The sequence below is a fragment of the Chenopodium album genome, chromosome 13 (assembly GCF_948465745.1).
Source record: "Chenopodium album chromosome 13, dcCheAlbu1.1, whole genome shotgun sequence".
In the NCBI taxonomy this organism is placed as follows: Eukaryota; Viridiplantae; Streptophyta; class Magnoliopsida; order Caryophyllales; family Amaranthaceae; genus Chenopodium; species Chenopodium album.
The window spans coordinates 53,207,744-53,314,906 of record NC_137846.1 but is presented as its reverse complement, the minus strand read 5'-3'; the positions used below and the strand labels follow the sequence as shown (position 1 = coordinate 53,314,906).

Below are 107,163 nucleotides of genomic sequence, written 5' to 3'. Positions count from 1 at the left end.
TCTTTCTTTTTGTCTTCGTTTAAAATATACCAAAAAGAACTTTTTGCTTCCGCAAACAGGCTTAGCCATTTTTATCATGGTCTGAAAAGTGAAAGTGTGCTTTTTTTTTTTTTTTTCTTTTTCTTTTTTTTTTTTTACGTCTGGTGGGCGCATGTATGGAGCTTATCTCCCTTCCATCTCACAAGTGATAACCCAATAGACTGTCTAAACTCTAAAGCCTTGTTATCCATTATGTAACTCTATGATGATAAGAGGAAAAAAAGAAGAAAGGTGCAGGGATGAAATGGTATGCTTTATACAGTCCATGGCTGATATGGAGGTCAATATTTTTGCATGAATAAAATTTTGTAGCAATCAGTATTCCATCCTTGCTAATTTGTTTGCAGGGAACCTGTGACGGTGATCTAATTTATACAAGGAAAAGCCACTTGAATCTTGGTCTGCACCTGGAGAACAAAAATACCCAATCAGGTCTGCAAAAAAAGGATTATGGGCTATTAATTGAAAGATTTCGCCTGTAGATAGTACAGAAATAATGGCTTCGACATTGTGGATCTTGTAGATTGATGCCATTCACTGGCTGTGGTTAACCAGATAGTAGTATTTTGTTAAAAGGCTTTGTAAGTATGACATCCTATGCTCTTGTCAAGGATATGGTAAATCCTGGTGCAACTCTACACTGCTTTAGATGTAATGTAATAACAAATTCCTTGTAGTACGAATGTGTCGAGAAGTTAATTCTCAGTGTTCATATATTGGGCAGAATTACATCCTTCGGCCCTTTACTCTCATCCTCTATTGTCCTACACTTTAAGGATAAGGAAGGGTCATACTCAGGGATGAGATAGATTTAATTGCAGACAGCAAAAATGAAGACAGATAAACAGACTTTGCATTGCTGAAGTAATTGTATCAGCAACCTGAGTTTTTGTGGGGGAGAAAGATGAACCTATTCAACTTTGAAGAGCCTTCTCTTGTACTCATAGGGACTTGAAAAGTTAATTTGAGAGAATATAACATATTTCGTTAATAGGTAATGCTACTCAAATAGTCAAATATGTGGTGTATATTGGAGTTTATTTTCCTAGGAAATAGGCATATGGGGTTGAGTTTGGTTGGAGAAAAATGAGAAAAGCATAATAATTAGAAATTCTAAGGGAAATGCAAATTCCCACAAGACATGGGAAATTTCTCACCAACACCCCCCCCCCCCCCCCCCCACCCCCCACCCCGGTGATTGGAATTTCCTAGGAAAGTGCCAACCAAATAATTTCGTATGAAATAGGAATTCCCGTGGTAAACTTTTCACGTGAACTAAACTATACCCAAGTCATTTTTTTTTTAGTTTTTTTACATATGTTAAAAGCTACTTACAATTTTATATACTTTTTTCGTTACGTATTATCTGCAACAAACCTTGTTGCATGTTTCCCAAGACAAAATTTGATAATGATTGATTAACAATGTGAAGGATGTGTAATTAAGGATAGGAGAGAGAAGGGGGGATAATTAATTATTCAAGGGCCATCACTACCAACTACCATCCTCTCCCAGACACCGCCAATACCACCAGTACGCCACCAACACCGCCAACACCAGTCAACAACTAGTCACCCATACCGTAACCACTCTCTCACCACCATAACCACCCATCTCGTAACCACCCTTTCACCACCAACACCGTACCACCAGAACACCAACACCATCACCAGAAACCACCAAAACCCACCTTGTTGCCACCATAAACCTCGAAACGTAGCAACCTGCAACCACCCAAGATCTACCAGACCTACAACCACCTAAGATCTACCAGACCCACAACCACCCAAAACTGACCAGGCGCAACCACCAAACCCAAAAGCTGCAACCTCATAAACACCCTCGGCCCTCCCCTCTTTCACCCATTCAACCACCAACCACCCACCGTCTCCCCACTCACCAAATCCCACAACCACTCGCTCACCCTCCCCTGTGCCCGAAATCCACAACCACCCACCTCCCTCCCCTCTCCCCGAAATCACCACCAGCCACCCTAATTATGAAGAAAAAAAGCTTAAATTTGGAAAGTATTACCTTCTCATTGCTAATTTGGGGGTTTATTTTGGTCAAATTTAACCATGAAAACTCTAGATCTAGAGTTTTCATGGTTACATTTGACCATAAAAACCTCAACTTTAAGCTTTAATGGAGGAGGAAGTGGCGGCGACGACTTTAATGGAAGAGGAAGTGGCGGCGACCTGATCCTATGGTGGTTGTGAGAGAAGAGAGAGAAGATTGATGGTGAGGGTGGCTTGAAAGAGAGGAGAGAGAATATAAGGTGGTGGTGGAGTGGTGGTTGTTAGAGAAAATAGAAAAGAGAGTGGAGGTGAGGGTGAGGAGAGAGAAAATATGGTGGTGTGGGTGGTGGATCTGATTGTGAGGGAGGATAGAGAATGTGTGTTAGTGTTATTGTTGAGGGTTAATTAAGTTAAGTTAAGTTAATAATATGTAGTTAATGTGTTAATTAAATTAAAGTAAGGGTCTTTTAGTAAATTTACTCAAAAAAATTAACTATATAAGGAAACTTTTTTTTTGTTGCACATAACTTGTAACATCCCAAAATGGCAATTGTTACACATAATGCGTAACGGAAGAAGTACTACGTATGTAAACTTTTTTGATACTTTGTAGTGGTCTAATAAAATACTAAATTAAATATACAACCAAATATTCAAAATAACATATAAGAGCAAAATTGAATTGCATTTTTCCATGCTGGCATTGGACTTCTGTTCTGACTTGGTGCCAATGTTTCATGGGTGAGAATATGAAATGTTTTACTGTTTTAGACAATGTTTTTTCTATCTTATTTTCAATTTACTTAAGCTCTGTTCCAATTGGTTCAATCAATTTCCCCCCTATAAGTTCATTCAGCTGAGTTTAGTTCATATTCATTCAATCCAAAAGAACATGGCTTAAAGATTTTTTTATTTTTTTTTTATACCCATGTAAAGTACAACTGCAGTTACCAATTTCAGTTGACCTTAATTAGATTGCGAATTTGCTTATAATTACCCGTGATCACTTCATAAATACAAAGTAGAGCTAAAATGTTGCTTTGAAGCTCATTTATGTTGTAATTGCAACAAATTTCAAGGGAAGGAGACAAAAAATAGTACCATGGAGGCAACTATGCTAACCTAGTGTCCGAAAAGTGTTGTAATATTTAGACAATTGCAAGATTTGACAAAATTGTCAGGTATAATAAACGGGCTCGCTCGGATGAGATGTCTTGAGCTTCAAGAGCTGGCATCGTTATTTTCTACAGCAATGGTAACACCAACTTCAGCTGGTCGGATGATCCTGTCGTTAAGCGTGTAGCCCACCTGCATATGCCGAAATTAGTTTACTTCACAGATAATCAAGACCACTTTTTATATCAACAGGACCTCACTTCAAGCCATCTAATTGAGGACTTGATGACATATAACTATTTCAGTATATTCAGAAGAAAGCTCTGTAGTCTATATGTTTCTTATTTTGAAGACAAGATCAAAGTTGACCCCCTATGCCAAATCCATAAAGTAGAAGGCCACTAAAGGCACTGAAACTAAGAAAGAATAGCAAGCCATTTCAAGGTGAGAAGACATAAAAAAAGGTTAGCAGAGAAACCATACAACACCATTCATCAATGTTTTTAATAGGGATACATAGAATTCAGATAGCACAAGCCTATATGATCAAATACTCTTTTCTGTTTAGTGTGAAACTTCTGTGTTTTATTTATGCACGGCTCTTCCCTTAAGGATTGTAAAAAAACAATAATACAAAAAAATAAGATCCAAAAACATATCAACAATACATTGACCTCAAAACTAATTCAGCTTCACAATCAGATAATTTCTCATACCACAGCATGCCTTTAAGGCCCATAATCAACAAGTTTCATAAGACAACCACAGGCTAACACATGCAAAAACCCTCAAAATATCTACATCCCAGAAGAGTAAACACATAAAAGTCACATATAGAAGATAATTGCACGCAAGATAAACATACATGAGTAAAAAGACTAAATGAGCTAAGCTTATTACTTTTTAAGAACCAAGAAATTACATAACATCAACTAACGTTCTTACATTATATCTAGATCAGAGCACTGGAAATTACCTTGAGGACAACAGCAACAGTACCAGGAGGCTTAGAATTGTCAGGAACTTGAAACACAGCATTATGCCTGTTAGGATCAAATTGCTCATCGATAGATTCATATTTCTCAACACCAACTTTTCTGAATACCTGAAAGAATAATGCTCTCTTAGCAAGAATATAATATGTGCAAGTGAAGTGGACGCCTAAATTAATCAAAATCATACAATCATCTGATCTAGATCAGATTAACTAAAACTTTACGTGGCAAATGGATAAACATGATACCAGTACATTCTACTACCTCCGTTAAACATTAGTTGCAACTTTAGAATATTTTATATCTCACAAATAATACCCCAAAGTTGCAACTAATATTTAACCGAGGTAGTACAAAGTCAGCAATATAAAAATTACAAGTACACTGTTACAATTCGAACTAAGATGATGGGGAGGAGAGGGGTAGAAATCATGTAACAAAATTCAAATTACTAGGAGGTGACTACAATAAACTAAGTGTATGTTGGAAATATTACCTCTGCAAGCTGCTTTTCAGTCATTTCTACACCTTCCAGCAGGGTTTTCAAAAGTGGCATTGCTCCAACAGTATCCTGAGAGACATCAATTTTATTGACACTCTCTCTGGTTACAGAAGCTGCTCTGCCAAGGTTGTCAGCAACATCCAGTAGATTCTTTGCAAAACTCTGCAGTATGAACACACAATGTGCCACAAAGTATTTCAGAAGTGCTACTAAAGGAAATGAAATAGGGACCAGCATCCAAATCATAGACACAAACCTGCACGGCAAATTTCTTTGAGTTCTCTGCATCACGTCGTGTTCTTTCCATTATATTCTCTAATTCGGCATAACTACGAAGAAATTTGTCTTTAAATTCAGCAAACTCTTTTTGTTTGTTCTCTAAGGTTTCCTCCTTCTCCATCACAAGTTTTACCAGATCTTCTTTGGAAAGGTCATCCATGTTTTTCTTGGAATCTGAATCAGAAAAGGCAGTTCTTTTAGTGCCTCAACTCTGTCTTTTGACAGACTGAGACGTAGGTTGTGTATCTGAAGTAGAACCTGTTTCTTGACTTTGTACAGAAGTCTCACTGTCTGCATTAATTCCCTCACCTGATTGCTTTGCACCATCAGCACCACCATTATCTCCTTTTTTCTCAGCAGGTGCCCCCTGCTCTTGTTCAGGAGATGCAAAGGTTGACATTCCACGATGAGGGAAAGCAACAATACTACATAGTCCATTATGCAAAGGAGATGCCTAACAAAAACATACAAAATAGCTTTATTTCGTAATTAAAACTTATATAAAGAGCCAAAGATAGATTAGCATGCATTTCAAAGAACAAAAGTAAACATGCAAAATTCACCATCAATGTGCATTTAGAGAGGTCCATATCAGACATAAAGGCTTAAACTTCACATGTACAACTCCCTGAATCAGATAGCAGTAGCACTACGATCATAAATTGACACCTAAAATCCAATTTTTATCAAGGCAGGAACTATCATAAGAACACAATCTGCAAGTATACAACTCTACAAGCCACCACAGATTTTAATGATAATTTAGAAAAACCTCTTTCATGAGATTCCAAAAACGTAAAAGCTCTCAAGTTAAATACAGTAGTAATGGATGTATTGCAACTGAAGTAATATACAAGATTTTGAAACATGAAAGGCTGGGACACAGGTAGTAGTCACATCTCCACAAAAAATTCCCCAAAAATGCAACGCAATCTACAGTTATATTATAGATGTATGAATGGTGATGTAAGGCGTCAACAGGGTAAGATATTTCAAGAGAAATAACAACTTCCACTCTAGAAGGAAACGTCTGACGCTGAATATATAAAACTGTTTGTTGACAGATAACAAGGGAGTATAAAATACTTTGGCAAATAACTGAAGACAACTTTAAGCGCCAAATCTAAATTCACTCTCATAGAACATGTAATAACTCGTGTGTGAGTTTTTAATCCTACGAAGTCTAGGAGATATCCAGCTGTCAACCCTATGAAAAATCCAAAACAAAGGCACCTATCTTCTGGAATACACTGAATGCCGTAAAAGACATAAGGGCAAGGAAGAGAACAAAGGTCATTCTGATCCCTATATGATTATGCTTATCATAAGGTGTACAAACTTACATTGAAGAACAAAAAGTAAAGCAGATGGCAACTGAGAATGTAGAGCGTTATTAACAAATCTATAAAATTAAAACCAAATTTGGCCATAAAAGAAATACCGCAGCAACCCAACTGGATTCACTGCCTTCTGGGGAATATTTTCCCTCGATACCCAAGAAATATACTAATGGATGATCTTCAAAATAGTTATCTAGGCACCAATAAGCAAGAAAATTTTCAATTTCCCTTAAGCATTGTATCCTTATGACCTTAATGTATAACTATAATTCCCCCTTGCTAGTAAGACTCCCAAATCCATGATAATAGTATCCCAATTTTATCAAAGAATCATCACCTCAGAAACTCCACTAGATTATTCACTATAGGGCAGCAATAAAAGGCTGAACATCTACGAGAAAGAAAAATAATTTGTCAATAAAAATAAATTATCGGATCCCAAAATTCCAGGTCACTAAAGCAGTTATGGCCATTTGGTAAAAAGGGGAAAAAAATAAGTAATGGTAAAGGTTAGCGTGCTATTGCAAGAGAAGTTCCATGCCATCATTTGTGGTGATGCAACTCTGCCCCCAACAAGTTTTTCTTGATAAATTTCCACCACCACTCAATAACCCTTCTAAAGTAGTAATGGGTGGTGGTGAAATATATGTATCCAAATAAAACATGAGGGTAAAGTTTACTATGGGCAATGTCACTAAACTTCCCTCGCTAAATGCACAAAAATCCATCATATTACGGCCTACAATACAGGCCATAGATTAATATGCATCTTTATTTGACAACCTACTAGCCCCATCACTCAACAAGAGCAAGATAAAGAGCTGGAGTTCAATTCTCATCACTTACCCTTATATTTCAACTTTGCGTAGTGCATTAATAATTATTCTCTCCATCCCACTTTAATAAGCCACATTTTAATTTCGGGATGTCCCAAATTGTGAGGTCGCATATCTTATAGTTAAATTATGAATATTTTCATATAAAGTAGTTCTCTTACTTTATTAAAGACTTGATCCATGATATTCTTAAGTTGGCTTGTTCTCAACAATTGTATATATCATCAAAAACATTTATGACATATCAAAAGAATAACATGACCTCTAATCAAATACAGCCTATTAAAGAGGGATGGATGGAGTATTAGTTCACGATTAGCTATTAAGATATTTTCTAATCAATTAGCATACCCTAAACAATACAAAGTACATTACAACTATCGAAATTTATAATTCTACTACGATACGAGACCGAACTTCACGAAAATTTGCTCCAAATTGACAAATAACAAGTAAAGCCTTAAGCTTCCCTAGCAACCCAACAATATATTGCAACAAAAAAGAAACTTCAAGCGAAAATGAAACCAAAAACAGGTCAGAATATCAAAAATACTCTAATTCTCAAAAAAAAACACCTGATTCTCAAATTTTAAAAATAAATCGAACGCAAAATAATATATCAATTCTAAAATTTCAAAATGGGGACTTTAAAACAATAATCTTAATCTTTTAAAACATCGTTACAGTTCATTTAGAATCAATTTGGAACACATATATCATAAATCAGCTAATTTTTTTTATTAAATTAACAAAAATAATCTGAAATTCAGATCATGTAGGCTAAATCCTTAAACCCCAGCAAAACCCTGCTAAACAAAATAAACCCGATAATAATTTAAACAATTAACAAAAAAAAAAAACAGACAAAAAATCATCAAAAATAACGGTCAATTACCTTGCTAGAAACGTCAGAAAGAGAATGAAATCGATTGCATAGGACAGAGAAAGGGGAATTGTGTTGATGAAGAGGAGGAGGAGAGAGAAAGTAGGCCCGACATTGGGAAAGCGTAGTTCTCGACGCTCTTCCCAAAACCCTAGTTAGCGACATTTTCGGCGCTTTGTGATGGAGAAATCTAGAGAGAGAAAGAAATGGAAATTGATGAATTGAGGGAGAAGGGAGAAGGGAGAAGTTGTCCCAAAAAAAAAAAAAAAAAAAAAAAAAGAGGGAGAAGGGAGAAGTTGTCCCAAAAAAAAAAAAAAAAAAAGAGGGAGAAGGGAGAAATTGTCTGAAGGTTAAACATGGTTCTTGGAGAAGAGCTAAAGAGTAAAGAGGTGTTCGAAACGACGTCGGAATGGGGTAAAGTTGCTTAATGCTCGTCGTTTTGGGAGTTGGTTGAGAATATTTTTATTCCCCCTTTAGAAGGTTTGACAAATGGATTATGAATATGAATATGAATGAACCTAAATCTAAAAATACAAGTGAAACATTTTTAAGGGGTAAATTTTGTTTAAGATATCAATGAATTCAAGCAAAAATATAAGAGGTTCAATGAAGTAATAGAAGAATTTCAATAGAGAAATCAATAGTTTAATGCATGGTAAGGTGCTTCGATGGAGAAAGACGACACTCCTATCCATTTGAGCTAAACCATGCCATTCATTTCTCAATTCTTTGTCGGTTTTTGTTCGTTGTTGAAAATATGGTGGTGAAAATGGTGGTTTACGAGTAAATTCGATGGAGGAGGAGGAAAGCACAATTACAGGATGAAGGGGAAGAAGAAGGAGACGAAGAAGATCGAGCAAGAAGAAAAAGGAAACAACAAAATAAGAGTTAGTACAACAATCCCTATCCCTACCTTTTAAAAAGTTTGAGTTAACTCTTATGAATAGTGTGTTTACATTTATACCCCTAAAAATATTTGTTCATATAATTTTTCTCATTAAAATTACCAACAAATAGAGTTATGGCATAAGGCTAAATCGAAAAAAATTCTCAAATATGGTTACCCTATTACATTTATACCCATAGTATATTGAATATTAAAATAATCCTTTTTTTTAGGGCCTAATTTTTAAGGTTAGAACAGGGCCTCTAAAATGATTAAGACGACCTACGAAATTGAAATGGTCCAAGCACAACCACATTCCCATCGTGTTAGCCCATGTTATGCCCTACTTCCCCAAACATAATTTTAGTTATTTTCTTATTCTTTGTGTATGCACTCATGCCTATTATGTTGGGTCATTTGATTGATTTTCCATCAAAAACGCACCTAGCCACACCCATGACTCAACTAATGTGGATCTCACCATCGACACACATAATAACGTGTCGTGTCGTGTCATGTTATTTTTATCGTGTAGATTATGCCATGTTTTTTCAACAAAGAAATACAAGTAGACACGACCGATATTCCACACACATTATCATATTATTTATCGTGAATCGGTTGTACCAACTTATATACTTCGTGACGCGGGGTGTTTGGTATGAGGGACAGGGATAAGAAGGATAAAAGGGTGGGATAAGTTTTGAAGATTAGTAAGTGGGATAAGGTTAAAAAAGAGGTGGTTCTTTGTTTGGAATAAATTGAGAATTATATTAGGATAAGTAAGAAAGTTAATTACCCTTACTCAAATTTGTCCTCTTCCTTCTTTATTCTTTCTTTCTTTCTTTAAGGGTAAAATTGTATTTTGTCCCCAACCTTTATACTACTTTCCCCTTGTTATTATTTTGGAGGGATAACTTGTATTTTTTATCTATATCCCTCTCTCCTATATTATCTCTATCTCCCTAAATAAATAAGTGAATATTTGAATCCCTCTCCTTTTATCCCTATCCTCCTCTCTCTATCCCTTGAAACAAACACCGTCACGTATGTCATATAATGTTGTATCGTGCATTGTCCCGGGCCTTCTTGGCGGGGTAATAGGTTATTGTCATTAGGAGGGGTCATTAGGAGGCCATACCCAATAATCAAACGCAACCTTGAAGCATTGAACATACGTAGTAATTAACTTCACTCTCCTTCAGTCCTTCTCACTAATTCCTCATTCCCGCCTAAACCAGGGATTTCACTCTAAAATCCCCAATTTCTCCTGCGAAAACCCCAAGTCGAAGAATCCTCAGCTCAAGCTCGTCAACAATGGCGGTTATCAGTGATAACGATTCAAGCAAGAAAACCTTACAAGTTGAAGAACACGTTGAAGGCGAACGTATCGAAACTAATGACTATTTCTTCTGCAAAGTCGGCGATTCTATTCCTATCATGTCCGACGGTTCGATTTTCGATGCAAACAATCCTCCTGCAAAACCCTTGGTTATCTCTGAAAGTTCTGGTCTCATATTTGCTGCTCATTCTACTGGTAAACGAGTTAATTAGTCAACAGTTATCATTTGATTTTGTTATCAATCAATTTTGTCAATTTTTTGTTGTAATTGTTTGATAATTTGAGCAGGATTTTGTGTTGCGAAGATTAAGGATGTTATTGCGGCGGCCAAGGAGATTAAGGATAAAGGAAGTGGTCCTTCTGTTCAGGAATTGTGTGTTGTTGATGTTCTTATTGGTAGGGTTTCGATACTGGCTCTTTCGACTGATTGTTCGGTCATTTCGGCAGTTGTTGAGGGGGAGATTCAGTTCTTTTACGTCGATTTGCTTCTCAATATGGTAAAACCTTCTGCCCTATGCTTGTAGTCATGCATTGAATTATAGAAGTTATTTAATTTATTTAGCTGATTAGATGATTGAAGTGGAAATCAGTGATCTTTATTCGTTGTTAATTATTTGTTACGATTGTTTGACTCGAGTTGGGTTTCTAGAGGAGTCCCATTGGTATCTATATTTTTGGAATATATCTTCTATACCAATGACAAAGGTTGTAACATAAGTTGAAATTTATAGGCAATGGATATCATGATAAGTTGTTGTATTCCGGAAGCATAGAGAGGTTAGGGCTGTTTATTTTAGTTGACAGGCTGAAGTAAATTTGGGAGGAGTTGCTGACTTGCTGTAGTTTGTTTGCAATAAAAGGAAGATTTCCCAGACATATTAACTAGTGTTTTTATCCTGGCTACAACTCCCATGAATAGGCTTGGTGGTGCTCGCCCTGGGATTATCTTAATTGTAGAATTACTAGAATACTTCTGTGGTGAGCAGATGTATATTTTTGGGTGCTGCTCTTGTTGGTAACAAGGTGTTTGATGTTTTGAGGCGGAAAGAGGGCTCACCTGGGTTTGGTAATGTGTTAGGGCAGTGATTGGTTAAGGTAAGGTTATCTTCTATTACAAAAGAGGACTTTGCGACTCTTTGAAGGTCTTTGAACAGGACTTAGGGTTTATGACTTGTAAGGGCAAATTACAGAAATTAAAATTGGGCTTACTGTGATGTAGGCTCTTGAGATAAGGTGTTTTTAAGCAGACAAGACATAATAATACCTCACCGAAGTCCGTGTTTTCGGGAGGATTATACAGTATCTGTACTTATTGTGTCTAGGAGTTAATGATGCCTTTAAAAAGGTGGGTTTACAAGGGCATTTATCTTTAGATAGAAGCGAATAGAGCAAGAGGATCTTTGTGGATTACCATTGAAGTTAGATTTTTGGTTTATGCAGTTGATCTTATCAAGTTTGATAATAAGGCCTTGGCTTTGTTGTTGTAGGTGTCTTGTTGTGTTTCCTTTTTTTTTTTTTTTTTTTTTTTTTGGTTTCTGATCAAGTATCTTGGTGGTCTTTAGGAAGTTATCTTAAGGAGCTAGAGGGTGATTTGCTTTTGGGATTGGGTAATGTAGAACTTTTAGGAGATATGACTGGCTGAATAGGCCTTCTTGAAGCTTGACAGGGTACTGTAATGTACTGATTTCCGGCAAGCGAATTAATATTAATAAACTGCAATAATTTTATGGGAAGGAAGGCTTAAAGCTTGATTGAATAACGATAGGAAGGATTACACTTGATAACTTGAGGCTATCACTCTCACTAGTAGCTTGAGGCCACCACTCTCACAATGTGTTTCACTCAATTTTCTGGATACCCTCTTAATTACCACTTACACTACTTATACTAAGGTGGTCATAGAGACCTTGAAGCTTACATGTGATACATAGCTAAAATAGAAAGACATAAAATAGCACAAAGAAACTAAGTTGCTCTCTTTCCTTCTCTTCCTCTTAATTAATTTTGTCATCTTCTCAATTGGAGCTTGTAACCTTCCCAAATGGTGTTTGCTGCTGCTGAAGCTTTCTCCCTTGATCTTGGGTGACTTGCCTTCTCCTTGTATAGACCTTGATAGAACTTGGTTGGACATCTTGATCTTGACCTTGACCATGTGCATCCGTGACAATACCCCGCCCCAAAAGACTCACCTTGTCCTCAAGGTGGAAGTCCGGGAAACGTTGATTCAATAACTCGCCGTCCTCCCATGTCGCTTCAAATTCCGGCAATCCCTTCCATTTGACCAAGACCTCCCACCCGTTCCCTGTGCGTGCTTCCTCTGGCCGAACTTCTAGGACTGATTCCGGCTCGACTACCAATTCCATCTCGTCAGTGAGTTGCTCTGGAATACCCGGATTGACAGCCGCCGCCCCCACCGCTCGTTTGAGCTACGAGATATGGAACACGGGGTGGAGCTGACATGAGGATGGCAGATCCAATCTGTATGCAACCCTGCCCACCCTCTGAATAACCTTGTACGGCCCATAATACCTCGCCGCCAATTTCTCGAAAGGTCGCTTCGCCAGAGACCGCTGTCGGTATGGGCGGAGCTTCAAATACACGGCCTCCCCTTCTTGAAACTCATCGTCTGTCCTTCGCCGATCCGCAAAGTCCTTCATTAGCTGCTGAGCTCTTACCAAATTGAGGCACAATTCTTCTAACACTAAGTCCCTCTCTCTCAAACCTTCCTCCAAACTACTGACCGGCGTCTGTCCTGCCCCCACTCGCCACAATTTAGGTGGATCACGACCATAGACAACCTTGAAGGGTGTCATCTTGGTGGATGTGTGCGGTGAGGTGTTGTAGGAATATTCCGCCCACGCTAACCACTTCGCCCACTGCTTCGGCTGCCCCTCCACAAAGCACCGGAGATATACTTCGAGCCCCTTATTAACAATTTCCGTCTGGCCGTCCGTCTGCGGATGATAGGCCGTACTGCGCTTCAATTGAGTGCCATGGAGTCTGAATAATTCTTTCCAGAAAATGCTCATAAATACTCGGTCACGATCCGAGACAATTGAAGACGGAAACCCGTGAAGTCGCACCACCTCTTTAATAAAGCAATCAACCACCCGTAGAGCATTAAAAGGGTGTTTCAATCCAATAAAATGGCTATACTTGGATAGCCGGTCAACCACCACTAGCACCGAATCGATTCCCTTGGACAAGGGTAGCCCCTCCACGAAATCCATGGAAAGGTCTTCCCAGATGGCCGTCGGAATTAGGAGAGGTTGTAAGAGGCCGAGAGGGTGGCGTTGGGCCACCTTGTTCCGTTGACAAACCGTACATTCTCGCACAAAATTACCCACGTCTTTTCTAATTCCCTGCCAATACCAATCCGTCGCGACTCGAATAAAGGTCTTGACTTCTCCGTCGTGACCACCACTAGGGGTGGCGTGATACTCCTTCAGCAACTCAGATATGAATTTTGAGTTTTTAGGAATCACGACTCTCCCTTTGTAGAGAAGCCTATTTCTTTCAAGTGTAAAACCTGATGGACCCTCCCCATTTTCAAGGCCTTTCTTAATTTGGCCCAACCACATATCCTCCTCCAATTCTTTTTCTAGATCAGCCCAATTTACCCAAGATGAAGAAACCAAAGCAGCGAATTGGGCCTCTTGCACCTTCTGGCCCATTTCACCACCAAATCTGGACAGCGCATCAGCCACTCGGTTTGAGGCCCCGGGTTTGTATTGAACCTCGAAGTCGAACCCCACAAGCTTCCTCAACCACTTTTGGTAGTCCCCCCCTACTTCTCGTTGTTGAGTGATGTACCGTAGACTTTGTTGGTCGGTACGTACCACGAAATGACGACCCATTAAATAATGCTTCCAACGGACTATGGCTAAACAAATGGCCATGAGCTCCTTCTCATAGATGGATTTCTCTTGAGCCCTAACTCCCAACATCTTGCTATAGTATGCTATGGGCCGACCCATTTGCATTAGGACAGCCCGAGCCCATAGCCCGATGCATCGGCTTCTACCACAAACTCTTTCCCAAAATCCGGCATTGCTAGAACCGGGGCGGTAACCATCGCTTCCTTGAGTCGGTTGAAAGCTTGAGTGGCTTCTTCGGTCCAACCATAACATTCTTTCTTGAGTTGGGCCGTGAGCGGGCACGCTATGAGAGCATATTGGGCCACGAATTTTTGGTAGTATCCCGTGAGTCCAAGAAAGCCTCTAAGCTCTCTCAAATTTCTTGGATAGGCCCACTTTAAGATTGCTTGCATCTTTTCCTTATCCATGGCCACACCATGATGAGAAATCACATGGCCCAAGTAAGCAATTTCTATTTGGCCAAATTCACATTTCTTTAAGTTGGCGTACAACTTGTTTCCTGCCAAAATCCCAAACACTAACTCCAAGTGCCTTGCATGCTCATCTTCACTCCTACTATACACCAAAATGTCGTCAAAAAATACTAAGACGAATTTGCGTAAGTAAGGCCGAAATATATCATTCATCAATGATTGGAAAGTCGCCGGGGCATTCGTAAGACCGAAAGGCATGACGAGGAATTCGTAATGCCCTTCATGAGTACGAAATGCGGTTTTAGGGACATCCTCGGGTTTAACCCGAATTTGATGGTAACCCGATTTTAAATCGAGTTTAGAGAAAATTTTAGCCCCATGGAGCTCATCAAGCAACTCATCGATGACCGGAATCGGGTATTTATCCGGCACCGTCTCTTTGTTCAAAGCCCGGTAATCAACGCAAAAACGCCAAGATCCATCCTTCTTCTTAACTAGCAAAACCGGGCTAGAGAAAGGACTAGTCGAAGGCCTTATAATTCCGGCCTCAATCATCTCGCGTATGAGCCTCTCGATCTCGTCTTTTTGGACTTGTGGATATCGGTAAGGACGGACACTCACGGGGTTGCTACCCTCCTTGAGTGTAATGGAGTGTTCATGGCTTCGTTGTGGTGGTAGGCCGTTGGGCATTTGGAAGACATTCTGATATTGTTTAAGTAATGCCCCAATATATTCAGGATTGGGCCTTCCAGATTGGGCCTTCCAGATTGGGCCTCTCCTTCCTTATCCATCATGTTGATTTCAACTAAGATGCCCATCTTCTCTTTACTTAGACTTCTCACCATGGCCTTCAAGGATACTTGTGACTTCTCAAGGGTGGGGTCGCCACCAAGGTCACCGGAACTCCGGCGATGGCGAACCTCATGACATGCGTCTTCCAATTCGTCACCACGGAACCCAACTTTTCTAACCATTGAACCCCGAGTATCACCTCCGCATTCCCTAAGGACAAGGGTAAGAATTCCTCGGTGATCGTGATTCCTCCATCCAACTTGACCACCACCTTCTTACACACTCCCCGCCCTTTTATCATTTCTCCATTTCCGAGGGCTACCCCGAACTCCCCATCACCGTACACCTCTAGTGATAACTCCGACACTAGTTGTTTGGAGATAAAATTATGGGTTGCTCCCGGGTCAATCATCACTATCACCCTTCGCCCCTTCACTTCTCCACCCAACTTCATGGTTTTCGGGTTAGAAAGGCCAACCACCGAACACAACGATACTCCCACCACGGGTTCACTAGCCTCCCACGCCTCTTCTTCTTCATTCGGCTCATTCTCATCCTTTTCCTCTTCTACTTCACCGGTGACCATGAGTGTGAGCTCCTTCCGTTTGCAACGATGGCCAACTCCCCACCGTTCATCACACCGGAAACAAAGCCCCTTTGCCCTACTTTCTTGCATTTCCGACTCGGTTAATCGGTGCGTGGAACCTACTGCCTTACTGCCTGAGCTTGAGAAGGATGAATTTTGATTTACGGATCCTTGCGATGTTTCAGGGGCCTTGGGCCATGCTTTTGGGCCCGAAGAACTTGGCAGCCCAAAAGTTCTTATAAGCCCAGCTCCTCCCCCACTTCTTTCCACTGGGCTAATGTTACTTGGCCCACCATAGCTCGGCCCGGCCTTCCATCCGCCACTACCCGTAGTCTTCTTCTCCAGAGCAAATCTATTTCTTTCCCCTATTCTTCCTGCCACCTCCATAGCCCTCTCCAAATTTGGAGGATTTAACAACCTCAGCTGAGCCTTAATATCTTTCCTCAGTCCGTTTATAAACTGACCCAACATGATGCTTTCCGGCACATCCTCTAATGGCGCCGCCGTCTCAATGAACCGCCGGCGATACTCCGCCACCGAACCCGTCCCCTCCTGAGTTACGACCAGCCACTGTTCGTGTAACGAACCGTGATGAGATGGACGGAATTCACTCAAAATTCTATGTTTGAGGTCCGGCCACCCATAGAACGGCCGGCGTTTTTGTTCCCATTGGAACCACTTCATCGCCGGCCCATCCATGGCGACCACCGACGCCTCCATTTTCTCCCTCTCCGATAGACGGTATACCTCAAAGTACATCTCGGCCCTCGTGGTCCAATTGTCGGGGTCGGAGCCGTAAAAAATTGGCATCTCCAATTTTCTGTGCTTCCAGCGTCCACCCCCGTAGTCGCCGCCGTCACCTCCTACTCTCCCAATACCGCCGCGCCCCCCGCCTGGCTCCGGTGGGTGCCATTCCTGTTCCCCGAACGACCGCCCCCCGACTGGTGTTGTCGCCCGTTCTAACTCCGGTGGCGGGTGGCTCTCGTCTTCCAACGGTGATAACGGAGGGTTAATTTGTTGTTGTCGCTGGTCTGGCGGCCTTGTCTTCTTCAATTCTCGCTGAAGTCTGGCGACCTTCCCTCAGTCAATCGCAGCCTGAGTGTCGATGGTAGCCCGGAGATTTTCGATGCGGATGTCCATCTTGTTGACCGCGGTCGCAACAGCCTCTTCCGTCCTTTTCCGTTCCTCTTCGAGGATTTTTCGCTCTTCTTCCATTGTTGACTTCACGGCGGTCGCGACCACCCGTGTGAGGTTGTCGTTTGGCGTCTGTAGTGTTTCAGCGATAGTCATCATCTGCGTTTTCAGCTCCTTGAGCGTTGTTTCCATGGCGTCCAGGCGTTGAGAGGTATTAGCCTCCATTTTTTTTTTTTTTTTTTTTTTTACTTGGAGGTCGGACTGGTGGTTCCGGTCACTGGCAGCCGCAAGACCGCCGGCTCTGATACCACTTTGTAATGTACTGATTTCTGGCAAGCGAATTAATATTAATAAACTGCAATAATTTTATGGGAAGGAAGGCTTAAAGCTTGATTGAATAACGATAGGAAGGATTACACTTGATAACTTGAGGCTATCACTCTCACTAGTAGCTTGAGGCCACCACTCTCACAATGTGTTTCACTCAATTTTCTGGATACCCTCTTAATTACCACTTACACTACTTATACTAAGGTGGTCATAGAGACCTTGAAGCTTACATGTGATACATAGCTAAAATAGAAAGACATAAAATAGCACAAAGAAACTAAGTTGCTCTCTTTCCTTCTCTTCCTCTTAATTAATTTTGTCATCTTCTCAATTGGAGCTTGTAACCTTCCCAAATGGTGTTTGCTGCTGCTGAAGCTTTCTCCCTTGATCTTGGGTGACTTGCCTTCTCCTTGTATAGACCTTGATAGAACTTGGTTGGACATCTTGATCTTGACCTTGACCATGTGCATCCGTGACAGGTACCTCACCCTTATTTATGTTTATCCTTGTCATTCCCTTTCAGTTTTTCTCTTTGATAATTTATTAATGTGGGCCTGAAAATTTGGAGAAGCTTAGGACAGTCTTTTTTGGACAAGGGTCTATGGTGGCACTTTGTTTGCAACCTAAAGAGAAGGGAGGTTGTGCTGATGGTAATTGGGTCTTTGTAGTGATTATTTTTATGGGGATATTGTTATAGCAATTTCCTTTGAAGAGTTATCTTCACTATATGGAATTAATGGTTAGGACATGCAGGAACTAACGCTTCTTCTTCCAGGCTAAGTTATCCTGTGTGAACTATGCGACACTTTCTTAGGCACTTTAGATGATGTTAATTGTGAGTTTGTGATTGGAATACTCTTTATTGATTTTCTTGAAGAGGACAACCAGCCTTCAATGTACCCTTTTCAGTCCTATTTAATAGAATTTCACTTTATCATTAAAGTAAAAGACATTGAGACCTCAAGGGACATGCACTAGGACAGTAATTAAGTTCCATCAAGATGCAGTTGCCAAATTTTACAAGTACTTTAAACCTTAAGCTTAGGAGTTATGCTTCAGTTGGATGTTGATCCTAACAATTCCTTTTCAGTGTCGCACTGTGTAGTTTTTAGGAGAATAGAGGACTTCTACTTTGATCATGTAGCTTTTTTAAATGCTTTAATATATGTTTTTTTTTTTTTTTTTTTTTTTTTTTTTTTTTTTTTTTTTTTAATATAGCATGATGGTTCCATAGCTTGTCTTGACTTATTGTGAAGTAGCAAATGGTTGTGGCATTTTAGATACCAATGTTATTGCGAGGGTAAGGTTGAAATTGCATGTGTGGTACATGTGATCCCATATATGTTTAAAGCAAGAGACTCTCTAGAGGCACTAGGATTATATTGAGATAGAAGTCTATGCGGCATTTGAATTATTGTTGTATAGCTACTTACACTGTGACTTGCAGGATAAAAGACCTACATTTTGCTCTTCTGTCGAATCAAACCCTGTGAAGGACATGTTTTGGATCAATGAGACTGATCCTTCCTTTATTGTCCTTACTTCTGGTGGGACAGTATTTAATGGAGCTATAAACAAGAGTCTAAAACATGTGATGGATGAAGTTGATGCTGGTGAGTGCTAGGTAATTGATTACATAAATGGATTATGTACTTAATCAAATATTGCATATCTTTGTTTTAATTTATGGATTCATCAGTGTTTTGACGCTAAATGTTGAAAAAAGGAAAAACAAAGTGGTTGTTGATTTCTTGTCTTTTGTAAAGTTAGATTAAGAAGCAGGACTTCTGAAACCAATCCTTAAATGAGCTTCTAAGATAACAATCAAAAGGAGTAAACACTCTTTTTGCTGGTCAATCTGCTTCTCTAAATAGCAAAACTCTTTCAGTCTACAAAGGAAATGAAGAGAGAGTGTGTGAAAGTGTGTAAAAGAGAGAGTGTATGTACTATGTATGTAAATTGAACGATCAATATCTAACCAATGTCATTAATGACATCTTCACAACTATGTTATGGCCAAATGTGCAAATTGATTACATATTATTAAAAAATCTATTTCTCTCTCCCTACTTTTAAATCAAGCGAGCGATAACATATGTATGGCAATCTTAGAGCAAAGAGATTTAAAAATTGTTGTCAATGTTGCTATTTGATGACTATTTGTGTGTCTTTGTCATTAAAAGCTAAGATATTCGAGTTTAAAGAGTTGCTATGTTTGGGATTTTACTCTTGAGTCAGACGTTTTACTTTAATGTTATTATACTTTGCTTTAGATGTTTGAATATAGGCTTGGCTCAATATTTGTTCTTCTGTATACTTTATTTCTTTCATATATGGTTTTGTAGTTTTGTGTCCCCACAAATATTGATACGTGCACACACATAAATGTATTTGTACAGATGTGCATAATGTTTACTAACTTTCTCTTACATACACAATCACTCACAAATATAGGTATTTTTATTTCCAAGGGTGAAATTATCTTGGTACACAACTTTGCTGATTCTTTGCTTCCAAATGAGCTCATGTTAGCTGTTATTTTTCAGTTCATGATTTGTTTGATTATTAACCAACATAATAAGTGTGCATGTCTTGAAGTACGTATATCTCTTGGCTGGCCGATGTCAGCACATTCATGCTTTCAACATTCAGTCTAGATGCTCTGCATTTGTATTGTAACTTCTATTATACTTGATTGAGCTGTTTCTTGATTCATACACAGTTGGAAGGAGTGTTGATGGAAATTTTGTTGCTGTCGGGAGAAAAAAATACCTTACTATATATTCTTCAAAATTAGAAGAGATTTCACAAGTTCTACTTCCAACAGATACATGGACTGACGAGAGTGACACCATCAAAGGTATGTAATGCCCTTCGCGGATGTAGACTTATCCATGCTCCATGCTGATATTTTAACTCTAATAAGTTGATATAAGGTTGTAAGTCCCCTGTACAATTTATAAAATTTTTGCTTTTGATGCCTACAATTTCTAACACTTGCCGGCTGCATGGATGGTGATAAAGTGTTTTGTGTTTGAGCTATGAAGTAAAGTACTTTACAGATCATTATATATGTGATTGTATGTGTAAATCAATCTATATTGTTTTTTTCTCTCTTTCCACTCTTACTGGATGGTTGATAACTCTTGTAAATCTGAACCTTGTGATTCTGTAAATTGCGGTCCTGTATGGTTAGGAGAAGTTCACGAGCTTTTAGCTGTCTGAGGCCAACTTAGCTGTTTGACCAGCCATAAAGCTGATTCTGGTGTTTGATAACTAGAGGTCTCAAATAGTGTTTTCCAAAGAGAGGTTTGAAAAATCCTTGTAAATTGACATTCTTTCCCATAAATGTTCTCAAATTAGAGTGAAATAAGGGACTGATTCGTGACCCTAAAGTATTGAAATAGGTACACAAATATTCAAGAATAAGTTGTTTCTATTATGTGGATTGGAGGAGGAGCATGAATTCGCTGGAATTCTCTTGCATATTGTAAATGCATCACTTTCTAAAAATGGAAGTTTCAATATAGATGCATCATTTTCCTTACTAGTTAATAAATTCTCTTTATCTCTCTCATATCACATGGGCCTTCTTTATTTTATTTCTCTCTCTCTCTCTCTCTACTCCAAAAATTTCCTAGGAGTCCGTGAAAGTATTTTTTTGCTTATCCATATATTAGAAAAAAACATGATTCACGTGGAATCTTGTTAGATTCGTCACTATGTGTAATTTTTAACTGTTAACTTTTTATAATTTTCTATAATGCGTAGTGGAAGATATTGATGCTAAAACATGTGCATTGTATGAATCAGAGTGGTGACAGAATTAACAAGGCAAAAATAGATAACAAAAGATATGAATTGGCCTAAGGTAGTCAATTAGCCCTTCCTACTTTCGAGAGGCAAGAGTTCTCTCCAAGAAACTCTAATATATTTCTCAATGATTTCTTACATCCATATTCTACCCTTATTTATAACGTTTAAGGCATAACAAATTCTCTAAGAACTTCTAGAATTTTTCCTCCTTTTATTCCTTCCTGATGACATGTGAATTAGTTACTAAGTTGGTGTTGAGGTGGCCTTCTCCTCGTGGGTAGGGATGAAAATGGGTAGGATCTAGTAATACTAGGACCCGAATTTTTTATCCATACTCATACCCTCAGAACCTTACGGTCTGAAATTTTAAGACCATTACCCGGACCCAATGGGTTTAGTAGGGTAGGCTCAGGGTCCAATGTGGGTTCTATACCCCTACTTTTTTTCCCCATATTTAAAAAAAAAAAAAAAGTACACGAGTGACCAATTAATTTTTTGATATTTTTTAATTTGACTTTGAAACTTTTTTCTTTGTCTAACATATTGTGCCGGTCTATGTACTTCTAGGTCCGTGAATAAAACGTTATACCTGGACCTTTACCCTACCTATGCCATCTAGACCCATATCAATCAATCAATCAATCAATCAAAGCCTTAATCCCAAAAGTGGGGTCGGCTAACATGAACCAAATTTGATTATTCCGTGTAGTCATCAACATAAATCTTTCTCCTCCATCCCTTACGATCCAAAACTTCATCCTCACGTAAATCCATGCACTTCATATCCTTCCTCACTCCTTCCAACCAAGTCATCTTTGGTCTCCCTCTTCCTCGTTTAATCCCTCCATGGTCCCACTCTTCCACTCTTCGCACCGGTGCACCCTCGGGTCTCCGTCTTACATGTCCAAACCAACGCAGACGATTTTCCCTTAATTTATCTACAATGCCCGCCACACCTACTTTCTTGCGAATAACCTCATTTCTGATTCTATCTCTTAAAGTGTTTCCACACATCCACCTTAACATGCGCATTTCCGTAACCTCCGTAACCGCCATCTAGACCCATAGAGTCTAAAAAAATAAGACCCATACCTGTATCTTGGGGTAGGGTCTGACAGGTTTAGATTTTCCTCAAAAATTTGGATAACCATTTTTAAGAATGGCATCTTATTGTGAGAAATTCCAATGATTAAATATGAGTAATATTTTATTCTTTCCCATCATTTTTGCATTCAAACAAGATATATGTTGCAAGTTATACATGGATAGATCAACATCCATATTACTTAAAACAAATATACTTAACAATAAATTGTATTAATCTCCTTGTTGGTCATTTTAAACAACCAAGTAGCTATCAACTTACATCTATATACCAACACTTTTATGCAGACAACTAGTACAAATGTACAATAAGCTAGTCTAACTGGCTTTGCTGGAATTATTATTCAAATGTTTCATTCAATGTGAGAGTTTTGAGATACTAAGCTACTTTTTTTTTTTACATTCTTGGATGTTTTCATGGCAGTGGATAGCATCAAGTGGGTTCGCTCAGACAGTATCGTGGTGGGATGTTTTCAGCAGACTGAAGATGGCAAGGAGGAAAATTACTTCGTACAAGTTATCACGAGTAAATCTGGAAAAATCATCGATGTAAGTCAAGCTCTTTACTTCATGTTTTTTGGAACATAGTATTATGATCTATTGTATGCATGTATGCACCATAAGCAAGGAAGCTGGGTTATACATAGAAATCTATAGGGGAACTTGTCACGGGTGTTTGTCACATTTTGGGTCGTAGTCAATGACCAATCTAGGGGGTGCTCTTGTGTCTATGGGGAAGGAGAGGGGGGGGGGGGGGGGTTGCTTCAAGATGGTTTATTCATTATCAGCGTGGCAGTTATTTCACTTGGTCATCTTCTTGTTAAGAGATAGGTTGTGGACAGTTTTGAGGGTTAAGGAGGGGATGAACGGTTTATTTTAGTTTCTCACTTATAAATTCATGGATGCCTTTATCCTTTTCCTATGTTTTGATTGGTGTATTGCCTTAACTTTAGGAAAGTCCATGGTTAATGAGATTAATTCTGAACTTCCTGCTCATACTTCTTTTGCATCTTTTGCTAGGTGTGTGACCAGTTTCTACTGCTCACTTATCTTAGTGTTGTATTTGATGGGAACCCTTAAAGCCAAAAAGAATCTAGTTTTGGGCCCTAACAACGGAAGTGTTTCTATGAGGCTTCCTGATAGAAGAGGAGCATTTTTTTTTTAAACACTTGTCCTTGTGGTATCCGCTTTGTAATGAATATAACATATATGAGAAAGGTAACAAAGATACAATCTAGAATAGCACCAAGAATTTATGAGGCTCACTAAAGAATATAAGCTACTCCCATGAGATGGAAGTATTTATCTGGGTCTTGAGGAGATAGGATATGCATATATTGACTAGGCCCAATGTATAAACCTAACTCAAGCAAAGAAACATTTGGCTTGATTTGCTGGTGTCGTTACTATCTATGAATAAGTTTATGTGAGGTAAATATAATCTTATGGTGTTGAATTAGGTTTGTCATCCTAAACTTGTCATCCTAAACAAGATGGTTTAGGCCTCATGTATAAGGGAAACTCTTGAATTCTTTGGCAACATATTTATAAGGATGGATGGGAAAGGTAGGCAGGTATCTTCTCCTCTTTTGCATTGCACTTTTACATTGTGAGGTAATTGCTACTCTTTATTCTTTTGTTTGGGGAGTGAGGGTTTCCATGTTTGATGACAACATTGGAGACGATGGCTCATAGAATGGAGTAATGGGCGTTTGGAATAATAAAACTATTAACTGTATCAAGGATAACCAATGTTGATCTAGTCGGAAGGGATGACTGGGTAAGTAGGGGCATGAAACAACTTAGTCTTGGTGAGGCATTGGAAAGAGGTGAGTGGAGGAGGAGTAATGTAAGCAACTCTTAGGGATATCATCTGTTTTAGAATTAAGGCTTTGATGCTGTTCTATAAGAATGGGAAAGCTCTATGGTGGTTTCCTTGTATCATTATATGGTAATTCTTTGCTGTTGCCTATTGTCGATAGAAATGAATACCAGGGAGGATCTTCTATTTGAGAGTCTGTTTCAGATAGTGTTTTTTCTTGCTTCATTGTGGTGCCCTAATTGGGATTGTTTTCCTGTCTATGATTATGTGATATGTTCAATGTGATTGACACACCTTATATGTCTTTCTGTATTTCTTGGTTGTTAGAAGAGACTTATGGTCCTCTGAATGCTGTTCTGTTCTTTCTTGTGACAAATACAGTTTTTCTTTATCCAATGATACAAGGTTTGGTTTGTCACACATACACATCAAAGCCCCTTTATGGTGCGTTTCTTTAGTTTCAGCAATTACTGATTCTGTTCTTCTAGACTCTCAATTTCTGAATATCCACCCAAAAAGGAGTTAGGAAATTAATGAGCTCAAAAGTCATTAAAAAGTGATGCCATTCTTTGAGTTTTTGGTTTAGAATCTCATAAAATTAAGAACCTTTATAAAAACATCATTCTTTGAGTTGTTGTTTTCTATTTTCCTCTTGGTGTTTTGGAGGATCCCATTAATCCTTACTGGGTGATTGTTTTTTTTTTTAAAAAAAAAAAAAAAAAATTTATTTCTGTTTCTTCTTTAATATTGTCCAGATAATAATTTTTTTGTACCGTTTGGAATTGGCTTGCATCGCTTCTGACTTCCAGAATCACTTTTATATCTTCGATCATCTTCCCAAGATGTATTGCAGAACTGCAGTTTTCAACAGTGATAATGGAAATTTTGGATATTCATTTTTTTTTTGTCGGTTGCTATTGAATTCTTTTGATACCTTTAATGAGAAAGAATGCTTGATTTTATTATTTGCTAAGTGTATTGTCCATACAGCCTTCTTGTTTTTCTGTACTTTTGACGTTTTGAGCTCCTTATTATTCTTGTAGGATTTTGCGAAGCTCGTTTCAGTGGACTTTAGCGATCTTTTTACTGGCATTCTTGATGATATTGTGCCATATGGCTGTGGGCCGCATCTTTTTTTGAATTATTTGGAAAACTGGTACTTTCACTTATGAACTCATTTCCCTTATGGCTTATTGTTTTAATAGTATTTTCTTTGTAGACCTATGTAGATTAATTTATTAAGTTTTTTGATTCAATAAGGTGATTAAGTACCTGAATTGAAAACGATGTTGAAGTAGAGCTAACCGCTCTTTTGGGCCAGTATGCAGTAAATTCTATTACTGATAAAGCTGAGAGAGATCTGTTGCTTGGCTAGCCTCAAGTGATCATCAGAGATTGCATTGAGGTGCTGAGATATAGGTTCTGTTATAGGAGGTGATTGGACCATGTGTAGTTGCGTATTTAGGGGCCTTGAAGTCTTGGGATTGAACTGTGGTTGAGTTGAGTATGGAAGAAGTAGGTAGTAGGGAAATAACTGGTACCATTAAGGTTAATTAACTGGTACCCTCATGATTAATTATGTCATTTGGCTAGTCTTCCATGTACCTAGTAATGTGAACCTACACCTCAAAGTTAGGTGTTCAAGCCTGGTTTAGTTATAGGAATCTTGCTCATTTTAGCTTTATGGAATTTTTTCTATGGCTTCTATAGTGAAATATTGCTCATAAGAAATTTAGAATGGCATGTTGGCATGTGATGATGCAAAAACAATATCCTTGTCTCCTTGGTAGCAAGACGAAAATTGCACACTTCATGTTGCTTCCTAGCCTTCCTTCATTCTTCTTTCAAGTTATGTCGTGTTTTCTGGGCTGAAGCATGCACACTTCACGAGAGTAGCATGCTGGACACACCTATTGCTGCACTCATTCATGCCTTGCCACATGGCTTTGTTGTCCGAGTTTGTCTTGGTAAAACCACTGTTGGATATATGTGTTTTGCTTTATGCATATGAGGAGAAGGTAATTTTAATGGCTATAAATATAGATCCAATTCACCCCCCTTACAATTTCTTCTTTTATTTCTGTACAAAATCAAAATCCTTTCATTGCTCTCAAGAATTTGTTTTCTTTTCATTTTTATTTATAGATTATTTTCTTCAACCTTTTTTTCACCTTATTTAATTCCTATAATTTTTAAATAACCACTATTTGTCTACGGAATCATTTTTATATCTATAGAATAATCTTAGTTCTGTAAAACAAAATCTGTGTACGAGGCACAATTTTTTTTTTCATTTTTTTTTTTTTGGGGGGTGGGGGGGATGTTTTAAAAGTTAGAGTGTGGTAACCTTTGATCCACATTGAGGAAAAAAAGGGGGGTCAAGTTAGTGGAAAATGAGGTCGAGGAAGGGAAAGCACGAGAATGCTAAAAAATTAATCCTTGCCCCTTTGGCAACAGCGCAAGTGCTCTTTAAGGAGGTTATTAGTTTAAGGCAATGTTCGGATCTCATATCCATCCAAAGAAGTAAACGTATCCAAAACAATAGGATTAATTAATCCTGTCACACTATACTTGGAGTCTTGGACAAGATGTTGTAATTGTAAACCTGAAGGAGAGTTGAGACATTAATTATTAATTGACTGATAAAGGCATGTAACTTGTATGCTCTCAACTAGTTTTGCTTACAATAATCTCAGCTCACATTTCTCCCAGTGTTTTTGTTGTTATTTTTTTGACAGCATGAACATGTGATCCTTGGTTTGTTACATCCCTGCTCTTCAATGTGTTCTCTTGTGGAGGTTTGGTATCATCAGTCTATAACAAAAGTTGCACATAAACTGGACGTACCTTCCACTAGTTTTTGTATGATTATACTCTCTGGTTGAGCAATGCAGCAAATACTGAATTTGTTTGATTTTCACCTGGAAGTTTAACATTATTTAATAGTAGTAGCATTGATTAGAATGTCATGTTCACTTGTGTTCATTAATGAGATCTTGTTTGGACTTTTGCAGTGAACTTGCTTTTGTTTCTAATAGGAAGAATACTGATCAACATATCATGTTGTTTGATTGGTCGCAAGGTGACAACCAAGTTTCTGTGGTTGACATTGAGAGAGATAGTTGGCTGCCAAGAATAGAACTTCAAGGTACATTATTTTTGTGCTACTGGTGGATCTTAGCTCCTTTTTTTTTTTTTTTTTTTTTTTTTTTTTTTTTTCCGGGACATAATTTGTAGTTGAATGGGATTGGTTTATTCTAAGATTTGAATTTTCGAGATGAAATGTTCACACTTTTCATTTTGGGACTCAATGGTTGGATGAATGGGATTGATTGTTGATTTCCTTTGAATTTCGCAAATATTTACATCTTCATGGTTTTTAGAGGTAAGGCATGGAGCCATGAACTCTAGTGAAGCATATCCTTATCTGTTTTTATTTTTAATTTTCAGAAAATGGGGATGAAAACTTGGTCCTTGGGCTTTGTGCTGACAAATCTTCAGTTTATGAAAATGTGAAAGTCAAGATCGGAGTTGAAGAGGAGAGAGAACTTCCACCGCATTGCCTTCTTGTGTGTTTGACGCTTGAAGGGAAGCTTGTTATGTACAATGTTGCAAGGTAAAAAAGCTTCATCCTCCCAATAAATGTCGTTGAGATTGATGAATTGCTGTATTCTGTTTTAATATAGCTACAACCCACAGCTACAACAACGACCTAAAATGGATTTTGTGTAGCCGAGCTCTGGTTTAATGTAGATCTTTCTTGTGATCCAAATCATTTCATATATGAGAATAGGTCTATATGTGAGAACTCATACTTATATGAGAACTGATCTAAAATTTAGAACATGTGAGTAAAAACTTAAAACATACGAGTAAATATTGAGAACATGTGATTCAAATTAAAATTTAGAACATATCTGTAATAATTTAGAACTTCTCTGTGAGTAATAATTTAGAACATCTGATTTAAGAATTAGAACAGTAAATATTAGATAATCTGATTTATAAAATTTAGAACACATGAGTAAACTTTAGAACATCTTATTTAAGATTTAGAACATGTGAATAAAATTTCAGAACACATAATTTATAATGTAGAACATGTGAGTAAAAATTTAGAGCTCCCCTATGCTTTAAAATCTGGAGCATTTGATTAAAAATCTTAGAACACACGATTTAAAATTTAAAAAGTATAAGTTAAAATTTTGGAACAGCTCATTTAAGATTTATAACATTTGATTTAACTAATTTAAGGTTTAGAACATGTGAGTAATAATTTAGAGTATCTGATTTAATTTAGAACACTAGAGTCAAAGTTTAGAACATTAGATTTAAAATTTAGAACGTATGAGTAAAAATTTAGAACATTAAAAGTGTTCTCACATAAGAAAGGGTTCTTACATAAAGGAGGGGTTCTCACGAGAGCCTTCCCCTATATATATATTTATAAATTTAATAAATAACACAATTCTCTGTACATGTTAAAGATCAGTAATCCTTTAGTAGTGCTGGAAAACTATAGTTTACATCATAGAAAGAATCCTTTGTAAAGTCCTAGTAGAATGTCCCATACATGTTGAATTGCTCTCACTAATCTTAATAATGTTGCCCACTTGTCCATTTTCTGAATCACTTTCGCCTGTTCTTGCAGTATTGCAGGGTCTCAACACTCAAGTCAGGATTCATCTGTTGCTTCATCTGATGCGCAAAGCATATCTGCTGTTGAACCTTCAAATGTTAGTAAAGCTCCTATTCAATCGGAGGAGGAAAGGTCTAAACAATCTGTTTTTGATTTGGGATTATGTGAATCTGGTAAAAAGAAAATTAGCTCTGCACTTGATGTTCCTGTTAGCAAGGTTCAAGAGCTACCTGAGCAGAAGGCATACACTCTTGGTATTACTAATTTTGATCAGAACACTAGAAAGGAACTAATTTCTGGAAGCAATCATCAGAAGGAGGTGGCAGATGTCAACAACTCTAAGCCTTTTGGACAATTGGGGCTGGCTCAAGAGGGAAATTTAAACCAGTCGCCATTTAAGAGCTTGCATGGCTTAGGTTCTGCTGCAGGAAATACTGTTGTGACTGAAAATTCGAAGACTGAGCGTGGTGAGTTGAATAGAACCCTAACTCCCACAACTTCAGGCAGTTTTCTGGGTAGCTCAGGTGTACCGAATTCAAGATCTCTATTTTCACCACAAAGTTTTGACAAAAGTACCTTATCTGGTAGCCCTTTTACATCCACAAACATAGCAAATAGTTCTGAAAGCTTGTTTAGAAACTCTAGTTCTCGTCCATCAGATTCATTTGTTTCTTCAACAAAAGGTGTGGACCACAGTCAAAAATCAATAACTAGCAGTGGCATGTCTGGTTTACCGTCTAATATTCCTGGCTCAAAAATGCTGCTACAAGATAGTGGCAAATTACAGAATTTAACTGGTCAAAGTGTGCCACCAATGTTTGGTAATGATAGGAAATCTTCTCCTCTTGGGCAGCTGAACTCTGAGCAGAATTTACCCAAGCAATTTTCCAATGTGAGATCCTTGCTTCTTTTCCTTTTGCAATATGGTTTCTTTTTGTTTTGCTGATTGTATGTGTTTGCTTCATGCTCCCCTGCCTTAAAAGCCATTTTTTCATCCGATCTCCTTCCTCTTTGGCCTACCTTGATCGTTCTTGAGTTTACTTATTAGAGAGAGGGTGGAGTGGCAAGGTATCTTATGAGTAGATCATCAGATTTAAGTGAATTCTTGATATAGCTAGTGGACATATTCCCCTTCCTTTTGTAGAATTTGCACTCTGGGTAGAAAATGGTGTAGTCAGAGATTATGGGAAGCCATGTTAAATAAAAAGGAAATTGGAAATTTTTTTCGGGATAAATCAAAAAGGAAATGGGCCAATCTTGTAGGGATGGAGATTAATATTTTTTCTCTTATTGGTGTCATTCTGCCTTCCCCAAATCCACCACTGCTGGTTAACATTGTAAAGCAGCTTTACAGAGCTCCATTCCTAATGTTTTTATGCCGGTTTCTGCACCAAACTGTCAATTACTTAACATTTGGCATTTCAAGGGTTATGGAATATCTTCATCTCTTCTTGATATTTTTATATTATCCATTATTTCTAGGTCTCCTCTTTTAGCTTATAGTCTTATATAACAGTCATAGTCATTGGCAGGGTGTTGATGTTACTTTGGGTATGCACTGATTGATTCCTTTGTATTTCCTTTAAAAAGTGGAGACTTATTTTGCTTGAATGAATTTTTATGTAAGTGCAGGTATAGGCTTTTCTAGAGTGTGTTTATTGAGTCTGAAATCTGAACCTGAGATTCTGACATAATTTCTATATTCTTGCTAGGTACAAAATATGGCAAAAGAGTTGGATAAACTTCTCAAATCTATAGAAGAAGAGGGAGGTTTCAAGGATATTTGCACAGCTGCTCATAGAAATTCTCTAAAAATCCTAGAGGAAGGCATGACTGGTCTCTCTGAAAGGAACAGAGTGTGGCAGGTAGTTTATTATGTAGACTAAGTCAGTCTTGCATTGCCTGTGGTTTCTTGCTAATTGCTACTGTTTTTTTGCAGTTTTGATTGTTTACACTTTACAATTAAGGCTGTGTGCCTGTGTACACTTTTCATTGCTAGATTCTGCAAGTGGCATGAACTACACTGGCTGTTATGTTTAACTGTGTCTATAGGATCGTAGGTTATTATATAGGCTTCATCTATAGTGCTAGCCAAGTGGCAATGGTATACTAGACTTACTCTATATTGCTAGCCAAGTGGCAATGGTCAACCTTACAAAGGTTTGCCTTCTATGCGATCTAGGATAACTAGGCATGTTGTATACCAGACTTATTCTATATTGTGACTTTTGGAGTTAAGGTGGGGAGAGTACTCAACCCTACTCCTCGCTACACCTGGAAAGATTTGAGATGTTCCTTTAAAAGAATTTGGCTTAGCTACAACAATACACTACCTATAGGTGTTTATGGGGATGTGAGTATGTCAAGATGTATATGATATTACCTTGTAATACCTTTGAGGAATTTGACCATGATTACTTACTGGCAATGAGGGTTTTGTCAAAGATATGAAAATAAACCAATATCATCAAGGATCAAGAAGCAAAGACTTCAGATAATATGGGCATTCTTTTCAAGGGTTATGGGCTCAACTGTTACCAATCTCACCCTTATAGTAAGCTAGTAACTAAAGCCCTAGTGGTGCTATGGTAGTGCATTTTGCTTGTGGTTTTCTCTTTTCCTTGGCTTGCTAGTATACCCCTAGGCCCTAGCCAGACCAGCATTGAAGTGAGCCTGAGTTACAGGACCTTGAAGAAGTTCAAATGGTATTGAGAATTATAAAATATATGACCAATGATGAGGGATGCCCCACAAAATTGGGTAGAACAAAGCAAATATAGGTTAACATGCATGGAAGCAGCATAATTTTTTTTTTTTATTATTCAATTTATAATCTCAATTGATGTCTGATTATCTCCCTTTGTGCCGTAAGCCTTCCTCTTTCTGCCTTTCTATCAATTATCAACTATTCTGATCCCATATGATTTCTGAGTTTCTCTATGGAGTGTTGGGGTGTCTATTATAACAATAATGCAAATCATTGCTCTTGCTTCGTACTGTTCTGTTCTATCTTCTTTCGCCCCATAATTCTCCACCCTACTTCCAGCTGTGTAGGCTAGCTGGAAGTTCACTAGACTTTGGATCTGTTGAATTATGTCTTGTATGATCTGGTTTGATGTTCAGAATTCATACCTGATCAAAGGAATCAGATGACAGCTAAGGGATGCTTATTGGAACCTCCATGAAATGGGGATATATGTGGAGAAGTCTTTCCTTCCAATTGATATTGATTGCAGCTAATAGTTGTATTTTTTTTGGATAATCTCTAACTAGACTTTCTTTTTGACCATGGGTATTGAGAGGCATTGGAAACTTGGCGCTTATTACTTGAACCATTTTATTACTTTATAAAGGGCATCCATGCACTTGCTTATTTTGCTGATTGATATGATACTTTATTCACTCCATGAGTGAAATATTAATTTCTGGTGAGAAAGGAGTTGTTAATTCTGCACAATCTAGTTTTCTTCCCACTTGATCCCTAGCACTTCTTACTAGCCACATGTTTTTTTATTTTATTTTATTTTATTTTATATATATATATATATATATATATATATGAGATGCTAATTAAACACACACAAAACACACTCTCTTTTTACTAATCATAATTTGCTTATATTTTCTGAAGAATCATACAGAGGAACAACATAGAGAGATCCAACTTCTTCTTGATAAGACTGTACAAGGTATTTACTGGCACCTAAGTTCAATTTCGCTGTGGTTCTGCATTTGATTTTCCCTGTTTTGGCTTTTTTGTGATTGTTCCTACTTCTTTTATGTTATTTTCTGGGCTCCTTTTATGATAGAGGCTTTCACCCTTGCTTTATCCAAAATCCGTAGGATCTGTTTTCTTGTCCTTAACAGAAGTTACCATGAATAGAAAGGCTCCATTAAATTGTCTAATATTACGTCTAACATTCAAAATACATTAATGCATTGCGAGTTTCCCAATGCAATGCATTTGTTATTTTCTTAATTACTCAGCAATGCGATACCCTGGTGTTTTTTCAAATGTTACCTTCCAATCTATCAACAGTTTTACTTGCCTCCTTAATTTCTGACCTGACTAATTGGCCTTTACTTTGGTTTTTTGTTTCAATCGTGTTACAGTTTTGGCAAGGAAAACACACATGGAAGGTGTCGTGAGGCAGACTACTGATGGACAATATTGGGATTTATGGAATCGTCAAAAGTTAAATTCAGAACTCGATCAAAAGCGAGTAAACGTGTTAAATCGGAGTCAGGTACATTTTTTTTTGTGCTACAAAAGCACAAGTGAAAGTTTTTGCAGTTATGCTTGCTCAAGTGGATTATTGATCTCTACAATACTCAGTGTTGGTGCCAAACTCGGGTTTTCATCCTTGTTATAAGAACATTGTATAACTGGGTAAATGAAGCGAGTCACTAGCCTATTTTCTTGCAGTATCTGGGTGTAGTTTTGTTGGTACTATTAATCGTATGGCAAAGTCATCAGGTTAGTTAGACTCAATTGCATAAGAAGCTTTTAACGATTTTCTGGCTAGCCTGGGGATTTAGATAACTTGCATGGCGTGTCTGGATTTGATAAATATCGTGTCCTATTGATTGTTTGTAATTTCATAGGGTGAAGCACTGGATATTTGCTTTAAAATGTCATGATAAGCTGATGACTATTATATGAAATTTCCTTGTTGGTACATCAAAATTCCTCAAAAATTAAAAATAAACTGTACATCTTATGATAGAAACTTGAGGTACATCCTTGTTTCCAATTTTCTAGCCTGTTGGAAACAGCATTTGGTCAGGACTTCTACTAAACCATGCCATGAAGAAAACCGGTAATGATCATTTGGCATAGGAATATTTGATTATATGGCATAGAAAACTGGTAATAAAGCTTTATTTGGGCTAAAATATGCAGTAGGTTGTACTCTAGTACTATATTATACCCATTGTAAAACCTATCATGCAGCTTTTGTTGTTCTTATGGGAAGGTGATAGAAATGCATTGGAGCTGGGTGTCAAAACTTGGGTTCACCTAATTTTCTTCAATTTTTTGTTGGATGGGGAGGGGTTATAGAATTACCCAATATCTTTTTGTTAAACAATAGGCTTTGAAGTCTTTTGCAATCCCCCCTTTGCTTGTCTGCATTATTTTCAACACTAATGTATGATTGGATTTTGCCTGAGGACTGATGTATCTTGATAGTGACCTTTACGTCAGATCTTCAAATACAAATTCCTACTATGAAAATCTGTTTGGAGAACATTGCTTTTGGGCACTCTAGATTGGAATATATAGTTTAATTTGAATTCGAGTATTAAAACTTCGGATCTGAAGTTTGAATACGACTATAGGTGCTTCTTTGTTGTGCTTTTGATGATAGAGGGAGACAAGGGAGTTTATGTTATAGAGTGTGACAGTGGTGATCATGAGGAATAAGGATAGGCTGGTACTGTGGTAGTGATGCGGAAGATGATAAAGAGTGGCTGTAGCTCCTGTAATTCTGTATGAAATGTGGTTTAGAGTAAACACAATGGTTTCCCACAACCATTGTGGTTATCACTTATTTAATTAATTTCTCTATTTTCCACATCATTTATAATCACTCTTATACCCATTTTATAACCAATATAGCCCAATGGTTAACCATGGTTACATATCTTATCTCTCTTACTTTTACCTAACCCCACCACACAATCTCCCTCTTTCACTCAATGACCAAGCAAATTGGCCCTACTATTTCACTCAATAACCAAGCTTTATAAACTGGTTATTTCCATAACCAGGTTATTGCTTTTTATTCCCAAAAATTTCTCTCTCTTCATTTTTTTATTATTTTTTCACATTCTCTCTCCCAATAACCATCCTAAATGGTTAACGGTTGGCTATGCTCTTAGGTTTAAAAACAAAATAAAGGATGGATGCCTCTGAATCTAATAGCTCCATTAAAATTGACTGAGGATACAAGACTACGATGTGTCATTAGTGTTATTCTAAGTATTCTAACAAGTGGATCATCTATCAATTTTTTTTTTGTACAGGATCTGACTAATCGGATGATCGAACTAGAAAGGCATTTCAATAATCTTGAGCTGAACCTGTTTGGTGAAAGCAGTGGGGCAAACTTGGTTTCTCGAGCTCTCCATTCCAGATCTGCGCCATCAAGGTATTGAATTGTTTCATCCAGCCAGCACCCTCCAGTGATGGGGTCTGCATTGCGTGATGTTGTAACATATGAGCATTTTTTTTTTTAAATATTTAAAAAGTCAGATGCTTGAACTGTGCCTTTTGCTTAAAGTTGTGATGGGTGTGACCTTTTTTTTATCCTTACATATTAAGGTTATGTTTTCTTCACCTGAAATTAATTGATCTTTAAGCAGAACATCTTTGAAACATAAGATTTTACTATATACTATCTGTTCCCAATTAATTGCTTTTGAATTCAGATATTTTATTTGATGCACCGTTTTTTTTAAAACTGTCTGGTAATATTCTATTGACACCTTAAATAAACAAATTCTGAGGCTTTGATATCTTATATGACAGATAATGTGGAACAATTTTAAAAAAAGTTAATTGTCTGTTAAAATGGAATAAACAGAGTATTTACTAGATACTAGTGTTATCATCAATTTTTTCTTTTGCTAAGTAAATTCTAGGAAAGAAACTTTATTGACATTGGGGTTATTCATTCACTAATTAAGTGACGAAAATTCTCTAGTTTTTTTTGTAAGATAATGGTTTGTTTTCCACATTTTTGTATTTGAAAAAATAACATCAAAAAAAATATATATATGTTATTTTATGTTTATATGTTTTTTGTATTGAAATATGAAGTATGTAAGAAAAAGAAAATAATCTGACAATAAAAGATTAATAGTGCTACTAGTAAATGCATATGATGACTTGGCATTATCTTATCAATTTGTTTTTTTCACTTCAAGTTACATTAATGATAAATGCCGATGATGAGCTGGTTTAATGTTACATATTTTCTTGAGTTGGTATAAACGTTTTTGAATAAAGCAAAAATGAGGTGAGCTATAGAGTTAAAATTAAGTTATGGTGACACGAATATAATAATTGGATTGAAGTACAGCTCTTTTTTAAAAGTTATTGGTACAGGATCACGAAATACTCGTATTGATTTATTGATATGTGATTTGGAGTAATAAGCAATTCAGCCTGTAGGTTCTTAAATGATATTGCCATTGTTTTATTATTAAGTGTTATAGCTTGACCGGGTACACGTGTTAAGATACAATTTTGGCCACTAATATCTTTCAATATCTATCAGTAAAAATTATTAAATTTTGATATTATGAAAGTATACATTGTAACTATTCTAATAACATATTACACAATAACATTGCTTCTAATTTTATATACTGGTTGAAAAATCAAGGTAGTATGTGGATAGTGCAAAAAGTCAAACTATAACACTTAACTAAAACCCAGAGGGAATAGGGCTTTGATGTGGATGGTTGGAATGTTCAATTTCTTGATTGCAACATGTCTCATCCAGAAATTGTGGAAAGGGTGGTGAAAAGAGATTGAGGTCTAGATATGTCCATTTTGGAAGTTTTTGAATGTGTGGTGGAGATGCAAACGCTTTTCTATGGATGTTGGTTTATATCATGGTCTCTGGTCAACTAGAATAGTTTTGGATGTTCTACATTGTTCATGTCACTTGATAATTTTGTCTATGTATTTAAAAAAAACGCACTGATATGAACTTGGAATTTGGAAAAAGTATCAAAGATTATATCAGCAGCACATATACATATTGAATGTTTTTGGAAGAACATTTAAGCCAATAAAAATAGTCAATCATCAGAGTGCAAGCTTGCACAAGAAATGGGCAAGTAGCTTGAGAGTTTTGTGCTACAATAAGACTTTTTATGAACCCAAACAGAAGTATTTTTTAATGTCTATAGTCTATACATGAACATTATATTATTTGTGTAATTTTGAGGTCTGAGATTAGGATGTGCTGTTTCATGGGTACCAGGACAGGGTTAAAACTAAAATGGATCTGTATTTCAGGGTAACATGGGAGCAATGATACATTGAAGTTAAATTGTGTAAAGTCGAGCTTAAATAATGCTTTTTAATAAAGGAAGAGTGAAGCTAAAGGAGAACATGACCTGAGGTAGCATTTTTGTGGTCTATGAGTCTTATGAAGCAATTAGTGTCATGGTTCCTTTTTTTTTTTAGCTATTTTTTGCTAGATTCCTGCCTGTGGGCCTTTAATGTATTTTTTTTTTTCTTTCTTATAATAATGAGAGATTTATGTTTATAGCCCATCAAGAAAGGAAAAGGAAGATAAAGAACATAGAAGAGGTCATCTGACGCAGTTAATATGTTTAATTTAACTGAGTTTATGACCTGTGACAGGACTTTATGATACTTATGGAGTTCTTATACAGCACAAATTTATGGGGTCCTTTTGTCTTGGTCTTATTTGTATGTTGGCTTGATGAGCATGTGTTTTGTTGTCTATGGAACTCACTTTGTGTAATAGACTGATTTTCTGATTAAAAATATTTTATGAATACTAAGTGTTAATAAAGGTGAAAGCTTTAGATTTTGATTGATAATGGCTGAAAGGTTACAAAGGATAGGTTAATAGCTTGAGGCTATTTCTCTCTTGATAACTTTAGGTTATCACTCTCCTAGTACTTGAGGTTACTACTCTCAACATATTTCCTCCACAATTCACATAATGTCCTACTGCCTTCACTACTACACTTTATATACTAAAGCCACATTACAAAACATTAACCTAATATTAATTGTTCTTGTCCTCTACTGCTGCCATACAAAATCAGGAATCAGTCCCATGCTCCCCCTCTCCTTAGTGCTTTCTTAATTGCTTTTGTCCTCTAGTGCTAGTGTGCTACTGTATTCCTTGTTGGCTTAGTGGTGGTAGACACCGGGTCTATAACACATTAGTGATTCATTCATTTACTCGTTTAACATAGAAGTGTCATGGTTTTTTAAGTCCTAGTGTTGGAATAGGAAACTATGCTGCATCATGCCCAATGAGATCTCATCGCTGTTAATTTCAGATGCTGAGAGAAGTGACATCCGAAATAATGATTTACTAGATCTACCAGTCAGAGCGAACAGCTTGGGGATTTAATTTTTCTGTTTGTTTTTGTTGTTGGCAAACTCTATTCTAGGAGCTATGGTTGAATGATAATATAACTCCTGGTCTCTGGGATTTCTTTTATTGTCCTTTCAATGAATCATGTTTTTAACAAGTAGTTTCTGTAGTTTATCCAGAAGACTTCAGTAGTTTCAATAATACCTGTTTCCAATTCCTTGAAGCTCCTTCTTGTTGGGGGCATGTTTAATGGATGACCCAGCGTTCGTTGTTTTACAATCTGACTCTCTGTTTGCCTGTTTGTAGTCCCTTCCCTCTCCCCTCCTAAAAAGGTTTCTGTCATATTCACTTGACAATTATTCTGCAGGCACAGCCAGTCATTGCATGCTATTCATAATGCGGCAATTTCACAGCTAGCTGCTGCAAATCAACTTTCTGACTCTCTGTCCAAACAAATGGCTGTACTGAGCATGAAATCATCTCCTACAAAACAAGCTACTGTGAAACAGCAGGTGTTTGAGTCTATTGGAATACCTTACCCTGATGGTCCTCTTCGTTCTCCTGGCACAGTAAAGGTGATGAATTCTCCTTCAAACAGACATCCATTGGTTTTGTGCTCGAGTGAAACTCGTAGTGATTCTAAAAGGATCCAATTGACGGGTGTAAGCAATCCTGAGCCTGAAACTGCAAGGAGAAGGAGGGATTCACTAGATAGGGTAAAGATTTTCTTTAACTGCTTCTATGATCTTTTCCCACATGCTACAGCTTTCAACGTTCTGTCCTGTGAAGTTTCCATGTGAAATATGATATTTGTACAACCCTGAGTACACTCTAGAATATTTAATATGCTGCCTTGTTTTTGTTTAATTTTCATTTTGTCTATCACCCTAAGTGAGGAGGCCATGTGAGAATGGCCCAAATGTTGGCGAGTCTGATATTGTTTTATCTCTGAAGATTTTTTGGCAAGTGTTTCGCCATCTGATTGGTATTATAAATTTAAACTTTTAAAATGAGTATTCTGGGAAAGCTTGCAAATTGCGATATTGTCAACAGTAAATGAAATTCTTCAAACCCTTGCTTGGTATGATATGATTATGAATGAGAAACCATGTACCTTGTATAAGGAATTGTGAGTATCATGAAATAAATGACCTGTATGGGCATTATTGTTGCCAGAGGACTAAATGGGATCTTTAAATATGTTCTTTCTTACATTGAAATTACAGGCTGTGACCTTCAATTGAAGAATTTACTGGTGTTGGGTAGCCAACTAGCCATTGTATGTGTTCACAATCATAGGTGGCAAGAGGCTGCTTTTGGTCTGATTTTGTTTAGTTAATTAGTAATGATTCTGTTGTTGTGTATTGATGCTAGACGATTACATTGCATTAGTAGAAGTTGCAAACAAGGAACTTAATGCAGTTTGCTCAAGGTTTAAGTATTTTTTTTTAATTTTTAAGAAATCGATATATAATGGTGCTGGACTATTACAAATGTTCAAACTTGAATTGGGAGTCTTAGATTATTCTTTATCATCTGCTGCCTTTTTGTTCTTTCCTAAATCTCATATTGATGACATTAACTAAGCCAGGCATTCATTTATGCTCTAATATGTTAAGAATACTAACGACAACTTGATTACTAAAATATTTTCTGTTATTACAATTCATGTCTGCGGATAATCGTTACATGTTCATCCATTAAGGAGCCACTTTAATTCTTATTTAGGTGCTTCATGTGGTATGCTTTCCCTTCTTATCTATATTTTTTTCTAGTTCCTTATTAATCTTCTTTTCAGAATTGGGTTAACTTTGAGGCTGCTAAAACAACAGTAAAAAGGATGGTGGTTCAGAATGAGCGCCAGAAGGTCGGAGGTTTGTTTTCTTCAATGGATAAGCAATTTGCCAGTCCTGGCAAAATGGAAGCGTCAGTAGCCAATCATTCCAAGGTTCTTTCTGTGCAAGATAGAAATGGTAAGCTAAGATAATCAGAGACTGGTATTCTTTAGTTAAATTCATGTTTAACATGTTTGCTTGAAAGGATTCCGTAACCCAATCCCTACTCAACCCCCCCCCCCCCCCCCTCTCTTCCCTTCAAACTCAAAGAGAATTATTACATTTCACAGGACGCAATGACACATCACAAAAACTCAGTGCTGATACAGCAGCCGTATCCAAATTCAAGTGGACTGGAAGCATCCCTGGACTGTCAGAGGCTGAAACTGAGCAACCTCCCAGATGGCAGTTTAATCAAGGAGATAGTATTAAGGCTACCCAAAACATTTCTTCATCTTCATCATTATTATCACCATTTGTTGATCCAAATGCAAATAAAGGAAATATTCGTTCCACTGCTGAAAGACCAGGGTCTCAGATAGGGAGTATTGACAGGTCTGGTACTTCTTCAGCTGACACAGTGCCTTCTTTGTTACAGTTTGGAAAAGAAGAATCAATCATCCAAAAGAATCATCCACAACCATTCTCCTTCTCAATAAAAGGTGGTGAAGTACCAACTTTTGGTAAAAAGGAGACTGAAACAACAAAGCCTGTTGGTGATCAAAGCTTTGTTTTGACTAGTAAGCAAGATGTTGGAGCCTCACCTTCATCAATCTTTCCACCAGTCAACTCTTCATTACCTAATCTGAGTATGCAGACCTTATCAACTACATCTGTGGGTGGATCTACAACCAATGCAGAGATGGCCAAAGATAACAAGGAAGGCTTACAATTCTCCTCTTCAGCCTTTTCTGTATCTTCCTCTCTTGCAGCATCTTCATCCTCATCTATCTCTAGCCATTTTAAGGAGGTTTCACGATTTTCGACATCATCAATTTCGGTTTCTACTCCACAAGAAGCTCCTGCGATTACTCCACCTTCCAAAAGTACAGAAGTGTTAGATTCTGATTCTACCGGACCTTCTCTGAATTTAGCCGAAAAGATTTCAACGGCAGGGCCTCAAGTTGCTGCTAACAAAGAAAGTGCAGCTAATAGTCTGGCTGCGACTCCACAGTCTCCTGAAAAGTTGGCCTCTTCAACCAGTGGCGGCTCAAATTTTTTGAATATGATGCCATCTGTTCCTTCAGCTGAAGTTCCAAAAGCACTTGCCTCAACATCTCCTGAAGTTGGAGGTACAACTGTTGGAAAGGGTGATATTGATGCTACTGTTGCCCAAGAAGATGAAATGGAGGAAGTAGCACCTGAGACAAATCAAACCGCAGAGCTTTCTCTAGGAAGCCTGGCTGGATTTGGCTTAGGATCAGCACCCAATGCTACAACTCCCAAATCTAATCCATTTGGCGGTCCAATTACTAGTGCACCACAAACTATGTCGAGTTCAATTTCTCTAAATGTTCCTTCTGGAGAATTGTTCCGCCCTGCATCTTTTAGTTTTCAATCTCTGCAGGCTTCCCAACCCTCACAGCCCTCAAATACAGGAGCTTCTTTTGGTGCATTCGGTTTTGCGAATCCACTTCAGCAGGTTTCCTCGGGAAGTGGGTTTGGTCAGCCATCACAGATTGGCTCAGGACAACAGGCTTTGGGGTCGGTTCTTGGTTCATTTGGACAATCAAGGCAACTTGGTGCTGGCTTACCTGGTAGTGGTTTTGGGGTTCCTCAATCTCCAGCTGGTGGTTTTCAAAATACAACCACAGCTGGTGGATTTGCAGGCATTAGTTCGGTGGCCAGTGGCTTTGGTGGCGGTTTTGCTAGTGCAGCTACTAGTGGGGGCGGATTTGCTGCTGCAGCCCCTAGTGGAGGTGGATTTGCTGCTGCAGCTCCTAGTGGAGGAGGGTTTGCTGCTGCAGCTCCTAGCGGAGGAGGATTTGCGGCTGCTGCTCCAAGCGGAGGAGGGTTTGCAGCTGCAGCCCCAAGCGGAGGCGGGTTTGCTGGTGCTGCGGGTGGGGGTAAGTTTCCTGAGAATACTTCTGGCCTTTGCACCTCATAAAGTTTTTTAGCTGATTATTTCTGTTTGTATTTTGCAGCTGGTGGATTTGGCGCTTTTGGTAAACCAGGGAATAGTGGGTTTTCTGCGTTTGGTAGCAGTGTTGGAGGAAGATCTGCACCGCCCGAGTTATTTACGCAAATGAGAAAATAGTTAGCGAGAATGGAAACAGTGGTAGGCCTCTGAAGCTTGTGAGGGGCTGTGCCCGTGTATATTCAGAGTTCCTCGTGATGATGTTACCTTTTTTGTGATCCTACTCTTTTGTTATAATGATAAAAAAAAAGGTGCATGTAATTGGAAGAAGTGAATGTCCTTATTGCCAGCGAAGCATATCAAGCAGTCATTTAATTAACAAATTAACATGTTGTACTTTCTTTAATGTCCCTTGCTCTACCCAAAAAAAAAAAAAAAAAACTGACATTTTTCAAGCTACATCTTTTTTAGATGCTGTATTTCTGCATCTTTGAATTATACAACTAGTTAGGGATAAATCCCAACCATAATAGTAACCAGTTTGTATACCACTTTAGGGGTATTTTTTTGCGCTAGGATATAGTCAGTCAAGCATACAACACAATATGCAAGGGTGAAATTACCCAAATATGACATTTCCCCAACAAAAACAGGGCGTATACATCATAATCAACCAAATTTTCCAATGTTACATACTTACTTACATTGGTGGTTAGTTTTGCTTGTAACATTTTTTTTTATCCTGAACTGGCAAGCTTTGTTCCAATATAAATCATTAATTGTCTAAACTTTTTAAATTCCTGAGAAGCTCCGGGATGTCATAACCCAACATCTCATCAACAGCTTGAATCAATTTCGGTTTCAACTTCTCAAATTTGTCAATGTTATAATCTCGGAGAACTTCCTGAAAATACTCCACATTCGGAAAATCCCCCGCTGGTAAGTGGTACTCCCTTTGGACCTAAGCAAAAGAAAAAGTTTAGATCTCGATTATCTGAGGGAATAGCATAAACTATTTGCAGATATCATACATACAAAAAGAGGAAGAGAGTATAGGGTAAGCCAGAAACCTTTCTGAATTCAACGTCCAAGTTCTCAATAAGACTCTCTTGCGCCTTGGCCTTGCCTATCAAAACAGGCATCTCCTTCTTCAGATGACTGATGATAAGAGCGTGAATCTTTGCTGCCCTAGCTCGCTTCACAAATTCGTTAACCTGGAGATCAAACAACATAAGTACCTGTTTTCTTTTGTGTATTTCACAATTAAAATATCATATAGCAGCTTATTGCTAGGAACTTCAATGAGTTCAATCCCTGCTACAAGTTCACAACACGAGCTAGCAACCTAGTGGCAATTGCATTGTCATTTCTAACAATAGCACTGATTGCGATTGATTCACAGTCCTAGTCAAATGAATTCAGCAAACTTACTCTTCGATTACAAGCATTTTTTGGAATGTCTTTTAGATCAGCAAGAAGATCATTCTGTTCCTTTAAGAAAAGATCCCGTCCCATTGGACCAGCCACTGCTTCAATTAAAGGCCCATCATTAAAAGAACTGCATAAATGACTAAATTAGTAAATTATGCACCCTCATGAATTAATTGAACACTATGGCTCATAAACATGCGAGATGCTGTAAAAGCTTTAAGACCTAACAAAATTCATAAGCACTCCAATTTTGACAAGATAATTCAAGTCCCATATTAAGCTCAACTGGATGAAGCTTACCCAATGTAAACACGAGTAACCTCAGGAGTGTTTAAAACCTTCCCAAGTGACCACATCAATGCCCCATAAATCCTCATCAACTGCCGTATAACCAAACATGGATTGAGATGAAATAAAAAAAGAATTAATTAATCAACTTATTGCAATCCCACTGAGCACTTTTAAGAAGAAAATATTAATACTGTATTTTGAATTTGAACTTGCCATTCACCTGCTGAGTGTCCACTTGATCTGCCTTGTTCAAAACAACACGTATCTTATCATCATGGCCTTGTAGCGATGAAATCACACGTTTGAATTCATCACTAATATCAAGTTTGTGGGGATCAAAAAGGAGCAAGATGAGGTCACACTTGGCAGCAAACCAAGATGTCACACCAGTGAAGTCATAACTCCTTTCTATTCGTTGCTTCTCACCTGATAATACCCCAGGGGTATCAATGAGAGTCATATGCTCCAAAAGCTTTAAGATAAAACAATAGAAAGTTCACTTCCTGCTACTGTACATATTCAAGATGTATATGTTGAGAAATGTTGCAGGCAAACTCACAGGATGTGGCATCTGGGAACACTCAAATTTTGACAAAAACGCAGATCCAAATGTCGTAAGACCTTTGTATGGCATGTCTTCTTGAACAGAAATTGTGTTGCCCGGAATACGTCTTTCATCAGGGCCAGACTGCAGAAATTCATATCAGGTTAACCAAGGGGAAAAAAAAACCTACAACAGCAATTACTCCACCATAACAGAACAGGAGGAAATTCTATCTTTGAGCTCTGCAATAAGATTAAGAATGATAATAATCCTTTACCATAATTACAATAAATCTATCTGTGGTTGGCTCGGGCCCGACGTGAGCTCCTGCGATAACCAGTAAAGGAGGTCTGTCAGAAATGGTAAAAACACAATTTGAATTAGACCAACAGAAAAGAGAGAGAAAAGGCATTATATAACTACCAGGATAAGAACTTTTTAGCAAGTGCTTGATGAAAGTAGTTTTCCCAGTGGAATACTGTCCAAGAAGCATGACCATAGGTTTTGCATCAAAATCGCTATCTGTCTGTGACACGGAAAGGGAAAGAGAAAATGGTAAGATAATGAAATAGGCATTTGAGAATAAGTAATCAACTCACTTTATCACTACAAACATAGGAGAACGAGTCAATAAACAGAAAATTGGCAAATCTTGTGCCTTTAGTCCCTTACTAACACGGGTGATGCAAAATCGTTAAACTGATAAGTAAGCTCTAATGGCTTCAGCTTTTGTTCATACAACCTCTTTAGACCATCATATATAGATGTCATGGTAGACAATTGTTCCTGAAAAGTGTACCCAAAATTATGATCAGAGAACTTGGTCCAATTTAATAATAAGAAATGCGAGCATTTACTGAAAAGCAGAAGAAAAAAATCAAAAAAAGATAAAAAAATGACCCGAAGGATAAAAAAGCACAAACATAAAAGATAAAAACAGATGCAAGAAGTTCTGAGCAGGGAAAAAGATTGTCCCAGCTCTAAACAATAAAGAAAAAATTTAAGACTTCATTATTCCATATCTAAAATACGAAATAACAGAGTACTAGCTTAAACCAGAAATCAAAAAAAGTTTCACCTTTTCGTGCCCTTGCTTCCGGTTACTTAATAAGCATTCTCTAGCTAACAATTTGACATCAAGCATTAATTACATGAAAGCCTGAGTCAAGCATAGATTTTTATTTTGAAAATTCACAATATACACAATATGAACTGTTATACTTAAGTTTTATGAAGATTATATTAGCTGCTTCCTAATTAAGCTTATCCAAGGAAATGACAAATAATAACAAATTTCTTACAATATATCGCTTTGACATACTTTCCACCCAATGTTGGACTACAGAATACAGGTTTGTCAATCCTTACCCTCTAATCCTTGAACAGTCTACAAATTTGGCAAGGGTTTGAATAAATGGTTATCATCATTAGCTTGGTGGCAAAGGCGCACTGCAGAGTGTGCATGGCTGGCTTCAGAAACCTGCTACTCATTCAGTCTATTGTCTGTTTCTCCTTATACAATAGGACAATCTATGATTAACCCATATATCTGGGGTACAAGTCAACTCCCAGAGTTATAATATCACAGCACAAACTTCTGCCTCTTCTTTTAAAATGATCTTTTATTTGCTGTTAACATCATTTACTAAAACTTAGTGTGTTCCTTCCAAGAAACTTTGAACTATATCTTGCAATTATCTACAAGTTTGCTCTATCTTCAGAAATCCCAAGCCCTTGGATGCTGCATCCTCTTATACAAATCGATTACAGCCTCACACTCAATTGTTCTTTTCATGCATAAAGTATTTTTTACTCCCATAATACAAGGACAAACCCTTCAATAGGTCAACATTTTTTTGTTATTCCTATGCCTTTCTCCAACAAAGTTTCTGCTTCCTTTAGCACATTTATAGCTAATTTAGCTCCATCAACCTCAACTATTAATAAGTAAAAGCTTGTGAACATTACTCAAATATGAGATTTTACCTGAAGTTCTTCCAGGCCACAGCTACCCTTTTGCATCAAATAAAGTATACCTCAAACAAAATTATTGATTAGAGAATTGGACTATCAATTCTTGGGTCATAGGCCTAATAGCTGATGAATATGGTCAAGAAAACAAATACTTTCCTAGTCGAAATATTATGCCTTCTTTCTTCCCTACTACCCCAACAGACAATATATAAACTGCTTCTAATACTATACTATCATCGACCAATGCTATAAGTAGCTTCTATTACTAGAAATTATCAATAACCAAAAGACTTGAGAATTAGGCTTTTTACTCGAGCAATAAACCCATGCAAACAATTTCTCCACATCTGCACAACTTTTCAAAGAATAACCCATTGATATTTTGATACATACTAATTTGTCCCAAAATATGTTGCATGTTTAGAGCTTGTGAGGGTTACTGAGTTTAACTGCTTGTGCCAAAAGCAAAAAAAGGAACCTTTACGACAAGGTGTAGAAATTAATCACCCTATCTCAAAGAACCTTTTCCTAATCTATGTTAGAAAAATGTAGGGAAGATGAATGTAGATGTATCGAATTTCCACTTTCGTAATGGTAATTTACCAACACTCATACTAGAAGTCTAGAACAACGGAACGATAACTCTATTGCGATACAAAGAAGATGCAATTACTCTTGGTTGTTCAGCCAGGCTAATACACAATAGTTTGTATTAATTGTATATATGTTATTATTACTATTGAGTCTCTTTTGTAATATACTCTATTACTCAATTAACACTACTATATACTTCGTATTGGGATTTTATTGAAGACATTAACATAAATATATCAAATTATATCACAAGCACAATTTATATATATGTTCCAACATTTTTCCTGTGAATACATCCATATAATTATTTATTATATGATTTTCAGTAGAAATCGGATGATCATTAAATTCGTACTCATAATCAAGTTTAAAATCAATCAAAATTTCCGGATTGAAATTCACATTATAAAAACCATATCATTCTTGAATTAAAATTCAGAACATCAAAATTTTGAGTCAATATTACAAGTATAAATGAATTGCAATGAAGAAATTGAGGAAAATAAAAGCCCTAGAAAAAACGAAACCAAAATTCAACAGAAGAAGGAGAGGATACCTCGTCGGGAATGTTGGAGAGAGAGTGGAAGCCATTAGAGCTAAGACGAAGAAGCTGATTGTTGTAGAAAGTTGAAGAAGAAGAAGAGGAAGGAGGAGAGAGAAAGTAGAAGCTTCGACATTGAAGTAGAAGCTTTAATGGCGATCTTCGAAGAAACATTGATGCCGCCATCTTCCCAGAATCTGAACAAAGGAAGAGAAAGTGGGGGAATTGTTACTCTTACACTTGACAAAACGGTGCCGTTTACTGATTTCTTGACAAAGAAGCACACAAAAAAAGCACAAAAAAAAAAAAAAAAAAAAAAAAAAAAAAAACTTCGTAACTAGATAGAGTGATCTTAGACAATTAGGCTTGTTTCTTCACTGTTAAGCTGAAATTATTTGTTTAGAGTATATAAACCGTAGAACTGTAGAAGTATTATTACCAACATTCTTACAATTGAAGAATAACAAAAGACCACCTTGATTTATTCTTTTTTTTTTTTATTATTATTATTATTTTTTTTTTTTTTATAAATATCATAGAATAATACGATTAAAATATAAATAACCATTTTATGTCTTTTTTTGTCTAAAAAATGTAAATATATAAACTTGAGATTCTTTATCATATCATAAGTTTCTACCATTCTACTACATTAGAAGATATGTAAATTCATTAAATTGTAATATAGTAACCACACATGAAACACCTACTTGATGCACATTAAAAGTAAAAATTAGAGTTTGTCAATGAATTTGAAGCACATTAAAATTAGAGTACTTTCATTAATAATGAAATCTCAGTTGATAATAAATCAGTAATTGTGTAATTTAGTTTTTTAATGAAAGAGGAACATGATATAACAATCGGAAGTCGTGTTGGAATAAATCAAATTGTCAAACCCTTAATAGACAACCATTACTCAACTTATTTCTAGTACGAACTTTGCAATTGAGATTCTTTATCATATAATAAGTGTCTACAATTCTATTACATACATTAGAAGAAGATATGTAATTATGTAAATTGTAACGTAATAACTACACATGCAACAACTTTACACAATCTTCCTTAACAAACTTTCATATCAATTCCAAAGTTTCTGATTCTCTGGCGAAAATACAACTAGATATATGCTAATGGTGCTTCTCCATTTGGTAACATGTACTATCATCAACTAGAAAGTTTGAATTAAGTTTTCGAATTTGATCGAAGTGTCAAGAGCAGGAATCAAATGAAGTATACTAGAGATTTTGATCTTTACACCAAGGATTAGTAACTTTGTATCGATCATTCCTTTACAATAGTTGTTTTTCTCTCATTAGAGATGTCATACTTGCCAAAATGCCAATGCATCAAAATTTTCAACATTGAAAATTGCGAAATCCAAGAATGTAAAAAAGGATTTATATCCAACAAAAATGGTTTAATCCATCTAAAAAGATACTCCATCTGTCCCTAAATAATAGGCCACATTTCTATTTTAGTCTTTACAGCCTCGAATAACATTCTATAAAAGTGAAGAATAATAATTATGCTAAGCTATTTCGATTCACTAACTTTAAAGTGTCCCTGGATCAAATGTGACCAAACATCTAAAGACAGAGAGAGTTCTAGACATTTCACATTTTGAGGACAAGTATGTAAACTCCAAATAACAATGGTTGAATAAGCTAAAAATGAGTAGAAATAGAGGAATGATTCATAAATTTACCCAATCTTCCTAGTAAGTTGACACAACCCAGTCATTGACATTGCAAAATTTACGCTACACAAATTCCAGTTTCTCTGCAATTGAAACACAAAACTTAACATAAGAAGAGTAAAGAATATAGAAATCAGTAGCAAATAAGGCCACTAGAAAATCATATGAAGATACTAAACAGTCTTACCGGTGTTATAACCATGCCATACCGCGTCCAAATAAGTCCTGAGGCTGCTACGACTGTAAGCAAAAATCGACACGATCTGCCATACCCTTAGACTATTGAAATGGGACTAAAAGTCTAAAACATATGACCAAATATGCAACAACTTAATATCATTAACAATGTGTTTGGACGAGAGGATTTTAGTAGAAAGGGAAGGGGTCGAGAGTAATGCTCTCGCGTTCCCTTCCCTTTTGCTACCACATTGCTATCCAAACAAGTCGTAAATAAATGTTAAATAGGCTAACCGATTTGCTGAGGGTACGAAATCGTCTCAGGTGGCTTGGCAAAATCTGCAACATTTGCTATGCTAAGACCCCATTTGAACGTTGGTGCCCAAAAGTGAACTGTATTGTTTATTTAATTTGATGGATCAAATACTAGTAATTATAAGGACTATAATCCAAATTCTAGAATAACCAAATCATTCAAATAATTCAAACAGAATTACAAAGATTATTTTACACTCATTTAATTAATCAAGGAAGAAAGTGGCAAATTACTCTTATCCTTTAATGCAACAATTATACAGAGTAACAATTAGATTAAAATTGAAAAATGATTCAACAACAGTTATATATTAACCGTTATTGATTATATCTTATATCTATAGCGCAATAACAATAACAACATTTTACATAGAATTATCTCGAAAAATTAAGCATTTACATAATTACATGCTAAAAAAGTGAGCAATATTTAGAGATTTTAAAGAACGTGGAATAGAGGAGAAAACAAACTTGTTTTGAGACCGGCTGGATGATTCCAAAAAGCTTTAAATTTCGAAGACGCCATGATTTTCTTGCGCAGAGCAATTTTACAGATTTTTTTTTTTTTTTTTGGGTATTTTTATAAAACTTTTTTGTAATGGATCCAATCAAGAAAGGGTGGCTAATGGCTATGCATTTATTATTTGTAAAGTTTGGCCACCAAGAACTTAGGTAATCTTTTATTTAAATAATAGAAATTAAAATTATTATTAATACTTTATATAGAAGAAAAAGATTCTGATAATAAGATATTTGTATTTCGTTGATGGTTGTCAAAAAATAATGCAAGTAAATAAATGTAGTAAAGCTTTAAGAATTGACTATGAGATAAGATTTGACTAAAGTATAAAACTTATCCAATTAAAGTATTAGGTTAATGTATAGCTATATGTTTAAGTGTAATTTAGAATTTAAAATGAATAAATATTGTGAGAGTTTTATACCATTATTAGTTTATTACCATTAACAACATGACGTCAAAGTTCCTAAGGTTTCGTTTTGAAGATTTACTAGACTTAGAGGACTTAACGTGGAAATCTTATCTAGCAAATATCCATTGGAAAGGTTGAAGTTAATGGGAATCTAACTCTTCCTGAGTTCTATTTTATTTTCCATTAAATATTAAATATATTGCTAAAATGGAATTAAGTTGAAATTTCATGATAAAACTAGCTATTGGCCCGGGCGATGCCCCTGGTCATTATAAAATTTATTACTTTAATCAAAATATATATTTTTTGGCTGGTTTGTCACTAAGAGTTTAAGTTGTTTATAATTATTTTTTTTTTAAAAGGTGATAGTTTAAGTAATTTTTTGTTTGTATGAGCTGATTTGACTATAAAAACAATTTTTTTGCATTAATAAATATAGGGTAAATGATAAATCAATTAATTTGTTGTTAAAAAAATTGATAAATCAAATCTATAAATTTGATGTCAATATATACACTACGTACTTAGTATTGCACAAAAAGATATTACTCAATAATCACAATTGTAATATTTCTTTTTTTTTTAAAAAAATAATCACAATTGTAATATATGTATATATAAATCAACTCGTTTATTCTATAATTACAATTTTATTGATTAATGCATAAAAAATGGAATAATTTTTAATTTCTTACAATTTTTATTATTGTGCAATTATTTAGGAGTTACATTCAAAGGGAAATTTAAATAGGGTGTTATGCACATGAAGAGTTTTTCAATTAAACTAAACATTAATACTATTAATGCATGGAGTTTTACAATCATTTATGGGCTCATATGATGTGGCGCCAAATGGCAAAATCGGTGACACATGGCAAAATAGCATGTTTTGCCATGAGTTTTAATATATATATTGATTACACGCAGATCAGTATAATTAATATTAATTTATCCATAATATTTCTTTTTTTTTCCTTTTAGATTTTCATCATTATTAATGTGTGTGATAATTAAGGTAATTAAATTCATGTGAATAAAAAAGATGGATATGATCATATAACAAGTGCAAGTAAATGATTTAGGTTGCATATAATTATGGAGCTCTAAAAGTTGAAATAGTTGTATTAAGTTAAATCCATAATGAATGGTGCATAATTTTTTCATATTTTTTTTGTATTAATGTCAATTTAGAAAATGTATTTTATGCTTTCGAGCTTTGTATATATTAACCTATAGATAACAATTTATTTATGTTGTCACTTTTTATTATTGATGTTGATGACAATTACAAAGTAGATTTTATCAATTGATATCAATGGTCATTAGGTACGTTTTTTCTTCATCCAAATGAGTCAATAGGGCAATATAAATTACAAATGGGGATGAAGAAATTTAAACCGGTTTGTGAGGTTGTCATACACAAACCTTTAGTCTTAACCAGTTTTGGTTATCAGTAGTCATTTACTCATTTGTCATATAGTAAAGGATTGTTTTTGAAAATAGCAATTAGCTAGTAGAAAAATGACAATCATATTCTGATAAAATGATAAGGAATTCCGGCTAAAAATCTAACTCTTTTTTTTTTTTTTTTTTTTGAATAAAGATTAGAGCTTTTTTTTTTTGCTAATCAGGCATAGCTTTTTGATAAATATGTTATAGAATACATCTGGTACATCTCTGAAAGACTTAGAAATTCCCTAAAGCTCATCTTAATTTTACAACGACACTCAAGATCTTGGAGATCGATTGAAGTTATTTCATACATGAAAAAATTGCCAAAAATTCCATCATTAGTTTCCTTGCAAGATAGATGACTCTTTGAATTATGCCACTAATACATTAAGCGATTCGAGTATCTTATCATCCAACTCGAACTTCATATCTTTCTTGTCTCTTCCAATCTTTACATACTCCTCGTACCGCTCCTTAAGATCTTCTGGAAGGTAGGTAGTTGCCTGCCATCCGAGGATATCCTTAGCTGCTCTTGGCTCCGCGTAAAAGTGCTGAACAAAGGACAACAAATTCACAATACTGAGTTACAACACTAGAAAGATGTAACACAAATATTATGCCTATTACAGATTAGTTTTTAATTACCATGTTACGGAAAGGGAAGGCTTTCTTGGCATCAACTCCGATTGCCTTTGGATCATAATGCACGATTTTAACAGGGCGACCAGCTGCTTGAGAACAGAGTTTGGCCATCCCATCAAGGGTCACTGCTCGATCACTAACACAATTGAATATGTTTCCGCTTGCTGCAGATGGGTTTTCGACTGCTGCAGTAAGCATGGATGATAAGTCCCTTACATGAGTGATGTTAGTCAGCTGCATTCCTGAACCGGGGATAGGAATTGGCCTGTCTCGGACAATCCCTGACATCAGACATATCAAATGAGATACAATTAGGAATAAGGCCTGTTATCTTCAATTTATAACATTTAGTTTTAGTATTAGTATTAATCAGTTTATATAATCATCTTCATGAATCAGTTTAAGGCCATCCCAACCAAAAGCTTAAGCAGAGGCTCAGGAATATGTGTTATATTCTATCAGAATCAAATCTTTAAAACGCGGTGATAATAGGCTAAACAAAATGTAAGTGTACAGAACATAACCCAAGAATATTGTCTGTCAGATATGAACTTATGAACAAAAATTTGAAGAATGTAATGATGAACTTACGATCAAAGAACCATTCTTCACAATCCTTATTGTTTCCTGATCCAATCATATACTGAGGCCGGAAGGATGCCCAATTACTGAAAGTTTTAGCAATACTCTCTTCTACTGCAACGTGCGAGGCACTAGTTTTAACAGCATCCTAAAACAAAATGATCATAGTTTGTTCATAAATCTTACTAAGATAAACAATTTGTTGTACAAACAAGTATGCAGCAATATTTTCTATGGACTCGAAATGCAAACTTACGCCTTCAACATGAGGAGGCTCATCTGTAGGATTATATATTCCAGCACTGCTGATAAACAAAAATTGTTCCACTCCAGAGCTTTTCGCCCAGTCTATCACAGGACTACATGTTACAGATGATTTTTATCAGTAATTTTGTTATAATTAATACAAACATCATCTTCATCGAAATTATTTGACAAGATAATTAGCTAAGAGTTCATGATCCTTGTCATAAATATAGAACGAAGTAGTTTTGATAAAGCATATTACTACATGAATACCTCACAGCTTCAAGGTCCTTGCCATTATTATCGAGCACCACATCAAAGGTTTCTCCTCCCACTACGCTCCCAATGTCAGCCGGGTTCCCCCATATCGTTTTCCCTCCAGCACTTGTAATTTCCTAATCATACCAAAATAAAGGATAGAAAGTGTCACAATCAATAATTTCATCAATTCTAAATAGACTTCATTTCAAGTTGATCAATAAGATCAACTCGAAATGCTACAGTCAGGGTTGTATACTTGTATGTGAGGTGTGCCTAAGCCTAACATAGCACATGTACAACCAAATGTACCACATTATATATAACAGACAGTAATTTGATAAGAGTAACTAAAATATAAACATTCAAGGGAATGAAACTTAACAGAAAAGCGGGTGAAAGGCGGTTTTTTCATTTTGTCAGAGCTTTCATCTCCAACAGTAAGGACAGTGACTTGATGACCGGCACCCAGAAGCTCTTTAGCAAAGTAGAAACCAATAACAGCATGTCCACCACTATTGGTGTTAACAATAAGTACCCTTTTCTTATCTGAAGCACTGGCATTAATACTGAAACCGCTACTGCAGACATTGCTGCTGTTTCTGAACATCAGAGGAAAAACAGCGCGATTTGATGAATGTGAGGGACTCATTATAGGGGAGAAAAAGGAGGATTTGGAGGAAGAAAAGCAGGAAGAGGAAAGCGAAAATGGTGGGAGTGTTTGAGAAGGATTGTTGGCATTGATGTAAGATTGTTGAAGTAAAGAGGAAGAGATTAGGGAATTGGATGAAAGAGCAGCAACAAAAGTTGCCATTTTTTTCAGTGTTTAGCTAGTTTCTGATGCTGGTGATCTTGTGATAGCTAGCACACCAACTTTATTTTAAGAGTTGTAAACTTTTTTATTTGAATTGAAGATGGGAGGACTATCTTAATTCATTCAGGATCAAAATTTTTGAGAGGCTATATATGTGGTAGGAAATGAGATGTATAAGGGGCCTACTTATCCCAGTTATTCATGACCAAGTGAGTCATTAATACAAGTATGTTGTACTGGGCTCTTGCTCTACGGCTTGCTCGAAACGGGTTGGACCGTAAACAACAACCCCCCCCCCCTCCGGTCCTCACCCGCGAAGGTTGATTCAGTCCTTAACAATTTTAATACCAAAATGCAACACGCACTCATTGTGTCATCAACGTCTCTTCTGACCAATCTAATCCAAAAGATAAGCGCCGTCACTTATTTTCTTTTTCCTTAATTACATTCCATATACAAGTATATCTTATACTCCGTACTCATTAGTATAGTTATCTTGGTATACGAAATGTCCCTTTTATTCCTATCTAGTTGTTTGCTGTATTTGACGTTTTATGGTCTTTAAGACACGTCTTAAAACATAAATATCACCAAGTTCGTTTATGCAAATATTTTAAAAATGCGATGTTGTAAAGTAGTAGATATTGCAACAAATCCAATAAGATCTCACGAGTATATATTATTTCTTATAGAACAATGATAATTTGTGGTCTACTTCGTATTGATCATGTTACACATTGAATAACTTTGGATATCCAATCACAGAAGAGAAAAATAGTGTAAGAATGAATTATGTTGAATTGGAGAGAGTCTGAATGATAGTCTTATGCCATGGATCAGAGAGATGCTCCACAAGATTCTCAATTGGACCAGCATGTGTTACATAAGCTTGTACAAATATGCCTAACATAGCTATCATCGCCAACCGTCCTGAAAAACATTTTAATTCACACTTAATTATCAATATCTATAAACAAAGTCCAAAAGCTTATATAATTATTATTGAAAAAAAAAATAAACAGGAAACATTGATCTTGGAAAATTAGACTAATGAACTAATAAAAACTTACCATTTTTAATTTCTTTGAGCTTCCAATCATGAGCGTTCTTTATATCTTTGGCTAGCCCAAGAGGGTTTAACAGTGGGCCACCTGGGTACCTGTTTTTCCAAATTTATAAATCATCTAAGCCAATTAACCAAACCAGAAAAATTGTGCTCATTATTAACTTTGATTTTTTGGTGCATATATTTGCTAATTTTTATACTTGTTTTTAAAAAAGTTTGGACCAAAAAAAATAGTGAACATAATGTGTACATTGGTATGTGTCTGTAAAAATTGTGTGAATAATGTAAAAGAGTGAGTGGTACGGTATACCGTATACTATACGAAATTAAGAAGTCTAATGGATAATATTATAACTTACAAAGTACTTTGTAAATGGTAGTAAAGTAAAAATGTAAATCAAACTTAGAAACGCCTCAAAATGGAAAAAAGAACTGTATTTTCAGTAAAATTACCCAGGTTCTAAGCCCCCAAATGCTGATTCCATGCCAAAGAAAGGACCATCGGCTTGTGATCCAGGATTAACAAAATCCATGTACCTTTTAGTTTCCACAAATCTGGCAATAGTTTATAATTAGTTAGGGACTCAAGTGAAATTAAAGCTAATGTAGAGGGCAAAATCTTGGTAATTTAGTAAAAAAAAAAAAAAAAATTACCCCATTAAGACTAATTGGATAAATAACAAGGTTCTTGTGCTTGCAAAGTCGAATTTGGTTGCACCAGCCTCATACCACACTGGCAGTCTACTGATCCCTGTAGTACGAAGCAACTGCATAGAGTAGAATAGACTTCACCCGTTAGTGTAAGACTCGTAGTCAAGTTCAAAAAATAATATTCCCTTTGTCCCATTTTACTTGCCTCAATCAACCTAACAAAAATCTATACGAGTAACAAAAAAAAAATGGTTACGTGCAACAACTGTGCTATATAAAGAATACAAAAATTACAATTCATTTGTCAAATTTTACTCATCATCTACATTTTTAAAGTACTCACATCAGTGAAAAGAATGCCAGCAATACCAGCCATAGCAAAACGGGCATGAACCAATTCAGCCTGAACATACCACTTTAAGCTATCTGGGTCCTCTCCCAATCCAAGTGGGTCGAACCCGAAATCTCCTGCCAAACTAAGCAAAAACAAAGCCCATAAGTTCAAAATTATAAATACAAATGGACCGACCTACTTAAATTCCATAAAAAAAAAAATAATAAATAAAAAATAAATAAAATAAAAAAATGCACTTAGCTTATTCTCTTTGCAATAAGGTGTTGTGGTATGATTTTAATTTTGTTAAGATTTGTGTCAAAAATAAAAAAAAAAAAAAAAAATTGTTAAGTTTGGTCTAATCTTATTTTTTTATTATTATTTTTTTATTATTTTATTACTACGTATTATTATTTCTCTAAAATCTTACCGTGTTTTTGCATTATGTATCAAGGAAAAATAAATAAAGTATTAAGTGAGATCTTGCAAAATTCGTTTCAATATGTGTGTTACAAAATGGAAATGTCTAAATGTTCATTAATCTTTGTTACTATGCAATTAAAGCAATAAGTGAACAGAATAATATAAGGTTGTTCCGAATTGATTTGGTCGATGTCTTTCTAGTTTAGTCTTATCTAGTCATATTAAGGAATAAGTTGATGAGAACTCATCCTAATTAACATGATAATGCAAGAAATAAGCTAATGTTCAACTATGAGATTAATTAAGCAAATTTAGTAATCAAAAAGATAATTAAGAAATGAAAAGAAACAATCTTACCTTCCATCAAGGTGAGATGGAGGGTCAAGGCCAGGAAGCCACGTGGGGCGTGCTTGAGCTTGAAGAACAACTTGCCTAGTTAATCTATCATTAGGAGTAGCTAATATTATAGTAGATTTGTACAAATTGTTTGTTAAGAAAGATGATGAACTAAAATTACAAGGTAGTTGTTTAATGATGCTTTTTGCTACAGAAGTAGTAGCCATTATTTTTTCAATTTTCTTTGCTTAATGCCAAGCTACTCGAGCAATATATGCCATAAAAATGCTTTACATTTTACTTGGTGGCAATGAGATATATAATGGGCCCAACTTATCCTTGGTAAGAGCAACCTATCCCGCCCTTTTGGTTTTCAATTCCAAATTCAGGTTTGGTTTTCAATTCCAAATTCGGGTTAGGTTAGCCATTAGAAATTTAACTTGATGAATCGGTAAGTTGAGACGGTATCTAGAATTTCGGTTAATCGCTTTACTATTACTTAAATTTTCAATTCGATTATGTTAATAATGGTTAACCACAAGTTTGCTACGACAACAACTTAAAAAATACAATTTATCGGAGAAATAAATTCATTTATACAAACTTTTAAACAAGACCGCTCTTATTATAGTTTGGTTATAAGAAGTGTGTGTACTCAAAGATTTTCCTAACCAAAAGAAGAGTTGTTTAAATCCCTGAGATCAATTAGGAGTTCCTCGTGGAGGGTTCAACCTTCCTTGTAACAAAAGTGTATGAACCTTCAACTTGGCTTCTCAACAAATGATATGCTGCATTTTCGTTAACATCTATGCTACAAATATTAAATACGTCATTGATCACTCGACGTCAAATTATTAACCAGCAGATATGGAAGCAGCATGCACCAATGTCTTCGTCCTCATCTGCATCCACAAGACCACATAGTAACAGTTTAATGAAAATCAGAAAATGTGAAGGTGCATTTAATCACAAAAATAATGCACGTTAAACCGAAAATCAAATGGATATCATGCATTTCTTAAACTGTGATAGCAATGAGGGCATACAAAGGGGCTTTAAGCGTTAAAGTTTAGCCTATAACAGTTTCCCACTGCCATCTCTTCTATCAACCTTTCTGTATCTGAACTTCTCATTTCTGACAGTAATCAGAATACTTCTTTCTGATGAAGAATAAATGCTCTTCAATACACAATTGACAGTACATGCATTTAGCAGAACAAGAAATTATAATGATGAAAGATTGGTAAGTTATACAAGAGGAAGATTAGCTATGAATGAATGGTAATACATACGAAGTATTAAATACGGAATATCTATTGTTTCCCGCGTCATAGATTATATCGATCCGTTATAATAAATCCAATGACGGGTGCTCGTATAACTGTCAAAGTATATATAGTCTGAACCTGATGCACCCATCTGTAAACAATAACAGGAAGCAAAACTACTCCTTTTCAACTACCACAAGTCACAACATAAGTCAATTCCCTCTAGTAACAAACTACACCGACAAATTTCAAGAATTCCCTCTTATTGGGCTTTTTCTTCTACCATCTTTTCATCATAGGAAAGAAAAATAAAAATGCAAAAAAAGAGCAGGGAAATTCTTTTAGCATTAACCTATTTCAATTTTCAATAAGCAGAGTCTAACTCCAGCAGATCCAGCGTTATAACATTGAAAAGAGTGCACATAGGACTAAACCCACATGATACACAAGGCTACCTTTTGGCTTCTCTTTGTTAAACTATTACAATACTTCCTAGCCATTGATGCTGAAATTCCGGCGGTCATAGTCTTTGGGGATTCCTCTGTTGATACAGGGAATAACAATGAGCTCTCCACGATTTTGAGGAGCAACTTTGAGCCATATGGTCGTGATTTTTTTGGAGGCGAACCTACTGGGAGGTTCTCTAATGGTCGTCTTCCATCAGATTTCATATCTGAGGCATTTGGGCTGAAACCAGTAGTCCCTGCCTTCTTGAATCCTAATTACAATATAGATGATTTTGCTACAGGAGTTTGTTTTGCATCAGCAGGAACAGGGTATGATAATGCTACGTCTGATACGCTAGTAAGTCTTCTAACTGCCAAAAAAAAAATAATGCAAACATTCTACTATGGCTACAAATTCTTGATTCATAAAGTGTTGAACCTTCTTAATGTGCTTAAATTTGGTGTTCTAGCTTCAAGAGTTCAAGTCGTACCTATATAAGGATGAATGTATAAAAAAGCTAACATATTGTGCATAATTATAACATGCAGTCTGTTCTCCCACTATGGAAGGAAGTGGAGTATTATAAGCAATACCAGCAGCAGCTGAGGGACTATCTTGGTGATGACAGAGCTAACACAATTCTTGAAGAAGCAGTATACCTAATAAGTATCGGAACCAATGATTTCTTAGAGAACTACTATGCACGCCATAAAAGACGATTGGAATTTAGTATTGAAGAGTACCAAAACTTCCTCATTGGGATTGCTAGCGACTTCATTAAAGATCTATATAATCTTGGAGCTCGCAGAATATCTCTGGGTGGCCTACCTCCAATGGGATGTTTGCCATTGGAAAGAACCAGAAACATCATGTTTAAGCGTCAATGCATAGAAGAATACAACCAGGTAGCTAGAGAATTTAATATGAAATTGGCAAATTTGGTCGACAGGCTAAACACAGAGCTGAAAGGAATACAGCTATTGTTATCAAACCCTTACGACATTCTCTTAGAGATGATTCAAAAGCCATCTTCTTTCGGTAAGATATTTTCACTTAAAACTGAAAGGGTCTAGCCTGAAAAGTGTGAAGAAATGCAACAAACATTTCCAGTCACATGAAACATCATGTTATTTACCCTTTCAACTAACGTTTTGCAACTGCTAGCTGGCTTTAGACCCAACCATTGGGCAGTTAAATCCTTAAAATCATATACAGCACAACATAATGCATTAAATTTTAAGCTTCATGGCTCACATTTTTCATGAAAACATCTTGCACTTACATACAAAAATTACTTTTCAGTTTAAACCAAACATGAATTTATAACCTTTCTTTTTAAGTAAACTTGCAAGAAAATACCCTTATCAGGCCTTATATATACTGTAAGTAAGTCAATTCTTGGAGTGAGTTAATAAAATGCAACTCTGTTTACAACTGTTTTATAATAAAATTTATTTTTAACAGGAGAATACAAATACGAGTAGTTATTATTTATTTGCTATTACAATTATAAAGCATTATCGTACTACTCTCCGTCCCACGTATTATAGTGCCTATTACAATTTTCATGGTCAAACTTCAAAGATTTTGACTAAAAATTCTCATCAATATATACGAAGCACAAAAAGATGTAACTGTGAGAAATGTTATTGGATAAACTCAATTTGTAGTTTTATAATATAAAGTTTATAATTTCTATTAATACTTAATTAAAGGCATCGATGGACAAATGTATGTCTTGAAGATCGTGCAAAATAAAATAGGCACTACGTTTTTGGACAGAGAGAGTACTTAATAACTGCAAAACTCAACTTAACAAAACCTTTCACTCTTCCTTTTGTAATCTATATTTGTGGCAGCACATTAAAGTAATTAATGCATATGGATGCTTAATTTCTTATTTTCAGGATTTGACAATGCAGACGTAGGATGTTGTGCCACTGGATATCTTGAGATGGGTTATATGTGTGATCAACTCAACCCATTCACATGTAAAGATGCTGATAAATATGTATTTTGGGATGCTTTCCATCCCACTGAAAGAACAAATGGTCTTGTAGCTGCTCATCTGATGAAGAAATGGTCAACCAAGTTTCTATAATTGACAACAAGGTATATGATCCCCTCCTACAACGCAATGAGGCATCATATGCATACCACATTACATCATAGTATGACTGTATAACACAATTTTCATCAGGCACCTTAATCCTTACTCCTTGGAGTACATAGTCCTGTTAATTCATTGTCTAAGATCCTGACACAGATTCTTATTGGAAAAAAAAAATGAAGAGAGAGATGCCTCCTATTTCATTCCCACGCTTCCCAACTTTGACAAGCAAAATGATTAAATAAGTTCTACTTATTCTGTTGATTCATGAGATATTCATGTCGATTGCAGGTTCGCAATAACTTTCATACGCAGTTAACAGAATGTAAAGCAGAAAAACAAGAGCCTACTTATGATAGAGTATTGCAACAATAAGCAGAGGATGGCATGAACCTTAACTGCAGGGTGAACATCACTTCGGCTCCTTGGGAAAATGCAATTTGATCAAGGAAGGAAGCTCAGCTAAATCCACCTTTGATTTTCCAAGCAAAATACTCTTCAATTTATCATCACAAATGACAAAATTTTTGTTTTGTGGATCCTGCATAGACACACTTCTTGTCAGCATCAAGGCAAACAATGTGTCAAGAATCAAATGTACTATGATAATTGGAGGACAGGAACTGTTGTTACATATTAGCTCCCCTCCTTTCTCTGTTACTTATTCCCTTCATCAGTTCATTTAACAGAATAAAACTAGGCAACATATCTAAGATTCCTTAATGTATAAGGTAAGATGAAAGAGGTTCCAAAGCATGAGAGTATGAGACAAGGTCACACTAAAAGTATACAAATTGTATATTTGGTACAAGGTAAATGAGAGGTAATGATTACTTGAGCATACTTTTCCATGGAATGTCCTATTGATATGTTTATGATACTGCATCTCCACCCCCAAGCATGTGTTTTTCTTCCTAAATTTTCACTACCATTTGGTAACACCTTTAGAGTAGGGAATGAGAATTAATGAAGAAAATAGCATACTTGGAAATGAAAAGCAGTAAAGTTAAAAACAAAAAACAAAACATAGACTCATTGAAATCACCTCTATTTATGACCTTGTACCAAATGGACTGAAAGTATAGCAGAAACTATTAATTGAATATCTAGAAGGTAATATGAAATTTCTTTGTTATCACTTCCAAGTTCCAACCACATAGTCTAGCTAGCTCCAATAAAATATCCATGGGAAAAAAAAAAAAAAAAAGAAGAAGCTTGGATTCAATTTCCATGGGTCTAAAGCCTAAGCCTAAAATCTGCTCCACATAAGTAGAGAAATTTTTGAGGCTAAACTTCCACAGAAAAAGCAGCTGAAAGTGAGGCAATACACTGTAAATGTTAAATTATTTACAAATAATATCTTCTGACTAAACAGGATCTAACCATAAATGATTTAAGAATATTCTGATAACAGCAAACATTTAAATTTGTGAAAGCAAATCCCCTAGATCATCAGAATTAAATATCAAAGAGGAACTATTTACTGCAACCTGGAGTTTATTTGTCTTGATGTAAGACCAAACTCGCATGAAGCACCCCAAGCGAGAAATCTGCGATTGACCAACAAACTCCCGCAGAGTTGATGGGAGATTTACTAGATCAATCAAATTAGCAAGCTTTTTTGGATTGTCAATGACACTTTTCTTCAAACGAGGTGGCAGCATTTTAAATCTTCCTGCCATAAATAAAAGTATGTTAATAATTATCACCAGCATTATCAACTTCTGTTTCTATGCTTTCAACTTTTCAAGTATGTAATAGAAAACATTTTTTTGGTGCCGATAAATCTACTAAAATTATATACTTCTAGAGTACATCACAATGATATACAAAAGACTACTAGATGATTGTTGCAACTTACAAGTGCACAAGTCCAACCAAGAAGCAGTAAGAATCGCCTAGACGGCTAGACTAGAACCTTTTGATCCATCCTCATAGAGCTTAGGAAGGAAGGCAAAGAGGGGACTTCTTCTTTGTCACTAACTAATTCATATAACATGCACTAGCAAAATATAGCATGAAATTTAGGAACTAAGGTAGGACCAATTTCAGGATAACATTTCATTCACAGCTTATATGGATGAATTTCTATGTCTGCTTGAAAGTGGATATATCATATATGGTGTAAATTTTTCCCCTCCAAATTAAGGGCCTTAAAAAAGAAGAACATGAGTGACATACCACATAATAACACACAGTTCTTTTAATCAAACCAAACAAACAACTAGAATTTAGAATTGGAGGTCCTCGACATATAAAATAAACTGAATATTAATATTCAATTCCAAGAAATGCCAGAAAGATATCATGTAGCAACTTCTAGATGCTCAAATATCAAGACTTTCTGCGAAAACACCCTAATTGTCCTCAATCATTTTGTTATCCCCCAATACTCCAAGTCAGAATTTCCTCCATAAGTTTAGCTTATAGCAAATCATATTTTCTACCGTTATTTGGATGTCAGCTAGCTTAGTTGGTAAGGTTTTGGAGATAATATCGGGACTTTGGATTAAATCTTGCCTACAATATCTCCTTTATAGGTCTCTATACACCAAAATAATGATTCCATAAAATAACTTGAAAGTTGAAACCCCCACATTTCATCTTTCAGCTTGATGTCAGTAACTTGGAAAATCCATCTCAGAATTTGTACTTATACTCAATTAATATGGAGATAAAAAAGAAAGATGTCATCTTTGGTTGAATTCCAAGGTTTAGGGCAGATTTATGCATCATTTAACAGGGTTTCAACTCAGATAACATATCAAATTCAAAGGAGACTTTTATCAAACACTTGTTGTGCACGCTCCTTATCACTACTACTTAGTATGTAATCTTGTAAACATGATAGTGATAATTGATGTAATCGATCAACAAGCTCAAAAAACGGTTGTAATTTAGTGTATCATCCACTATAAACAAATAATTGAATATTAAAGAGAAATTAAGGCGAAAGAAGAAGAAACCTGGGGAAAATTTTGGAACGACGCTAATTGGAAGAACAGCAGGCAAAGAGAGAGTGTGTTTTTGGCAAGGGTTTTGCGCGCAACCTCTCTCCAAGACTCCAATCTTGCTGACAGTTGAAATGCTATTGCCGTACTGCTGGATTTTCTATGTTGGGCGGTTGATAACTTGATATCAATTTGTCGTGTAAAAATTGAATTGAAAAAAAAAAAAAAAATGTTCAAAGATTGGTGTGACAATTAAATTAGACTGATACAACTCATAAAAGTATTTGTTAGGAGCATTTTATTCACTTGATTTCTCTTACTACGTATTGAATTTATTTGAGCTTTATGAAACTCATTTGAACATCAAGATGGCTTTAGGCTGTGCTTGATCGTGCCTCGTGTCGGGCCCACGTGCTTTGGGGTTACTAGCCCCAATCCATGAGTTTTGTGTCAGGTTGGAATTTTTAAATGTTTGCCCGTGCACGGCCCAGGCACCATCGTGTCGGGCTGTGCTAAGCTTACGTGTCTAAGCAAAAATTCATTAATTTTAACGTGTTTTTTTATGTCAGGTTATGTCGCGCCCAATCGTGCTTCTCCCAAATAAAGGCGGCAAAAATGTAAGCCTGGCAAGACCCGACACAATGGTGCCTGGGCATGGGCCATGCCAAGCCTTGGGCCGATCCGACCCAATGCCATCTTTACTGAAATGTACCTTTACATCCCTTGTTAACCCTTATCTAAACTTATTTGGAGAATATAACATGACGTGACAATTTTAATTTCAAAGGTGAGCTTATTATGTGGTAAGCCAGAGGTGTAAGTGAAAGCCTAGAGAAACACTATTACTCTTGTAATTCTAACACATGTTGCAAAATTTGATAAACTTATCCCCTTGATTAATATTAAACATCCATGTTGCTCTAAAGAATAAATGATACTAGTATTCGACTAATGGTGAAAGTTGAAGTAGAAACGCACTAGGACATAGAACATGAAAAAACTTGGACTTAAAACATGCAAAAACTTCGGTGAATTTATTTTTGCCCAGCAACTTTAGCACAGGCATAATTTCAATCAATAACCCTTTTCTCCTCCAAAATGCTGAGTTGGTCAGCATTTCTGTTCGAAGAATACTAGACCTCATAAAACGTACCACAGACTAGATTACAAGCACTAAAACTACAACCGGTAAACAAAAAGCTCAAGCCTGCACCCATCTGTGGGATTTTTCAAAATCCCAAACTAGAATGAAGAATGCGAGCTGTTTACGCTTCAAATAAATCAATGCTTTCTCATCTGGCTACTCATCAGTTACACAGCCCCTTGAAGCTGACTGCACATTCTTGATATACTGAAAATGAAGGAACACAACTGTCAGCAAAATTACATGAGTGTGGACTTTGTTAGAAGGGTGTAAGGAAATGCGAGATGATACCTTGTACAGTACTCCCCTGTTAGCTTTGTATGCAGGTGCGGTCCACTTTTTCTTTCGCTCCTCCATCTCCTCGTCTGTCAGCTGAACATCCATGATCTTTTTCCCTACGTCAATCGTGATGATGTCTCCATTCTGCACCAGACCTATTGGTCCACCCTCCTAAACATTCCGAAAAGTAGAATTGTTTTAGATCTTTCCATATTTGTTTTGTCTAGAACTTCACAGTTATTAAACCACACCAATCAAGGCCTAAGTTGAAAATATTATTAAAAGAAAAAGTAAACACTGAAAGATGAAGAATTGTGCATACTTGTGCTTCAGGGCAAACATGACCGATAACAAATCCATGTGAGCCTCCTGAAAACCTTCCATCAGTTAGTAGAGCCACATCCTGCAACAATCCAAAGCATGGTAATGTTAGGCATTAAGTCAAGAAGAAATCTGATTTTTCAACTATATAGATACAATACTAACAATAGTACACCCTTTTGTTCTTTTGGATTACATTACTCAAACCTGAGTATTAGTGTTAGACACGAGTACTGTGAACCTGTCCAAGTGTCACTCAGATAAAAAAAAATCCATGTTTTCTGTTCTCTGTCCGGAAATAAGTGTCAACTCAGGTCTCAGAGAGGAAGGATCTAATAGGGGTACTTGATGCAAAACAAAGAGTCAGGTTAACATAGCTTTTGGTATTTTATACGAAAATCCCTTTTCCTTCAAAACTGGTAGCAGTAGCGCTTGCTATATACTTCGTATTTTCCTTTATCAAATACATAGAGAATTACAAGTACAAAAGGCCACAAAAGATTGAATACATACTTTTGTAAGTAAAATAACTACGTAGTAGACACAGAAGCTACATGACTGTTGGACTGACCCTGACAGGGCAATTGGTATGTGGGATGGGAATTGGGGAATAGAGAGTGGGAGTGGGATAGGGATAGGAAATTGATATTTGGACAATTTCTTGTCTGGTGGATTGATCAGAAAAAGTACGGAATAAACACCAATTTAAAAATATATCCTTACATATTCTTCTCCTCTTCCCTTAATATAGCAATGAAGCCAATTTACTCTTCTCCCAATTCCCATCCTCAATACCTACCTCTCCTTGCGTAATAATACAGTGAGAAATGAGGTCTTCATTTCCCATTTGCAATTCCACTATCATTTCCCATTCCTCTCTAATAAACATGGGAAATAAGTTAAGTTAGGAAATCATTTCCCATTCCCAAGAATCCCAACCTCATTTCCCATCAAAGAATACCCAATGAAGTGAGTGTTTAAAAGGGAAATTGGAAAGTAAAACCTCTTCCTTTTTTACGAAAGATGTCATCCTATCATGTGTATTTTGTATATGCCAATGATGTTAATTGGTCAGGTGAGCATCTGGGATGAAATCATATAAATCTAACAAGATATGTGAAGGGTTACACTACTATCAGTTATGATGAGCTGACTCAGAAATAAAGTGATATAAAAACTTGCTGATGCCGTAACCAAAGGCTGTGAGAGTCCGTTTAGGATAAAGAATAAACAGTGAGATTATGCCTAGCAGAATGCCAACATTAACATTATTAAACCAAAGCTTCTAAGGAGGTTGGGAAGAGTGAGATCAAGATTACATTATTTCATGCACAATGCAAGCATACAGATCAGATCAAAATACCTTCCCCAGTCCTGCACCCATTATAGCGCTAGTAGGTGTCAACATTTCAGGCATGCCAGGTCCACCTTTTGGCCCTTCTCCTCTAATGACTACTACTTTACCCTGAAAAATGTTTAAATTATTAAGTAAGCAGCGAATATATATGAAATATTTCGATCATTCAGTCACTGTGAATGAACCAACTATTGCACAAAAAGCACCTTGAAACTCTGAGGGTCTTCTGAGATAGCAGTTATCATAGCTTCTTCTCCTTCAAAAACAAGGGCTGGACCTGAAAGTTTATATGATAAGAAGTTTCTCAGTTGCATTATTAGATCTGGTGAGAAAAAAATTAGGAAAACCCTGTTTGTTCACAACTTCACATAGTTCTAAAATTAGAAGGCCATGAAATTTATAATAACCCAAAAAGTGTTTGGCCAGAAGGGAAATTACCAGAAAAATATAGTCCTTCCTTTCCAGTAATTTTTGCTACAGAGCCCTCTGGAGCAAGATTACCATACAATATCTGTATATGCCCCGTTTCCTTAATGGGGTTTGACAATGACCGTATTATTTGCTGAAACATATTAACAAACAGATTAATAAATTATTAATAAGAAAAATTGAAGAATAAAAGTTTGTACATGAATAGTGAATACTAGCATGGAAGATATGCATCATACCTGACCTTCAGCCAAGGCTGGGAAGAGTTTGGCATTCTCTGCCAATGTTTTCCCAGTAACTAGACAAACAAGAAACACAAAAGATCATGACTTTTTAGATAAAAGATTAACAAAAGCAAATGTCTTGAAGCAAAAGCATGCCCAACGGTGCAGGAAGAATTACCAGTGATGCAGTCCCCATCTAGAAATCCTAGCTCAAGAAGGTAGCGAATCACTGCAGGTGTGCCACCAACCTATAAAGATCCATCAGAAGAAGTATAAGCTACAATACTGAAAACAAACAAAAGCTCACCTAATAGCCCAAGTAAGGAAATTATCATTTGGCTACAAAAGTCAAAAGTTAAAGTTTGGTCAAGGTAAGGGAGCTCAAATGTACCTTATGTAAATCTTCCATGACGTACTTTCCACTTGGCTTAAGGTCTGCAAGGAAAGGAACCTGATCGCTTATCTTCTGAAAGTCATCAAGAGTTAAGTCTACACCAACGGACCTACAAAGACACAAGAGACCTATTAGGCACCAATTTCAAGCAGGCTACAGAAATTACACAGCAGCATCTCTCACCTGGCAATAGCAATTAGATGCAAGACAGCATTGGTCGACCCACCAAGGGCCATCACCACAACCATTGCATTCCGCAGAGATTTCTCAGTTATTATGTCTCGTGGCTTTAAGTCCATTTTAAGCAGTTCAAGGAGATATTTTCCAGCAAGACGGCATTCATCTCGTTTCAAAGGGTCTTCAGCTGGTGTTGACGAGCTTAAAAAGAGAAGGGGGAATTACAACCCAAGAAAGAACAAAATCTCAACTCTATAACGTAAATACAATACCTGTAAGGAATAGACATTCCCATGGCCTCGATAGCTGATGCCATGGTATTTGCAGTATACATACCACCACAAGCTCCTGCTCCAGGACAGGAATTACGGATGACATTCATTCTTTGTTCATCATTAATAGACCCGCTAACGAATTCCCCATAACACTACAGAAGAATCACAAAAAACATGAAAAATTGCACATTTGCACTTAAAGGTAATTGCTTTAGTTCAGCAACAAATTACAAATTTAACACAAAGCATTTATCATCAATAATAGTCCCCCAAACATATTCTAAATAATACTACAGCATGAAAATCTCAAATGAGCTGCTTAAGTAGTAGAGTTAAGAGTTATAGCATGCATTTCCAGCAAAACGCTGCCATTCATTCAAAGTAGAAATACAGGGAAAGGTAAATTGACAGCGTGATAGTTGTGCATTAAGGTGACAAGGAATCCTTAAAATCCAGCACATTTACTAAAGAAGATAAAATTCAAATTCAAGGAAACGAAGGTCACATGGAAAATTAGCTACATACCTGGAACGCATTAACAATGTCCAATGTATTACCTTGAAAATGACCAGGCTGTAAATCAAAATTAAAAAATAAATAAAAGATAGTTTTACAGAGGGGCAAAGAAAGATGAGCAATACAAAGTTTCCAATCTCCAATCCTGACCTTGATCGTACCACCATAGACCATGATGCCTGGCCTATTAAGGCGTCCCATAGCCATGATTGTACCCGGCATCTGTAAACAGCACAATCATCAAAAACGTATAGGCAGTGGCCCAACTTACAGCATACTTAACCAAACTCGAGATAGCATTTTATATAAATACGAAGTACTTGTTTCAGCCTCAAAAAAGCAATAATATATTTAGCATACAACAGGATACAGGGACCCAATTTTAGAAATTGGATACTGAACACCTTCAAAATTTTAAATTCAAATGAGAGTCAACATTTTGCATTGAACATTTATCTCATGTGTCACATTACCAAATAATATGATTCATCGGTTCTCATTTACTTAAAATTTTGAGCAACATATATGTATAAAATGCTCTAATTTCAATTTTATGCATCACAGAAACAAATAATCAACACACGAATGAATTATTCACAAATTACAACTTCAAAGTAAGTCACTATTCAAAATTTTTAGGTTATCCATTATAACAACCCTTATGTTTTAAATCCCACAGATGACAATACACTTGATATTGTAACTCAACACGAAAGGAAGATACTAATCTCGATCACCATAGACAAGTTGATGACCAGAAGAAGCAATACTTACATTTTTATCACATCCAGGGATAGAGATGTTTCCATCATACCATTGAGCAGACATAACCGTCTCAATACTGTCAGCAATCAAATCCCGTGATTGCAAACTGTAACACATGCCTCTAGTACCCATCGAGATAGCATCACTAACACCAATAGTGTTGAACCTAAAGCCAATCATCCCGGCCTCTTGGACTCCCTCTTTCACTGCTTCTGCTAGCTCTAACAGGTGCATATTGCAAGTATTACCTTCGTACCAAACCGATGAAATACCAATCTGAGGTTTGCTCATATCATCTTCTGACAGTCCCACTCCATAAAGCACAGCTTGCGAGGCACCTTGAGACTTAGGTTCAGTAATGCGAGAGCTGTACTTGTTGAGCTTCCCCCCTGTGGATTCTGATGTAACAACTGTCTGTGGTTCGGCTGCTGGACTTGAGAGTGTAGAAACACATTTCAAAGGCCGATAGCTATGAGCATTCGGAGCTAATCGTTTTGAAATGCAGGAAGCAGCGAAGTTTGAACCCATATTCGGAACGACAAGAGCAGCTTGCATCTTTGCTGACTATTATAGCTGTATAGCACAAGAGTAAATTAGGTAAAGACATGGGTACAAACACTGTAATTATGGGAAGAAATTTATCAATGAGAACCAAATTACAACAAGAACAATGATAAAACTTCGTTATCATTTACTACTACAAATATTCCACCTGAAAAACTATAATTAACCATTAATTTCTTAGCTCGAATTTGGACTAAAACTAACGGCTCGTTTGGTAGGTGGCAATAATATGCCAAGAACAACAATTTACTCTAGGTTGAACGATTTCACACATTAAACAACAACAATCAAAGAGCAATAAGCAACATTAAATGGGTGTTGAAATCAAAAGGACAATATCACAAATTTAAAACAAATAAATTAAATAGCACTTTAATTCTAGGATATGATAAAATTGCTCAAAAATTAAAAATCTGAAATACAGAAAACTAGCCTTTCATTGGGTCTAAATTGAAAAGAAAACAGAAATGTCATCCTTAAATCTAACCTGGGTAATGCTAGAAATTGCTTAAAAATCAAAACTTTGATGATTTCAGCCAAAAAAATTAAGGATACTCCGTATAATACATTGAAATGAAAGCTAAGTACAACTTATAGTAAGGAAATTAATCAAATTGAAATAAAAAGTAGGAATTACCTTAATACTGTCGAACTCTGACCTCAGATAAACCCAAAAAATGAAAGTTTTAGGTGAGAAAAATGGCGGACGTAAAGAAGCGAGGAGAGAGAGTGAGGGGGGGTTTAACACAACTACAGGAATTGAGTAATCCAACCAATTATTTTAAAGTGACAGTGGAAAGTGGAATCAGTTTTTGGTTGTTGGGCTTCAAGTCTTTTCTTTTGAGATTATTACGGATTATCACAGTCCAAACTAGAATGCCGATGTATAGGGAAGTCCATGCTAATTATTTTAGAAGTATTTCATTTTCTAAATATTGACCATCATCATTTTTGAAAGTTATACAAATTTATATGGAGTATCGGAGTAATATTTCGTTAATTGCACATGGTTTCTCTCTATCTGTCTTTTCATCACATGGATCCCTATATTTATGTCTCTCTATCTCTCTCCTCAAAAAATCCATTTAATACCTTTATGTTGCAATATTAGGGGAGCGAATGAAGTAATTTAGAACGGCTGAAAGTAAAAATAATGTGTATGCGTTAAGGATAATAATAGTCGTTATTCTAAGAAGCTTTCCTATAAATTTGGAAGATTTTTCTTGTTTTAGATTTAGATACTTTAATATATATGCAATACTTTTTTTTTTTTTTGAGGAAATGAGTTAATCATACAGGGTAACAAAAAATATTGTTATGAAGAGAGTAATTGTTCTTGGATTTAAAGGGCACTTTTGATCAATATTGCATTCAATATAAGTGGTACTATTTCCATAAATAATGTAAAAAAAAAAAATGAATCTTTATATGAATTAATGTGAAAACTAGTTCTCACCATACCGTCCATGTATGATTGATTAAGAGGTTTAATTCTACGTCTACCTCTCTCTTCCCATTCCTTGCAATCTTTTTTTTTTTTTTTTTTTTTTTTATCATCTCTTCTTGGACAGAAATTGCACTTCTTAAATCAACTCTAATTATCTCTAATGATAAAACAAAAGCATGAGAGAAACTCCAAGTTGCAAAAACGAAAGAACAAATATGATGCATTATATTATTACTGATACTCAATATAAATTACAACATACAAATAACCACTCTTCCCAAATAAATTACATCAATAAATAAAAAAATAAGCAAATGCCATGAAGACAAGCCAATAAGCTCCCCAAATGAAGATAGTCAAGTACAGGTTGTAGATGCTGTGAACAAGCTAAGTACATGAAGAAGAAGAAGAAAAAAAAAAAGCGAACATATTTATAGAATCTACATACATATGGATGTTGTATAAGAATCATCGCATTAAGTGCACAAAATGGTGAAACTAACTGTACTTCAATACGTAGTAGTATCTATTTGCATGATGAGGTCCAAACCGAGACTGTATAATCAGTCTTATGCTAGCTCCCTGACTCCCTTGACTCGTCTACTTTCTCTAGAAGAAATTGATCTTGTAAGGATATCAAGGGCCGTATAAGGTCAGAGAAGCAAAGTTTGTATATAATATTACGCGCAAAGGAGGATGTTCTTGTCTGTTAAATACCAACTGTTTTTCCGAGCAGCCAGAGTACTAAAGATAACTCGATACCAAAAATGAGTTGGAGCCAAGTCCTATCTAACATAAATCCGTAAACTGTAATTCCAGCTTTGTTGTTCTCAAAATATGTCACTGCCAAAATACCCAAGATAAAGATATCAGTATGTAAATTATTAACACTGCAGACTGATAAATTTAATCACTATCAGAAGACGGATAAAACTCGAGATTATATTGTGTTAAAATGAAGTAATTATTACTCTTACCTAGAGCTTGTCGTTTCTGGAAACCGATTGAGCTATAGGCATAAGCAGGGAGAAACTTGGTGTTGTCAACATCATCCTCCTCATCCCCTGCCTCATCGTCATCTGAGTGACTGCTCCTCGAATCAAAGAAACCTGGGCTTCCTCCACTACTGGTCTGGGCTACGGGTGTTTCAGTCTCAGAGGTGGTACCAAAGGACTCAACTGTGGCGCACACATGCCATTTTGCGGAAAGAGAGGTGATTGCTTGAGCTTTGTGTGTTATCTTTGTGGCGCTTTGTAGTATTATTACAATCCCGGTCAATAGAGTAATGGAGCATAGCTGCACAATTCCAAGAAAAAAAAGTACTCTCATTAGATATTGTTGTTACACTTTTATTACGCCGTATTCTATAAGGAAATTGACATTCCTAAGACCAAAACTTTCTGATAAAATTTTCATAATAGCTAGGATCCGCGCATGCCAGCATGTTACCATTAAGTTGGTGTATGCTTAGCTAAATCAAAGTTGAAACTTAAGGGTATTTTTTTCGTATTTTAGCACAATTAATGAGGTAGTTTCAGACAGATTTTTTTGAAAAAGTTAAGTATCGCAAAGGAAATATGACAAGAGAGACATACTGCAAGTTCTCCAGCTCTGAAGATGCTCATATTTGAATGGTTTTTGGTAGTGTACAGCAAGGCAGCAAATTGGCTCGAAGTGATTAAAACTAATGCCAATAAGATAAATGAACGATAACGATGGCTTATGATCCTCAAGTGCCTCCTAATCCGAAGGTGCTCCATCAAAACAGACATGACATCTGAATCTTCCTGGAACACATTGGCAAAGTCCTTGAGCCGCAGGATCTGAAGGTAGCAGATCAGACGGAAGAGAATGCAGACCAGGAAGAAGACTAATGTCCGATAAAGCCATGATATCAACTCCAATGAGCATGCTACAATGTCACTCAAAATGATGTTACCCAAGAATGGAATTTGGGAGGCACCAGAAGCATACCACCAGATTTTGTAGGCACATTCGGCTAAAAAGCATGGTAGAACAAAGACAGATAATATCTTCAGTGATCCCTGCATAAAAATAGGAAGAAAAGTTAATCAATTATTACCATTCAATCAAAAATTACATGATTATTGCAATGTTTAAAATTCCTAGGGCCTACCACTTAGCATGAAGCACTCCTAATTTCCAATGACAAAGTACATTACATGTACTATTTCATGACAAAAGTACTTTGGTTTGTACTAGAGTATGCTTGACTAGAGCTAATCATAACGTGATGAACTCAACCCATTTCGGCCTAATCAATTGTGTTGAACAGCTCTTAAGTGTTAATGCAGTGCTTTATGAGGTGGATAAGAAACAAGACCAACTAATATAGTAATCACATAAACCCACTAGTACAAGATCCATAATATTTCCAGATTCTTCTAGTTGATGAATGATGATGATACTAGTACTATATCATTACTTTAAGTCATCTGATGCAAGATTAACTATGGAATAATGTAGAGTAGTAAAAAAGGCTAATCACTGTCGGTCCCAAATCTTACTTTTAATTAACTCATCTGATCCCATAATTATAAAGATGTACGGTATGGTAAAAGAATACTCTAAGGAACAATAAGGTATGGTCAGGAAGATTTATTTCTACATCAAATAATTTTACACCTATATTAAGCCAAATTACTTAACTATTTTGGTTAATAAAAACAAGACACATCCCATAACACATGACACACGCAAAAGAACATACACAAAGCATATTTTCTCCTAAAGAATGAAAGAGAGAATGAAAGGTAACTGTAATGAGAAGACAGGCTGGTAGCCAACCTTATATTGACCAAAAGAACAAGCTTCACAAGAATCACAGCTAGACCATTATCAATTACGGAGTATTTCCTTATTTTCACGTTTGTAAATGCATAAATTCAACCATTAGTATTTTTAATTACCGATCAATAAATATTTTAAGAAAATGATACGAGTATCTAAGAAGTTGAAAAGTATAAAAAAAATATAAATAAATAAATAAAATAACAATAAAAAATTAAGATGAATCTAACAAGAACCCACGTGATTTGCTCCTAAATATAAATCACCAAAGTTAGTCAAAGTAGAGTGACAACAGCAACTTCTTCGTTAAGGTCAGGTAAAAAACCAAAAATACTGAGCAATCAGCAAACCAGAATTCTGGAAGTAAGGTAAATTTCAGGCAATCATTCTGCTTCGGATTCCCAACATTCCGATCATAAACACTAAGTTGGCCGATTTCGAGGACAGCGAAAGATCAAAAGAACTAAAGCATAATTCAATCCGAACATATTTCATAAAAAAGAAAGGAAAAATTAGAAAGGGACTCGCGTTAATGAATGAATCAAGAAAATCCAAAGTTAGAAAGAAATCATTTTTATCACAGTAATTCAATTCAATTAGAATTATTAAGACTTTAAGAACCCTAATTATTAGACAAATATTAATTATAATCACCGAACATACCAGCTCATAAAGTCTTCAAATCAATTATTATGACATCTAAAAATTGAATCATACCATAAAATAGTATACACTCCATAAAAATTAAATTAAATAAAAATACAAGAACAGGGGATCAAATCTAGAAATACCTACCCATGTCACAATCAAACCACATTTCAAAACAAAAAAACAAGTCACAAACTAATTGATCATAATTCATGTCATTCATCACATTCAATGTATAAAAAAATCCATTAAATCAAAGAAAAATTAGTAATTTAAACATAAAATTACCCCAATTCATTTGACAATTTAACAAACCCAAAAACAGAGGATGAAATCAAGCAATCATATAAACCAAAATCACCAATGCCACCTTCCAAATTAGTCAAAAAACCCATGACACAAATCAAATTTAAACCAATTAATACCCCAAAATGGAACATTTATTCCACAAATTAATTACAAAATCACCCAATTCAATCAAAAAATCAACAAACCCAAACAGAGAATAAAATCAACCAACAAAATAAATCAAAATACTCAATGCAACCAATCAAAAACCCAATTCACTAATCAAACAAAAACCCATCAAAAATCCATAATTAACCAATTAATCATCAACAAAATTAAGGGAAAAAATACATACATAGACCTGGGTAGTGTAATGATGTCTAACAGAATCACTCTCATCAACAAGCTTATCAAAGAACAAGAACCTTCGAAGACCATACTTCCTTACATACTGTGTAAGACAAACAAACGAAAGCGTCGCAACGGAGGAGAGAGAAAGTTGCACGACCGTGTCGTAAGGGCGGTCGTGCGTGGCGTCGCAAGAAGGGCAAGCGAGGTAAAAATGGGAGAATGCAGGGACTAGAATTGCAAATATAAGAAAAACAGACCATGATAAAATTGCTGTGTAAATGTTTGATTGATCAACGCACATCCATCGAAGGTAAGAGCGAAAGCCGTGCAATTCATCATGGGCGTGCGAAAGTAATCGATTGAATGATTTTCTGGGATTTCGAGATGTTGGTATTAAGCTATGTGTTGGGGTTGCATCATCCCCCATTTTTTGGGGAGAAAGATGTAAGAAGAGAAGAGGGTGTAAGAATGTTTATTTGGGTGTAGGGGGTTTTTATATGGATAGTTTAGTACTCATAACGACTTACTTGATAGGTGGTATTGTAATTTCGGGATTAAGATGACTCGTGAATAGGTAAGAGAAGTTAATCCGTATTTAGTTTAAAGTTTAATAACACTCATTGGTTATATGAGTAATATAACATATAATAAGATTATAAAATACAATATCTAATACCAATTATCGAGTATTGAGTATATTAGATTGGTATGTTACAAGAATATAAAGACGTTATATAGATATGGAGTATCATGTTACTCGCCCCTCATGAGGAGAGGGTTCTAATTATTTCCTTTTCCTTACCTAATTAAAAAAAAATAATAATAAATAAATAAAAAAAAAATAAAAAATAAAAAAAAAATGTATCATGTTAGTGTAACATAAGGAATATGTATAGGACCATGATATGGAACTCGATTCTAATTTTTGGTCCATGTTATAAGAAATGTTTTGTAAGTGATATTCCGAATTACAAGCTAGCAATGGAATTGGAACAGTTTCATACGGAGTAGTTAGTTTTGATTGTTCTTTGTAACAAACTCAATGTATAAAAATAAACACGTATAGAAAGTGACAAATTTAGGTTGAGATTAGAACGCTTACTTCATTACATGTAATTGATGTAAAATCAAAATTATTTCTCTACAATAATAGAATTTACAACTTGGGAGTTACATCTATGCCTAATTATTTTAAGGATATTTACATCAAATTCTAGTAACTCTATAGTTTCTACCAACAAAAGTTTGAAAGTTATCAACATGATTGGCTTTGAGTTTCATCCACATTTACAATGAGAAAATCTTGCGTGGACTTAGTCCACAATAATATTATTGTGGACCTAAGGTTTATACACACGTAACTGACATTATATTCAACACAGTAACCCTTAATTTTAATATAGTAATCTTATATTTTAACAAAGTAACTTTTTTTAAAACTTGTGTGATCTTTAATGTTATTATGAATTTAAAGTATGACATTATATTGAATAGTGACCTAATTTTAACATACTGATTATTATTATTCATATTGACCATTATATTAAAAATTTCATTAAAACAATTAACCTCTTATAGCTTTTATAATGTCACACTAACTTTTATTTCAACATAATAACCTTTATTTTAATATAATAACCTTTTTTTTCATTGATAAAACAATCATATTGTCTCTAATGTTGATGGTCCACAATATATTAGAGTGAACCAGATCCATATAAAAATTAGTAATTATTTAGACAACCTTGGCTTATGAGTGTAAGTTTTGTTGCTATATTTGTGGTTACAATATTTGTGGCTTAGAAACTCCTAAATTTGAGAGGAAATAATTTTTAGAATAAAATTCATTAAACTATCAATGTAAATAATTCATGTATTATCAAGAAAAATTCTTTCAATTATCAACCTCAAACATCCATAAAAAAGAAATTTGAAAATCTTAACTAGGACCTTAGATATTGCATAAGTTATTCACGACCCTCTATATTACTTAAACTTTACAAAAAAATTTGTATACATTAGAGCATCTCCAATGGTAAGCTAATTCTCAAATAAGTTTGTCATGCCACATAAAATTTTAAGCTAAGTTTTTATGTAGCTATTTTGTGCCCCAATGGTTAGCTAATGACTTACTATTTAAATGAGTTTAACCTTTTCAATTATCTTTAAAAGTTTAATTATATTAGTATATTAATCTCTAAAATTTTAGAAAGTTTTTTCTCAAACAAATTAGCTTGGCAAGGCTAATTTGCTTGGCCAAGCTAACTGTATTTTTTAGCTTTAATGGTCAAGCTAATAGTTAGAGACTTTTGAAAATTGTAAGCAACTCCCTAGCTACAACCATTAGAGTTACTTTAATGTACAATAAATCAATAATATTACTAGCTATTGTATATCAAGGTAACTTTTATTGAATTTAGATTTTTTTGAGTAACTTTTATCAGTAAAGCATAAATAACTTTTATTTATATCAAGGTAATTTATATATACGGGGTAACTTTCATTCATTACAGAGCAACCTTTAATCATTTTAAGGTAACTTTATAGCAGATGTAGGTACAATATTTTGTTGTATATCCGATTTTTTTAAATATTTGTCTAAACTTTAAGCATGTGAATCAATTATAATCAGTTTAAGGTCTCCAACACTTTATCTGCATTTGACTAGATGCCTAAGCTATGTTAATTAGGGGTTTATCATTGGCTTTCTCACGAAAAATATTACTACGTAGAATTTTCACTTTTTCAGTCAAGTGAAGTATTCCCATCTCTTGGAATCAATTGGCAACAAAAAGAGGACTCAAATTTTTAAGATAGTTATATATCGATTATTTATTGTCCAACGTAATACAACTCATAAAGTAATTGCTTGGTTGACATTAAATTACATGTCCTACAAAGTTAAAATTTGAGAAATTATTTGGTTGACATAAGCTTAAGAAGATAAATGAAAACATCTTAACGAGTTATATACAATATATATTTCTCACATTTGGCTAACTATTTTTTCTTTGTAAGTAGTATTTTACCTAAAAATTACGAGTTTTCGCAATCATCCAACTAATTTTTGCTAAACCATATATGAAGACCGAAGAGTATTAGAAATTGCAAATCAAGGGATATTTAATATTTCATGTACAATCAAACGACCACATACATCCTTCAAATATCAATGACATAATTCTGTACCTACTATTGCATTACACCTATCATGCAAGTAATAATTGACATATAAATTAGATCAGATCTCGCACCTACAGACCTACTATCTCCCTGATTAATACCAACCTTAAACCAAATCATTAGCCATATATTAAAGAAAATTAAATACTTAATCCCATACTCAAATGATATACCACTAGCTACTTGTCCCTTATTCCCATGTGAATTTAGTAGTACTGTATAACCAATTGATTTGTGGCACTTTGTCCATTAATTATATTTTGCAAATACTATTGTTTACCAACTACAAATTAAATTTAACTACAAAAGTATGGTGATATTTTTTTTTCTTTTTTTTTTTTTAATTTGGCCAATAATAATGTAGTTCCTCCGTTTTATAATTTTTTTTTCCAAATCCTTTTAGCATCTTTTTTAAAGTGCATTTTTTTTTTATACCATTCAATTACATATCTATTAAAACTTTTTAGGTTCGGAGTAGCAACCAAAATCAAAATAGAAAAAACCTTTTTTTTTTTACGAGAAAATAGAAAAAACTTTTAAAAACAAAGTACGGTTCGGTCCAATATCATGTTATTTTCATAAAAGAATATTGAGTAATATTATAACTTGGCACAATCAACATTCGAATGAACTTTTAGGAACAGAAGAAATATACATGACATACAATCAACTATTTTTTTTAATGGTAAAGAGAATCCTAATCAGACCTCAACCCTCACGGTATTTTTGGTCTAATATTTGCGAGCCAAACACTTGAAAGTAGAGGAAAGGGTAACGAAATCCCTACCTCCAAATACTCTCACTTGGTAGGATTCGAATTCCAAAACTCTATAATTATATGAGACTAACCAACTAAGTCAATACTTTATTGGTACACAACTAGACAACTAGGTCCAACATCGATCATGTTATTTTCATAATAGAATAATATTGTGTCTTGGCACAATCAATGCCCGTCAAATGTGCTTATATGGCCAACAATATTGTGCCACATCCTAAAATTGCAACCTTCACATTGATTTTTAAACAGCTAATTATTAATTAAACATTCTAAGCTAAGGCTGACCCTTAAGTATGTTGACACTTGTGATCGTAGTATTGTGACATGAAATTAAGATTTGCATTAATTTGTCAAAAGTGTAGTATCAAACAGGGGGAAAAAAAATATTAAAAAATACTTGTATATAGTACGTAGGTTTTATGTGATTGCGGCCGATTTGTTGATAATTGGCACGTCCTCACCTAGTTTTGTCGTAGAAATGGAAAGGTTAAAGAGTGTTCATTTAAATAGGTCCTAGTTTTACTTGTTACAAACTTACAATTTAAGCTGTCAAGCTAGTTGTCAACTTCATACTTTGAATCATAATTAAGAACAATTTAAGCTTTCGACTTTATTAGCTCATTGATTACGGGAAAATTATGGATGTGGCTTTAGGGCATCCTATAATGAGTTAAAGATGAATACACTAAACTAAAATAACATTAACTACATAAATTAACATGCAACTTTGCAAATTATTCCTAATCTAACAAGAAGTTATGAAAATTTATATCTATATCTATACTATCTATTAAAAGGCGTTCCTTTTAAAAAAACGGTGACACGTGGCACTTTTCAATGTATATGACACCATGTCACTGTGTCACGTCACTATTCAAAATACGTGCGACACGTAAGCTTGCAACTTTATTTAACAAAATAGATTAACTATGACTTGATCTAGATTTAAACTCACAACCTCTAACCAATAAAGGTTATACACTTATCATCTCAACCAACTTTTATTAGTGTTTTAAATTTCACATACTACCTCCGATTACTTATATACAACTTTGAAGTATTAATTATGAGATATAAAATATTCCAAAGTTGCATATAAAAGTAATCGGAGGTAGTAATTAACATTATATAATCCTTTCAAATTAGAGGTTATGTAATTTCTTTATTCTTCACAAGATTAGAAAATAAATACATACTTCGTATGAGGTAAAAAAAAAACCGTAACATCGGAGGCAACGCCCAAATTGTACACTAGTTATACAAATGTTTGAATATAATTATCAAATCAAAGAAGTACAAAGTACAAACTAGCAATACAGGGCATCGTTCGAGAGACACACTAGTTAATAAATTATTACATAGGAAATTAGAGGTGAAATCTTTTGAGTTAATCTTTTGAGTTCTCTATAGGATTAAATTTTTCTCTCTAGCTAGGATCATAGAAATTAGTGTTTATATAGGCCAAAAATAGCCAATTTTTTATTTTATTTTATTTTTTTAGTTTCAATCCTTTCTCTTTAATTTCTTTTGTTTTTTTCTTTTATTAATTTCAATAAAACTACATTTTTTATATTTTTAAATTTCGATCCTTTCCCTTTAATTTCTTTTGTTTTTTTTTAGTTTCAATAAAACTACATTTTTGGTATAGTATACCCCTATAATGGGTTTTGTTGGTCAAGTTCAGTTTTCTAGGTTTAGTATGAAGTAAGTTGTCTCACAAGTAAATATTAATGCGTGATTAAAAAGAGGTTAATTATTCTATTTCAATCATATTAGAATTTTTTTCACAACTAAAACATATTATTAAACCTCCTTGTTAAGAAGGCGTCAGTAAATCACAATAACATAAAAGAGGGTATATATGCAAACAATGGTCGTATGTAGCTGTGTAAAAAGAATGATTTTATTTCATTCAATTGTCCTGTATTTGTTAGATAATGTTAGAGGTGAAAATTATGTACTTGAATAAGGGCCTGTTCATATTTACTGAACTGAGCTGAACTGAACTGAACTGAACTGATTGGAGCTGAACTGAACTGAACTGAACTGAACTGATTGGAACTGAACTGAACTGAACTGATTGGAACTGAACTGAACTGAACTGAACTGAATTAAGCTGAAATGAATATTTTATGTGAGAGGGAAATTAAGAGCTGAACTGAACTGAACTGAACTGAACTGATTGGAACTGAACTGAACTGAACTGAACTGATTGGAACTGAACTGAACTGAACTGAACTGATTGGAGCTGAACTGAAATTAAGTAAATATGAACAGGCCCTAAGTTAGGTTCATGTAATGTTCTAGTGTAATTCATCCAATTCGGTATCTAGCCAATAATTCATGTAATATTCGAATTAATGTTGATTAATTTATTGCCATAAATCAATCAATATTAGTCATATTAATTATTGGATCAGAATAAAATTAGTAAAACCGAGTCAATTATGTAATGTAGGCACCCTTCAAGATTGGGTTAGGTTATCAACATCAAGTAATCTAATACTAGACGTATTTATAGGTCCCAAGAAGTTATTAAACTTACAGATAATGAAGAATCCATTCATAATCAACCAGTCAAGACTTGCTCTTAGAATCATGAGATAGTTGACCTATACACTTTATACTTGAATAATACTTTATTATTCTAGAATTTGTGTGTAATTAAATTATCTGTTTCATTCAAATGAATTATTAGGGAGTATATTTTTTTTGTGGGTGCATCTAGGCGCATAGCACGCATTTGTTAGGCATAAAATAGGAGTTTTTTTTTTATTATTATTTTTTTTTTTTTTATTTATTTATTTGATGTTTTGCCACCGTGGTACATTTTTATGTACTATTATGCATGTATAATAATGTACCATTAAAATATAAGTTGTTTTAATAGTACTTTTTGTGTAATATTACGCATGTAATCGTACTTTTTGCCATCCTATGTCGTTGATTATTTTCTCCTAAAATACCTACCACCTGTCATATATTATGCATATAGTGGTACAGTTTGTCATCCTATTTGTTTTTAAACTATATAGGTGTCATGCACCTATAGTTATTCATTCTTTTGGTGATTACAACAAATTCTATTTTATTTTTTGAACAATGGTGATTACAACAAATTAGCTATAGCCTATAGGAGTAAAATCTGTCAATTCTTCTAATAAAATAATATATGTCACTTCTTTTTTTTCTGATAATATGTCACTTTTCTTAAGAGAACGAAAGCAACAAATCACTAAAAAATATTGGTGATTATGTAATCAATTTGCTGACATTTTAATTTGATTTTATTTTTATTTATTTGGTGTTGACAAATAATGATTCTAAATTTCTAATAGAGCTATATATTGCACAAGGCTAACCGAAATAAGCTAAATAAGAAAAATAGTTGATGACTTTACATCATAAGTTGCCACATAATAAGATAACGATTTGAGGATAAGGCAATAAAAAAAGAGTTATTAAGAATACTTCTAAAGTACATAGTCAAATAGCTGGCCCAATAATTATATTTTTTATTAGTTTTTGTTTTTTTTAATCCTTTTTTAAACATAATGCCACAAATATTTTGAGGTTACAATCATATGGAAGATTTAGAGAATTTTGTAGCCTTGTAGCCGTTGTAGGTTGTGATTTGTGGTATATGGAGGAAGAGTATTATAGTAGGAGGTGTATTGTGAAGTGATGGGGTTATAGTCATAGTGGGTTGAGTGGTGGACCGGTGGTGGTGGAGGAGGAACAGGAAAGAAGGTCTGGAAGGATGATCGAACGTGTCCTACATGATGAAATATATGACGATTAATGAGTCTAGCTAAGTCACTTGGTTGATATAACATGTACATATTTTTAAGTTATGACTTGTTCAAACCGCCTAAATAAAAAATTGCATGGTGAGAAGACCAATAACTGTGAGAAGAAGAGAGGATAGTCTTAGATAGTAGTAGATCAAATTCTCCCTATAAATTTGTAAAGCTAAGGAAGCCACATTTACAAATTGAATTAGTCAGTGTATAATGTCAATCAAACATTTTTTAAGCACTAGTTTGGCTAAATTTTGATTGACGGCCCACGGACAACTAATGGTCAATTGACTAAAGCTGGAGTGTCGCAAAATCTATGCTCATTGCGGACTTTGCACATGTGCTGATGCTGAACATTACGGCTTCTTTTGTTTTTGGCAACATAACATTCTGACTTCTTTTTGCCAATTTACAGGAAATTCAGGAAAATGACTGGAAATTTTTTAAGCATAGTCTCCAATTCCCGTGTAACTTACTACTTTTTTTTCCTTTTGTTTCACCCGCTTTACCCTTTAGGCTAATTTAAATTTAGGACTCAATGTTACCTTCTAGTCCCCTGTCAATTGTTGTTGCACGGGATCGAACACACGGTCCTCCTTACCAAGTGTAGCTCCAATCACCGTTGCACCAATAACTAACTGGTTGTAACTTAGGGTCTGTTCTGATTTACTGAACTGAGAGAAGGAAATTAGGAGTTGAACTGAACTGAGAGAAGGAAATTAAGAGCTGAACTGAACTGAGCTGAGCTGAACAGAACTGAACTGATTGGAGCTGAACTGAACTGAAATTAAGCTGAAGAGAACAAACCCTTAGCTACGTAAGTACTTACTTATCTAATTAAATAACTAAGGTAATGCATACATATTGGACTATATCAACTTCCCAAATCCTAGCATGGTATAGGAGTGAGACTCGATCATGAGGCCGAAAGGGGTAGCATTAACTATGGATTGAGTTACGTTGAGATATGCAACCCCCCATCGATAAAAAATAAGGAAGTCATGACTTGCTTATAAGTGTCCACTTACTCCGGCACGTTTCTGAAAACAATTCCGCGGAAACTAGGCCCAAAGCGAACAATATCGTAATACGTACTAAGCCACAACTTTACCAGCATTACATAATAAGGGTACAAGTTTGTATGTCAGCTGAATGCATAGCTGCTGTTTGCTGAAGCCTCTTTCAAGCAATAGTCTTTCCTTCACTAACTTAATTTATGTAGCAAAAACATGAGAAGATTAAAGCTTCAGTTGCAAAAAATTAAAAACAAATCTTCCATTATCTTTATGTCATAACTCATAAGAATATAACATGCAGGCATAAGACTACAACACAAAAGCGTATGGCCATAAGATTACAACACAGGACCATACAGTCGTAGCTCGTAGGATTACAGCACAGGATCAGACCATATTACAGGAATATGCAAGCCCATACTGCCATACAATTGCTGATTACAGTATGACATAATACAGCAAAAAAAAGAAAAAAAAAAGCGCATATGATATACCATGGAGAGCGTGGGTGTTAATTACAATATAACAAAAGGGGGGGGGGGGGGGGGGGGGGGGTCTAAGAATCGACAACAGGAAGGAGTATAGAACATTATAAATACTGAACAAAATGGTGAAGCTCACTATACTGCAATGGTGCCTCTTTGTAGGAAGACCGAACCAAGACTGCAAAACAAGTCATACATCAGCTTAAACTCTCTCTCTCTCTCTGTCTCTCTCTTCAGCCCTGCAAGGCTGCAGCACCTTGCTCACTCCAAATGGCAGAAAGGGAGAGATTCATGGAGATCAAGCAGGGGAGAGATATGAATCATATGTTCTTAGGAGCCAAATCACTAAAAAATATGATATTTACTTCATTAAAAATTGATGGTCTTTTTGAGCAAGAAGAGTACTAAGGATAATTCAACACCAAAAATGAGTTGGAGCCAAGTTCTATCCAGCATAAATCCATACAACGTAATTCCAGCTCGGTTTCTCTCAAAATATGTAACTGCCATACAGATAAAAGAGTGCAATATATAAGCTTCAATATCTATCTACGTAAGCAATCATAAATATTTCTGTTTTTAAGTAACACGAGTATAAGCTTACCAAGAGCATGTCGTTTCTGGAATGAGATCGTGCTGTAGGCATAAGCCGGGAGCAATTTGGTAGTATCGACATCATCTTCCTCAGATCCTGCATCATCGTCATCTGAATCTAAGCTCCTAGGATCAAAGAGACCTGCATTAGTATGGTTTGCTCCTGGCAATTCAGTCTCAGAAGTGACAAAGGAGTCAATCGTTGCGCAGACATGCCACTTGGCTGATAGAGCGGTGATTGCCTGTGCCTTATGCGTGATCTTTGTAGCGCTTCTCAGTATTATCATCAACCCTGCCAATAGAGTCACAGAACAGAGCTGCACCAGAAGTAGTATTAATAAATAAAGTGGTTTCAGAGCATTAACTAGTATTCAGATGATTAAAAAAGAGACATACTGCTAGTTCCCCGGCCCTGTATATGCTCATATCAGCATTAGGTTTGGTAGTCAACACCAGGAAAGTAAGCTGGCTCAGAGTGATCAATATTAAGGAAAATAAAATAAATGCACGGTAACGATGGCTTATGATCCTCAAGTGCCTCCTGATCCTCAGGTGCTCTATTAGAATAGAAGCCACATCTGAATCTACCTCAAAAACAGACGCAAAATCCTTCAGCCGCAATATCTGGAGGTAGCATATCAGACGGAAGAGGACACAGACCAGAAAAAAGACTAAGGTCCGATAAATCCATGAGATTAGCTCCAATGAGCAGGCTACAACGTCACTCAAGATGACATTACCCAAGAAGGGAATTCGGGAGGCCCCAGTAGCATACCACCAGACTTTATATGCGCATTCAGCTACAAAACATGGGATAACAAATATACACAGAATGTTCAATGATCTCTGCATAAACCAAAAAAACAAAGTTAATTCATCATTACTACTATCATTAATCAATTCACAATAGTGGAAAGTTTGTAAATAGTGAAGACCATAAGAAATTTCACTTGACTAGTTGGAAATTTTTGTTGGTCAGCTAAACATGCCACTATAGTATTCAATAATGCCATACCCAATCCAAGGCATTTAGCATGAAATGCCTGTAGTAATAGAAATAGCAACTCAAAATTTTAGGCCATCAAAGGTATGTAGATTGCTGTTTTGTTAAGATGTACTCCTTATTTGTTTTCTTATGTCAAGCATATTGGTAAACTAACAGTTGACCCTATTCCAGCTAAACTTTTTCCTCCAAAGCATATATGACAAGAGGTTTCCAAACCCTCCAAGTATCAAACTTGGATCTTCTTTGGTTTTTACTATAGGAGTGTCACCTAAGACAACCCCGACTACAGCCACTACAACGACGACAACAACAATCTTGGTCCTTCCATTATACTAAACTCCTTATTCACATAAAAATCTTCTTTGTTTTATTATGAAGAATACATCTTCTCCAAGGAGTGTAACTCACTTAAGCATTATCTTTTTATGTACTCGAATGTGTAATGTGCAAAATCCAATCTACAACAATAAAATACTCCTTAAACAATTGCCAATTGGTCCATTTTCTGACTTTCCCATAAACTCAAGAGTAATAACAATACCCACAAGGCCACAAAAAATAAACAAATTCACATCCAATTGAATCAACCATCAAACCTACAACAAGGAATCAAATGCAGCAATAAATATCACCCAGATTAAAATTAGTTAACACTCAAAACCCATCAAATTAAAAGATTAAAACACCATTAAACTTTGAACTCAACTACAAGATCACTCAATTCAATCGATCAATAAAACCCCAAAAAACCACAAAAGCTTAGCTATTTGGTCAAAGTCGCGAGAGGTCGAACTCTGATCAAATCTCGTCTACATCATTATCCTATTAAAACACCAAATTAACCCAAAAAACCAAATTCATCCATCAAATCATGCAATTCAATTATCAAACCCCACCTCAAAAATCATCAAAAATCCTAAAACATGAACAAAAATTATTCTAAAAAATTCTCCAGAATTAGAAACATACATTGAGCTGGGTAGTATAATGATGCCTAACAGAATCACTGTCATTGTAAAGCTTATCAAAGAACAAGAACCTCCTGACACCAAACTTCCTCACAAAATGAGAAAGACACAAAAACGACAGCGTTGCAATGCTTGACAATGAAAGCTGCACAACGGCGTCGTATGGTTGTCTATGCTTGTCATCACACGAAGGACATGTGAGGTAAAAATACGAAAATGCAGGGACTATGATTGCAAACACCATAAATAAAGACCATGATATGATAGTATTCAACCAATCTGATTGGTCCACGCACATCCAACGTAGATAAATTCGATAACTTTGCAATTCATCTTGTGCATGTGATAATACTCGAGTATAAGTCTTTTTTTCATTTCTGGGTATTAAATCTTCTTCCTCCATTTTTTGTGGGTTTTTTTTTTTTTTTTGGGTTTCTTGCAATTTTTATCTACTGTTTTTTGGGTTTGGTAAACAATTTATATGATGGGAAGATTGAATAAAGTTGTGATAAGTTGTGCTATTTTTTTTGTTTTGTTTTATATAGGTAGGTCTAATACTCTAATGTAACACATTAGCATGTTGTCATTTTCATCATTTAATAAAGAAATCATAATATTGTCAAACTCATTATTAATAAAAATTAAAGGTTTGTCAATCTCATCCGCAATGGATGCCACATGTTGTGTTGGAATGAGATACTTTGTGAATTGAAAGCGGAATATAGGGTCATGGGAAGCTTGTTCTTTTGAGGACGAGATCCTTTCCACGGACATGGATCATCCATTTCTTAGATAGATATATATACGGTTGTAAACCGCAAAGTATAGAAAAATGTTGAGAGTATTTTTATACTATTGTGATCGGCATAGGTGTCATAACCTGGAAGTAGAAAGTAATGCGAGATTCTAAAAATACAATAAAAAAATATCATTATTTAAACGATATAGGTGGTAAAGATGAATGTCATCCTCAAAGTATAAATCATTTAGTGGCAAATATTACTTAAATACTTTAATGCTTCTTGAAAAACATAGATGAAATTGATTGATAAGAGTTAACTAATGAAATGAACTACAAGCCGATAAGAAAGAAAAAAAATAAAAAAATTGTTTTCGAAAGTAACTATTGAAGATAAGAATTAGTTGATGTTTTCGTGAGAGATTAGTGCTTATAACCTTTTTAATTTGTTCATTTTTACATATGAGTTAATGAGTATTTTATATATATAGCATCTATTGATCATTTGGATAAGTTAAAAATACGTCGTATTCCTTATCAACTTGATTAGTAAAGTTTTTTTCATTTTTAATCTTCCTAATTCCAATAAATTTCGTAATTCATAATGTTTCTCCTTATCATTGGTCTCAAAAGGCATAACAATTAACAAATAACAAGAACGTAGCAAGGACCAAATCTAGCAACAATATTCACCTAAATCAATAATCAAGCCTCACCTAACACAATCTAACAAATGTAGACTAAAATCATACTTGTACTGTTGTTATGTTATAGTACCACTAAAGTTCAAGAATACAAGATCACCTTACACAATCCAATTTCACTCAAATTAGAAACTCCTATATATATCCGCACGAAACAAATAATTTAACGTGTTAAAAAGTTGATAATTTTATAAAATTTTAATTAATAAACTCGATCAATCAACTCACTCCAATAAAAGACGAGTAATAATAATAATGTCAAATAAAAACTCTATTTAATTTCAAGTAATAATTATAATAAAATAAAATATCGACAAGCAATCAAGCAATAATAAATAAAAGGAATTAGAAACATACGTCAAGTTGTGAAGTATAGTGACTCCTAACAGAGTTGCTCTCATGAACAAGCTTATCAAAGAACAAGAACCTCCGAACACCAAACTTCCTAACAAACTGAGACAAGCATAAAAACGATAACGTTGCGATGCTAGAGAGCGAGAGCTGCACGATACCGTCGTAAGGCCGATGGTGCTTAGCATCACAAGCTTCACAACCCAAGTAAAAATGGGAAAATGCAGGAACTATGATGGTAAAAATGATGAAAACGGTCCATGAAAGAATAATATTGTAAATACTTGATTGGTCTACGCACATGTAACGTAAATAAGAACGTACAGTACATAATTCATCGTTAGCATGAGATAAGCTACGATTATATGATTTATTTTGGTGTTTGGAAATTAAAACTTCATCTTCTGCCATTTTTTTTTTTTTTTTTGTAGGAAATAAAAATTTGATAAGTGTTTTTATATTTGATAAGTAGATTAATAAGTACAATGATTGAAAAGAAGGGAAATATAGATAGTGTGAAATTAAATCTTGGCCACTAATACGACAAATGGGACCCTTTGTTTTATTGTGGATCACAAAAGTTTTGGTGTATTTGGCAATTAGATTTTATGCTCTTATTTGGTTGTCTTTTAGTTAGTGCCGACTACTCTATAGTTTAATTAGAAATTCTAAACTACTTATAGTAATAGTTTTCGAAATTGATACTAATTAGTTGTTCCCCTATCAATAATCAAAGTTGTGTTAGTTGTCACAATATGATCCAATTACTTCACTATGTTTTGCGTATGAAAGTTTTACGATTAATTTTTAAAACAGATTTATACATAGGAATTGAATATTTTGATTTTAAAAGAACGAACTTATACATGCAAATAAGGATGTTTGTAAGCTAACCTCGATTGTTATTCTAAGGAAATCTCTTATGATACCTACGTTAGCGCTTGATGGTGAGTGTACAAGTACAAGAATAAGTAAACGTACCTTGAAATCTTAATCTTCATTTAATGACTATTTATAGGCATTTATGCCTTGGTGGATGAGAACCTTATTAGACAAAAAGGTTTAAGTTGTTAGAAAAGTCAAGTTTATTGTATGTGTTGGCTATATTAAGTTTTAAGGTAAGGTTGGTCAATACAAGGCCTAATCACATGGTTTTTGTTGTTTTATACATTTATCTTCTTCTTAGTCATCAATTTTTAAAGATGAAATAGAGTACACAGATGTAAAAAAAAAAAAAAAAAACCTATTATTTAAGGGATAAACCACTAGAATCTAAAGGTCCCTCTGTCTCAGAAAAAGACTAGTAGATAGAAAAGAAAAGAAAAATACACTAAAAGTGCGTTAAAAAAATAAATACATAAAACTAAGACTAATATTAGGAATGTGAATTGAGCATCCCATAATAATGTATGCAACAATTACACCCAAGTATAATAATATTTGAAAGTTTATCCCCTTGTCTAATGCTAGTACATTATTGTATGATGATTTCTTTCGTATGGAAATCTAATTGTTGTATCTTTAGTTTCGACCTCTTGCAAAACAATATATAATTTGGTTTTTAATTGTGAATGTAAAAGTTGTATTAGAATTTGTTTGATGAAGTAGTGTTATAATTTTTGACTAAAAGGTGTTGAAAGTTTAAAGAGTGTAAAAAGAATGAAGCAAATGTGAATTTTTTCACAATTATTTTATAAGAATGGATGTCCTTTTCTGTTAGATTTCAAGGAAAATTGGATGCGTGATGTGTATGAATTCATTTTGAGAAATGATAATAATTGTAGGAAACTTGGAAAGTACAGTTTCAATACATTCAGGCAAGCATTTTATGTGAAAGTTGAATACCATTTTCTAATTACAATCGAGTTGTGAAAAATGAGATTGAAAAAGTACGTAGCAATAATTTACAACTTACAACTAATACAAGGTAGATAATGCATGTACTACGAGTCCTGCCATTGTATTTTTCTTGCCGGATTTCACTTATCAAAACTTATGTACCTTTGTTTAGATCTAATTAGAGGTAATTAATACTATGTAAAGGAAATTATTAATACTTTCTCTTTTTTTTTTTTTAGTTGCCTAAATTTGCAAATTACGGATTTTTAGACAATTTTTGGAGATGAGTACCAATTTAAGTCTAATCTATTTTGATAACCTTAATATACCTCTCAAGTAAAATAAAATTGTTAACAATCATTTTTTAAAGTTTTGTTGTATTAATTCTCAAAAAATAATAAAATAAAATAAAAAATAATAATAATAATAATAATAATATACTTTGAAAAAAAGGGCATAGGTTTCTTTTGACGTGGCCCTACGGGCTTCTTTAGAGCGCATTGTAACTGCTTCGGGGCCTGGTTTTGGTGATTAGCAATGGCGACTTGCCACCTTATCTTTTGCTTTTGGTGGTTTGGGTGTCTATTCGGCGGGTGATGTTCGGTATTATGCTTTCCTTGCGTCGCGTCTCCAGTCTTCTGGTCTTCGGGCAACGCTTCTTCGCAATTCTAGTATTGTTGGTCCAGGACCGGCATTCGATGGTGCTCTTAGTCTTTTCAACAGGACTGTGGAGACCGACCTTATGAGTAACCCTAATGAGATCGCTGCCCCCAGACTCATGAAAAAATTGGCAGTTATATATTTCACGAAGGTCACTGCATCTGCGGATTCCACTTTCTCCTTATCTCCGAGTCAGGTTGATTTATGGAAGTCTCAACAGGGGGATCACTCTTCGGCTTGGTTGCGGACAGTCCCGATATCGAGTTTGGGTCAGACTATGAATGGTAAGACTTGCCGTAGTGTTCTTTGCTACCGGTTGGGTGTTTCTTTGTTCTCCGTTTCAACACCGTGTTCTGCTTGCTTAAGGGTTTTTGATGGGGATATTTATGAGGATCATGCAGTGTCTTGTGCTGGGATGGTGGGAATTAAACATCGGCACAACGTTGTTCGTGACACCCTTGTTGATATTTGTTTTCGGTCTGGGATTTCTGCTCGAAATGAGGTTAACGTTGGGTTGATTGGAGGGCACGATGGGGCTCTACGACCAGCAGATGTGTTGCTTTATTTCTAGGATAGAGGCCTTGATGTATGTGTTAACTTGACGGGGTCTTCACCTTTTTGACACAATTGGAGTTGTCTGACTTCATTCCTGGTCGTGTTGTGTCGGCGGCGGCTCAGCGAAAGCGGGACAAGTATGGGGTGCGTTGCAGGGCTATTGGCTATGGTTTTCTTCCTTTCTCCTTTTCTTCGTTGGGGGAATTAGAGAAGGATGTTATTGCGTTGTTGAAGCGGGTTCAAGCGTTCGCTAAGACTCAGGATATTGGTGCTCGTGCAGCTGCTCACATCTTCAGCAGGATCGGATTCTCTATAACTAGAGGGGTGGGGGCCCAGATTGTATCTCGACTCCCCACCAATTTCTTGTAAATTGATTGACTCTGTAGGTGTTTTGATATTTTATAATAATAATAATAATAATAATAATAATATACTTTGAAAAAAACTTGGTTGTGCAATTGTACTAAACTGGATTAAGGTATGGGGCCATGATTTTATAGTTGTAACTCTTGACCTGTAATAATACCCAGGCCCATTAAGTCTTATAGTGACCTTAAAAAAGGCAAGCCCAATAAGTCCAAAAAAACAAAAAGTCCACCAGACTAACTACAGAGGCCCATTATTCAGATGAATTTAGCAATGCCAATTGAATTGTAGAGCCCAAAAAAACCAAAAAGTGTCGTTATATAGCAATGATTGAGCAATATATTGATTGTTGACCTTGTGGATTTCGGCTTATTTAGGGCCCGTTTACATTTACTGAATTGAGCTGAACTGAACTGAATTGAACTGATTGGAGCTGAATTGAACTGATTGGAACTGAACTGAACTGAATATTTTATGAGAGAAGGAAATTAAGAGCTGAACTGAATTGATTGGAGCTAAAATGAACTGAACTGAAATTAAGCTAAAGTAAACAGACTCTTAGTTGCTTAAAGTGTTGAAAGATTCCACTAATCAAATTTCACCTACATTAGTTTCCCTTGCAACATTCTCTACATAAACAAATTTTTTTTTTTGAAAAAAAGTATTGAGCCTTCAAGATTCAATCCTTCATCATTTACAATTTCTACCCTAATTATTAAATTGATAGGCCTAAAAGCTTTATTTTGCGTATGAGACTTTAATATAAGAGTTTTTGGATTTGAGAGCGGATATAGATTGAAAATTAGTTATTGAGAATTCATGAATATGAAACAAATTACTTAGGGTTCGTTTGGCATTATTTTCTGTTTTAAGTTTTTTAAAAACTGAAAACTGATTTCAGTTCTTGATTCTTTGTTTTTTAAAACTGTTTCTATTCCACCAGTTTTGAGTTTGCAATTAACTCTTATACTACTTACTTCTATTAGTTATAGCTATTACTTCAATCAACTATTACCCTCTCTACATAAGCAGAATCACCATTTTCTATCCCCTCTCTTCAATCCCTCACCTCAATAAAACTCAGTCACCATTAACAATGGTGATAGTAAGAAGATTAAAAAAATGCCCATATCCGAAAATTTACAATGGCGATAGTACCAACTATAAAAAATTGCCCATGATGATGAGATTAATATTTCATACTTTATCAAGAACCAAATCTCATCACCACTTAGGCGATTTTATACAATGGCGATAGGACTAAACTTTCATGAACCCAAATACAAGAACCCAAAATAAATTGTATAAAAATTATACAAAGAACAATTATAAATTCAGAAAAATTTAAGAACAAAGACAAACAATTTTGATCAAAGAAATTCAATTTCATCAACAAAAACATAGTAAGAACAATGGGGAGAAACGTATGGTAATTACAAAGGAAATTAAGATAAAAGAGAGAAAAGGCTCTGTAATTGCTTGCTCTTAGGGTTTGAGGAAGAAAGATGAAATATTGAAGGAGATATGAGCGTGGGTTTTGATAGTGTTTAATTTTTTTAAAAACAAAACATTAAAAACTGTTTTGAGATGTTTTTAGGTTTTTTGTTTTAGTTTCTCCAAAATTAGTGTAAAGTTGTTTTTTTAAGCTATTTTACCAAACACTGTTTTGTTTTATTTTGAAAGAAAAAAACAAAAAAACCAAAAACGGCAATGATGCCAAACACACCCTCATTTATTTGTTGATTGAAATATGCTAGGATTACATAACATAAATACACTCATTAATTTTCTTCGTCTTCCTCATTAATGACATTCTAACATTAGTTTAAACGACCTTTCTTGAGACATTCAACATTATCCAGACTTTGTGCTCTAAGCAACTTGTCACATCAACCTTACACGTATCATTTTCAAAATTTTGGTTTGTCTCTCCTTTGATCTACCAATAGCTCAAGATCTTAATTTACTTTATACAGAATATCAATGAGAAGAAGAAGAAGAAGAAGAAGATAAAAAATAAAATAAAATAAAAAATTAAGAAGTACCAACTAGGCTTACATTTTTGAACTAATATTTCAATTTGTAATTATCCTTAACTCGTATTAGAGTTATTCATCATTGAATCAATATCAATAATTCAATAGTATCTATACTTCACTCATGTGTAATGTTTGAGGAGTCATATGGTGATGATGCTTCAACCTATAATTTCTTTTTCATATTCAACCAATCTATAAATTATATACCGTGTATGTAACATACCTAATTATTAAAGATATAAGAGTGATGTTAAGCATCGACAAATGAATTTAATTATACGAAGTACTATTTTATTTGTAGTCTAAGCTCTTTAATTTTTATTTTTCCATTGAGGGCCTGTTTTACTGAACTGAACTGATTAAAGCTCAATTGAACTAAACTGAACTGAATATTTTATAAGAGAAAGAAATTAGGAACTGAAGTGAACTGAATTGAACTGATTTGAGCTAAAATGAACTAAACTGAACTGAAAATAAGCTAAAAAGAACAGACCCTGAATATAATAATATACTTATATGTAAGAACGTAACAAACAAAAAATAATAAAGAAACATCCCTTATGACCTTATCTAGCCTTATCCAAGTGGGCAACTAAATCAGCATTCTCCTCAATCTAACACATAAAATAAAGTTTAGAATAAATTTTTTTAAAAGAGTAAACAAAAACTGCAAAATCATGTGATAGAAATAATCACAAAAATGAGAGGATCATGTGATGCACATTATCCATTAATGCATATGCATGAAGCATATTCTACCTACACTTTCTTCTCCATTATCCGATCCAAATCAAGTGTACTTAATTAGTTTTAAGTGGACTTAGACAAGTTAGGATTACCATTGAATTGTACAAAGCGAAAATTTTACCAACATTTTTTAAGGTAAGAAAAAGAATTATGATCAGACTTCAACTTTCAAATCTACATGTTTATATATTTTTGTTATATAAATAATGATAAATCGCACTAATTGCACCCCCAATCTTTTCGTCCGTGATAAAACTCATTCATTCCTAGTAGAGTAGTAGTCCTATCTTATCATCCAACACCTATGAATAATAACTTGTGAATAATTGAATGTATATAATATATCTAATTATTATTTAATGTATAAATGAAGTAATGTAGAGGTGGTGAGTGTGTTGGTTTTCTTCCTTTATAATTGGACATTATTTGAGAATGAGGACAAATGAGACTATAAATGATAAGACTTAATCCTAATCAAATTTATGGACCGAATTGATAAAGTTTCTACTTTAATAAGACCAAAAAAAAAAATAAATAAATAAATAAATAAAGAGGTTTCCATTTGTGTCCTCCATCTTCTCATCAACAAAGGCAGTTCTTCTATATGGTCCAATTCTGCCCAAGATCGCTTCAAGAGTGCAAGTAAGATCAAGTTTCATCAACCTTTGACTTTGAGAAATCAATTCTAAATTATATATATATGCTCATCAACTTTGGTAGACAAGTTTAACTAATATTGTATAATACTTAAATCCTACACTTGATAGTATGATGTAAGCTATTTTCTTGAAAGATAATAAAATTTAGAATCATAATTTCATGGAATTGTGACAAATGAATGTTATATTGAATTATGACCTTATATTGAATTATGACCTTATTTAATTTCATGAAATTGTGACAAAAGAATGTTATACGAAGATACAAATAAGCTCTTAATTTTTATTTTATGTTGTTTTTAGGTTTTGAGCGCAAATTTACTTACACAGTCTATTTTGCTATTTCTTTTTTAATGGGTCACAATCATGACACTTTTTTTAGGGGAAAAAAAATCGAAAGTATTTTAAAAATTTTAACACTCAAGCCGATACTCTTATGAGATTTTTTTTCCTCCTCAATCATCCCTACTACTATAATTCAGTATTCAAATGATAGTTTAATCAAGCCAACTTTAACTTGTTTTATCTTATAAAACTAATTAAGATAGATGTTAGTTTGATGTTCACCAAGCCATAAGCCCAATAAGTCGAGTGCAATCATTTCACCTTATACTAGTATTTGGGCCGGGGTGATGCCCCGGATTATTACATGGAACTGATCAATAATATAAGTTGTAATTTATGATTCAATTTTATTATAATTAAATTTTTTGTTCATATTGTCATTTGTTACATATTAATATTTTGCATTCAAAAGATCACATAAAAAATTACATAGCTTTTTTTTTTTTTTTTTTTGATCCAAATGAGGAAAAATTCCATAAGAAATTAAATAGAAGACAGTACAACAAAGCAAAAGAAAGATCGTAGAAAGACAAACAACTACCAACTAAGCTTAGCTAAATTAAGGTGGAACTAGGCGTGGTAAAGATACCCCCTATCATCCTCCGCCAAAATTCTACTAAGCTCTAAAGGAACCGATTCAATTAATCCTCCGCCAAAATTCAAAATTCTACTAAGCTAGCTTAGGTGTCTTGAGTCACTCCGCGGTTGGCCAATCAGTCCGCCGCGCGATTGCTTTCCCTATATATATAAGCAAATTTAATCCTCCAGCTAGCATCTCGGAGCATCTCTTGGCATAGTGTAAGCTCATGGTAGCACTCCCCTCGACTTATGGTGTCTTTTTGCAGAATCTGGACACAAGAAAGATTGTCTAATTGAATTTCTAGCTGCTGAATTTGAAGGTTTCGAGCTATTTTTAAGCCATTGGTGAGTGCTAAAACTTCAACTCTAAAGGCACTACATATCCCAAAATTGGCAGAGATAGCTGAAACAAATCCCCCTCGAATGATAACCCCTCCACCAGCTGCTCTTAGATTCCCCTTAGCAGCACTGTCACAATTCAAGACATACCAACCTTCATTAGGTGGTAACCAACTCACGTTAACCTGCTGTCGTCAAGCAATGTTATTGTTATCATCAAAGTTGCCCAAGATGCTTCGTTTAGGTTCATCATATCGAATATGAAGAAACGCTCCTATGTCTATTGGGATTTCATCTTGTCGATTAAACACAAAACAATTCCTCCATCTCCAAATCCACCAAGTTGCTATCCCAAAATACGTGGCCCAGCTCTCCGTGTCAATATGATCTGTATTCTTGCTATGTCGCATTATCCACTCCTTCAACAAGCCTTAAAAGAACATATCAAATACAGGCTTAGAAAGTATCTTGTGCCATACTGCCTTTGCAGCCGAGCAGTCTCTTAGGATATGCAAGGTACTCTCTTCACTAGCACCACAAATATAACACATAGGAATATCAGTTATCTTGCGCTTGTACCTATTAGGTTCCCTAACAAACGGTCATGGAAAGCCAGCCATAGAAATGTTATGCACTGTTGCACAGGAGCTTTCTAAACAATATCCCAACACTCATCATCTAATGTGTCGGTTTCATGTCTCATAATGCTCAAGACGGATTTAATCGTGAATTTGCCTTGTGAGTTCTCTTTCCAGTAGACTAAGTCCCCTATATTTGGATCAACACGAACTTCATAGCTTTGGATTATTTTCAGCGTCCTTTCATCAAGGAATGGGCTGAAGATATTCCACCTCCACCCTTGGTTCTCCTTCCACATTTCAGCCACAGTAGACCCCGCAAGTTCCATAGGTAATGGATGAGTTACCAAGTCACTAAGGGGTTGATCTGTAGCCCAGGCATGATCCCAAAATAGAGTAGACATCCCATTCCCTATAGCAGACTTCATTCCTTTGCTAAAAAATTTTGCATTCTCTGTTATTCCGCTCCACACATTAGACATTCCTGTCTTGGGCTCAAACATGTCAACATCACAACGCCCTTTACAGTATTTTGCTCGAAGAACACTAGACCAAAGCGAGTGAGGCTCAGTAAGTACATGCCAACCTAGCTTAGTAAGGAAGGCTGCATTCGTTTGCTTGGCCGAAAAGATACCAGTACCACCCAATCTCTTCGGTTTTTGTAGCACCTCTCACGAAAGCAGATGGACCTTTTTTGTGTCTTCGGTTCTACCCCATATAAATCTCCTCGTCTTTTTGTCAATTGACTCACAAGTCGACTTAGGGATTTTAGCAGTTTGCATAGAGTAAAAAGACATGGTTGAGATTGTGGACTTGGCTAATGTGATACGTCCGGCTATGGATAAATATTTCGTCTTCCACCCCGATAGTCTGCGATCAATTTTCTCACACAAATGACTATAGGTGTCTTTAGTCACACGACTAGTCAAGGTTGGCATGCCTAAGTACATACCCAAGTCATCGGTGGCCTCCATTCCCAATGCCGCACTAATATCTTCTTGCAAATTATTATCAACATTGTTAGAGAAATAAACTCTAGACTTAGCCAAGCTCACCTTTTGCCCCGATGCTGTACAAAATCGATCTAAGAACTTGCGGACAATAATAGCTTGTTGCACACTAGCTACGGAAAACAAAACAATGTCATCGGCAAAAAACAAGTTGGACAGTAAAGGTCCACCCCTACTAGCCCGAATAGGTTTCCAACTACCATTGATGATTGCCTCCTCAATGGCTTGATATAAGCGCTCCATACACATAACAAACAAATACGGGGAGAGGGGATCGCCTTAACGAATCCCTCTACTCGGTTTGAAGCTCCTAGAAGGTTCTCCATTCCACAATATTTGTAAAGAAGCGGTAGAAATACATTTCATGATCACTTCCACCATCGTTAATGGCAAATTCATTTGCACCAAAGTATCACGAATGAAGGACCATCGAAGTATATCATATGCCTTTTAAAAATCAATTTTGAGGGCCATATAGCCTTTCACTCCTTGTTTCTGGCGCATAGTATAAATGACCTCTTGTATTATCACGATGTTATCAATGATTTGCCTCCCTGGGACGAAGCTTGCTTGAGTATTAGAGATTAAAGTAGGGAGAACCGGCTTCAAGTGATTGATAATCACCTTGGTTATGATTTTTTATGCAACATTACACAAACCAATTGGGCGAAATTGAGAAGCTAGCCCTGGATGATCTACCTTCGGTATTAGCGCAATAAACGTGTCATTGATATTAGAAGGAAATCCCTTTCCTTCCAACACCGGAAGGATTGTTTTATACACTGTATTCGCAATTAGCTCCCAATTCTTCTTGTAAAAAAGAGCTTGAAAACCGTCTGGACCGGGGCTTTGAGGTCTGCCATCTCCTTTATCACAAGATCAATCTCGAATATTGTATAGTTAGAGGTTGTGAGTTCAAATCTTGTGGTGAACTTTTTTTTTTATTATTATTATAAATGCATGACATGTAATGAAAACAAATGGAAGGGAGAGTCACATGACGTTATAAATAGTTGCATGGGTGACGTGGCGTAGTGAGGAGAGTTTTAGTGACACGTGGACGTTGTTAAAAACGCCTTTTAATATATTAGTATAGATAGTACTCCGTAAATTTTACTTTTAACCTAACTTATCTTTACTTAATTTCTCAAGTTAGTTAACTTAAATGCAATATTTGGAATTTACTCTTGATAAAATAAATGCTAATTGTAAGGAAAACAAAGTCCATCTTATCTAAATTTGATCACCCTCAAAGTCTTTCTAGGCCATGAGTAGCTTTATATAATCGACAAACAACCCTACATAAATAACACAAGTTTGACTAACACACTTTGTCCCTAATTCTGCACAGGTACACATTATACTATATTTACAAACAACTACATGTATTGACGTATACAATTTTTTTTTTTTTTTTTTTTTTTGGGGGGGGAGGGTGTTGGTAAGGAGAAGGGTCTTACTAGGCTGAAACCTCTCACAAATTCTCCCAGCCCGAGTTAGCAGACTAGATACTTTAAAAGCTGGGGGGATAAGGGAATCTCCACCCCCAAAGTCTCTCTAGTGAGATTTGATCGCACAACTTTAAGGCTGTGAGATGCAAATTTTGGGTCTGTTTTGATTTATTGAAAACAACATAACTGAACTGAACTGATAAGAGCTGAACTGAATTGAGCTGAAATAAAATGTTTATAAAAGAAGGAAATTAAGAACTGAAATGAATTGATTGGAGTTGAACTTAACTGAAATTAAGCTGAACAGAATAGGTCTTTTACGACTATTGACATATACAATAATTACTGAACGATGAACATATGTATACAATATTTTTTGAACGAATACATGTATACAATACTAATTTAGAAAGCAAAGCTTGGTGGAGTTGGTGGAGAACTTACCTTGTAACCCCACCAACTACAAAATGCTTGGGAGTAAGGGGATTCCCTTACCTCCCTCCTCTACTCTCAAGCGATGACGTACAGAGTTGAACTGGCTAAACTTGTTAGAGATGCCGACTCAGTAAGATCTTTCATCTTACCTTAAAAAAAAATACTAATTTAAAATTTCTGACTTAAAAAATACAGCATTGAATAAGAAGTTACCTAAAAAATAAAGGAAAGTTTGAAATACATTGGGAAAGATTTACTTGTAAAAAAAAAAATGCCTAATAAGAATAATTAACCAAAGCCAAATTTGAAAGTTGAATGAAAAATGAAATAAAATACGAGTAAATAAATAAAAGGCCGGTATTGGGAGGCGTGTAGCTTTGGCATCCAGATTGGAGTTTTTGGGAGGCAGAAGCCTCTCAAAACTACTCCGTATACATCATTCGCTCAACCAACCAAATCACATTATTTAAAAATTAAAAAAAAAAAAACAACTTTATCAATTTGCAGGTCAAAGTTGGCTAGATGTGCAATCCACTCGTTTTCCATCTCCCTCTATTTATTTATTTATGTCTAAGAATCTGTTATCTTAAGATTATTTTTATTTTAGTTTAGTTTCAATAAGTTCAGTCCACTTCACTTTTTAATTTCCTTCTCTCATAAATTATTCAGTTAAGCTCAGTCAATCAGAACAGGCTCTAATTCATGAAAATATAAATTTCTGATAATTTTTGGGTAAATATATCTATAGTTCTAACTTCTAAGGGTATGTTCTCTTTCGCTTAATTTCAGTTCAGTTTAATCAATTCAGTTCAGCTCCTAATTTCCTTCTCTAATAAACAATTCATTTCAGCTCTATTCAATTCAGTTTAGTTCAGTTCAACTCAGTTCTGTAAATCACGATAGGCCCTAAGTTTCTAACCATATGCAAGGTACAACATACAATGATACAAGTGTCATATTTATAAAGAGGGTAATAAAGCAGTAGATCATGTTGCTTTTTTGGGTCATTTTATGCAAACTCATAAAAATATCGATCCGTGCATAGATAGTAAATGTTCTTTTTTTCATTTTTTCTGATAAGTTATGGTATAATCTTAAGAGAAGATTATCCTAAAAAAAACATACAATGATACAATTATGTGATTTTAATTCTTTCTTTCTTTCTTTGAGAGTGAGGGGATAGGTCGAGTTATTAGAGCTTCCCTTTTTATAGGAAAATCTGGAATCGATTCTAACCCTGTTCTTGCGGCTCTCTAAGCAAAATAATAATAATAATAAAAGGAAAAAAAAATTTAAAAAAAAAAATTCTCTTTCAAAGTTCTTTAGAGTTGTAGAGTTGTAGGAGTAACACATTGGAAAGTTATTAAGCGAAGTTTCTGCCAACTTCCTTTGCCTTCCTAATTAAACCTACTTTGGTCACAAATCAAGGTGTGAGCAAATAAGTTTGGGTTGGACCACTTTTATTGATTTAATTTTATTTAAGGCGAATTCAATTGTCAAGGCTTACGGAGTATATAATATTGTGTGTGTTTTATTTATAACCAAAGCACCATTTTTGATGCTCTGAGTCTTGATAACACATTATTTTAATACTTTTTATTTGTTGAAATTACTAAAAGTAAAATAAGTTTTTTAATGACAAGTTTGCTCATTGCTTATTAATTTGTGTGTCCTTCGTCAGTTAGGCAAAGGACGATGAATTTCAATATTAGGTTCATCATTGCAATAAAATGTTTTGATCACAAGAAGGAATTACAAGTGGGAGGTAAAAAAAAAATGATTGTTTTTTATTTTCAACTTATTTGCTTATAAAATTATTAAAATTTTTAAAGAAAATATTAAAACTAATAATTTGGTATTCAATATAGTTCCCGAAAAAAAAAAAACGTATTTGACGTAGTTTCTTCAAGTAGATAAGTTGAGAAAAGTAGGATAAAAAAATATGTTCAAAAAAACAAATCCTATTGATTATAAAAATATACTTTGTATTAGTCTAAGCTATTTTTCAATTTTTAGTAAGAACTTTAAATTAACCATTGGAACATGTACATAACCCTGTTTCAAAAAAAAAAAAAAAAAAAAAAAAAAAAAAAAAAAACATGTATGTAACCCTATTTTTTAGACTGTAACATAATAACAATGTACTTGTATCTTTTTGGAATCAAACCATGATTTTGATACATCATATTAACATAACACATTTTTAATGAATATGTCAAGTGTTATAAAGCATGAAAGTATAATTGAAATTTGAAAATACTTATATTCCTCCTTAGATAAGAAAGAACTTATTCTTACATTTCTTTTCCTGTTTTTCCCCTCTCCAATTCAAAGAATTAAAACCTCTCCAAGATACTTCGTATTTTGTATTTCGACATGGCCCTCCAAATTCTCCATGAACAATGAATATCACTAGCATGTTGAATTGATATATCAACTAAGACCATAACAAATTCACCACCTAGTTAATTTCTTTTCTCAATCTTCAATACACATATTTACAACTTAGAAAACCTATACATTCTCACAACCTAGACATGTACATTATTAAGTGGTTATCTATATGTGTATCACAAACTCAGAATACATTGAATAAAAAGGCCAAAATGCGTTAGTAGTGCCCCTTACTTTAGTTACTTGAGTCTCACAATGTATTGCTTGCATAAGGTTTTTTTGGATCTTTTGCCCCTTGGTAGTTACAAATAGGTTTTCTCTAACCATATAGATTATGTGACGGGTTAAATTTAAGTTTCTCATAGTAGACCGTTAGAATACAATATGAAGAAGAAAAAATGATTCTTATTTGCATGTTATTCACATTTAAATTAGTTGTTTAAAAAGTAAGGCTATTGAAATGTCTTAGCGACACATTTAATAGGTGGTAATAAAATTATAATAATGCAAATTAGTTTGTATGTAACTTTATATGGAAATCGTAGCCAATGCTGAGTGTTACTCTGTATATAACTGCCATTGTCCATGCATTTACCTTGTGAGGACGTGGTTTGTATGTAACTTTATAAGGAAATCGTATATAATTGCCCAAGTGTTTACCTTGTGAGCACGCGGGCAAAAAAAAGGTCTAAATGACTAAAAGTAAAAGATTTTTGCTAAAACATGTAGCTAGTATAAAATACTTGCATCTACAAATACATGTATTTTTCAAATATGCTGTGATCGCTCGTGAAAATGATTAGGAGCAAAAATCTATACTTAGTATTTAAAAACTCTAACCATGATACACACATGTCTTCATCCTATGTTCACTTCTCCAATCCAATGTGCCAAGTGTTCACTATTCTAATTCAATATGCCACATGTTCACTATTCCAATCAAATGTGCCACATGTTCAATATTCTCTTTTCAATTCATATATTCATTTATATTCATTTATTTATATATATTCATATTAGTATTAAAAGGGTTAAGAATTAAAAGTTAAAAATAAATAATATTAATACTACATTTTTTTAAAAACCAATAATAATAACAATACATAATAATATTAATATTATTATTTTTTGATACTACATTTTTTTTAAAACCAATAATAATAATAATAACAATACATAAAAATATTAATCTTGTCGCACTAAAGCACCTTCCATATTCCATATTACAAGCAATAATAATATGACCTTCCAGGCTTCCACCTGTTGAAGTTAGAATCATTTCCCTTTTTTATTTTTAAAATTTTTTATTTTGGTTTGAGACACATAATCAATTAATCATCTTCTACCTTTATTACCTTTTTATTACACATTAATGATTTCTAATATGGAGTATTTGCAAACCCACAACTCTTCCTCTTCATAATTCCCTAGCTGCTGATCAATGTTCATCGGCAAATTGTATCCATAACTCTTCCTCTTCATCTCCCCTCTTCAATTCCCACAAATTAAATTTCATAAATCATGTTTTCGGTTACAAATTTTGCCCACAATTATAATAATGGCAATGATGATTTTTGGGTATTTATTCACTCATCTCTCAATGCAATATTAACTCTCTACAACATAGTACCTCCATCATCAAATCTATATGCAGAAATACCTTCACATTTGGTGAATTTCTATCATCTTGTGGTTTTTTTTTAAACATAATTATTCTTATTATTCTGATTTTGTTGATTTGTTGAATTTATATATGACAACCCGCAATTAACAAGATTTATAAATTGTTGTTTGATTTTGTAGAGAGCTAGATGCAAATTGAAGGTTGTTGCAAGAGGTAAATCTCTTCGGCTACTTTAATCTACTATTTGGTATAAGCTTCAACATTTTTGGGGAATCAACATTGTGTTGTTGCATTAGCTTATCTGAATTTGGTTTGTTTTTCCTTCTCTGTATGTTACTTTCATAATCTATATTCCCAATAGATGTCGGTTTCGGCATAATTTGATTGATAGTGAGTCATAATTAATACGATTCAGGTTATAGTTTATCATGAGTTGTCCAACAATGACCAACCAAAGTATCCTTTCAGTCTAAGTGTATAGCTGCAAAATTACGGCTTAACACCCACAATTAGTTGATGTAATATAAGATTGAAAAAAGAAAAATCCCACAAATTAAAGGAAAGGGACTAATTATTGAATTGAAAACATATGAAAAAATTATTAGACGAAAGTCAAGAACTTTAAAAGGAGTACCTTGATGAAAGAGGGAGATTAGATTAAGGAATTGAAAAAGTTAGTCCATGATACTATGAATTCTCTTTTCTGAATCATTATATTATTGAACTTTTGAGATTTTATTGCTTTTGCTATTTTTTTTTTCACTATCTCCTCTGTGAAATAAGTATGTGATACTCTTATTAAGACATCTTCAATTTAGCAATATTGTACCCTACTCAATAATTGTTGGTGTGTGATGCATAATCATGGAAATGATATTTTTGAATTATTAAAGTTTCTTGGTTAAAAAAAGCCCCTTACTCATATCAATATTACTAATTCACAGGAAAGACGACAGCAGCCCAGAAATAGAAGAGAGTCAACAACAAAAATAGCAAAAAGAAAACAGAAATACTGATGCTACACGACAAAGAATGACATCTCATTCTCATCTATCCCATGTAACCATAGTCACTTCAGACATATATTAAATAATAATTTGATCTACAATTTAATGTAATACAGAGTGTTAATTTTATTTCCCAATTTCAGTTAGATTATTAGCTTACACTAGAATTAATTTAAATCTAATTAGATTACCTACAAATGTGTTTTCATATGTAATCATGGACAAATTTTCCCTAAATTAGATGATGCACTCATCTTTTCTTCCCTAATAAACCAAGGGGTTTGTTAAAAATAGTTTGACATGTTCATGCTCAAGAGTGGATTACTTTCATAATAATTATTAAATCCACACCCCCAAAAAAACCAACTAATAACAAGCCCGTACATTGTACGGGCCTAAAGACTAGTTTAGCTTAACAAGCATAAACCAAAAAGTAATGGCCGCCAAATTGCATGATTAACAAGCATAATACATCAAACGCATAATAAGCACTCAAAGTGCCCGTCAAAAATTCATACTGAAAGGACAAGAAATCAACTCATACAGTCGACAACTTGCCTTTGAAGATATATGTATATGGTCCAAAATTATACTTCACAAAGCACCTTGATTGTAACAAAACTTAAGCAACCGAAAACATCGATTATCAACTTTGGACTTCTTTTTTTTTTTTTTTTTTTTTTTTTTTGTTTAGAGAGCCACAAAGACAAGTGATGGAAATTAATCTCAGAATCACCTAGAATCGGGAGGAAGCTCTAACCATTTGAGTTTTCCCTCACTCTCATCAACTTTGGACTATATAACAAGTAGATGTAGCCAAGCCAACACAAAACTTCAATAGATTTTGATCTTAGCAATACAAAATACTCTTCATCCTAGGCCTTTTTCCATTTTGTGCGGTATCCAAAACAAACTTTTGACCATAATAATATTTCATTACATATTAGTTAATATTAATTAAAGTTAATGATTAAACTATACATTGAAATGAATGTAACAATATCTCATTCTCTACAACAATGGTTTTTAGATTGACTGCAAATATTGAAGATAGATGGAGTATAATATTATGAGACGCATA

General features: G+C 35.0%; 10 protein-coding genes across 11 annotated transcripts; 2 read left to right on the top strand and 8 right to left on the bottom strand.

Annotated features, from left to right (window-relative positions):
• Positions 1–3,017: 3,017 nt before the first annotated feature.
• LOC145576936 (grpE protein homolog 2, mitochondrial-like) lies at positions 3,018–8,249 on the bottom strand. 2 transcript variants are annotated; one of them, XM_081634635.1, is made up of 6 exons: positions 8,021–8,249; positions 5,208–5,403; positions 4,927–5,123; positions 4,665–4,832; positions 4,150–4,278; positions 3,018–3,365 (listed from the first exon to the last, which is right to left on the bottom strand). In XM_081634635.1, exons 1-6 carry the CDS (start codon positions 8,171–8,173, stop codon positions 3,279–3,281), a joined length of 930 nt encoding a protein of 309 aa, XP_081490761.1. In that variant the 5' UTR covers positions 8,174–8,249; the 3' UTR covers positions 3,018–3,278. The 2 variants fall into 2 exon arrangements, with proteins under 2 accessions (XP_081490761.1, XP_081490762.1); XM_081634636.1 differs by having other exon boundaries at positions 5,259–5,403.
• A 1,793-nt stretch (positions 8,250–10,042) lies between these two features.
• LOC145574964 (nuclear pore complex protein NUP214-like) lies at positions 10,043–42,140 on the top strand. Its single transcript, XM_081632867.1, has 17 exons — positions 10,043–10,431; positions 10,525–10,733; positions 18,817–18,982; positions 20,092–20,229; positions 22,714–22,838; positions 25,155–25,267; positions 27,126–27,259; positions 27,562–27,727; positions 28,763–29,642; positions 30,463–30,615; positions 32,382–32,439; positions 32,864–32,997; positions 34,778–34,902; positions 38,213–38,561; positions 39,644–39,818; positions 39,971–41,746; positions 41,825–42,140. Exons 1-17 carry the CDS (start codon positions 10,212–10,214, stop codon positions 41,935–41,937), a joined length of 5,034 nt encoding a protein of 1,677 aa, XP_081488993.1. The 5' UTR covers positions 10,043–10,211; the 3' UTR covers positions 41,938–42,140.
• A 223-nt stretch (positions 42,141–42,363) lies between these two features.
• Positions 42,364–48,917, bottom strand: LOC145574965 (EH domain-containing protein 1-like). Its single transcript, XM_081632868.1, has 11 exons — positions 48,844–48,917; positions 47,148–47,329; positions 44,696–44,809; positions 44,447–44,549; positions 44,301–44,350; positions 44,039–44,167; positions 43,700–43,951; positions 43,489–43,568; positions 43,189–43,315; positions 42,828–42,971; positions 42,364–42,718 (listed from the first exon to the last, which is right to left on the bottom strand). The coding sequence occupies exons 2-11, from the start codon at positions 47,316–47,318 to the stop codon at positions 42,533–42,535; spliced, it is 1,356 nt and encodes a 451-aa protein (XP_081488994.1). The 5' UTR covers positions 47,319–47,329; positions 48,844–48,917; the 3' UTR covers positions 42,364–42,532.
• Positions 48,918–51,991: 3,074 nt separating this feature from the next.
• Positions 51,992–54,366, bottom strand: LOC145574963 (chloroplast stem-loop binding protein of 41 kDa a, chloroplastic-like). Its single transcript, XM_081632866.1, has 6 exons — positions 53,824–54,366; positions 53,454–53,575; positions 53,191–53,293; positions 52,944–53,082; positions 52,356–52,633; positions 51,992–52,261 (listed from the first exon to the last, which is right to left on the bottom strand). The coding sequence occupies exons 1-6, from the start codon at positions 54,250–54,252 to the stop codon at positions 52,082–52,084; spliced, it is 1,251 nt and encodes a 416-aa protein (XP_081488992.1). The 5' UTR covers positions 54,253–54,366; the 3' UTR covers positions 51,992–52,081.
• A 530-nt stretch (positions 54,367–54,896) lies between these two features.
• LOC145576935 (photosystem I chlorophyll a/b-binding protein 5, chloroplastic-like) lies at positions 54,897–57,335 on the bottom strand. Its single transcript, XM_081634634.1, has 6 exons — positions 57,084–57,335; positions 56,313–56,445; positions 55,973–56,085; positions 55,772–55,873; positions 55,323–55,411; positions 54,897–55,182 (listed from the first exon to the last, which is right to left on the bottom strand). The coding sequence occupies exons 1-6, from the start codon at positions 57,287–57,289 to the stop codon at positions 55,043–55,045; spliced, it is 783 nt and encodes a 260-aa protein (XP_081490760.1). The 5' UTR covers positions 57,290–57,335; the 3' UTR covers positions 54,897–55,042.
• Positions 57,336–57,615: 280 nt separating this feature from the next.
• On the bottom strand, positions 57,616–63,994 carry LOC145576934 (SWIB/MDM2 domain superfamily protein). The gene is made up of 4 exons (XM_081634633.1): positions 63,854–63,994; positions 62,378–62,562; positions 61,281–61,428; positions 57,616–57,964 (listed from the first exon to the last, which is right to left on the bottom strand). The coding sequence occupies exons 2-3, from the start codon at positions 62,549–62,551 to the stop codon at positions 61,300–61,302; spliced, it is 303 nt and encodes a 100-aa protein (XP_081490759.1). The 5' UTR covers positions 62,552–62,562; positions 63,854–63,994; the 3' UTR covers positions 57,616–57,964; positions 61,281–61,299.
• LOC145576933 (GDSL-like Lipase/Acylhydrolase superfamily protein) lies at positions 58,559–61,265 on the top strand. Its single transcript, XM_081634632.1, has 3 exons — positions 58,559–59,134; positions 59,326–59,815; positions 60,685–61,265. The coding sequence occupies exons 1-3, from the start codon at positions 58,769–58,771 to the stop codon at positions 60,876–60,878; spliced, it is 1,050 nt and encodes a 349-aa protein (XP_081490758.1). The 5' UTR covers positions 58,559–58,768; the 3' UTR covers positions 60,879–61,265.
• Positions 63,995–64,844: 850 nt separating the features above from the next.
• LOC145576932 (dihydroxy-acid dehydratase, chloroplastic-like) lies at positions 64,845–71,029 on the bottom strand. The gene is made up of 15 exons (XM_081634631.1): positions 70,921–71,029; positions 69,729–70,292; positions 69,105–69,176; positions 68,964–69,011; positions 68,436–68,590; positions 68,170–68,364; positions 67,984–68,095; positions 67,771–67,840; positions 67,608–67,666; positions 67,378–67,501; positions 67,146–67,216; positions 66,946–67,047; positions 65,584–65,664; positions 65,274–65,432; positions 64,845–65,189 (listed from the first exon to the last, which is right to left on the bottom strand). Exons 2-15 carry the CDS (start codon positions 70,272–70,274, stop codon positions 65,139–65,141), a joined length of 1,845 nt encoding a protein of 614 aa, XP_081490757.1. The 5' UTR covers positions 70,275–70,292; positions 70,921–71,029; the 3' UTR covers positions 64,845–65,138.
• Positions 71,030–71,846: 817 nt separating this feature from the next.
• LOC145576931 (uncharacterized) lies at positions 71,847–76,415 on the bottom strand. Its single transcript, XM_081634630.1, has 4 exons — positions 75,833–76,415; positions 73,326–73,775; positions 72,708–73,026; positions 71,847–72,573 (listed from the first exon to the last, which is right to left on the bottom strand). Exons 1-4 carry the CDS (start codon positions 76,253–76,255, stop codon positions 72,440–72,442), a joined length of 1,326 nt encoding a protein of 441 aa, XP_081490756.1. The 5' UTR covers positions 76,256–76,415; the 3' UTR covers positions 71,847–72,439.
• Positions 76,416–84,842: 8,427 nt separating this feature from the next.
• Positions 84,843–89,913, bottom strand: LOC145574962 (uncharacterized). The gene is made up of 4 exons (XM_081632865.1): positions 89,462–89,913; positions 86,084–86,533; positions 85,698–86,004; positions 84,843–85,596 (listed from the first exon to the last, which is right to left on the bottom strand). Exons 1-4 carry the CDS (start codon positions 89,864–89,866, stop codon positions 85,463–85,465), a joined length of 1,296 nt encoding a protein of 431 aa, XP_081488991.1. The 5' UTR covers positions 89,867–89,913; the 3' UTR covers positions 84,843–85,462.
• Between the last annotated feature and the right edge of the window lie 17,250 nt (positions 89,914–107,163).

Bases quoted from the DNA above. Each gene is read 5' to 3' on its own strand.
- LOC145576934 (XM_081634633.1), bottom strand. From the start codon at position 62,551: ATGCTGCCACCTCGTTTGAAGAAAAGTGTCATTGACAATCCAAAAAAG. The intron at 61,429-62,377 runs GTTGCAGTAAAT...GTGTCTATGCAG, and splicing joins TCAAGACAAATAAACTCCAG to GATCCACAAAACAAAAATTT.
- LOC145576936 (XM_081634635.1), bottom strand. From the start codon at position 8,173: ATGTCGCTAACTAGGGTTTTGGGAAGAGCGTCGAGAACTACGCTTTCC. The intron at 5,124-5,207 runs GTTCTACTTCAG...TTTCTGATTCAG, and splicing joins TGTACAAAGTCAAGAAACAG to ATTCCAAGAAAAACATGGAT. The intron at 3,366-4,149 runs GTAATTTCCAGT...CGGCATATGCAG, and splicing joins CTGTTGCTGTTGTCCTCAAG to GTGGGCTACACGCTTAACGA.
- LOC145576933 (XM_081634632.1), top strand. From the start codon at position 58,769: ATGATACACAAGGCTACCTTTTGGCTTCTCTTTGTTAAACTATTACAA. The intron at 59,135-59,325 runs GTAAGTCTTCTA...TATAACATGCAG, and splicing joins ATGCTACGTCTGATACGCTA to TCTGTTCTCCCACTATGGAA. The intron at 59,816-60,684 runs GTAAGATATTTT...TCTTATTTTCAG, and splicing joins TCAAAAGCCATCTTCTTTCG to GATTTGACAATGCAGACGTA.
- LOC145574964 (XM_081632867.1), top strand. From the start codon at position 10,212: ATGGCGGTTATCAGTGATAACGATTCAAGCAAGAAAACCTTACAAGTT. The intron at 27,728-28,762 runs GTAAAAAAGCTT...CTGTTCTTGCAG, and splicing joins GTTATGTACAATGTTGCAAG to TATTGCAGGGTCTCAACACT. The intron at 32,440-32,863 runs GTATTTACTGGC...ATCGTGTTACAG, and splicing joins TCTTGATAAGACTGTACAAG to TTTTGGCAAGGAAAACACAC.
- LOC145574965 (XM_081632868.1), bottom strand. From the start codon at position 47,318: ATGGCGGCATCAATGTTTCTTCGAAGATCGCCATTAAAGCTTCTACTT. The intron at 43,952-44,038 runs GTGAGTTTGCCT...TTTATCTTAAAG, and splicing joins GTTCCCAGATGCCACATCCT to CTTTTGGAGCATATGACTCT. The intron at 43,569-43,699 runs GTGAATGGCAAG...GTTATACGGCAG, and splicing joins ATCAAGTGGACACTCAGCAG to TTGATGAGGATTTATGGGGC.
- LOC145576935 (XM_081634634.1), bottom strand. From the start codon at position 57,289: ATGGCTACTACTTCTGTAGCAAAAAGCATCATTAAACAACTACCTTGT. The intron at 56,446-57,083 runs GTAAGATTGTTT...GTTTTTGCTTAG, and splicing joins CCATCTCACCTTGATGGAAG to TTTGGCAGGAGATTTCGGGT. The intron at 56,086-56,312 runs GTGAGTACTTTA...TACTCTATGCAG, and splicing joins CTGGCATTCTTTTCACTGAT to TTGCTTCGTACTACAGGGAT.
- LOC145576932 (XM_081634631.1), bottom strand. From the start codon at position 70,274: ATGCAAGCTGCTCTTGTCGTTCCGAATATGGGTTCAAACTTCGCTGCT. The intron at 69,177-69,728 runs GTAAGTATTGCT...TGCTGTTTACAG, and splicing joins TCCCTGGATGTGATAAAAAT to ATGCCGGGTACAATCATGGC. The intron at 68,096-68,169 runs GTGAGAGATGCT...GTGTCTTTGTAG, and splicing joins CATCTAATTGCTATTGCCAG to GTCCGTTGGTGTAGACTTAA.
- LOC145574962 (XM_081632865.1), bottom strand. From the start codon at position 89,866: ATGGCAGAAGATGAAGTTTTAATTTCCAAACACCAAAATAAATCATAT. The intron at 86,005-86,083 runs GTATGTCTCTTT...CTTCTGGTGCAG, and splicing joins ACAGGGCCGGGGAACTAGCA to CTCTGTTCTGTGACTCTATT. The intron at 85,597-85,697 runs GTAAGCTTATAC...TCTGTATGGCAG, and splicing joins CCAGAAACGACATGCTCTTG to TTACATATTTTGAGAGAAAC.
- LOC145576931 (XM_081634630.1), bottom strand. From the start codon at position 76,255: ATGGGGGATGATGCAACCCCAACACATAGCTTAATACCAACATCTCGA. The intron at 73,776-75,832 runs GTATGTATTTTT...ATTTTTATGCAG, and splicing joins ATTACACTACCCAGGTCTAT to GGATCACTGAAGATATTATC. The intron at 72,574-72,707 runs GTAAGAGTAATA...GTATTTTGGCAG, and splicing joins CCAGAAACGACAAGCTCTAG to TGACATATTTTGAGAACAAC.
- LOC145574963 (XM_081632866.1), bottom strand. From the start codon at position 54,252: ATGGCAACTTTTGTTGCTGCTCTTTCATCCAATTCCCTAATCTCTTCC. The intron at 53,576-53,823 runs GTTAAGTTTCAT...TGGTATGATTAG, and splicing joins CGCCTTTCACCCGCTTTTCT to GAAATTACAAGTGCTGGAGG. The intron at 52,262-52,355 runs GTAATTAAAAAC...TCCTTTGTTCAG, and splicing joins CCTTCCCTTTCCGTAACATG to CACTTTTACGCGGAGCCAAG.